The 144,179-nt window shown below is 34.4% G+C and overlaps 1 long non-coding RNA gene across 2 annotated transcripts; it reads left to right on the top strand.

The window, feature by feature from the left end:
• The first annotated feature begins 17,974 nt into the window (after window positions 1-17,974).
• LOC309843589 lies at window positions 17,975-97,485 on the top strand. 2 transcript variants are annotated; one of them, XR_014300234.1, is made up of 3 exons: window positions 17,975-18,090; window positions 55,992-56,120; window positions 97,293-97,485. It is a non-coding gene; the product is annotated as an uncharacterized lncRNA (long non-coding RNA). The 2 variants fall into 2 exon arrangements; XR_014300235.1 differs by lacking the exon at window positions 17,975-18,090 and adding an exon at window positions 55,296-55,453.
• Window positions 97,486-144,179: the final 46,694 nt, after the last annotated feature.

Genomic DNA, 144,179 nt, shown 5'->3' on the forward strand with positions numbered 1-144,179 from the left:
TGTTTAATTGTAATTTTGTGTTCTGGAGGTTTTGTTTTGTTTGTTGTTTTTCTCTCCTGATTTTTGATCTTTGAGTATAAGGAGTCAAACAGGTGACTCTTCCCTTATACCTCCAGCTGTGGTCCATTTTATTGACTGGAAATGAAAGCTTAGAAATCCTGTATGAGGAATCAAACTTGGTGGGTCTCCCAACCTGGGTCCCTATAAAAAAATGGAAAACATAAAAGCTAGTCTTATCCATTTCCTCATGAAGGAAGGTGGTAGAAACCTAAGGCAAAGAGACTTTCAGACTTTAAGATTAGTCTGATCAAAAGATGGAGCCTGAGATGTTTAAATCTCCAATGTGATTTCTCCAGTCAGATAGAAGGAAACAAACAAACAAACAAACAAAATCAAGAAAGTTACTCTGAAAGAATTAATAAAGGTAGTTAGGCCAAGACATCTTAGGGTCTTATTGGCCTGCTCCAGAAATAATAGGCATGACAGGGAGAAAGAATCACTAACACTATATTCAGAGTACAACATGGGTGTAAAGGATAAAGCTTTTCATATTGACAATCAGATACCAGAGGCTGCAATCTTGGTGAATGTGAACTGGCCTGTGTGGGTGAGAGTCAGAGGTTGGTGGTGGGAAACTGCAAACCTGGGGAAGGTTTTGCTTCCTAGAGGTTAGAAGAAAAAGCTTTGAGATCTCCTGAATGGGTTTATTATTACTTTATACCCTGACTTTTCCCAGAAAAAATAATGACTCACATTAATTGAGCTTATGCTGTGTACCATTTGGTACAAATTGCTTTATACACATTACCTCATTTAATTTTCTTTCTAGGTAGCTTCTATTTTTGTCCTCAAATTTAAAATGATGGAACTGGTAATTTGAATGATTAAGTAATTTTTCAGCCACATCTCAGGGATAGGACTTTAACCTGAGTCTCAAACTAAATCATAGCTTGAGAACAGGGGGCATAGCTCAGTGGTAGAGCATTTGACTGCATAGCTTGAGAATAGTCAAGGAAAGCTGCCAGACTGATTTTAGATTGTGATATGAATTAGAAATAAGATTTAATAGTGTTAACCCTAGTGAGATATTGTGGTTGTTCTCATTGGAACACAGTGTATCTTTGAATAATACAGAAACTTCCACTGGATCACTTAACAGACTATCCTCAAAGTATTTGTGAGTTAGTTGAACAGACACACAAATGAATAAGTAATATAGACACCAACTAGGAGTCCAAATCTTTATTATGTAACATTCTGACTGCAATTAGTTATCATAAAAACCTTGATGGTACCAGTCTAGTCCAGATTCTTATTATAAACCTCTTTTCTGCTGCCTTGGCTGTACATTACTTTCTGATGCCTTACATCTATATACCATTTTTCCCATAAATCTCCAGTGATGCAAACTTTAACTATTCTTTGTTTGTTTTATTATTGGTATTATTGCTAAGGTGATTTATAAAAGATCACATAATTATTAAATATCAAAGACTAATTTTATGTCATTTTTAAAGTCAACTCTTTCCATTTAGATTTCATTTATTTGACACAGAGAGAGAACACAAAAGCAGGGGGAGTGGCAGGCAGGAGAGGGAAAAGCAGGCTCTCTATTGAGCAGAGAGCACAGTGTGGGGCTGATGTGGGGTTTGGTCCCAAGACTCTGAGGATCCAGGACCCTGAACCAATGGCAAACGCTTAATCAACTGAGCCATCAAGTTGACCCAAAGCCTAATTTTAAATGTAGACTTTCTTATTCAATTTTTTTTAGGTTTTTGTTTTTGTTTTGTTTTGTTTTTGCACTAGTGAAGCCCTCTCTAATTATAGCTTTCAAATAATCTGAACATCCTAGAAAATAAATGAAGCAAAGTTTCTCTTTTTCCAATCTGCACTCTTATCAACTTGCCTAATGTAGCAATGTGAATTTGAGTGATTTAAAAGTCATTTCTGTATATAATGGACAAACAATATATAAAAGAATTATATAATTAATTTGTATCATAACAGTTACTTTTATTATTATTATTATTTATTTATTTATTAATTATTTTTTTATTTTTTATAAACATATATTTTTATCCCACAGTTACTTTTATAAAAATATCTTCCAATTTAAGTTTTATATCAATTTACATCTTGCTCTCTATTGACTAATCACTATCATAAGGAGGTACTCTTATCATAAGATTTTCCTAATAGTATAACACATTTGAAATTTTTTTCCTAGAAGGCTATATTCAGAAATGAAAGGAGGGCAGAAACTCAAATCAGACAGGTGAGAAATATGAGGACATAATCATAAAAGTCCTATTTAGATGCTTGTTCCCTTTGCCATATTGGGGAAATTCTCCCCAATAATTCTCTCTAGTATACCTTCTGCTCCCCTCTCTCTTTCTTCTTCTTCTGGAATCCCAATTATTCTAATGTTGTTTCGTCTTATGGTGTCACTTATCTCTCGTATTCTCCCCTCGTGGTCCAGTAGCTGTTTGTCCCTCTTTTGCTCAGCTTCTTTATTCTCTGTCATTTGATCTTCTATATCACTAATTCTTTTTTCTGCCTCATTTATCCTAGCAGTGAGAGCCTCCATTTTTGATTGCACCTCATTAATAGCTTTTTTTATTTCAACTTGGTTAGATTTTAGTTCTTTTATTTCTCCAGAAAGGGCTTTTATATCTCTCGAGAGGGTTTCTCTAATATCTTCCATGCCTTTTTCGAGCCCGGCTAGAACCTTGAGAATTGTCATTCTGAACTCTAGATCTGACATATTACCAATGTCTGTATTGATTAGGTCCCTAGCCTTCGATACTGCCTCTTGTTCTTTTTTTTGTGTTGAATTTTTCCGTCTTGTCATTTTGTCCAGATAAGAGTATATGAAGGGGCAAGTAAAATACTAAAAGGGTGGCAACAACCCCAGGAAAATATGCTTTAACCAAATTAGAAGAGATCCCAAATCGTGAGGGGGGAGAAAGGGGATAAAAAGTGGTTCAAAAAGGAAACAATAAAAAAAAAAAGAAAAAAAGAAAAGAAAAGAATTTATAAAAAGAAAACAAATAAGAAAAATATAAAAAAGAAAAAATATATATATTAGATAAACTAGTAAAAAATCGTTTAAAAAGAAAAAGGTAACAGTTAAAAAAAAAAATTTTACCCAAAGGCGGAAAAAAAAAAAAATGAAAAAGAAAAAAATTAAATTAACTGCAAGACTAAAAAAAAAAAAAAAAATCACAGGGAAAAAGCCATGAGTTCCATGCTTGGCTTTCTCCTCCTCCGGAATTCTGCTGCTCTCCTTGGTATTGAAACCGCACTCCTTGGTAGGTGAACTTGGTCTCGGCTGGATTTCTTGTTGATCTTCTGGGGGAGGGGCCTGTTGTAGTGATTCTCAAGTGTCTTTGCCCCAGGCGGAATTGCACCGCCCTTATCAGGGGCCGGGGTGAGTAATTAATTTTTCTCCTTGTTTTCATTGGTTCTAATTCTGACTTGACCATGCAGATTCCTGCTATTGTCCCTCTCTCACAGCTGTTAAAAGCAGTGGAGAGGTCTTTCCATTCCTTTTGCGGCAAACCATGTATGAGGACAGGTGGAATGGAAAGTTGAGTTATGTTGCTGGTACCTCGTAGCTGCTCAATTAATACTTGGTAATTGGCTCAATATGAAAGAGAGTTAAGAATGGGAGCTCTGGTATATTATGGGTGAATTGGGCAATACTTATTTTTATTGATCCCTACTAAATTCTATTACTATGCATCAAGTTGAAAAATGCATTTAATTATTAAATATTAGAAGTTTAATTTGTCATTAAGAATGACTCAATTTTGCCATGTATATAAACTCTTTAAAACACCTCTCAATTAAATATTTTACTAAAATTGAGGAGAAGTAGCTTCTTATTATGAATTATTTTTTTTATTTTCATGAAAACTCACAAACACAGAAACTGAAATGTCATTTTGAATATTATCTTTTCTTTAATATATAAAAACTGATTACTTTTTGGAGGAATACTTACCTATATCAACAATAATGTTAGGTTGCATTAGAAGTGGATCTTAGCATTGCGATGGAGAGTGGCCACTTCACTTTTCAAATGATCATTTTCCTCATTAAGTGTTGTATTAGTGTCTCTCCAATGATTGTCAGGTTGCATAAGCCACAGTAAGAGATTACTTCTGACCCTACTCCACAGCTAAAGGAATTTCCAGTTAATGATACAACCATGGTTTGCCAGTCAGACTTCTAGAACTGCAAAAATGAGATCTTTGCAACATAAAGTAATTACCGACCTTTCTGTTCATATCATCTGGCACATTTATTTCAATCAGCACTTAAGGTATCTTTCCTTTGGTTTTAAACTTAAATCAAACTCTCCCTTCCTTTATTTGAGGGTATAAACAGTTATCACTAGAGGAAGAAGATGAGAAAGCCACTGAGTACCCCCATCCTAAGAATGTCTCTAATTAGAACCACCCACTATCCATTTTCATAGTCAGGTTGAAACAAAGCCTTATTTGGGAGTTTTTAATATCAAAATAACTATAGTTTGTCATTGTTTTTAACTTTTTAGTTTTTCAGTTAGCATTAGTTTTCAAAGTTAGATGTTTTGGCCCTTCCTCATTTTACTCAGAATGGAACCTGATGTTACAGAAATTTCTTTGTGAAAATCCTATATAGGAAAAAACTTTTAGGCTCAATACTTAATTTTTTAACCTTAAGGGTATTATTTGAATCATAGTTTTGAATTAGCATACATAGTTTTGATAGTAAAAAATGAAATTTAACTCTCAGGTTTAGAGTAATTTAAGGAATTCTTAAGAGGGGGTAGATATTACTTAGAAACAATGATAGATATTTGGGGATTGAAAAAATTCACGTTTTTAAATGTATAAAGCACAGATATGCATACAGTGTGTAAAATATAGCATATACATGGAAATGTCATATAAGGACATAAGGAATGCAATAATTAACACAAAGTGAGAAATACTGTGCTATTCTAATGCATTTGAAGTGCAAGGAAAAGTCAGCATAAGACAAATTTTATAGCAATGTATAGAACTATTCAATTTCCAGTTCCTGTATTTTATAAATGAAGATGGAACTTCCTTTATTTTAAACTACTCCTTGATGTTATGCTCCAAGAAGAGAAAGGAATCTGCCAGCTCTAAATTATCCATGAATATCTTCCTATTTCCCCTATGGAACATGGAAGTATAGGTGAGATATTTAGTCACTGTTAAATGTTTTGCTTCTATCTTAGATACCTTTCTTCAATTGAGATATAATTGACATATTGTGTAAGTTTAAAGTGTTAAATGTGTTAATTCGGTAATATTTATATTTTGCGATATGATTACCACTTTAGTGTTAGCCAACAGCTCTGTCATGTTACATAATTATTTCTTTTTTTTTTTTTTTTTTTGTAGTGAGAACACTTAAGATCTAGTCTCTCACCAACTATAAAGCTTAAAATAGGTATTGTTGATTATAATCACTATGCTGTGCATTAGATCTCCATGATATATGTATCTACTAGTTGCAGGTTTGGACCCTTAAACATCTCCCCAGTCATCCCACCATCCAGCCTCTGGCAACCACCATTCTCTATTTTTAGAAGTTTAGCTTTTTTAGATTTGACATATTTAGTAATAGCATACAGTATTTGTATTTCTCTGTTTCACTTGTCTCACTCAGCATAATGCTCTTACAGTTGACCCATGTTGTTACAAATGGCAGGATTTCCTTCTTTTTCATGATGAATAATATGCCATCACCATATATATGTGTGTGTGTGTGTGTGTGTCCCACATTCTTTATCTTTATCTTTATAAATTCACAGATACTTAATTTTTTTCCATATCTTGGCTATTGTGAATGATGCAATAAATATGGGAGTGCAGATATCTCTTTGATATCCTATTTTCATTTCTTTTGGCCATACTTAGAATTGGAACTGATGGATCACATTGTAGCTATATTTTCATTTAAGTTTTTTAATTTTTAAAAATTTGAGTATAACTGACACACTATGCTACATTAGTTTCAGGTATACAACATAGTGATTCAGCTTCTCTAAACCTTATACTATGCTCACCACAAGTGTACCTACCATCTGTCACCATACAACACTATTACAATACCATTGACTATATTCCCTATACTGTGTCTTTTATTCCCACAACTTAGTCTTTCCATAATTGGAAGCCTGTATCTTCCATTCCCCTTCATCCATTTTGCTCATCCCTCCACCCCACCCCCTCTGAAAATCATGTTTGCTCTCTGTATTTCCAGGTCTGATTTTGCTTTTTATTTGTTTGTTTATTAATTTTTTTGACTTTTTGATTCCACCTATGAGTGAAATGATAATATCTAAAATATATTAAAAAATTACACAACTTAATGCCAAATAGAAAAACCCAAACAAGTCAATAAAAAATAGGCAGAGCACTTGAACAGATATTTTTCCAAAGAAGTCACACACATAGCTAACAGACACCAAAAAAGATGCTCAACATCACTAATCATCAGAGAAATATAAATCGAAACCACTGTGTTATATTACCTCACACCTATCAGAATGGCTAGAATCAAAAAGACAAGAAATAATAAGTTCTGGTGAGGATGTGGAGGAATAGGCACCCTTGTGTACTTTTGGTTTACATAAACTCATGTAGCCACTGTGGAAAACAGTATAAAGACTCCTCAAACAATTAAAAATAAAAATAAAATGTGACCAAATATTTCTCCTATAGGGTATTTACAGAAAGAAGACAAAAACATTAATTTGAAAAGATAAATGCATACCTATTGCAACATTATGTATAATAGCCATGATATGGAAGTAACCTAAGTGTCTATCAATGGATAAATGGATAAGGAAGATGTGGCATGCACACACACACACACGTGTGTGTGTGATATGAAATATTATGTAGCCATAAAAAAGGATGAGATTATGCCCTTTGTGGAAACATGGGTGGGCCTGGAGGGTTATTATGCTAAGTGAAATAAATCAGCCTGTGGTAGTTCTATTTTTAATTTTTCTGAGGAATGACCATACTATTTTCCATAGTGGCTAACCCAATTTACATGCCCACAAATAGAACATGAGGGTTCCCTTTTCTCCACATTTTCATCAACACAGTATTCTTATCTCTTGTTTTCTTAATAATAGCCATTCTAACAGATGTGAAGTGATATTTCATTGGTTTGATTTGCAGTTTCCTGATGATTAGAGATGTTAAACATCTTTTCATGTACCTGCTATCCCTTTGGATGTCTTCTTTAGAAATCTAGAAAATCATAGAATCTAGAAATCATAGCAAGAGAAATCATAGAAATCTATGTACTTGGTTCCTCTATCTTGTAATGATAACTTAGAGTTTACAGGCATTTTTCCATCACTACTTTTCTTTCTAGGTGGATCACATATTGACCTTGAATAACACTACATAAATGCACATTTGGGTACTACTGTTCCTTAATCAGATGAGATCACTAGTTTAATATTTTTTTCAAGTGATGTGTTTACATCAGTGTAGATAATACCTTCCAATTTGTTGAAGGAATTAAGCAAGAGACCCTGATTTCCAGATGACCTATCAACAGGACTAGGACAATCAGAGCCTCCTTACTCCCTCCTGTCCTTGAAATGCAGGTTCAGCTCACTGTTTCCACACTAGAAGCCATTTCAAAGATGCAACCTTGAGATAGTAATGTGTTGTTGAGACTGCCTGCATTGTGTACATTGCTGAACCCTGTTAAGCCCTCTATATAGACGTTTAGGATTCTGGTTATTAGGTGCAAGATGTACTCATCTTGCAGCCACCCACGCAAGTCTCATATGCAAGTTCCCTTGTTTATTACACATACCATCTACCAATCTGGAGTGACTGCTCCTTCTTTGAATTTCTCCTCATACTCTTTGCACATGGGCCAGTTTCATATTTCATTTGGGGAGCTCCTCATCTTGCAAACCAATATAGTTTTTACTTAGACAACAGACCTATACTTATTTAGAGAGAACAGCCAAGTATCAAAATATAAACATGGAAGTTAATCAGCAGTGGCATGTAGACCTGTTATTAATACTAATTCTATCTATTTATCTCACAATATTTAAGCTTCTATCACCTCTGAGAATAACCAGATCTCTGAGTAAAAAAACTGATTAAGGAAAAAAAAATCTACATATCACTTTGGAAAGATTACCAACAGTTATCCTAAGTCTAGGTATGAAGTAGTTTTGAATTCTAATCCAAAATAATAAAAAGCAAAATCAAAAATGTATTAACTTATATATAAGAGAGAAGATACAAATAATAACACAAAATGTAATATAAATAACACAAAATGTAATATAAAATCATATTGTTGATGTTAAGGAATGAGTTATAGGAAAATACTTCAAACTTATCACATTGAAAACATTTACAATGTTTTCATAATAAAACAGTTTTAAGGAAATGCCACATTGGGTGGGGAATGATTCAGAATAAAAATAACATAATGTTTTTGTTCTATGTCCATGCTTAAGATATCTAAAAGTAGCATTGGTTGTGGATAAATTATCTTAACTCACAAAAATTTGAAAAGGACAGGTGAAAATTGCCACTAACACTGTACATGTAATGTATAATAACAATATTAATAGAATAATATTTAATATAGTAATTAAGACCAAAAATAATCAGAAGTTTTCATTAATTTGTTTCTACTTAATCTCAAAAAAAAAGCAAAGAATAAAAATGAGAATTTTTTTTTAGATTTATTAACATAGAAACTCGGTCTAGGATATACCATAGTTATAGATTTAGAAAGATCTCAGGGCACCTGGGTGGCTCAGCTGTTTAAGTGTCTGACTTTGGCACAGGTCATGATCCCAGGGTCCTGGGATAGAGCCTCAGGTCTGGCTTCCTGCCCTTCTAGTGGGGTGTCTGCTTCTCCCTCTACTGCCCCCCTGTTAATGTCCTCTTTTTCTCTCTCTCAAATAAATAAATAAATAATATCTTTAAAAAAAAGAGAATGGTTTCTAATCTCTTTTTTATCTTTTCTATATATAAGATAACACACACACTTATGTGCTGTCATATGCTATATATATGTTAATTCTCTCTCTCACTCTCTCCATATATAGATATAGATAGATATAGATATATATAGAGATAGAGATAGAGATAGAGATATATAACATGTATAAAGGCATACCTGATAGATACTATGAGCTTGGTTTCAGACCACTATAATAAAGCAAACATTACAATAAAATGAATTGAATGAATTTTTTATTCCCCAGTGCACATAAAACTTGTCAACACTGTACTATACTCTATTAAGTATGCAATAACATTGTGCCTAAAAAACAATGAGCATACCTTATTAGAAAATACTTTATTGCTAAAAAATGCTAACCACCATCTGAGCTTTCAACAAGTCATAATCTTTGCTGGTGGAGGGTCTTAGCCCCAATGTTGAACACAGCTGACTATCTGGGTGGAGGCTGCTGAAGACGGGGGTGGCTTTGGCAATTTCTTTAAATAAGAAAATGAAGTCATCTATGTCAATTAACACTTCCTTTCATGAACAATATCTCTCTGTAGCATACATTCTGTTTGAGAGCTATTTACACAGTAGAACTTCTTTCGAAATTGGAGTCACTGCTCTTAAATCCCGCTACTGATTTACCAACTAAGTTTATATAATATTTTAAATCTTTTGCTGTCACTTCAATGATCTTCACATCTTCACCAGAAGGTTCCATCTCAAGAAACTACCTTCCTTGCTCATCCATAAGAAAAAACTTATTCACTCATTCAGGTTTTATCATCAGATTGCAGCCATGCAAATATAATAATGATGAAAAAGTACAAAGTATTACAAGAATTACCAAAATATGACAGAGATATGAACTGAGAAATTAGTGTTGGAAAATGGTGTTTATACTTGCTTGACATGAGCTTGCCACAAAACTTCAATTTGAAAAAAAAAGAAAAAGTGCAGTATCTGTGGAGTACAATAAAAGGAAGAGCAAAAACATGATGTATGCCTATATATACTATACATATTGCATTTATATGTATACACAATATAGGATACAAAATTTGTATGCAATATATGTATTATATATACTGTATATTATAGACACACACACACAAATACACGGACTCCTAGAGTTGACATTACTAAATCAACACCAAAGTTACCCATGAATACTTCCTTACATTCATATTATTTTGGTGTCACACCAAAGCACTACTGTAATTAACATATTATTTTAAAAATAGGAACAATAAGTATAGCTACACAATAAAAGAAAAATTAAGAAGAGACGATTAGGAGAAAGCAAACATTCAATTTCTTTTTTTTTTAATTTAATTTTATTTTTTTCGGCATTCCAAAATTCATTGTTTATGCATCACACCCAGTGCTTTATGTAATATGTGCCCTACATAATACCCACCACCAGGCTTACCCCACCCCTGACCCCGCAAACCCTCAATTTGTTTCTCAGAGTCCCTGTCTCTCATGTTTTGTCTCCCTCTCTGAATTCCCCCAACTCACTTCCCTCTCTATTTCCCAATGTCTTCCATGTTATTTATTATGCTCCACAAGTAAGTGAAACCATATAATTGACTCTCTCTGCTAAAATTCAATTTCTTAAAGACTAAAATGATCAAAGGTCAATGCATCTTTTAAAATATCAAATCTTATACATGAAACTCTGTTTAAAATCTAAAAATTAAAAATGTATAGTTCTTTCCTGAATTTTCTTTAAAAAATTCTAAAAAGTTGCATGTAAAATATTTTGTACATCTTATGTAACAAAACCTAAAAAGTATTCAAAACTGAGAGAAAGAAAGCCACTTAACAAAAGATCAAGAATTTTATAAAACTAAGAACGTGAGGCTCAACTCACAACCTTGAGATCATGACCTGAGCCAAAATTAAGACTCAGACGCTTAACCAACTGAGCCACCCGGGTGGCCCTATGTTATTATTTCAAAATTTTTATTCCTATGGAGACACATAATGAGCTGATTAATACTTCTTAGTCCCTGTTTATGGTCAATTATTTCCAGATAATTCAACTGTTAAAATGAAATTATGAGTAGGCTAAGTAGGAAACTGACTCACAATGCTATAGAACATAGCCATGTCATGAAAGAAGAAATGACAAGTTTACTCCAACTGAAGTAATATCGTATTGAATTATGTATTATTTAGTAAATTTTCTGTCTACAATACTGTTTTCACTTTGTGTTTTTTTGTTTGTTTGTTTGTTTTTAAAGATTTTATTTATTTATTTGACAGAGAGAAATCACAAGTAGATGGAGAGGCACGCAGAGAGAGAGAGAGGGAAGCAGGCCCCTGCTGAGCAGAGAGCCCAATGCGGGACTCAATCCCAGGACCCTGAGATCATGACCTGAGCTGAAGGCAGCGGCTTAACCCACTGAGCCACCCAGGCGTCTCTTCACTTTGTGTTTTAAATCATATTCTAGGTCTTGTTATCATTTTATTGTCTTATGTAAATATCAGGATACTCAGTGATGCTTAACCAAATTACATAATTTTTTGATATAACTTTATCGTACTTTCCAAACTTAAATACTTTATAGAGCTTGTTCTGAGGAAAAACATACAAAAAACTCAATGGAAAACTGATTATTGTGGAGGTGTTACTTGTTTAATATACCTTACTTTGAATTGAACTGGAACTTTTTGTGTGACTAGCTTAACTTTTAAAGAAAAACAAGAGTATTAGGGACAGATGATGGGGTAGAAATTGGTTTCTGCAATATACTAAAATAAAAACCAAAGTTATTATTTTCATGCCTTTTTAATTTTTTTCAAAAATTAAAAAAAATTGTATTTTCATTATGGTAATCTCCATTTTCATTTCTCTCTAGTTGTATTTAGATGCAGTTGAAAGCAACCCTAATATAAATATTTTGATCACATCATTCTTTCACATAATTATTTTGACCAGTTTCCTTATTTTAAGAATGAACGTCTGGCCTAAATAATCTCGTTACTTCCCTTAAGTCTGTATTGATGCAAGATAGCCTGGCACTGATGCAAGATAGTCTGTATTAAGTCTGTATTAAATATAAGATAGTCACCTGAAAATAGGCATTACTTTTCATCCCCACTACATATTGTTAAGGAGAATGGAAAATGTATCAAGTCCATTACACCAAGAAGGAATTGAACAGCTTAAACAAATCATTTGATGACTTTTTGAAAGACTTAGAATAGATAAGCATGTTACTGTAGAATAAACTGGAGTTAAAAAAGCTGAAATCCACACAAGAGAAGGCTGCAGCCAAGATGAGAATCTGACAACTGTTAACAAAGAAATGTATGTTCAAGAGTGGTAGTGACTTTATCTTTTAAAATGGGAGACACTTGAACTTGTTTAATTATGGATGGGGAGGATCCAGCTGCAAGAGTATGCTTGAATAAACAGAATACAAATTGGAAAACCCATTTACGGTCCATGTTAAGAAGTTTATGATGCCACGGATACATTCTGTTATACAAATTTCTCCACTTATGGTTAGACACTCAGAAATTGATGCAGAAAACGAAGATAGCAGGGATCATCCAGGTTTGAATTTTTGCTGAGTAAGTGTGATGAAAAGACAGAAGATGGAAGTTCCTTATTGGCAATGATGTTCTTAAAATGCTGGATCATTAGACTAAAGTGACATAAAGATATAGAAACAGAAAGATATGAAAAAAGGGAGAAAAGAAAGGGTGTTGGGTTTGGACAAAGCAAAAGATTTAATAAACTGGAGGTTTTGAGTGTGTCATTGAAGCATATACTTGCACAGTAATTGAAAATGCAACTGAGAAGTCTCCATGACATAGTCAACCAAGTATGAAGGCAAATTAGTGAATTTCGGATTTGCAACAAGTTGGAAACTGTACCTTAGCATATCTTTGCTAAAAAACTTATTTGTTGTCCTCCAATAAATTAACAAGGAATTTACAGAATTCAGTATCATAAGGATGTAGGAAAAAACTGAATTCACCCAGAAATATAAAAGAATTCCCAGCTTGACAATTTGGCCACAGGTCTAAAATGTAATCAATATAAAAGAGAATAGGAAGTCAGAGGTTTCTTTGTTGAATGTTTTCATAAAGAAAGAGAAAAGTTGTTTTTTTTTTTTTTTTTTTTAAGTATGAGTAAGAATCTGGACATTCTTGGTTTTATAATGAGGAAGGCAAATTTCTTGTCTAAAATAATTACAAATACCAAGAAGCTGATTAAAATTGCAAGCAAAACAGAGTTTCCCAAGATGAATCAAATAAGAATAAGATGGAAATAAAGCACATTTTAGATGTTTAATATATATGACTTGATTCTTCGCTGAATAATAGGTAAAACAATAATATAAATAAGGTATGCATTTTTTGAGGTCTATGAAGTTAAAGAATAACAAAACAACATATATGGTGCAAGATTTGATGGTGTAAAGTAGTATATATAATTGAAATGTGTCTGGAAAAGGAGAGTATGGGAGATAGATGAGATTGTAGTAAAAAAAATAAAATAGGTTTGATTTATGACTTAAAATATAGACATAGTTAGAAGAATTAAAAATTAGTACCATAAGTAACCAAACTTGAAGTAAGGAAGTAATCAAAGTAGGAAGTAATATATGTCATCTCACTTCCTCCTCTTCCATGTAGAAAATGTTTTAACATGATCCCCTAGGTTTTAGTGGTCAAAAAGTAATATATAGAATTATTTTTTGTAACTGACAGAGAAAGAACTAAAAAAAAATCACACAGGAAAGGAGACAAGGTGTGACAGTGAATCTTACTTTCAAATTACTATTTTTTTTGTTTTTCAGGCATGTGTTCATAATCTATTTATTTATACTCAAATAAAAAAGACAGCATGCTCTTTTTTTCTGGTTCCTTGAAACATTTTCCACTCTATTTTAGTTTATTGCAACCTATTCCTCTCCCACAAATACCACCCTAAACTTAGAGGTGGAGAATGGAATGACTGAGTACTTCCTCAATGGTTTAAGTTGTACTAAAGCTCCACATTAAGGAATAATTGCTCATTTTGCTTGAGATACACTGCACGGGGTAAAGCTGTGTTTCATAAATCCCTAAATAATGTCCTAACTACTTTTGAGACTGGGTTCCATACAAGGTTCACTTGAAATATTATGATTAGCTCTGCTACTAACAGTTCCCCAATTCCATCCTTCGGGAGTTAGGAGACAGGATGTCTCCCAAGAAGGACCCTCTCTCATAACTGCATCAGTCAGTACTCTCCAGAAAAACAGAACCTGCATAGGATGCATGTGTATAGATAAATGTGTGTATGTGTGTGAAGAATGAGAGTGAGAGTGAGAGAGACAAACAGAGAAACAGAGATTGATTTATCTTAAGTAACTGGATCATAGGATTGCGGAGGATGGCAAGTCCGAAATCTGCAGAGCAGGTGGTCAGGCTGAAGACCCATGCAACAGTTGATGTTGCTGCTTGAGTGGAAGGCAGCCTTGAGGCAGAATTTTGTCTTTCCTGGGGGATTTGTTTTGTTTTTGTTTTTGATTTGTTTTGTTTCCTTAAGGTGTTCAACTAATTGGATAAGTCCCATCCACATTATGGGAGGTGATGTGCTTTCCTTGATGTCTATTGATTTAAATGCTAATCTCATCTAAAATATATTTTCACAGTGGCATCTAGTCTGGTGTTTGACCAGATATACCTGGGTATCATGGCTTAGCCAAGTGGACACATAAGTTAACTATGACAATGACAATTATTATATATGACTATTTAAATTTTCTAATTACCATTTAAGATATCTACCATAAAAAGCACAAACTAAAAGACTAATTATGACAAAAAGAGTACTGAGTTTCAGCAATTATCACAGACAGCACTAAAATACACTAACATGCAACTGGAACAAATAAGTTTTACTCCTGGATATCAAAAGAATATATATAGTATATATGTATATAATATATATATCTTATATATAAAAATATATATCTTATATATAAAAATATATATCTTATATTAAAAATATATACATATTTTATATATAATATATATATCTTATATAAAATATATATATGTGTGTGTGTGTGTGTGTGTGTGTATTTTCTTTATCCACAAAGATTATATTAACCTTACTTCTCAAGACTTCTGGATAACTCTGTAAAGTCTCTTTGAAAATGAGCAAAATGGGGTACCTGGGTGGCTCAGTAGGTTCAAGACTGCCTTCGCCTCAGGTCATGATCCCAGGGTCCTGGGATCGAGCCCCGCATTAGGCTCTCTGCTTGACGAGAGATCTGCTTCCCCCTCTCTCTCTACTTGCCTCTCTGCTTACTTGTGATCTCTGTCTGTCATATAAATAAATAAAATCTTTTTTAAAAATAACATTAAAAAATTAAAAAACAGAAAATGAGCAAAATGAACAAATGGAAATGTATCTCACTTTTTATTTTCTTCTGTAACTTTTATAAGGTTCGCAAGCTTGGTTTCTCAATCTCTGTTTCTTCTATCTTGTCTATAAAAATTAGCTAATAAAAATTTGGCCTTAGATCAGTTCTATCTTTTAACCTTATCTATTCCTATATAATGCCATTTTAAAGTGTATATACTTAAAACAAATGTAGTATAGTATAACCAACACACTTGCCTAACTTCCATTGTACAAATAAATTTTCACTGTAAAAATTTTACTTCTTAATGTGATATGAGCAAAACTATTCCAGCAATAAGTGGCTATTATTTTTCATCTATTTGGTAGTAAATCTGACAAAAATTCCCACTGACCTGCCAGATTCGTTTTATGTGCTAACACTGAAGCAGAGTTTGATTAGAGATTCTTATTTACTAACTCTCATTGCCAACTTCTGTTTACAGTTAAATAGATGCCATGTTCTGATTCTGGCTCAAGGGAATATAAGTTTTAGGGGAGTAAATGAAAAAAATATATGTATATAAGGTATGCACATTCTATGTCTGCATGTGTGGTGTGTGTGTATGAAATACATGTGTAACTATTATTATAACTATTTATGTAGTCTCTCTAGCTTCTATAAGATGCATGTATTCTATTTGTGTGCACACATTTGTGGAAAAAAATCCACTGTTTCAAATAATCCAAGAAAATATTATATTAGTATATAAATCTCTGTATAAAAAATAGAATATGCACCCCATCAGGTTTCTAATCCGCATATGATTTATAATATAGGACATAAACTTATTAAGTGAAACATTTATAAAAGGTGGAAGTCTGTAGAAAATACACAAACTATCTTGCTGAAACCATTCATCTTTAAGCCAAGGACTATAAAGCTTATGAAAGTTGCATGATTTGTTCATGATCATACATGGAGTCAGTGGCAGCATTGAAAGTAGTGGCCCACTTATCCATATCCTTATTCTGCTGAAACTCAATTTTCAAATTATGCTTCATACTTGGGAGATTTCTTGTACAACAAGATTTAGAATAACTCTAAAAGAACTTGGGGGGAAAAATAAACTGTCTCCCTAAGAACAGATATAATTTTTGTTAGATTTTTAAGAATAAAGATTGATCTGATACATAAGATATAATTAATAAAAACCAGAGAAACCACATGAGACATATCAAATAGTAAATATCCAAGTGGAAATATTAAACCAAATCTTTTGTTTGTGCTGTCTGTTCCATTGTTTTACAGAAACAGTAATGCCTGTTCTGATTCACAAAATGATGATATCACCCACTATCCTGAGTAATAGTTAACTCTTCCACAAGAAGATTTTTCTCTTTGGCAGAATTGCTAGCTTTTCTCTTTTCCATAATCACTAACATTTCTCTCAAACGTGTGAGGAAGAAGGGTTTTTTAATCCAACTGAGTAAAAAAAAAGGATATAACACCTATGATTATAAGACCTGGACAAACACTATTGGTGGAAGAATATATACCCAACCATGTTAGAATAGCTTTAAAATATAGTCTTTGAGGTACTATGAGACCATCTTAAATACGGTGTCAATTAAATCTTCGAATTAAGTATTGTAAACATTTATTCAACTACAATGCAGCTATGGAATGGAGTATAGTACTATATATTGTCTGTGTATATAAATAAAACATAAATGTACACATGTATATGTACCTCCTAATTATTTCTCACTTTCTTTTCCTAATTCTTATTTGCTTGAAAATCTAGACTTCAGTTTTCAAGTATGTGAAGCAAAAGGGAAAGTCGGAAAAAATGTGTATTATTGGTAACAGTCAAAATCCCAGAAGTAGTTCACTCACCCATCCTTTGCATTATGTTTCTTGCTACCTCAAAGCAGCTCTTAATGACTAGTTATGTTTAACTACACATCTTCTACTGCCTGCTGAAGCTTTAGTGAGTCATGAGTAATTAGTGCGTGTATTATCAAGCATGGATTGAATAGGAGACTCAAAGTTCTCAGCCATTTGTTAAGTTTAAGTTAGGGAAAAATTATTCAAGCACTTTATAGAGGACATAACCATTCTGAATAACTCTAAAAGGTCATCATAAAAACAAACAACCCAATAAGTTTTTTTTTTTCCCCTGAACTATGAAAGAAGATATGTAATAGAAAATAATAAGAGATAACACGTCTTGAGGGCCTAGAAGAAACAGCATTAGTCTAGCACTCCTAAAATTTCAGGAAGTGTTAAGAGAACCTGATTCCTTGGAGCAACCAACAATGGGATGTCCATGGACTTGGGACTGAACTGTGATTGTATCACCCCCAAAGGTGGTCTTACTACTAACAATGTAATAAATGGACTAGAATTTTTATGTGACTATTTTGATAAATGTTTTATTTCTGGTTTTATGTGTGCATGTGTTTGTGTGTGAACCTAGTTTAGATAAATTTCACTAATAAGATCTGATTTGTAATCTTCATGGGTTAGTCTCATTTCCATGAGTTTGCTACCTGGATTCTGAGGAAGATAAATGAATATGAAAGCACTTACAAATTCTGGCTGACAGTTCAGCTAAAAGATCACTTCCACACCACTTCAAATTCAATAAGCCATGGATCCTCCTTTCAGCACTGGAAAATTCAGAGCTTGGCATATGGTAAGTGTTTAAAAACATAATTGTTTCAGAACATAAATTATTATTATTTTGCTAATGTTTTAAATTATCTTTCCTGTAAAATAATCCAAAACTGATTTCATTATTTAAAACTATGTAACAACATCACAAAAATCTTTGGAAAATAAAATAATGAGAAAACCTTCATAATTTTGTTTAGAAAACAAAAGTAGTGCATTTTTATTATTTGAATGTCAGTATTTTTTCACATGACTCTTCCTACAGTGGGAGAGATAACACAGTAATACTTTCGATTTCCAGTTTCTCACTTTGTGTCTTCATTTTTAATACTATCATTTAAGTTTTGTATTATGCTCCACATGAATATTAACACTGTTTATTTTACCATTGCCAAGAATTTTGCTGTGGATAGAATGTCCTTAGCTTTTAGTACCTTCTCTGGTTTTTCCCTTGGTTATATTTATAGAAATGGACTTATTAGATTACAATGTGTAAAAATTTACATGAATAATGACAAATAACAAAATTATTTTTAAAATGTTATGTATCATTCATCAGTGAAGCAAATGAAAATGAAAGTAAAACCCCAATTTCATAGCAACTTCACAAGGACTGAAAATTACTTAAATTTTCCTTACTAATGTAATTAGTATTAATTAAAAAAAATGCACTTTGCTATTGCAGTACTATTTTTTCAGTTTACTATAGTAGAAAATAATTGTCATTACGAGTTATATTTGTCTATGGTAATTTATATGGGTAGGTGATATGTGTGTTTACCTGTGTGTATAACTATTATAATAGTTAACATTTATAGTTAAGATGTTTGCATGTATTACCTCACTTAATCTTTACAAAACCCTATGATGACAGCATTTTTTAAACTCATAGATAGAGACCCTTAGACTTAGGGATGTAAAGTCACATAGTTCGTACATGTTGCAGCTCAGGTAATTCAAAAATTATACAAGTATAGAGGATGGGATAGGAGGTTTGAGTAAGGACACCTAAACTGAGTGAGACCAGTTGATTTCTCATGTAGTCCTAGATGTGTCCTGATGACTTTTACTATTTTGTTGCATTTGGCCTGTTTGTTAGTTTCATTGTTTTAAAATTCCTATATACTCTACAACCATTTCTTGAAACTGGCGTGCTATTTGATACTTTAAAGAAACCAACAGACAAATTCTCTTTACCCTCAGAAACAATACTGTAATAATCTATAGTACCTTCTAGGTGGCAGATACTTTAAGGTTAGTTAAAGGTCAGTGTAGTTACCGATTTTCAGTTGAATAACTTCAGACCAAACAGGTCAAGTGATTGGCCCAAATCTCAGTAAGTGGCAGAGCTGTGACATTTTGTTACCCCACATTTCCTTTATTAGCTAGCTATTGATTCTTCTTGGTATGGAAATGTTTGCTTTGATGATGGCAAACGTAAAGTCAGAATACTTTCTCTATGATATGAATTGAATTTTATACACTTTTCTAAGAAACCTGCTAACTTCCCATTATTCTATGGCCTCACCTGTGAATTAAATCCTCATACAGAGGCAGAATGTGGGAATGTAACACATGCTGCCAAGGATACAATTAACCCCATTCCTATTTGTACTGTTTGTCACATGGTCACATTAAAAGACTTTATTGTTTTGCAGATAAAGATTGTTTGAGGCATCCGATGTTCATCTTGAATTATTCATGAAATATCATTATTTATTCATTAGTTCCTGAGCAATCTTGCTTAGCCCAAGTACCTATACTCTTTTGTTTCTTATATGATGTGTTAGGATATTAGCCTTATAGGAGATGTACTGTATTATAGGGGAACATCTAAACATTTAACATGGCATGGACACTTCAAGACAGGACTCACTGGTAAGGAATATACAAAGGATGTAAGATATGGGATGCTAATCAGAAACAAAATCAAATCTTTTTCCATTAACGGGCAATTGTTCAAATGCTAGCATCTCACAATTAACAGTGCTTATTTAAAACCCAATATGAGATTCTCTGGAAGGGCTGCAGAAATGCAAAATATTAATTTTGGATAATGAGAGTATTCAAAAGCCTTAGCTTGGAACATATTAAAATGCTCTCAAATAATGTTTTATCAACTTGTTGACTTGAGAGTGACATAGGAACTCTTTGGGGAGAACATAAAATAGGGTTTTAGGAAGGATGATATACCAAGAAACGGGCTATGTGAATGAGAAATTAAGCAGCAAGAAGGAAAAAGATACAAACAGAAATATAGAAAAAATGAGGTGGAAGGAGGCTTACAAAGGTTTTTATGAGGAAGAAGATATCCCCATTTATGAGAATAGGAATGACATAGGATGACTCACACAAAACCAGGCAAATGTGAACACAGATGGAATAACCATATAGTATGTCTTCCAAACCAGTTTCTTTTCATAGTGAAAGGGAAAAAAAGGAAGGGAATGAAAGAGAGGTGCTCTGTTATTCTGAAATAACAGGCATAAACTAAAACTGTGTTGAGTACATCAAGACATGTCATTATACCAAGTATAGAGTACTTACATGAATCCTTACAATAAATAGTCTTTTGTATTTATCATGTCACACTGGAATCTACTGAGTACTTTCAGGGTATCATACTTTAACAGAAATTAATGCTTAACAAACTGCATTTAAAGTGAAAGTCTAGAAAAAATATATGCAAAATGCCTGAAGAAACACAAAACATTTAGCCTGGGTAAATAAAGATGTGAAATAAATAATCTTGATAGTAATTTTTCAATAGCTGAAGGCATTTATCAGATTATCTCTAGGATGAGATTTACTTGGGCTACCTGCATGGATATGACTGGAACCAATGTCTGGGTGATGAATGACATATTTCAGTAAACATAAAAAGAGCTTATGATGTCATGTCATGTTATAGGGAGTTTGAACTGACTCAGGTTGGAATCAGAGCTTGGCTGTTAATTATCTGGATGATCTTAGGGAGGTTACTATCTATGTCTCAGTTTTCTCATACTGGGGGAGTGATTGCTTTAAGTCTATGCATGTAGCCTTTCTCTCATATTCCCTACTTACTAAACATGTAGTGAAAATCTTTATATAAAAAAGAGACACAGGTAGAGCATTGGTTAACAAGATATCACTGGAGTATCTCTGTCTAATTATAGTTATCATCACACCTCCTTAGAGCTGGACACATTGCTTTTCCTTTAAGGTTTTAGCCCATATGTAGGTACATGGTCTTAGCTGATACAGGCTGGACATCTATTCAAAACTTGAGTAAGGGGTAGATGTTAAAATGAGTAAGAGGGAATAACATAAAACAAGGTAATCTGTTTTTGTTTTTTTTAAGATTTTATTTATTTATTTGACAGACACAGATCACAAGTAGGCAGAGAGGCAGGCAGAGAGAAAGAGGGGTAAGCAGGCTCCCTACCGAGCAGAGAGCGCAATGCAGGGCTCGATCCCAGGACCCTGTGATCATGACCTGAGCAGAAGGCAGAGGCTTTAACCCACTGAGCCACCCAGGTGCCCCAGTAATCTAGTTTTTAGGAAATTTGATATAGGTTCAACTTGGAATCCTACAGTAAAAAATTCTCAGCCTTCCTTCATTGGACAAATGTTATCTTTAATGAGATTAGGTCAACATCTGGTAGTGTGCCTTTACCCTCTAGGCTCAAAGAGAGGGTCATTATTTCAATATATATTTTAAGGCAGAGTTTTACGAACTTTTTCAACTAATTTCTCTGATAGAGCAAGAAACTAATAGGGCTATGTGTATGTGTAAGCATGTGTGCACATGCAAAATTTGCAGAAGGATTATATGTAAGATTATCTGTGTTTGTGTGTGTTTATGCTTTATCAGGCTGAACTGGTCTATCAAAAGCATATTTCTTCGGAGTCTTAAAGTTTACTTTGAAATCCTTAAAAATACTGCATGTACTCTATATCTATCTTGTTTTCAAATAGATATAATTATATAAAGTAACGAGTATACAGGGGTACCAGGGTGGCTCAGTTGCCTAAGCATCTGCCTTAGGCTCAGATCATGATCCCGGGGTCCTAGGATTGACCCCTGCATTGGGCTCCTTACTCAGTAGGGAGCCTGCTTCTCCCTCTCTGACTACTGCTCATGTGCTCTCTCTCTCTCACACACACACAAATAAATAAATAAAATTAAAAAAAAATAATGAGTATACAAAAATTTGATGGTGCAGGAAAATGAGCAATTTTCCCCCCCAGGGAATCTCATCTAAGTTATAGTACTTACCATTTGCATAGTATCTGCTTAGTCAGTTGGGGCTGCTGTAACAGAACACCACAGACAGAGTGGTGTATGAGTGACAGTTCACACAGTTCAGAAGACTGGAAAGTCCAAGATTATGGCACCATAATCTGGATGTAGTGTCCATGGAGAGTTCAAACCCTGGTTCATAAACAACTGACTTCTTACTGTGTTCCTTACATGGCGGAAGTAATGAGGGAGTTCTCTAAGCTCTCTTTTATAAGGGCTGAGCCCATTCTTGAAGGCTTTACCCTCAGTAGATAATCATCTCCTAAACAGCCCATCTACAAAAAATTTTATATTCTAATCCTCTTGGCCAAGTAGTCTCAAAATTCTAGCCCTAAAAGTAAGTTTACCTTTCATTGCTGCCAATATATTCCAGCTAAAACTTTCAATTCTTTTTTTTTTTTTTTCCTTTCTTTTTTTTTTTAATAAACATATATTTTTATCCCCAGGGGTACAGGTCTGTGAATCACCAGGTTTACACACTTCACAGCACTCACCAAAGCACATACCCTCCCCAATGTCCATAATCCCACCCCCTTCTCCCAAACCCCCTCCCCCCAGCAACCCTCAGTTTGTTTTGTGAGATTAAGAGTCACTTATGGTTTGTCTCCCTCCCAATCCCATCTTGTTTCATTTATTCTTCTCCTACCCACTTAAGCCTCCATGTTGCATCACCACTTCCTCATATCAGGGAGATCATATGATAGTTGTCTTTCTCTGCTTGACTTATTTCGCTAAGCATGATACGCTCTAGTTCCATCCATGTTGTCGCAAATGGCAAGATTTCATTTCTTTTGATGGCTGCATAGTATTCCATTGTGTATATATACCACATCTTCTTGATCCATTCATCTGTGGATGGACATCTAGGTTCTTTCCATAGTTTGGCTATTGTGGACATTGCTGCTATAAACATTCGGGTGCATGTGCCCCTTTGGATCACTACATTTGTATCTTTAGGGTAAATACCCAATAGTGCAATTGCTGGGTCATAGGGCAGTTCTATTTTCAACATTCTGAGGAACCTCCATGCTGTTTTCCAGAGTGGCTGCACCAGCTTGCATTCCCACCAACAGTGTAGGAGGGTTCCCCTTTCTCCACATCCTCGCCAGCATCTGTCATTTCCTGACTTGTTGATTTTAGCCATTCTGACTGGTGTGAGGTGATATCTCATTGTGGTTTTGATTTGTATTTCCCTGATGCCGAGTGATATGGAACACTTTTTCATGTGTCTGTTGGCCATCTGGATGTCTTCTTTGCAGAAATGTCTGTTCATGTCCTCTGCCCATTTCTTGATTGGATTATTTGTTCTTTGGGTGTTGAGTTTGCTAAGTTCTTTATAGATTCTGGACACTAGTCCTTTATCTGATATGTCGTTTGCAAATATCTTCTCCCATTCTGTCAGTTGTCTTTTGATTTTGTTAACTGTTTCCTTTGCTGTGCAAAAGCTTTTGATCTTGATGAAATCCCAATAGTTCATTTTTTCCCTTGCTTCCCTTGCCTTTTGCGTTGTTCCTAGGAAGATGTTGCTGCGGCAGAGGTCGAAGAGGTTGCTGCCTGTGTTCTCCTCAAGGATTTTGATGGATTCCTTTCGCACATTGAGGTCCTTCATCCATTTTGAGTCTATTTTTGTGTGTGGTGTAAGGAAATGGTCCAATTTCATTTTTCTGCATGTGGCTGTCCAATTTTCCCAACACCATTTATTGAAGAGGCTGTCTTTTTTCCATTGGACATTCTTTCCTGCTTTGTCGAAGATGAGTTGACCATAGATTTGAGGGTCTATTTCTGGGCTCTCTATTCTGTTCCATTGATCTATGTGTCTGTTTTTGTGCCAGTACCATGCTGTCTTGATGATGACAGCTTTGTAATAGAGCTTGAAGTCCGGAATTGTGATGCCACCAACGTTGGCTTTCTTTTTCAATATCCCTTTGGCTATTCGAGGTCTTTTCTGGTTCCATATAAATTTTAACATTATTTGTTCCATTTCTTTGAAAAAGATGGATGGTACTTTGATAGGAATTGCATTAAATGTGTAGATTGCTTTAGGTAGCATAGACATTTTCACAATATTTATTCTTCCAATCCAGGAGCATGGAACATTTTTCCATTTCTTTGTGTCTTCCTCAATTTCTTTCATGAGTACTTTATAGTTTTCTGAGTATAGATTCTGTGTCTCTTTGGTTAGGTTTATTCCTAGGTATCTTATGGTTTTGGATGCAATTGTAAATGGGATTGACTCCTTAATATCTCTTTCTTCTGTCTTGCTGTTGGTGTAGAGAAATGCAACTGATTTCTGTGCATTGATTTTATATCCTGACACTTTACTGAATTCCTGTATAAGTTCTAGCAGTTTTGGAGTGGAGTCTTTTGGGTTTTCCACATATAGTATCATATCATCTGCGAAGAGTGATAATTTGACTTCTTCTTTGCCAATTTGGATGCCTTTAATTTCCTTTTGTTGTCTGATTGCTGAGGCTAGGACCTCTAGTACTATATTGAATAGCAGTGGTGATAATGGACATCCTTGCCGTGTTCCTGACCTTAGTGGAAAAGCTTTCAGTTTTTCTCCATTGAGAATGATATTTGCGGTGGGTTTTTCATAGATGGCTTTGATGATATTGAGGTATGTGCCCTCTATCCCTACACTTTGAAGAGTTTTGATCAGGAAGGGATGCTGTACTTTGTCAAATGCTTTTTCAGCATCTATTGAAAGTATCATATGGTTCTTGTTCTTTCTTTTATTGATGTGTTGTATCACATTGACTGATCTGCGGATGTTGAACCAACCTTGCAGCCCTGGAATAAATCCCACTTGGTCGTGGTGAATAATCTTTTTAATGTACTGTTGAATCCTATTGGCTAGTATTTTGTTGAGTATTTTCGCATCTGTGTTCATCAAGGATATCGGTCTATAGCTCTCTTTTTTGGTGGGATCCTTGTCTGGTTTTGGGATCAAGGTGATGCTGGCCTCATAAAATGAGTTTGGAAGTTTTCCTTCCATTTCTATTTTTTGGAACAGTTTCAAAAGAATAGGAATTAGTTCTTCTTTAAATGTTTGGTAGAATTCCCCCGGGAAGCCATCTGGCCCTGGGCTTTTGTTTGTTTGGAGATTTTTAATGACTGTTTCAATCTCCTTACTGGTTATGGGTCTGTTCAGGCTTTCTATTTCTTCCTGGTTCAGTTGTGGTAGTTTATATGTTTCTAGGAATGCATCCATTTCTTCCAGATTGTCAAATTTATTGCCGTAGAGTTGCTCATAGTATGTTCTTATAATAGTTTGTATTTCTTTGGTGTTAGTTGTGATCTCTCCTCTTTCATTCATGATTTTATTTATTTGGGTCCTTTCTCTTTTCTTTTTGATAAGTCGGGCCAGGGGTTTATCAATTTTATTCATTCTTTCAAAGAACCAGCTCCTAGTTTTGTTGATTTGTTCTATTGTTTTTTTGGTTTCTATTTCATTGATTTCTGCTCTGATCTTTATGATTTCTCTTCTCCTGCTGGGCTTAGGGTTTCTTTCTTGTTCTTTCTCCAGCTCCTTTAGGTGTAGGGTTAGGTTGTGTACCTGAGACCTTTCTTGTTTCTTGAGAAAGGCTTGTACCGCTATATATTTTCCTCTCAGGACTGCCTTTATTGTGTCCCACAGATTTTGAACCGTTGTATTTTCATTATCATTTGTTTCCATGATTTTTTTCAATTCTTCTTTAATTTCCCGGTTGACCCATTCATTCTTTAGAAGGATACTGTTTAGTCTCCATGTATTGGGGTTCTTTCCAAACTTCCTTTTGTGGTTGAGTTCTAGCTTTAGAGCATTGTGGTCTGAAAATATGCAGGGAATGATCCCAATCTTTTGATACCGGTTGAGTCCTGATTTAGGACCGAGGATGTGATCTATTCTGGAGAATGTTCCATGTGCACTAGAGAAGAATGTGTATTCTGTTGCTTTGGGATGAAATGTTCTGAATATATCTGTGATGTCCATCTGGTCCAGTGTGTCGTTTAAGGCCTTTATTTCCTTGCTGATCTTTTGCTTGGATGACCTGTCCATTTCAGTGAGGGGAGTGTTAAAGTCCCCTACTATTATTGTATTGTTGTTGATGAGTTTCTTTGATTTTGTTATTAATTGGTTTATATAGTTGGCTGCTCCCACGTTGGGGGCATAGATATTTAAAATTGTTAAATCTTCTTGTTGGACAGACCCTTTGAGTATGATATAGTGTCCTTCCTCATCTCTTATTATAGTCTTTGGCTTAAAATCTAATTGATCTGATATAAGGATTGCCACTCCTGCTTTCTTCTGATGTCCATTAGCATGGTAAATTCTTTTCCACCCCCTCACTTTAAATCTGGAGGTGTCTTCGGGCTTAAAATGAGTTTCTTGGAGGCAACATATAGATGGGTTTTGTTTTTTTATCCATTCTGATACCCTGTGTCTTTTGACAGGGGCATTTAGCCCATTAACATTCAGGGTAACTATTGAGAGATATGAATTTAGTGCCATTGTATTGCCTGTAAGGTGACTGTTATTGTATATGGTCTCTGTTCCTTTCTGATCTACCACTTGTAGGCTCTCTCTTTGCTTAGAGGACCCCTTTCAATATTTCCTGTAGAGCTGGTTTGGTATTTGCAAATTCTTTCAGTTGCTGTTTGTCCTGGAAGCTTTTAATCTCTCCTTCTATTTTCAATGATAGCCTAGCTGGATATAGTATTCTGGGCTGCATGTTTTTCTCGTTTAGTGCTCTAAAAATATCATGCCAGCTCTTTCTGGCCTGCCAGGTCTCTGTGGATAAGTCAGCTGCCAATCTAATATTTTTACCATTGTATGTTACCGACTTCTTTTCCCGGGCTGCTTTCAGGATTTTCTCTTTGTCACTGAGACTTGTAAATTTTACTATTAGGTGACGGGGTGTGGGCCTATTCTTATTGATTTTGAGGGGCGTTCTCTGAACCTCCTGAATTTTGATGCTCGTTCCCTTTGCCATATTGGGGAAATTCTCCCCAATAATTCTCTCCAGTATACCTTCTGCTCCCCTCTCTCTCTCTTCTTCTTCTGGAATCCCAATTATTCTAATGTTGTTTCGTCTTATGGTGTCACTTAATTCTCGAATTCTCCCCTCGTGGTCCAGTAGCTGTTTGTCCCTCTTTTGCTCAGCTTCTTTATTCTCTGTCATTTGGTCTTCTATATCACTAATTCTTTCTTCTGCCTCATTTATCCTAGCAGTGAGAGCCTCCATTTTTGATTGCACCTCATTAATAGCTTTTTTGATTTCAACTTGGTTAGATTTTAGTTCTTTTATTTCTCCAGAAAGGGCTTTTATATCTCTCGAGAGGGTTTCTCTAATATCTTCCATGCCTTTTTCGAGCCCGGCTAGAACCTTGAGAATTGTCATTCTGAACTCTAGATCTGACATATTACCGATGTCTGTATTGATTAGGTCCCTAGCCTTTGGTACTGCCTCTTGTTCTTTTTTTTGCGTTGAATTTTTACGTCTTGTCATTTTGGCCAGATAAGAGTAAATGAAGGGGCAAGTAAAATACTAAAAGGGTGGCAACAACCCCAGGAAAATATGCTTTAACTAAATTAGAAGAGATCCAAAATCGTGAGTGGGGAGAAAGGGGATAAAAAGAGGTTCAAAAAGGAAGAAAGAAAAAAAAAGAAAAGAAAAAAAATTAAAAAAAAAAAAAAAAAAAGAAAACACCTGAGAAAAATGTAAAAAAGAAAAAAATATATATATTAGATAAACTAGTAAAAAATCGTTAAAAAAGAAAAAGGTAACAGTTAAAAAAAGTTTTACCCGAAGGCGAGAAGAAAAAGAAAAAAAGAAAAAAAAATGAAAAAGAAAAAATTAAATTAACTGCAAGACTAAAAAAAAAAACACAGGAAAAAAGCCATGAGTTCCGTGCTTGGCTTTCTCCTCCTCTGGAATTCTGCTGCTCTCCTTGGTATTGAAACCGCACTCCTTGGTAGGTGAACTTGGTCTCGGCTGGATTTCTTGTTGATCTTCTGGGGGAGGGGCCTGTTGTAGTGATTCTCAAGTGTCTTTGCCCCAGGCGGAATTGCACCTCCCTTACCCGGGGCCGGGGTGAGTAATCCGCTCGGGTTTGCTTTCAGGAGCTTTTGTTCCCTGAGCGCTTTCCGTAGAGTTCCGGAGGACGGGAACACAAATGGCGGCCTCCTGGTCTCCGGCCCGGAGGAGCCGAGAGCCCGGGGCCCCACTCCTCAGTGCGCCCTCAGAGAACAGCGCCCAGTTACTCCCGTCTGCCTGACCTCCGGCCGCGCTCCGAGCTCACCGAGCCTGCGATCGGTTCAAGGTAACACCGAGCTGTGAGCTTACTGTCGGCTCTGTCTCTGTAGCCGGCTTTCCCGTTCCAATACCCGCAAGCTCTGCGACACTCAGACACCCCCGATCCTTCTGTGACCCTGCGGGACCTGAGGCCACGCTGACCCCGCGTGGGCTTCGCCCCGGTTTAGCCTCTGGACTGATGTCCCTCAGCGGAACAGACTTTTAAAAGTCCTGATTTTGTGCGCGGTTGCTCCGCCGCTTGCCGGGAGCCGGCCCCTCCCCCCGGGGTCTATCTTCCCGTCGCTTTGGATTCACTTCTCCGCCGGTCCTACCTTTCAGAAAGTGGTTGTTTTTCTGTTTCCAGAATTGCTGTTCTTCTTCTCTTCGATCTGCCGATGGATTTTCAGGTGTTTGCAATCTTTAGATAAGCTATCTAGCTGATCTCCGGCTAGCTGAAGCAGTCTCAGCTTGCTACTTCTCCGCCATCTTGACTCCTCCTAAAACTTTCAATTCTTAAAGAATAGTCTTTATGCTCCCTTATCATGCCCAGCACATCCTCAACCAAATTATGTTGGGATTTAATTCTACTTTTTGCCTGGCCACCATGAGAGCAGGCAAGAGCAGCTTCTGAGACAACTACCTTTCACCTGTGGAAGGGAGACTATTGCAGCTTCTTCTAGTACAGTGAAGTGCTAAGTCATACTAAGGAAGTGTGGACTATTTCTATAAGCCTTCAGGGTCCAGGAAAATTGCAAAGTCAACATCCTTAGGGACACAGAAACTTGTATATCCACATATTTCAAGATATCAGATTTCCCTCACTCTTTATAAAACAGATCCCTTTTGCTGAGCTTTGTAGCCCTAACAATTAGGTCTTCAGTCTGCTGCTCATCTGTCTCAGCCTGTTCACTACAGGAGATAATGCTCTTTGTGACTCTTACATTAACTGCTGGTTAAAAACTCTCAATCTGTCATTATTCTCTTCAATACAATGTAGAGGTAACTAGCCAACTTCACTATCTTTGTAAGCATTGCTACTTCCATGCTTTTCACCTTTCTACTTTATACCTCTCATTGCATTCTTTTCATTGGGGTAATTTCCCCAAGTTACTGTTGATAAAAATTTCAACAATTGAGCCACCACAGTTTTCTAGGTAATATACATGCCTTACCTCTCAACCAAAATGTCATCTTGCCCTTCGAGCAGTGAATGAGTCATTCCCAAATCCCAATCTTGTAGCCTGTTTTCTCAGACTATCCCGGTAGCTGTGGCAGTTGTTAATCTAGGTCTTTCAAGAAGCAGACATCAAGATGAAATTATATATATATATACATATGTATATATGTATATATATATATATATATATATATATGAATTTCATTAGAGGAAATATCTGAGAAAAAACAAAGATGAAGTTAAAGATCTAGCACACCACAGTGCAATTCTTATCCTAAGTGAAGGAGAAAGGAAAGGAAGGTCGAATGGAATTATCAAATATGCCAGGAAGTTTAAGATTTAGCAAGACTTTCAGGAAGACTTTGAGCCAAAATGCACCACCAGAAAAAGTCTCCTATTTTCAAGATTGGTTCGGTTTTATCACTGGTCCTCATTGTGTTTAATTACTGGTCAGTAAGAACAGTGGCTGGTGTGAAGCTGGCCTTGTTGGAAATGAGGCAGTGGATTTAGAATATAGCACTTGAATAGACAATAATTCTCACTGGCAGTTGGTGGTCTGTAGGCAGTCTTACACTGCCACACTATATAGGATACCATAAATTCAAGTTTAGCAATTTATTTTTTAATTGATCAGGTTAGATTTATTATAGAGGTATGAGAGTATTTCAACTCCAGATAACTTATACCATATCTAATTAATTTAGTAAATTAGAGAAACATATCAATTGTGCCAACATTTCTTAGTATAATATATACTATAAGACCAAAAAATGAATATACATGGAAAGTAATAATCTTATATGTAATTTTCATAGACAGTTAAGAATGTCTATATAGACTATATAGATTACTAGGCTAGTAGTTAGACTAGATTACTACTAAGAAAATTTCATTCCAATGACATTTACACAAAAATAGATCAAATAAACCTAAATTTTGTATGGTGCTTCAAAAACTTAGAGTAGAATAATCTAAAGAAAGAAGAAGAAAGCTGAGGGCATCACACTTTCAGATTTTTTTTTTTTTTTTTAAGATTCTTTCAGTGGACCAAGCATGAAATAAGGCCCTAGTGGCAGTCAGAAATGATTTGTCATTCTATATTGTCCATATAATACTATATTTTAATAAAGAGCCTTAAACGACTTTAGCTAAAGGAGTGGGTATAAGGGGATTTCATGACCTGTGACAGAGCCAGGTGGGGCAATTATTTTAATTGAGCAGTCTGATGGCATCTCTCAGGTAACATCTTCAAGGTGGCTTTCTCTTCTACTTATTCCAGCATACATTCCCTGATTTTAAACTATATTATGAAGTTATGGTAATCCAAAGGATATGGTATTATATTTAAAAAAAAAAAGACACATAGATCAATGGAATGTAACAGAGAGCCAAGAAATAAACCTATACATATATGGTCAATTTATTTATGACAATGGGTCCAAGAATATTCAATAGGGAATAGAAAGTCTTTTCAGTAAATGGTATGGGTTAAACGGGACAGCCACATGCAAAAGAATGAAACTAGACTACCTTCTTACCCCATACAAAAAAATTTATTCAAAATGAATTAAAGACTTGAATGTAAGACCTAAAACCAAGAAGATATCATAGACGGTAAGCTCCTTGACACCAGTCTTGATGATAATTTTTTTGGATTTGACTCTAAGAGCAAAGCCAAGAAAAGCAAAAATAAGCAAGTGGGACTACATTAAACTAAAAAGCTTCTACACAGAAAAGTAAATCACTAACAAAATGAAAAGGCAAACTGCACAATGAGTGAAAATATTTGCAAATCATATATGTGATGATGAGTTAATATACTAAATATATAAAGAACTCGTCCAACTCAATAGCCAAATAAAAACACAAACAAACAAAAAATTCTGTTTAAAAAATAGGCAGAGAGTCTGAATAGACATTTTTCCAAAGAAGACATGCAGATGGCCAACATGATCTTAGGGTACTGGGATTGAGCCCCACATTAGTCTCCCTGCTCAGTGGGGAGCCTGCTTTTCATTTTCCTACTACTGTTCCCCCTACTTGTTCTCTCTCACTCTCTCTGTCAAATAAATAAATTAAATCCTTAAAAAAAAAAACAAGAAAAAATTTATTTTGTAAATTTTTATGATGACAGATGTTAACTAGACTTATTGTGGTTATCATTCTGTGATATATACAAATATCAAATCATGTTATAAACCTAAAACTAATATAATATTATATGCCAGTTAAAGCTTAAGAAAAAAAAAAGGGAAGAAAATTTAGCAATTTTTTATTAGGTCTACAATAAAAAATTCAACTTGTTCCCTTAGACACAAAATAATTAGAAATTATAATTTTAATGCATGTAAGATTTCCAAAGTAATTGAAAATATAAATAGGAAATAAATACTAAAAAAAAAACTTTCATAATGAAAATTCTACTTTTACTCTTATTGAAAGATAAGAAGACCTTAAATAAGTAGGAAAGAGAAACCATGTTCACTAATAGGAATACTTCATATTATTATATTTCTCAAATTAATCTCAAAATTAAATGTATATGCAATCAAAATTACAACAGAAATTTATGAACATAGGAAAGCTAATTTTACACTTTATATAAAAATAGAGTTATGAATTAATGAATCTAATTTTAAGGAAAAATAAAAGTAAAGAGAATTGCTCTATTATGTTATCAAATATAAATCTATAATGGGAAGAGAATGTGAAATTAAGCTGTGATACATAAATGGTACAATGATTCAGAACCAAAAGCACACATATATAGAAACTAAAAATTAGAGATCTTCCACTTCTGAGTAAGAAATAGTAACAGGAAACGGATTCATCCTCTGTTCCTAACACAACTGTAACACTGAAAAATATGTAAGAAAACCATTTTCAGACATTAGGTAATGCAGGACAGTGATCCCCAAGAAGGGAAAATAAAAAAGGTTGAGCCCTTTGATTGCTCAAACTCAATGTCTTAAGAAAATATCACAGAGGCAGCAGGAAAAAGAAGATCCTGGTGGAGACTAGTAGTCTCTTTAACTTGAAAAACAAAAAATAAATAAATAAATTTGTTAGTCCTAAGGGGATGAAGCAGCCTGAACTGATAAGTCACAAGACCAGAGAGAAGAGAACTATTCAAAGATAGAGTTCTATAGGACTACAGGGATGACTCTTAAATTTTCATCTGAGTACTGATAAAAATTTCTGATCAGAAATATCCTAATGCCCCAGAAATATCCATCTAAAAAGACTGGAGGAAACAATCCTTGAAGCTAACCCTGAACCAACACCAGTTTGCCTTCCATCAGCTAAAATGAGAAAAGCCTTGGAATTCATGAATACCCAGGTAGTATACATAAGGATATGCCTTATTAATAAGTTAAGTTTAGCTCTAAACTAAATGCTGTCCTGATTATGATTCTAACAACAAACTTAAATGCAAACCTTGAAAGGGGCAACCCGTTTCATGTAACTTAACTGCATGCCAAGATAATGTTACAAAATATTTATATAAATTAAAATATACCCAGAACCAATAAGGTAAAATTCACAGTGCCTGATATCAAATAAAAATTTTCCAGATATGGAAAGAAACAGAAAAATATGACCCATAATAAAGATAATAGCTATTCAACAGAAATTTATTAATTAGTAGCAAGGACATCAAAACAAATTATATGACTTACAGATTCCAAATGCTCAAAAAGGTAAAGATTGATTATGTTAAATGTGACATGAAATATGGAAAATCAAATGGCTACAGTCGAAAAGCAAACTGAGATGAAAAATACACAGAATAAAATTGACAACAGACTGATTTGCAATAGAAAAATTAGGAAACGTGAAGACACTGCAATGGAAAGTTTTCAAAATGAAACATAAAAGAGACTGAAAATAAATGCAGAGACATTAGTGAGCTGTGGAACAACCTCAAGCAGCCTGTTATACATGTAACTGGCTTCACTGAGAATAAGAAAAAAACTGGGGAACAGAAAAAAAAATTGAAGCAGTTGTCTGGGGCAGAGTGGGAAGGAAGGTTTAGAAGGAGAAATTACAGACGGCCACGAAAAATTTGGGAGACCAGTTTTATCTTTGATTGCAGTGCTGATTTTATGAGTGCACATATATGTAAAAACTTAATTTATACCATTTAAGCTAAATGTATTTTGTTACATTTAGTTAATACAATACAACTGAATACAACTGAATACAACTGAAAACTTAGTGGAGAATAAATGGTCTAATATTTTGGAACACCTTGTAAGAAAAAATAAGGATTTACTCACTACTTTAGTTAGCATTAAAAATAAATACTAGGCATATTTAATATCTAAGACTGAAAAGCAAAATTGAAAACATCAAGAAGAAAATATCTTTAGAGAAACAAAATAGAGACTAATATTTTTAATAAAGCTTAGACAGTGAAAACCAAAAGAGTAAAAGATTTTTACACTGATTTAAATGAAACTGAAATATTCCATGCAAAGACTTCAAAAAAGGTAGAAAAATAGGCTGCAAAAACCTCTCAACAATGCAGAGGATTAATGTAGAGAATATAGAGACAACTTCTTTCCCAATCATAAGACAAAGAGAAATTGTACTTACTAGATAAAAAATGAGTAAAATATTAAAGTACTTGATTCATAGTAGAAGAAATTAAATGTTCAATAAGTATAGGGAAGATTCTCAACCTCACTAGTAATCAAGGAGCTGTTAAGTTAAAATGACAGGGAGATTCCAGCTCTATTTCAATACATTGACAAAATGTTAAAAATCCTGATGTTATATATTATAAAAAGAATTTGGGAAAACTATAAATGATATTACATTGCTAATAGGAGTGTAAATTGATTAAACACTTTGCAAGACAATTTTTTGATATCTACTAAAGTAAAAAAAATCATAATACATATACTTTAACTTGAACTTCCACATCTAGTTCTATAACACAGTGAAAATTTCATGCATAATTTACTGGAATACACTTATTAAGAATGCTTACTTCAGTAATGTTTATAATAGAGAAAAAATAACTTCAATGTCTATCAGCAATAATGGATTTTAAAATTGAATGTATACAATGAAATACCCTATAATGGATAAAAAAGTAATGTAAAACAACACAGAACTCTTTACAAGACATAAGTTCTTGTAAATCAAGTAACAAAAGTATATACAGCCACAATAATAAATAAACAATACTTTTCACTTTCCCTTTATTTTCTGATAAATAGTTTTCCAACATATGGGATTTTTATTTTATTTTGTAAAAATTTATTTATTTGAGTGATAGTCAAGACTCAGACATTTAACTGAACTGAGCCACCCAGGCATCCCTGAGATATAGGATTTTAAACGGACCTTTTGTTTGTTTGATTGTTTGTTTCATTTTGGTACTTTAAATATCAGTTTGTTGTCTTTGGGTTTGCACAGTTTTTGAGGACGTGTTATCTGTATTTCTTATTTTTATTTTTTTCTCTGACCACTAGAAAGATTTTCCTTTTATCTTTTTTTAAAGCAATCTGAAAATTTGAATATTATGTGTATGATTGTGTATGTGTGCCTTCCTGTTTATCGTGCTTGGGTTTCCCTGAGATTCTTGGTTTTGTGGTTTAATATCTTTCATCATTGTTAGAAATTTCTTAGCTATTATCCCTTAACCTTTTTTCTTCCATATTCTCTTCTTTTTTTGTGAGAAAATCACTCTAATTACATGTGTGAGACAATTTGATATTTTATTTCAAATTGTGTACTCTTTTGTTTGTTTTTCATCTCACCATAGCTTTTGGATACTGTTTCTCCATTTCTTTGTGATTAAGTTTTGGTAATTTTATTGGTTAACTTCCAATTCTGATGACTTTCCTCAGCTGTTTTGAGGGCAAGCTTTTTGAAGGTAATTTTTTTTTCCACTGCTGTTACCTTTTCCTTTCATTTCTTTAATTTTCATTTAACTCTTCTATTTTTCTTCTCTCTGTTAAAATTATTCATTTATTCCTGCATGATAGCCATCTTTTCTACCCATCCCTTTAACATGTTAATCCTGATTATTTTAAAGTTCATTCTGATAATTGAGATATCTGGATCATTATCTTTGACTTTTAATAATTTTCTTTAGAGTGGGTGATCCTTTTTTGTCTTGTAATTTTTCATCTAGTGTGGATCATAATTTATAAAACTGCAGAGACTGAAGAAAATAGTATTTATGCCTGCAAATGAACATAGATTTCTTTTAGGCTGGTAGTACAAGGTTTTAGCTGTCTTGTTTGTCTGACTGTCTATCTATTTTGCCATGACTACTTCCAGCACAAAAGCCTTCAAATTTCTTTAATGATGAGGTTCTATTGGCTGAACTCAGAGTCAGAAGGATTTCTCACAGCTCTTGCTCCATCCTGAGCTTCTGTTTTTATTTACATGCTTGTGTCACAGATGTGGTCTCTCCACTCTTGCTTTTTCTTTGTGATACTAGATAATTGCTCAGTTGATGGTGAGGAACAGGGATTTTATCTGTTGCCCTGGTTCAAGCTCAGTCCAGGCAGGCCTGTGTTCTTATCCCTCAAAAGGGTGACTTTATATTTTGAAATAATGACATAACACTACATGATATTTATTGACACATACATATATTTTAAAGTGCATACCATATGTGAGATGGATTAATACTAAATACATGATTGTGGTGTTGCAGAAAGAGGATGAAGAATAAATTTTAAACAAGGGACACAGAAATATCAATAGTATATATAATATATTATTTCCTAAGGTTGTTAGATATTATGAAAACAATATTATATTATTATAATTTTATGTTTACTTATGTGAACATTATGCAAACATAATTTATATTTAATAAGATAAAAATCCCTTGCTTAGCTTGAAATTTTATTCTGGTTAGCTTTTTCTTTTCTTTTTTTTTTTTTCCATTTTGCAATGACAGCCATCCATTATGCACAGATCCAATACTTCTTTGATTCTTTGATGCAATACTTCTTTGCAAAGACCACTCAGATTTTTGAAATGTGGCAATTAATAAAATATAAATAACACATATCTTAACCATCTGCAAATAAAGCATACAACTTCTACTTCTCTACAAATACTTATGACTGTGTTAAACTGACTTCCATTGAGAGTCATAATCTGCACCAAGAAAAAAGAAAAAAAAAGGAAGAAGGAGATTATAACTAGTTGAAAAGACCATTTGGATTACAAAAAAAAAAAAAAAAAAAAAAAAAATCCAGAGACCCTTATACAGCTGAAGAAGAATTACTTTTTTTTTTTACTTTTTTTTAAAAGATTTTATTTATTTGAGAGAGATCACAAGTAGGCAGAGAGGCAGAAGCAGGCCTCCTGTTGAGCAGAGAGCCCAATGTGGGGCTTCATCCCAGGACCCTGAGATCACGAGATCATGACCTGAGCCAGAGGCAGAGGCTTAACCCACTGAGCCACCCAGGCGCCCCAAGAAGAATGACTTTTAAAGTTAGCCTTAGCAATCTCACATTGCCACTTGCTGGTTCCATAAACTTGGGCAAGTGAAATAACTCAACATTTTCTTTCCTCAAATGTAATATGAAGATAGTATACCTACCTTGAAATAGGTATTAAATAAGGATGACACTGTGCTTAATTTTTTACTTTGCATAGGAAAAAATAAGTCCTCAACCAGTTCTGTGATTTTAAAAAGATCACTTCCCTTTTATGTGTCTAAGTTTCCTTCTTTACAACTAACCATAATATTTTCCACCCCTACTTATACAATAAAATGAGTATAAAACAAGATAACATAAAACCTGCTCAAAAAGCTATGTTTTTATGTGAAGTTAAGTCATTAGAGTGAATGGGTATTTACTTTCTTTCAGACAAATGAGTACTAGAATGGAAAAGTACTATATTGAGAGAGATTACCATTCTTGGTAATCTAACCATTCTTAGAGACTTACTATTCTTCAATAGTGAGGTAAGCGCATAGCTACATGTATCAGCTCCAAAAAAACCAGAGCTGTGGATAAAATAAATAAATAAATAAGCAAACAAACACAAACAAGACACAGTAAAATAACAGAAATAGCCATTTTGTTGCTTTTCTGGCCTTTATTTTTAAATACATGCTTTTATTTTTTGTGAACAGAATTCACATCTTTTTCAGTTGAGTGGCAATAAAATGTGTAAACAGATCCATAATAACTAACAATCATGTGCATGGAACTGTGAAGTATAAGGAGGACTTCAAATACAATGCAAACTTTTACATTTTTAAGGATCTGGAAAATTTTTTATTGCATGGACTCAGATATGATTTATCTGAGTCCATACATATAATTTAGAACATAGACATAATTTAGAAGCAATATAAATACATATTTTCTAAACTTTAATCAAGGAATAAATTAATACTTAATAATAATGTATGATAGTTTTCCCACCTTGCAATCATTTCCATTATATTTAATTCCAACAGTACTTAAAGCCTATCCCACAAGACGTTTTTTCTTTTTTCCACTTAAAAAACTAAACTCATTCTTACAAATCCAAATTAGTATGTTTATAGAGTTTACGTATTTTGTTTGCCTTGCTTTGATGTTTGGCAGTTGTCCAATAGTAGCTATTCTAACTAATCTCAATTCCATTCCACCCAAGATCATTAATGGTGGTGCCGAAAGAGTTTCATGAGGCACACAGAAAGAACTGTTTTCATTTTCTTAAAATTAAAAAAAAAAAAAAAGACATTTGCGATTTCACAAGACGATAGTATTGGTCATAACATGAGCTCATAGTTTTTCTTAAATGCAAACAATACATGTAATGACTGACTTGGATACCATTTTTTAAAGAAGAGATAACATTTGATTGAACATTAGATCACATTTCAATCCACTCTGACTTATCCCACTGCAGAAATAACCTGACTCTTGAGGGGAATAATTTAGTTTAATTATCTACCACTTATGTCAGGGGAAAATTATTATGAAAAATTCGAACCTCTTTCTAAAGTTCACCATGAGGCTACAGTTGTAACAGGAAGAAAGCATTAGTGACTTGAAGCTCAACTTACTTAGTTTTCACTTTTGTGGGAATATGTGCTGAAAGTTGAGACATTTGTTAACCTTTCAACAAAATAACTGAGGTGCTGGCTTTTTGACCCTATTTGGGTACCCAGAGATGGAAAGAAGAAAAATGATTTCAAATCAGAGTCCCAACATGTGAGTGTATTTTTCGCCTTTCCCTTTTTGGTTAGTGACCCTCAGGCATCAAAAGCATATGGTATCTTGGCCTCTTCTCTTCACAGCATGAAAGTCAGTAAAGCTTTCAACAATCTTCTGTCCTTAATAGCTTTCTTTTCTGTACACACACACACACACACACACACACACATATATATATATATATATATTTTTTTTTTTCCCAAGCCCCAAAGCAGCCATTAAAAGTCACCATCATCTATCCAGTTATAGCAGCAGCCCAGAAAAAGAGCTGAAAAGAACTGTTGGTTGTTGGCATGGAGCCAGGAATTCAAGCTTAATTTTCTGTGTTTATTTCTTGAATTGAAGAGAATATGTGCCCAAATAATTACAGCTTAAGAGGCCCTCCCAAGCCATCACATAAAAATATAAGGAGAGAAAGAAATACACGTGAAATGAACTAAGAACTTGATTTTCAGAATTTAAAGATCTGTCAACAAAGAAGATGAAATCTCAAAGCTTTTGTCCAAGACGAGTGAATCTTTCAAATTAAATTTTCATAGTGTTGCAGAATATATCTATTCCTGCTAAAGATATACCAGCTGCTGGTTAAGCATGATACCTTAAACTCTGTAACTTGAAGTTGGCTAAACAGCAGCTCTTCTAAATCAGATGAATACCTACTAATCTAAACTACCATCCCTCAGGAATAAAATGAAATGTGAGGGCTACGTTTGACAAAATGGGCCCTTAAATATTCTTCAGATCCCCTACAAATCTGTACTTCTGAGGAAAATCTGGCTGTATTTCCTGTCAAACTTTTGTTTGTTTTTTAGGTGCTGAAATTTATATTCCCTCAAAATATGCTTCTTTTGGACTCACCTATCTCTGAAGTCTGTTTCTTCTACAGCATCATATGCCAGGCATGCTCTTACTATATTTTGTTTTCTCTGTGTATGTATATACATGTGTGTATGTGTTAGTTTGAAATCTCCTCAGAAGCTTCTGAGTATAATCTAAAATCAACTTACATACAAGAGGGCAAGGTGACCAAGGAAAGAAGCAGACCACTCCAGATTGATAGGTGGAAGACTCAGAAGCAAGAGAACTTACTGGTCCTGAAGCTTTCTCTGGGTGACCACAAGACAAGTAGACTTCTACACCTGCCAGGAGACTCTTAGTTCATATAGAGGACTTAACTGGGATCAGTTATGTACCCAATCCAGATAGCCCCAATACCACATTTTTATGTCAAGGCTATATTATTGAAGCAACTTCTAGGAAGAGGGAAGACAAGGGAGCACATATTTCAAGGACAAGGGAAGGTGAGAGGAGCCTCTAATTGCCAGAGTCCAGCTTGTGTGTCAACTTGTGGCCATGTCTCCATGATGACCTCTTCCGTGGTATGCCTGTTTTATTGGCCTTTCTACTACCAAAGCAAATATGACACTGTCTGGAGCACGGAATAGGAGAAATAAGGTACTTCAAAACTTTGCATGTATAGTTATTTTCCATGTTTTAAAAAACAATGTGATCACATTACTTGCTGTAAGAAAAATAAATTAATTCTAAATAGTTATTTTTATACTGTGGACCAGTTCCTTGCCATGTGATTAGTTTTAGTATATAAGGGAAGATCTCAGATTGCCCAATCCTTTGAGAAATATCACTACCCATTTCTGCCAGTATATACCAGTATCTAGTCTGATTGTCAGTGCCTTTTTCATACTGATTGTTTAATATTGTGATCAGTCTCTTAGAAATACTCATACCTCTCTAATGTTCTTAATTCCTGGGCAAATACTACTCTTTTGTTCCAAACTCCTCAGCCCATTTGACTCTACATTGACTTAGCATCAAATATATTTGCTGAATGCTATAAAATGGAAGTTTTACTTAATATTTCATCTATATAGTGAGATTCAGGAACAACTAGTAAATATCACAAAGGAGAAAACCAAAAAAGATTAAAAAAATTATCAAGTAGACCAATTTTAAATTTATCCCCCAAATAGGTCCAAAATTCTATACTCCAGGGAATATAATTTTATTACATCAAATTATTTAGGCAGAGCTACTCATCTCACCCGACATGAGATTTGGATCACATGAAAGAATGCTCACTTAATGGAGATCTGGCCTCTTGTTTCTAAGCTATAACCCTAAAAAACATCGCACTGCAAGATTTTCATGCTCTTGGACATATGCTTTATTTTTGTGTGATATCAGGGCTTGAGCTATATCCAGGCTGATATAAACTACATTTTTAAAAGAAGAAGAAAAATTTACATGCAGTGGAGCGTTTTTTTCCTCAATTACTTTATCATCATTAAATGTATATTTTAACACACTATGAAGTTTAATATTCAAATATTCAAAACATTTCTTAATTGAAATATTTCTTTAATTGAAAATACCTCACTATTTTAAATAACCTTAAATTTACAGAATATTTTCACATATTGACTCTGTCACAATAATAAAAGAGGAGCAAGAAATGAATTTGATGAACATAAATTCATGCATACAAAATGATACATATAAAGCTTATTTTTCCTTAGAAATTGTGGCTAAAAAGTAAACCTTTCTCCTATATTTACAAAACCATATACAGGAGTCTAAAGCCAAAATAAAACAAAAAAAAACAAAAAACAAATAAAAAAGAGAAACAGACCCATAAATATAGAAAATACACTAATGGTTGCCAGAGGAGTAGAATGGAGGAGATGGGTGAAATGGGTGAAAGGGAGTGGGGGCTTTCAGTTACGGAAAGAATAATTCATGGAATTAAAACCTAGAGCATAGGGGTTATAGTTAGTGGTACTGTAAAAGCATTATATGGTGAAGGATGATAGTGACACTTGCAGTGAGCACAGAATAATGCGTGAACTTGTTGCATCACTGTGTTGCACACCTAAACATAATATAACATTGTATGTCAACTATACTTCAATAAAAATAATTAGTTAGTTAATTTAAAAATAAAAATTAAAAAACAATTGAAGTTGGAGGTGCCTCCATCAAATTATGATTGAAATTGTTAATATTTAGGAGTTCACTGGCCTGCTGCCTAAAATGTGTTTTCTTACTACCATTAACTTATTTACCATGTAGAATAAACATCAGAGAATAATTTTTAAACCATCTGTACCCCACTATTCATAGCAGCAATGACCACAGTTACCAAACTCTGGAAAGAGCCAAGATGATCTTCAACAGACGAATTGATAGGGAAGATATGGTCCTTATATATAATTGAGTATTATGCCTCCATTAGAAAGGATGAATACCCAACTTTGTATCAACATGGACAGGACTACAGGAGATTATGCTGAGTGAAATAAGTCAAGCAAAGAGAGTCAATTATCATATGGTTTCATAGTTTCACTTACTTGTGAAACACAGAGGACATTGGGTGAGGGAGAGGAGAACTGACTTGGAGGAAACTGGAAGGGAGATGAACCATGAGAGACTGTGGACTCTGAGAAATAAACTGAGGGTTTTGGGGAAGAGGGGTATAGGGGGTTGGGAGGTCCTGGTGGTGGGCATTAAGGAGGGCACATTTGCATAGAGCACTGGGTATGGTGCATAAACAATGATTCTTGGAACACTGGAAAAAAATAAAATAAAATGACCAAAAAAAAAAAAAAAAAAAGCCATTACACACACAAAGAAACACAAATCCATCATAGGAAATTACCAAATTTAACCATTGTTTACAAAGATCTCATTTAAAAAAAAAAAAGTAACAATTGTCAATAATGAAATAAACCCAGATTACCATGTAGAGACAAACCTACTAAGACCAAGAAACATCTCATCAAATTCTGAGTTCATGTTTTCTTCAGATGTTGTAAGACTTCTCCAATCTGTCTGTTCCATTGTTTTCCATAAAGTTAGATGATTAAAAAAAAAAAGGCAACCAAATTCTAGGGGTTTGTTTGTTTGTTTGTTCGTTTTATATGACATATTTTAAGCACATGTCTTGATGGTAATGAGCTTGAGGTAAGGTGGAAAGAAATTAGAACAATTCCCTAGAACCAACATTTCTTGTATTCCAACCCCAATTAAAAATTAATTCCCTAATTAGGGAATTAGAGTTCAAATCGTGGGTTAGAAGTTCATAAAACAAAGTTCAGGGGAAGACTGGAAGGCAGTCAAAAGAAAAATGAAGAGGAGGTGAAATAGAAAAGTCTGAAAGAAAAAGAAATTCCAAAATATATTGCACATAATTGCACACACTTAGAACTAGACTAAAATCTTTCAAAAAGAAAGGAAAACGAGGTCATTCCCCATTGTCCTCTATGGCAAGCGTTATTGATAGATGTTGCTTAGATGAATATCGTAAGCTATATTTTTATTCCAGTGTCCTCTCATGTTTACATGAACTGTCACCTTTTCCTAGTAACATTTTTTAAAGTACTTATACCACTTCAATCAACTGGGGGGTGAACTGACCATTTTTTTTTTTTGTTTCAGAGAGGACAGGATGAAAACAAAATTTAATGTTCTTTTCATAGAAAATCACACAGGAGTTTGGAAAATGTAAACTAATAAGCTATATTTTTTAAATTTTTAAATAAAGTATCAGCACAACTCCCTGATTTTTAACTAAAAATATTTTCATTGATTGTTCTACTGAGTTGATGATGCTGGCTCCTCCTCTTTCCTCTATCCTAACGTTGGATCTTGACTACCTAAAGAGGAACAAAAACAGTGCCTTGAGTACTGAAGTAGGCCTTGTGTTAAATTTCATCAGTTCCAACTTGTGTACAATCAAGTCAAAGGAAATTAATTATATGTGAGGAATGTCTCTAAATCCTTGTGACTGATTTTGAATAATAATTCAGATTTCATATATCTAGATCAGTATTATTCTCTTAAAAGGTGTGGTTATACTTTTTTTTTTCAGTTATTTTTCTATTGTTTAAATATCTCAATACCTTCTTAAGGAACTGGGATAGAGTTAATCTCAAAAACTACAAGCCAAGTCAGTTGTGAAAATAAGCATTATCTTTATTTCTTTTTTGTTTTTCAGATAAAGATACTGAAACTGCATGAGGATTAAAAGCTGTATTTCTCCACCTTATAAAGCTGAGTAGCACTGGGGGCAAAACTGAGCTGTGTGACAAACACAGACAGAGCAAGAGAAAAAGTGATAAAGGAGAGCAGAAGAGATTCACAAAATTATAAACACTTGATGTAACTGATGATAGTACTATATTATTACTTTATGATCATACTTAATCAAGAATCAAATTGGAAAAATCATATATTTTTTACTGTATCTAAAAATTAAATGTAACTTAAAATCTCCATGAAGTAAAATAACAACCTGGTTAATGTTTCCCTCCTTATACTGTATATCATTTGTTTAAAATTCAGGCTGATATTTTTTATTCAAGAATATAATTAATGGGGGCGCCTGGGTGGCTCAGTGGGTTAAAGCCTCTGCCTTCAGCTCAGGTCATGATCCCAGGGTCCTGGGATCGAGCCCCGCATCGGGCTCTCTGCTCAGCAGAGAGCCTGCTTCCTCCTCTCTCTCTGCCTGCTTCTCTGCCTACATGTGATCTCTGTTTGTTAAATAAATAAATAAAATATTTTAAAAAAAGAATATAATTAATGTAATTTTTAAGCAGGATTATTAGCCTAACTTCCATGGGCATTTTTCAGTATCATTCCTGCCCACTGTTAACCAGGGACCATTAAGGAAACAATCCCGAGTGTATCCTTTGAGTTTCTGACTTAAGCAAAAAATGATAATGCAGTTTCCAAATCATTCCTGCCTCTCTTATCCCTCTGTCTTAAAAAACAATACTTGCTGGAATTATATTCATGTATTTTAAGGAAACTTAGGTACTAAGATAGCTGTTTTCTTACTCTAACAGATTGGTTTACTGTCTTCAAATTTTCTGAGTGTGCCTCAATGAATTCTGACCTGAAATGAATTAAACTTCAACAGATAGAATAATGTGTTCCCAGCAAATGAAATAATTCTGTAAATTTCAAGATGGTACTGCATATAATGAATTACCTTATGTTGTGTTAAAGCAATCAGTGAAACTGCTATAAAGACCTTCATCTAGGTATCTAGCCAGACTTCATAAGAATTTTTTAAGTGCAAATCTAGGAAGGTTTCAGCTCTAGGACACCAAGTCATGCAGAAACAACCTGGACATCAGCAAACCCAAAAGAACCCACAAGACATCCAGAAATCTATGGGTCACCAGTTTCTAAGTCTTTATGATCAACAAATGTTATGAGAATGTTTGAATTATGTAGAATTTTTAGAAATTTTATTTTTGGAAATTTCACACAATATAACATGCAGACCACAGACAGAAGGATAAAACTTGCCTTAAATACTCTTTTCACTGTTAGAGATTTGAAATTTATTACTTATGAAAGCAGTGATAGTCATCCATGCCCATAAGCTCATTGATTATTACCATGGCTATTGCAAGCTATTTTCCACCAGAACAGAAAATGGCTTCCCTTTCCTCAGTTCTTCAAATAAGCAGAAATCTGTTTTTTGTAAGACAGAAAAATTAAATATGTGACAGATATTAAGGAGGTATCTCAGATTCAGTGACCCAATATAAAAAGAGTTATTTACAGACATGGGCAAGTGTGGCCTACAACCCATTTCCTTGTGATTTGGAGGGTGGCAGCCTCTTGCATTCATCTAAGTTCCAGAGAAGGTTGGCCTATGTTTATCTTAGTCTCTGCTTCGAAGAAGTATCCACTACTTAGAAGGATCCAAATGTACAGGACCTATATTTATTTCAGATGTGCAGAGAGGTGGGGAATTATAAAATTTGTCCCAGATTGCTCAAAAGCAACTGAGTTTTCCAGACATTTAAACTTCGTGTTTAACTCTATATAGCTGGACTATCTTTAGCTACCTGAGTGTATTAGCCTGTTAATAATGTTAAGCTCTTGGATTTTGTCTTTTGGCTGTTCAAGTTTAAAGCTTATTTGGTCAATAAAATGGTATTCAGATCCATTACAAGGATTATAATAATGATTTAACATAACATCCTTCATAGTTAGAAATTAAATTTTATCTTAAAGTAAACTAAATTAGAAAAAAAAATACTTATTGCCAGAATAAGTGAAGTATCTCAATAATTGTTAAGTATTTTTCTAAGGATATATTTTTAAAAAGTTATAATTTGGTATTCTGCAAATAATAATAAACTGGAGAAGAGCCATATGAAAAATATAGTGTAAGTTATTTCTCTGTTTACTTAATTATCTAAATATCTATAATTTTTTTGGAAATGTCAGATTAACTAGAGATCTACAGATTAAAATAAATATGTGTACCACTTTAAAGTAAAGAAAGAAGTAGTTTGGCTTGTCTCTTTTTCAGTAATGTATTTTGAATACCAACCTATACCTGATGATCATTATCATTCATCCACATTTCAATATTCTGACTGATTTCAGATTCTCAATTTTGCCAAATAAATTTATAAAAATTTAAAAAAGGAAATAAGAGGACATGAATTTACATTGAATAGATAAGAATTCTGTTTAGCTAGTACATCCATGGAAATCCACATTAATTTGGAGGGAAATCCATTTGTGACATATGTTGCCATGGGTTTTAAAACTTAAGTTTGAAGATGAAGTAAGGATTAGAAAAGACCTCATATTTTAAACTAAGTGAATGACATGTGTCCTAGTTCAAGGCTACTATTAATTTCATTGCTCCTAACAGATCCAGAAGGAAACTATGATCTAAAGGAATGTATAAAAAACATTCATCTCCAATACAAATGCAAATAAGTAAGCTGAATAGTAAGTGTAAGGAAAGCTCATACTACCTACAAATACCACTGAAACTCCAGTTAATCGAGGTATCAAAGTAATTAAAGCATTTATACCAGTTTTATTGAAAATAAATCAGTTTATCATGTACTTAACTGTATGAATGACTTTCTCATAGAGTTTTGGGGTTTTTTTGCTTTTTTTTTTTTTTTCCCTTGGTCTTCTGTAGTTTTTTTTATAGAGTATCTCCTGCCCTCTTTAGTCCAGATTTTATAACTACATTTAGGAAGGATATCTAACTACAGCATTAATTTTTACTTCAGCTTCTCCTATTGCTCAGTGAAAATAGGTCATTATTAGCCATTTCTGGCAGAAACAGTTGACAGGAAACAGGACAGGAAATGATATAATGATTCCAGAATTGTAGATTTCCCCTATGCCCTGCTGTTTGGGGAATGACCTTACAGTTAACCAGGAAATTGGGAGGTGGTACTGAACCTCAAACACTCATACTATTGAACTCCTTTTTTGTCCCTTGTTCCTCTTCACTTAAAGAAATAGATTAAAATTCAAGGCCCCACAGAGGTAAAGATAAATCTAACAAAATATCTGTTTAATCATATATGTTTCTAAATTTCTGAGCAGACTATTCAAAGCATACATTCATATCCAGTTTGCTAACACAAGCAAAGCATATAAACCACCTAAATATTAAAACAACAAACTTCTAAATGCTTCAATATTTATGGATTTTAACTATTTTCTCATGAAAATTCAACTTTGCTGCTATTTATTATTAAATACATGGTTTTTTATTTACAGTTAAATCACTATGTTTTAAAATTGCTTTTTATATGTGTTTTTATATGCCACATAATGATAAATTACATTAATATGTGGTCCATTCCTCATTTTTTTCTCTAAAATAGACGGTATCTCCTGGATGAAATATACCCAATAAAAATGACATAACTTCAGCTCACACAAACACATAGGCACAAAGATGCATAGCATAAAATGTAAACTCCTCCATTTAATATTGTATGCAAATATAGTGTCAGTAAATTCCATTTATACTTTTTGTGTTCTTTAAGGTTACTCTATATCTTTAAAAACAGATATCCAGTTTAGGACCTCACCTGAGACCATTAATTTCTCCATAAACGAAAAGTGTGGAATCTAATACACAGGTCTGATGCTCACAATGTGACCTAAATCCTTTTTTGTTACTCCAGTGTGATATCAAGCCCATTAATATTTTAAAACACTTAACTATTTTGTTTACATTCCTTTAGTCATTAACTTCAACCTGTTTTAAATTTATGTCACTGGAGGATCGAGAATAACAAAGCTGTACAAATTTAACAATTAGGCTTACTATGTAATTGCTTAGAATAAACATACTGATTAGTCAAATCACTATTAAATTTTAATCAATGTGAGTGGGTGTTTCTAATTTTGATTGGGGATTCCACATGGATTTTCTAAGCAAGTCCTTTTTTGTACATGATGTTGATATGTTTTTTCTCTTCATAGTAATGTCTAATGGATTGTATCTCAATCTTACATAATGCACTGTTAGTGAAGAGTCAGATATTTTTCTTTAATATGAGCTTTAGTTTAATGATTTTTAATGACATATTTTCCTTTTCTAAATTTGTTTTCTTTTGGTGTTTAAACAAAGGTATGTATAGATATTAAAATGTGGCACTCTGTTATAATGGTATTTTCAAAATATAGAATTTCATTTTATGCAAACATTTTGTGTTAGTTTAGGTAAAAATATGACATTTTTTAAAAGGAGCAATGCTAATTATCTGAAAAATAAGCATTTATTTTTGAAAAAAGAAAGTATGCTCTGATTTCACCCACACAAAATATATCAGAAGAGATAATATCTAACAACTCCTAAAATTTAAAAAGCAACTGATTATTTTTCCAGAAATTTTAATTTCATTAAATAGACATATGACTGTAGTTTGGTTTTTTTGTGGGGAGGGGAATAGCTTGACAATCTTCCTATCAGAAACAATCAACACAAAATAATATTTACTGTGTTTGATATTCTGCAGATATAATTTTCTTACATTTCTTTAACAAATGTTTATGAATTCTTCAGGTGTGTTGAGATGAGTACCTCATTTCCTACATATTCTCTTATGTCATCATTGTGAGAACATTCTCTCTGTAGTGAAATGTTCAGAACTACTCAATCTCATTTAGCATTCTCTGCTAATCAACGCAATCTACCAGAGAACAGGTAGAATGGCTTTTAGAGTAACAAGCTCTATTACAAATACAATCAATTCTGTAAAACAAGATTTTTTCAGAAATGCATTCGGTTAAAAACTGAAATATGAGAATAAATATACAAACATTGCATTTATGAAAATGAATAAAATGTTTCCTCTGAATCACAGGAATCATTTTTTCTAAATGCAATCTTTGTATTTTCCTTGTCTTTTATAACACAGCCACTTTTGAATATGGCATTACTTTGAAACTTACCAGAATAAACTAGTAAAATGACATTCTCTTCCTTTGTTGTTCAATGTGTAGTTTATGTTCCACAGTTTCCATTTAGACTATTTTTCTTTTTTTTCTTTTTTTAGACTATTTTTCTTAATTAAATAATTACTCTGCTTTTTGAAAAGTTACAGCTGTAATATGCAACTGTGTAAATCTTTAGATAACTAAATATAGTTCCACTGTAATTTACCATTTCTAAGAAACATTTACATGGGAACATTAGAAATCTCTCTCTCTCCCTCTCTCTCTCTTTTAATATAATGATGACAAAGTTGTGAAATTGTATTACTTAGCAAAGTTAAGGACAAGTTTAAATGTGCTGTTTGCTTTTTGTTTGGATCATTAAATGGTTAATCCTAACAAGCATGGGGGGAGGAAAAGAAATTAACTAAAGTAAGGCCCTTGTGATACAATGACACTTGGTCTATGCTCTTACAGAGAAAAAGCATGATGATAAAACAGCACAAAGTGGAGTGTTATGAATTTTATTAATGACTAGGAGACAGTGTGCAAAACATCAAAGGTCTGTGGAAAAGATTAATGACCCCGTGTGAGACTGTTTAATTACCTCCAGCTAATTAGATTCTTGACCAAATTTTTAATATCTGCATTCCTTCTACTGCCTAATTGAGATTCCACATTATTTATCAATCTTTCAAAAAGCCCTTAGTGGGCTGCTTTTTTAGTTTTTCCCTTTGCACTTTGACTCCATTTATGGTCAATTATTAAATAAATAGCAAAGTAACTATTCCCCACAAATTGTATATGCAGAACACTTTATGCCTGTTTATTTTGACTAGGAGACTATCATTGGCATCTTTTATACATAATGAAGCGCTCCAACTAATAAACTGACTAACTCCACTGTAAACAAGGTGGATAATATTTTTGTTATCTGCACTGTCTGTGCTCAGAACTTCTCATGTGGTTTCTGTAAATTAGCCTTTGCGATAGTCAGTTAATCCTTATATCAGTTTACCTTGGTGGGGGCTCAGAAACTCATGGAATGTCATCATACGAAGTAGAAAGAACAAGTCAATCAATTCTTCCCCCACCTTTTTTGGTAAATTTTTTTTGCCTTTCAGTGTTCAGAACACCCTAATTACACAACAATTTGCATTAACAAATACTAAGCAGTTACTTCTGAAATCCTGGAAACTCAAATGTAATTTGTTAGATATACATACAATGCAATATATATTTTGTTTTCTATATATTTATGTCATTTCTGAAGAAAAAACTTTCAATAGAACACCACAATGGAATAAAAAGGTACTTTATGGAATACCTAAAAATCATCTAGAAAATACTAATGACAGAGATTGTCCTTGACACACATTGAGCAAAACAGGAAGTCCAGACTCCTCAGGGACCAGCTGCGTTATCTTTATTCAGACAACTCCTTTTTCTTTAATCATGAATAAAATCTTAGCTTTTAAATCCAAGTATTTCAAATAGGATAAATTCAATAGCATGATAGGTCAAATATTACTCTATGTTTCATGTATTTACAGAACCAATGAAAGGAAAATAAAAACTATTGTAATGCAAACACATTGATAAAGTTAATCCATGTCAAACTGTGAATCTAATAATATTATACTATAGGGATTCTATGTGTATTTCATCTCTGATTATAAAACCTGGAAAACATATACTGGGCTTTACCATGTACATAAATCCTCTACTTTAATAATCATTATCTTCTGTATGTTTCTTAGTATTGGTCTTATGTTCAAGAGAAAAAAGAATATAAAACAATCATAGATTCATCCACATTTATAAAAAGGACAGGGTAACTTACTAGTTTTTTCACAGGAGTTGTAACTCCTCCATCAAACATGTGAGGATGACCAGAAGAGTCACTCATCACTTCTTTTCCTCACCTTCTGTATTTGATACAGTCCGTTGTGCTCAATGTTCCATTTATTCATATTGCTGATCATTTTTAAAATGAGAAGAAAAGGGGTGCTTTGGTGGCTCGGTCAGTTAAGCATATGACTCTTGATTTCGGGTCAGGTAATGATCTCAGGGTCCTTGAGATCAAGGCCCCATGCCCTGGGCTTGGAGCCTGATCAAGATTCTCTCTCTTCTTCTGCCATTCCCTACCCTCCACATGCTCGCGCTCTCTCTCTCCCTCTCTTTCATAAATAAATAAATAAAATGAAGGAGGAAAATGACAAGACGATTTCTAATGTAACTCCCAGTTCTAAAGTCCTATGATTTCAAAAGATTCTCACATCTCTACAACTCAGATACTTCCTTCAAGTGTCCTAGCAGGTTTCATATCAATGGCTAGACTTAGAAATCCACTAATAGCATCATGTTAGTCCTGCCTTATACTCATGACAAAGATTCAGATTTAGGTTAGATCAAAATAAAAAGAAAAATAATGAAAGGAGAACCAGCTCTTTATGAAATTTTATGGAGGTGAAAACAAAATTAAGGAGCCTGCCATGCTCCTCTAGGAGATAGATCCCAGAAACAGTGATGAAATTGGGAAAGTCCAAGAACCGACTACATGACCTAAATTTCCTGAGGCACCTTCAGTATCTAAAGAGCTGTAAGATCTGAGATCGCATGTAGACCAATGAGTGAACAGTCAGCAGGCCAGTAATTTACATCAGTTAAGTCTCTGAATCCCAGTATACCTTCATCCAATCACAAACAGGGGGAGAGGCAAAGAAAGAGGGACAGATGACTCCCTGCTCACCCAGAAGCCCCACAGGGGCTAGATTCCAGGATCCTGAGATCATGACCTGAGTTAAAGGCAGACACTTAACTGACCAAGCCACCCAGGCACCCCTAGGTTCTTATTAAAATCAAAGCAAAGCCACTTGGCCATTAACAAATTTCAGATAATTTTGACATGACAACAAAGATAAAGCTCCTTTCCTCAATCCTACATTCTTGTGGGGGACTTCATGACTAAATCAGATCCCCTAAGCCAACTTCCAGATCATTATAGGACTCTCTTGCACAGCATCTCCCTAGGTGTTCCTTTCAGAGCATCACTGCCCAAGAGTTAGGCCACTTAAAGCTGTATTTTCATACATCGTAAGTTGTAATTCTGCCATTTGTGCTTATTTATTGTGCAATAATTATTTACGCACTCTAAATTTCTCCATATAATTGTCATAATTATAAGTTCTTATAATTATGTTCTCAAAACCTGAAGGACTAATCTGGGAATAATTTCTCACCATTAGCTTTCTAGCAGCCATGCTTTTGCTCCATATTAAACCACTTAGTAGTTTATAGGAAACATCAATAGATTTTGGTGAGAATTAGATTGAAACTCTTAGCAAGATCTATGTTCTACTACTGAGTATAAATTACAAAAGGTAAACATCAATCAAATCACCTAAATATGAAATTTCAGGGAAAAAATACTCCCATACGTTGTTGCTAAAATTATATATTGAGCAGTTATTTAATATATAATAAGAACTTGAAAATGTCCATGTCCTTTGGCCCAGTATTTCCCACCGAAAAATTCAATGCAAAGAAGAGGGAGGAAAAGAAGAGTACTAGAAAAAGAAGAAAGAGGAGGAGGAAGGGGAAGACAAGGCAAAGGAGAAAGAGGGAGAGGAGGAAAAGGGAGAAGGCAGAGGAAAAAGATATTTCAAATGATGTCAAAATCATAAAAATGTTCTTTTCCATTTTTTAAACATTTACTTTAAATAGTGTAATGGGGTATTATAAAGTTAAAAGAAAGTGCCATGAAAATGTTACATAATAATAAGAAATTATTCTAGTTATCATGATAAATAAAAAGAAAAGCATGCAATCCTATATGTAAACATGATTCCATATGTTAAAAATCCAAATAGAATAGGAGTTCCTGGCTGTCTCAGTTGATAGAGTGACTCTTGACCTCAGGGTTGTGTGTTGAAATCCCACATTGGGTGTAGAGGTTACACAGAAATAAAATCTTTAAAAAATACAAATAGAGGGTGCCTGGGTGGCTCAGTGGGTTAAGCCTCTGCCTTCGACTCAGGTTATGATCCTAGGGTCCTGGGACTGAGACCCTCATCAGGCTTTCTGCTCAGCAGGGAGCCTACTTCCCTCTCTCTGTGTCTGCCTCTCTGTGTACTTGTGATCTCTTTCTCTGTCAAATAAATAAATAAAATCTTAAAAAAAAACACAAATAGAATGTACCCAACTACAAGTCCATATATCCTATTTATTTTGAGGGGGAAGAAAGGTTTCAAAGTGCTTACATAAAATAGACCTACTTCTTTAAAAATACTTAAATGCAACTTATTAAATATTTAAATGTAACTTATCTAACAACTTGTAACATACTTTTAATCCATGGGAAAAACTTACAGGACTATACAAGCTATTTATTATTCTGGAATTGAAATATTTAGAAATATTCTTTTTCAGCATAAGTTTTTATAATGTTTGAACTGTTTATAATAAATATCTATTTATTACCATAAAATATATATTTATGGATAGAAAAGTTAAGCTGGGAAAGATGGAACAATAAAATGTTACAGAGGATTGTCTAACATAACCATATATTTAAATTACATATTCATTGATACCTAAAATATAACATTAAAATAAAGATTTTTTTTTCTGAGAATGTTATATATAAATTTTAAAGATTTCATATCGGTAAGTTTTGCATTACTAAAACACTAGTCAATCAAATCTGGAAGGATGTGCTTATGGATATATAGAGTAGTCAGACAAGTGTAGATTTTTTTCAAGACTTGCTGGAAGTGACAGAACACTGAATGTAAATTACTCCTAAAATATGAACTGTTCTATTAATTTTAAGTTACTCTAGATCATGCCTGTTCAAGATATCAATTTTTCCTATATTCTCCCTTAAAAATATCTAAAACACTAAAATGAACCTTTGCAACAAAGCACATACTGGTTTAGATCCCTAATGTTGTTGACATTACTATTTAAAGGACTCAGAGGAAGATAACATGTGTGCAAGAGAGTGTGTAATGTGCCAGGTTTTCACTGGTTGTTATATTCCATGAAACAAATCTTCAATTCTATAAATAGAAAGAACACAAAACCTTAATCAATAAACTTGCTAAAATGCACGTCAGTTATTTTATACTATATGCTCTCCAGTTCGGATAATTGCTGTTACCTGTAGCCTAAACCGTTAACCTCTCAACCTTAGTAAATTGAGATTTCCTAGCAAAAAACCACACTACCAAAAGGAAGCCACAATTCCAACAGGAGAGAAAGAGCAGTTTGTTAATCAAGAGTCTGCACCACACTGCATTTGAGAGTTCATGAAAAATTGTGTTGGCGTTTTGTATTTTCTTTCAAAAACAGCTTCTTATAAGCTCCTAAATGGGCTCTCCTTATCCCCAGCCATGAAAAACAGCAGCACTTCCAACTTTTCACCTTTCAACCAATGTGTCCCTGAAGTATTCAAGTACTAATGAAAGAGATTCTTGACAATGTCACTATGGACCACCCCAGAAGTGGAGTCCTGCCAATGTAAACCATTATTACAGTACTGACTGCTCATCTCTTGCTGTGAGGTCATTCAGAAACTTCCCCTGCTTCCCTATTGCTCACACTGTCTCTGAAGAGTGACATCCTCCCTTGAACCACAGACATTGAGGCGAAGCCCCCTGCTACTGATTCCCATCCAGATCACTATGGAAAACATCCACACTTTGATGCTACTGAATGGACTTTCTTTCTTTCGGGGGAGAATCAAAGAACATTCAAAGAAAAACAACTTGGTAATGACAAAGAAATGCCCACAGAATGATGCAGTCTTTGCTTTGGAATTTTCCTCACATCCCGAGCTTGTAACAAGCAATGAAGTTTCTTGAGCATAATTATTTAATAATAAAAGCACCAAGTAATATAAGAGCTATGTTTTTGCCAGAGTCACATTTAACTTCTGGGAATGAAAATGATTTGGATACAAAATTAGGCGACAGTGACTGACATGGGAGGATTTAAATAATATGGATTATGGGAATGAGGACTATTATTCTCTTATTAAATAACTATGACCTGTCACACACAATTTGTGTGAAGCACAGAGAAAGTTTAGGTTGCTATATTTTGAGAAACTACAATGTAAAGATAGGGAGCCTGGATGAGCATTCCATATTGCTAAGAAACAATTTACCCAATCATTTTTCCCTACAACAACTACCAAATATCAGGTATGTTTACATAAACGTCCAGTCCATGCCAGGTTGCCATTATGGAGTCAGAAAACAACGTACTCTCAGTCTTTAATCAAAGTGCCTTCCCTCTCTGCCTGATTAGAGACCTTCCTACTCCCATCTTACACCTTTGCCTTTTAGTTTCCTGTCCTTATTAATTGACAGCACAACCCCACAGAAGAAAGGCTGTCCGTGTCACTCATCTGCTAAGAGATCAATTCAATTTAGGTTCAGCAGTTCTGTATATTCCATCTAAAGAGGATAACCATTATGGCCTTGGATGGAATGATTCACTAAAGGGTATATTCTAAGGAGAATAAAAATATTTTGTCCTTGATCTCATGGAAATAATCACTACATAGAAAAATGCAAAGTAGAAGGAGATAAATAAAATGCAAAGGGGAGAGGATTGACACAAATAATGAATAATGTTTTCTGTCTTTAATTGGAGAAGAATTCAACAAGGAAGATGATGCATAAAAAGAGTTTTAATAGATGAGGTTTTTTTTTTTCTTTCTTTTCTTTTCTTTTTTAGGTAGGAGATTTCTAATGAGGAAACTGGAAGGTGTGTACTTCAATGTGGAAGGATGCCCCACAGCACATTCTAATGTACAAAAAATATGGAGAAAACTGCCTTGCAGGCCCTGGATACAGTGATGTGCAGGTAAACGTTTAACAATCAGATCTTTGGCAACAAACAAAAATCATTATATCAGTGAGTACAGAGTTGGAAAGAGATACCATTTGCTGTTATGAGCCAGTGAAGTCCAGCTCCAGCACAGCAGCGGAGCAGGACAATATGGTAGGTGCCCGATCCCCTTAAAAAAGATAGAAATATAACTGAACATTCATGAAAATACTTAATTTCACCAAGTAGTAATTCTAAATTTTTAAGGGTTTTTTTTTGTTTGTTTATTTGTTTTGTTTTGTTTTGTTCTTTTGCAGGAGGCAGTTTCTCATAAGCATCAAATGTGTTTTGTCAGTCCCAGTGTTTAAAAAATATTTCTAGGGGGAGAAAGGGTAGGGACAGGGTAGTTAGGTTATGGACAATGGGGAGGGTATGTGCTATGGTGAGTGCTGTGAAGTGTGTAAGCCTGACAATTCACAGACCTGTACCCCTGGGGCAAGTAATACATTGTATGTTAATAAAAATAATTAATAAAAAATATTTCTACTTTGCTCTGGACTGAAGAAAAGAAAATCAAGCTTGTTAAAAATATTATGTTAAGTAGGAGTTACTAGGACCCTCACTTCAGGTCAAAAGCATTACAATCCATGATTATAAGGCAGAAGTTTTCTGACAACTATTGTAAGGCCAAAGCCTTATTTCCAGACTTAGAACTATGATTCAAATAGGAAAGGTGTCCTAAATATTAATTCCCTGATAAGGAGACTTCCAATGTCTGGGGATAAATATCATAAATAAGTAACTAATTTTTCTGACATAAGCTCCAAAATATTGGTTGGCTTTTTCATGTTTGAAAGAAGCAAAAGCAACAACAGGAACTCTGCCATTATTTTATGAATAGAAATAAAAAAGCTACTGAAAAATGATGACTTATTTAAATAAATTGCTCATCTCATTCATGCAGCAGCCCCAAGCAAAATATTTATAATACCTAGCGGTCATATAAATTAATACAATAGTGCCAAGCAATATAGCTGAAACAAAATAGTGTACCAGGGGCTCTGGTGAACTGGAGAAAGAGTGCTACCACTCACACGTTGCACGGAATATAGGCCCCTTTAAGAAAAACTGGGATTTCATTTAAAATTTTCTGATTCCTAAAGGTTGGCAAGTATTTCATATTTTAAACACACTGTGTGGGCCAAACAAAACATGTCAGTGGGCAGGATTTTGCCTGTTAGCCACCAGCTCGAGACCTTTGCTTTCATTCATTCTAAACAGTGCAATGTGGTTTGTATTATGTGGTATTGGCAGGCGGGTAGTATGTGGGGCTAACGTGCCTGGATTTATTTTACTTATTAATTACTTTATATCCTGCCTTGTTCCCAGATGTATTCAAGCTAGCTATTAAAAAAATCATACAATGATATGATAGAGTAATTGAGGTGAAGAGAGAAAGGACTAAAATATAAGAAGAGTCCTGGGGAGAGGTAATATAAAGAAACAAAGTACATAAAGAGCAAAACTATTTAAGATGAGATAAGAATGCTTCATTGAGCTTCATAGCAGCCAAAGCAAAAAGTAAGAAAAAAAAAAATTTAAGAAAAAAATAAGCCAAATTTATTTACATCACGTGTGAAGTAAGGTATGCAAGACCACCAAAAGAAATGTAGTTTTACAAAAGACTGAAGTCAGGAAATATTTCTGCCAGAAGTCTTTATATTTTCTAGCAAGGGAGGAACTTTTCTCCTCACACAAATTGTCTGGCCACCTCATCTCCAGTAATTGATGGCAGTGAAATCACAATCGATGCATAAAGCACAGCATTAACACACACTATTTTTAGGGGTCTTTGTCAAAGAATACTACCCCTTCCTTCCTGCCCATACAGATATGCAAACAAAGGAAACTATCCCTGCCCCCACCAAAGGATTCATCCATCTTTAGTATCAGTAAACACTGTGGCCAACTTTAGTTAAAGCCAGGACAGTTCTCAAAATTAAATTCCATTTAACATTTATTAAACATCCACAATATGTCAAATACAGTGTTATATACTTGGTTATTCACAAAGATATATAGAAAAGAAAAAAAAAGTTACCTATCTTAATAAACTTCCCTTCTAGAAAAGGAAACAAACAGGTTTTGAAACAATTATAAGATGGTATGCTAACTCACATTAAAAGAATGTATAGAAAGCCCAGATGTAACAGAAAGGAGCATGATTATTTCTCTTGGACGTATGAGAAAATGCTCCCAAGATTATTTTAAGTGATTTTAAGTATCCAGATGTCTTTGGGAAGGGTAAAAGAACGTCTTCAGAAATGCAAAAATAGATTATCTCTAACCCAGAAAGACCTTTCCACCAGTCTCACTCAGAGATGTTTATACCATTGGCATCATCTCATTCTCAATTATATTCTCATCACTGCATTTAAACAATACATCTTGGTCCCTTCTCTGCATTACTCTGATTGTCTCCACATGACTCATCCCTATCACCCCACATTAAAGAATTCTATGTATTCCTACAAAAACACTAATTTGGGGGCACCTGGTTGGCTCAGTGGGTTAAGCCTCTGCCTTCAGCTCAGGTCATGATCTCAGGGTCCTGGGATGGAGTCCCATATTGGGTTCTCTGCTCAGCAGGGAGCCTGCTTCCCTCTCTCTCTGCCTGCCTCTCTGCCTACTTGTGATCTCACTCTGTGTCAAATAAATAAATAAAATCTTTAAAAACAGAAAAAAAAAAAGAATTTGAAAAGATATATGCACCCCTATGTTTATTGTGACATTATTTATAATTGCCAAATTATGAAAACAGCCTAAGTGTCTGTCCATAGAAGGATGGATAAAGAAGATATATGCAATGGAATATTATTTGGCCATAAAAAAGAATGAAGAAATCTTGCCATTTGTAATGACATGCATAGATCTAAAGAGTATAAAGCTAAGCAAAATAAGTGAGTCAGAGAAAGACAAATGACATATGATTTCACTCATATGTGAAATTTAATTTAACAAATTAATGAACAAAGAAAAAAAGAGACAAACCAAAAAACCAACTCTTACATATAAAGAAAAAAACAGATGGTTACCAGAGGAGAGGTAGGTGGGGGATGGGTGAAATAGGTAAAGAGGATTAAGAGTACACTTGTCATCATGAGAACTCAGAAACATATAAAATGTATAGAATCACTATATTGTTACACCTAAAACTGATATAACACTGTATATTATCGATACTGGAAATAAAATTTAAAAATTCTATTCATTTCAACTGATTATCATCCCTCTGGCATACATGCTGTTCCAAGAAAACTAGTATTCTCTATGCCGGCTTCCAAATCCTATCCCTTGTGGCTTCAAGTTACACAGCATATGTAGCAGCAATATTCTAATACCTTGGAAACCCAGACCAGTCATAACTAACAATTCACTAATGATCAGATTTTGAGTCAGATTTTCTTGCTGTTTTGAGCAGATTTGCTGACTTTCTTTTGTTCTCTTCTTATATCTTTAGTTTGAGGCATTCCCCACTCCCCTTACCAATTATACCATCTCTTCTTTATGGCTATACAAACTCTTTCTCATACCCTCTTTAAAAGCCCGTAACACTGGGGGGCCTTGGTAGCTTACTTGATTAAGGGGCCAATTCTTGATTTCAGCTGAGGTCATGATCTCAGGGTTGTGAGATCAAACCCTGCATGGGGCCCCCTGCTTAAGATTCTCTCCTTAGTGCCCTTTCCCTCTGTTCCTCCCTACCCATCCCTACTTGTGCACATGTGCGCTCTCTCTCTCTCAAAAAAAAAAAAAAAAAAAAGCCATAACATCATGAAAATCCAAAATCCAAATACTTTTTTGCAAATCCTTCCACTTGTCCAGTGTGACGGCCCTTACTCCTCTTTGGGAAACATTACAATCAGTTTCTCATGAGACTTACAGTTTAACCAAACAACTATGATTTTCCAAAATAGTATTCTGTGTATTGCTTTAGTACACCTGGTCTTTCCATACTTACCTCTGTAGTATAAACTCTGTTTAAGGAAGAAAATGATCTTACACAAGAAAAGATATTTTAAGTTTAGCACTCAATTGCATTTTAACTCTGCATCCTAAGAGAGGGAAAACAGACTCAGAAGAAAAGCATTTAGAGATACTTCTGTGATTATTTACATATGTAAGGTTCTCTGTATGTACATACTGAAATCCGTATGGACAAAGAATTAGAAGAGCAAACAAGTAATTATAGACCAAACAGACAAACTCAAACTCACAGAAAAGTAATGTGAAAGTTGAAAGACAATAAAAAGACATGATCCTGAAGGCACAAGTTCCATTTTATAACCACCTATTTTGAGGAGCCAAGGAGGGCTGCACTCTAGTTTTTAGCTCTGCTCTCAATAAGAGGTGGGAGATCTCACAGGTCTTTTTAGTCGTGAAGATCAGAACCTCTGAAGAGTTGGTATATTTCAATTTTTGTCAGGGTCAAGAATCTAAACCTAACTGTAGTATCTTCCCCCAAACCCAGAACTTACAGAGAAGTACCATGCTATAGTGAATAATACATGTTATCAATTTTTTATCTCTTGATTTGGATTTGTTCCTTATATACTCTCTCTAGCTATCCATCAGAGCAGTATATACCTTTTTTCTAAAAAAAAAGTCTCCAAAGAGGAAGAAAGTTTCTGAAGAGGAGGAAAGATGTAAGAAACATCAGGAAATGGGGTGCCTAGGTGGCTCAGTCAGTTAAGCTCTGACTTCAGCTCAGGCCAGGATCCCAGAGCCTGGCATCAAGTCCCATGTCAGGCTCCCTGCTCAGCTGGGAGCCTGCTTCTCCCTATTCCTCTGCCTGCCTCTCCTCCACTTCTGTGTTCTCTCTCTTTCTCTCTCAAATAAATAAAATCTTAAAGAAAAAAAGAAAAAAGAAACATCAGGAAAGGCAATGGGTAATTTCTTCTTCCTCAAAGGAAGCATTAGAGGATTTTTGTTCCCTTGGTGTCTAGGGTTCCTGGTCACGCTGCTTCGAAGCATGAAGAAGTAGACCAGAATTTGAGGGGTGGGCAGTGAAACAAAGTTGATTGGTTGATTGAGTGGTAGTACAAAGCTCCCAGAGAGGGAGGGAACCCAAAAGGGCTGTGGTTTGGGCGTTCAAATCTAAGGGTTTTTATAAGCACTTTCAAGGAACTATCTTGAGCATCCTGAGATTGGGCCCCCTGTGGATTGACCGCTCAGGTGTGCCAATCAGGGCTTTGATCATGCACCTGTCTACCTATTGGATACTGTTCATGTGTTGATGGGTCTTTTGGGATGACATCTGGAGGCAAACTGCCTCAACTTGTGCTAGTGACCAATGTTTTATGATTAACTGTTTTGTTTCAGGATGTTTTGCAAAAGTCACTTCTGCCGAGGCTGCTAGACAGGATGGTCTTGGTCCTGTCTAAGCTGTAAAACAGGATGCTTGTGCAGTTTTGTCTCAGGTGTCCAGACCCCCTATTTTCTTATTGGGGGACCCTGGTCCTGACCACCTGAGTGTCTAATTAACTTCTAACAGAAAGGAAAAAGAGAGGGAGAGTCAAGGAGTTAGGGACTGCAGGAGACTATAAGACTCTAAAAAAATAGAGAAAGAAGATTCCTCATCAAAGGTTAGATAATAAAACAACACAGAATGATAAGGAATTCAAGCAACAGTAAGAGTCCAGTACTCTTCCAGAGTTTCTTTACTTCCATGAAGAATTCATTCTCACTCCCATTACAAAATCATGTATTTCTGTCAAGGTCAGTGTCAGCCATTTCATAGAGAGCAAGAATCTACGGAGGAGCTACAATCTGTGAGATAACAAACACTTACTCCCCAAAGTTATTAATAGATCAGCCTCGGATCTTGATTTTCATCCTTTGGTGTGAAAGGAGACAGCCCAGTACTGTTTTTTCAACAACTTCAAAAGGGGATTGAAGCATAGAAAAATTTGCTGAGTCAAAATTAGGAGAGACATGTAGGAAGAGGGTTTTATTGATCTGGGACTTTGCATTTATTTTTTTTTAATTGGTTAAAAATAAACCCCTTAATTTAGGTCTCTGAGAACATCTTGGGTCTTAATAACAGAGTTGGCAAAGCTGCAGTGAGAGAAACAAAAAGAAATAAACTTAGTTTTGCTTTTAACATACAATTATTGTCCTATTAAATGTAAATTTAATCCCTATTTGAGACATGTAATTTAAAATGTGACCAAAATATTATAGGCATGCTACTTCTAATTACATCAGGTGGCCTTATTTTAATGAAGGCAGAATTTGGAGGTGCTACCAATTGCAGTAACAAGCTGATGACTTGTTTTTCACAGTCAACATATCATTAGCATTTGGACTCCAGAAAGAGAGTAATTATTTTTTTAAATAAACTTTTAAAATTAAAGACTAGGTATACATAACATAGTCCACCCTTGAATTTTTTTTTTCTTTCCTTTTTAAGTGCTATTTAAAATAGACATAGACTAAACAAATTAAAATGTGCAAAAATACACCTGGTCCTTATCTGACCAACAGCTAAAGTTTTGTATAAGAACTCCATAAACTGATCATCTGCTTCCTTAGCTGAGTTAGCATTGTCTTCTGCGTTTATTTTCTAAGAGTTGGAACATGGATGGTAACCACTTAAATATTTAAGGCTTTGTGCAGCTTTATAGAATAAAACATAGATTGCTTACTGAATCAGGGAAGGGAAAGGAGAGCTAAATTCTCTTCTTTTAATATTTTTCTTTGATATCCGTCCTCCTGGACAGAAATTTCAAGCAACAGTTCCCAGCAAACATATGGGGGAAGCCCATTGGAAACATGGGAACGTAAATTAATAATGGCAGATGCCGGCATGTCTGGATGTTGTTTATGCTGAAGAGTTCTGCATTCTTTATGTTTTGAAATTATTCTGTTGTAACAATTTTCAGATTCGTTTAGTTTGGCAATATATTCTGCTCTCCAAAGGTGTCTGCATTTATTTGACTACAGAAAATATTTACTTTAGTAAAGGGCAGCTTAACCTTTGTTTAAATTTGAGGTGAGTTAAAGGTCACTGTAATTATTTGCTGTATTATTTGTGTCAGATTTGAATTACTATGAATACAGCACATGCATTGCCCTTTATTATAAAATAAGCAAAAAGAAACTCAACTTCTGCATCCAGCCAGCATATTTTATGGAACCAATCAGTGTTGCAGAACATTTTCAAGGTTCTCTCTTGGACTGTGATTGACTGAAAGTGCTTGAGGTTAAGGTCCTTTCCCAGAGGGAGGGAAAGAGGCGATTTAACATGGCAGCTCACTCTCTCCCCGCCACCCCCAGCTATGTTTTTGATGGCTAGCAGCCAGCATATGTACAGAGTGGGGTTCAAGGCTATTAGTGAAAGACTACAAGCAGTCACACTGGGAAAAAAATATATAGACAGGGGACCGGAAGGGTGGAATTGCTGAGCAGAGGAAGATTTCAGACCAGATACAGTGGAATCCCTGGGTTTTCAGTGGGGGAAAATTCAAAGTTAAAACATGAATATTGGAATCCAAAAAGTCAATAGAAAATAAGAACATGATGGAAAAGTTTTGAACTCAAATAGATTAGGACATAAAAGCGGGTGAGCCTTCATTGTTGGTCTTTACATCTCAATTATGGGGAGAAAATGATGTAATATGACATGTTGACCACCTTTAAACACTACCTCCCCCAAACACACACACACACACACACACACACACACACACACGACTAGTCAAAGATATTTATGCATGATTTTGGTGACAAAGAAATATCAAGGTTTGATTAACAACTGAACTACATTAAATGTGGGATTTGTTTACTTGAAAGAATGTATGATAGAATAGAAATAGTGCATTCAGTACAGTGAAAATAATGCGATTTATACTTACAAAGCAATCAGATGTTCCAAGTGATGACTATACTTCCTTTCCTCATTCAGAGTTAACATTACTTTTCTTTTGTGTTAGATGTATTAAGAAGACTAATACATAGAAATTGTCTGGCAGACAGTAAGCATAAAATGAAAATTAACTACTTACTGTCACTATCGCTATCATTATTCTATTTAACTAAAAACACACCTACAGCAAATGCAGAGTTTTGGTTCAAGTTAAAGTGAGGGTAAAACTGAAGTCAACTGCAAACATATACAGCAAAGGAATTCAGTATGAATAAGTATGGTGAAAAGCCTTATTCAGAATATGGGCAAAACATACCTACACAATTTACAATATGGTGAGAAAATGGAGGATAATATGGTCAGAGCAGGAAGCAAAAATATCAAACACATTCAGAAAAGCATCTGTAGATGTTGATGATGATGATGATTATACTCCAACAAATCTTAGCCAGGATTTTATTTCAGTCCCAGGAAGGATTCTCTGTGTTAAGTTACAGCAACTTTCTTCCTTTCCAATTCTTCATTTACCACTCCTTATCACAATAAATAAATCTTCTAAAGCTAAATTAACTGTCATTAATAGTTCATATAATTTTAAAGCAACTATTTTTGAGGAGTTTTTCTGCAGTGTATACTATTCACTATTCTAACTAATTATATAACTCAATGATTTTTAGTTAATTTACTGAGCTATACAACCATTCCCTCAATCCAAGCATTTTAATGGCTTTATGGAGGTACAGTCCACATACTATATAATTCACCAACTTTAATTTTAAAACCAGTGGTTTTTGATATACTCACAGAAATAACTGTGCAATTATTACCACAATCTAATATTGGAATAATTTCATCATCTCAAAAAGAAACCCTGAACCCACTAGCAGTTATTCCCCATACCTCCCAAACTTCCCTTCCCTGCTCTTTGCAATTATTAAAAAACATCTGTCACCACACATTTGACAATTGTGGACATTTCATATAGAGAGAAACATAAAATATGTGGTCTTCTGTGACTGGCTTCTTTCCTCTCATACGTTTTCAAGGTTCACCCATGTTGTAGCATTTAATCAGTACTCCGCTCCTTTTTACTGCCAAGTAACATTCCACTATATTAATACATCACATATTTATACATCCATCAGTTAAGGAACTCTTGGATTGTTTCCACTTTGTGCTATTAAGAATACTGCTTCAATGAACATTCAAGTGCAAAATGTTCATTTTCTTATAAAGATACCTAGGAGTGGAACTGCTAAGTCATAAAAAATTTAAACATTTAATGTTAAAAGAAAGTGCAAAAATGTTATTGTCTGTAACAGCCATTCCAGTGGGTATGAAGTATTATTTCATTGTGATTTTGATTTGCATTTTTTAATGACTAATGACTTTTTATGTTTTTTATATATAAAAAACATTTGTATATTTTCTATGGAGAAATATATATTCTGATCACTGCCTGTTCTTAAACTGCATTGTCTTTTTACTATGGAATATATATATATATATATATATATATATATATATATATATAGTTATTTTTGCAGTTATTTATTTGAGAGAGAAAGCACACAAAGGGAGAGGGGGAAGAAGACTTCCTGCCTCCCTGTTGAAGCAGGGAGCCCAGTGCAGGGCTTGATCCCAGGACCCTGAGATCACAACCTGAGACATAGGCAGACACTATAATGACTGAGCCACCCAGGTTCGCCTAGGATTTATATATTTTGGGTACTAGTCACTTACCAGAATGGATTCACAAATATTTTCTCTCATTCTTGGGTTGTCCTTTCACATTCTGATAATGTCCATTGTTGCACAATAATTTTGAAGAAACCCAAGTGATCTGTTTTTTCTTATATTGCTGTGCTTTTGGTTATGAAGAAACCATTGCCTAATCCAAGGTCATGAAACCTTTTGCCTGTATTTCCTTCTAGGAGTTTTATAGTCTTTGATCTCTCTTTTAGGTATGATGCATATTGGGTTAGTTTTTGTATGGCATGAACAAGAGTACCCAACTTCATTCGTTTGCACACTGATAACCAGTGTTATTTGTTGAAAATATTATCACCTCCCACCCCCACCTTCACACATTGAATTGGCTTGGAATCTTTACTAAAAACTAATTGGCTATAATGTATAAATGTTATTTCTTCACTTCCAATTCTGTTCCAGTCTTCTATGCCACTACCAAATCATTTTGATAAAAATAGTTTATCCTAAGTTTTGAAATTGGGAAATATGAATTCTCTATTGTGCCTTTATTTGGAGATTATTTGACAATGTAGAATACATTGCATTTCCACGTTAATTTTAAAAACAAATTATCAATTCTGTGCAAAATAGAGAGAGAGAGAGGAAACATGCAACTGGGGTATTGATAGGGGTTGAATTGAATCTTCAGATCAATTTTGAGTGAACTGCCATTTTATCAATATTGATTCTTCCAACACATGAACATTGGATATGTTTCAATTTATTAATTTCCTCCTTTAATTGCAGTTTTTAGAGCATAAGTGTTACATTTCTTTTGCAGAATATAGGTTATAACTATTTTTTTCTTTTTGATGTTATAAATAAAATTGTTTCTTTACTTTTATTTTTGGATTGTACATTGCTAGTATATATGATTAAAAATTTTGTATGTAGATTTTATACTCTACCAACTTGTTGAACATGTTTATTAATTCTAACAGATTTTAAGCAGATTCCTTAGGATTTTTCTGTCTATAAGATCATGCCATATGCAAAAATAATCTTATTTCTTCCTTTCTAATCTAGGTACTTTTTGTTTCAGTTTATTTTCTAATTGGGCTGACTATAGTCACTAGTACAGTATTGAATAAAAGTGGCAAGAGGGGACATTTTTGTTTGTTCCTTATTTGGAGGCAAATAATTCAATCTTTCATTATTAATTATGATGTTATCTATAAGATTTTTTGAAGATACTCTTTACCAGGTTGGGGAAATTTCCTTCTTTTACCTAGTTGGTTCAGTGTTTTTATCATCAAATGGTGTTATATTTTGTCAAATGCTCTCTCTGCATGTATTAAAGTAATGATGTGCTTTTTGTCCTCCTTCTGTTGATAAGTTGTACTATACTGAATGATTTTCACATTGATCCAATCTTGCATTCCTGGGATAAATCCCATTTGAGCATGATGTATAGTCCTTTCTGTATGTTCTATGTGTTGCTAGATATGATATGCTAGTATTTTGTTGAGGAATTTTTGTGTCTAGAATCATAAAAGATATTTTTCTGTAGTTTTCTTGGCATATCTTCAGTTTTGATATCACAGTAATAATAGCTTCAGAGGATGGGTTGGGATATATCCCTTCTTTATTTTGTCAAGTTTAGTCTGTTAGCAACAAAATCTCTCAGTTTTTGTTAATTTGGGATTTTCTTAACTTTTATTTTCACTTTTTGAAAGTTTTGCTGGATACAATATTTTTGACCAACAAGTGTGCTTTTTTTCTTTCAGTACTTTAAATACGTCAATCTTCTGGCTCTATTGTTTCTGATTAGAAGTTAGCTCTCAATCTTACTGGGTCTCAGTTCTACCTAATGAGTTGTTTATCTCTTTGCTGATATTTTCTTATCTTTTCTACATTTTGACTATGATGTTTGGGGTTAAGATCTCTTTGTGCTTTTACTACTTGGAGTTGAGATTCTTGGATGTACAGACTGATATTTTTCATCAAATATGAGAATTTATCGATCATTACCCATGCAAATATTGTTCTGCTTTTTTTTTCATATTCTCCTCTGCTGTGGAGAATATGAATATTCTGAGAATACAATTTCATATTCTCCTCTAAAAATGCATATGTTGATTCACTGAATGGTACCCACAATTCTCTGTGACTGTTCAATTTCTTTTCTTTTTTCTTTTCTTTTCTGTTCATCTCTGTGGACATATCTTTAAATTTACTAATTCTTTCTTACATCAGATGAAATCTACTACTTAGCCTCTGTGGTAAATTTTTATTTTGTTTGCTTTACTTTTAAACTTTAGAATTTCCACTTCTTTTTTTTTTTTAAGAATTTGTCTCTTTTTCAATGTTCTCTATTTGATGAGACACTGTGACCATACCTTCCTTTACTTCTTTAAGCATGATTTCCTTTAGTTTTTTTTTTAATATATTTGTAATAGTTGTTTTGAAATCTTTGCTAATCTGACATTTGCACCTTTAGAAATAAAGGTAGTTTCTGTTGGCAAATTTTTCCCTCTGTGTCATAATTTCCTGTTTCTTTGCATGTTTTGTTGTTTTTAAGTCTGGACAATTCAAATAACATATCATAGGAACTCTAGATACTGATAATCTATTTCCCACCTCAGTGTGTAATTTTTAATAATTCTCCTCAGAGGGTGAAGCCATGCACAGTCACCTAAGGATGACATTGACTTTAGTAGAATTCTCTAGACTGTTTCTCCTTCATTTAAGTTTTGCAGCTCCATTTGGTATCAAACCCAGATATCAGCCTCCTCTAATTAAGGGCTAATTGCTCTATTGTTTTTTTTTATAATGCCCTGGGACATTATTGCTCCACATTCTGATCCAATTAAATGTGGGCCCCTTTGCAGAAGTCATATTTGAACAGGGTTCTTCTTGGCTATTTTTTCCCCTGTCTTCTTGCTGCTTTATAGTTGAGTTTGCTGCTCTATATACATGAATAGCCTTCTCCTGATTCTGTATTTCCATATTCTCCATTTTGTTCAACACTATACTTAGGCTTGAACTTCTCCCCATGTTGCTCAAAATAAAGTCAACTGTTGTAGATAGAATGTCAGAGATCTCTATTTTTATTGTCTATTTCTCCCCTGCATCAAATCTCAGCCACACTGTTCTCAGCATGGAAAGTGTCCCAGTTCAGCAGGAGTAAGACCACTGTTCTATCAACAAGGCATTGATCTGACAGGTATGAAAGCCTGTTGTCTTTTTGACTTGCTTCCTGTGCATTAAAACTGTGCACTGCAAACAAGCTGGGGTAAATACAGTAAGAGTCATTGTATTCTCAGCCTGTTGTTTCTGGTGTAGAGTTTTTGCCCTTCAATTTGGAGTTGAGGGAAAAAGAAAGTACCAGACCTCTCAGCTGCTCTTGCCCAGAAAAGAACATCTGCAACCTGGAACTGAGGGGATGTTCATGTCCTACCTTTCCCCTTGCATACTATCTCTCTACACCAGGACCTGAGAGGAGAGAGGCCTTTATATTCTTGGATGCCTGTAAGAACAGAGTTTCTATCATGCTGACTTGGGAAGAGAGAGGAAGGTAGCTACTTATGACTTGAATGCTAAAAATTCTTGCTATTCTTTCTGAAATGTATATTTTCGTGGTCAAGTATTTCTTCATTTTCTTTGTGACTTTAGGGAAATTTTCAGAGACTTTTATCTCTAAAAGTAATTTTCACTAGCTATGACAATTTCCCTAGGGAGAAGATCTGTAGACATCTTCACATGGCCACTTTGGAAGTCATTCTTCTATCAGTATACATTTATACACATTCCATCTTAAGAAAAATATTTAGTCTGATGAAAAAGAACTTTTTTTAAATAAAGTTCACAGAAATTCAGGCAGGAAATTATCATAGGAAATTACAACTCAGGCGACCATGGTGACTGAATGTGAATAGAGTTAGGCAATTTTCTTTGCCTCAACCATCATCTAGTTTTTTGTGTAAAAAGTCAAAATTTTTGAATACCCACCTCCCTTGTCATGGAATCAGTAGATTTTAGGAAGAATTTAGTAATTTATATCTTTAAGTCAGTGTCCTAGTTGATACTGAATGATGTAGACAAAGGATTCCACTTTGAGTACTATGAGATTAGGAAAGATGTTGAAGATAAATGAGCTAGATTCAAACATCTAAGAGATATGTAAGGGAAAATATGAAGTAAATTAAAGATAGATGTATTTCTAAGAAGACAAGAGAATTATAAACTATGAAATTTTACTTCACCAATAATTGACCAGCCTTGGAACTCAAAGAAGGAAAGATCTGGGCTGATTTAGGATATCTTTAATTTAATGATGGACCCTATGTTGAAGTAAACTGTAAAGTGTCAAGCATATTAAAAAGAAAATCAGAGCACCTGGGTAGTTCAGCCAGTTAAGTGTCTGCCTTCAGCTCAGGTCATGATCTCAAGGTCCTGGGATCAAGCCCCTCAGTTGGATTCCTTGCTCCCCTCTCCCTCTGCCCTTCCCCCAACCCTGAATCATGCTCTCTTTCTCTCTCTCTCTCTCAAATAAATAGGTAAAATCTTTAAAACAACAACAACAATGCAAAACAAAACAAAAAGCAGGAATAACATCAGTAACCTAGAAATATATTGTGAGGGAAGGGAGTTTGGGATATAAATCAATGACCAAAAAGATCAGTCTGACAGCTGAAAAGAGTAATAGTCTTAATATGATGAACAAGCCAAAAAAGAATTCTACATGAAAGTTACTAATCAAGCTGGAAATCTAGAAATCAGTGAGAGTTCAAATAGCACTAAATCTTCACAATTTTAAAATTAGAACAGCTTTAGATATTGTGTAATTGTCCCAATATTTATATAATTTAGTTTATTTATGTACTCATTTAAAAAATTTTTGAGCAGCTACTTTGGCCAGGCACTAACCTAGGGGCTTACCATATGTCATTGAACTAAATGAATGAAGATCCTTCCAACTGTGAAGTTTAACTCTAACATCCACAGACATATAATAAATTCTTATGAGTTAATTACTGACAAGAAATGGTAAAGCACTAAATTATGAATAATAATTCAGTGTTCTAATACCAGTGAGAACAAAGAGAAAATGATAGACACAAAATTATATGGGGTGAAAATGGTGAGTATTAAAACATTCTGAAACTCAGGTATTAAATTCCAAAAAGGACCACCAGAAGAGTACTTTAGAGTTCAATGAACATTATATGTTTTTAGTTACTAGTGATCTCACAATAATGGGAAAAAGTTACTTCCTCAATTACATTAGAAATAAAAGATTAGTAGGTCAGAACAGATCATGACCTCTTAAAAACAAAAGTATTATGAATTCTCTTTTGGCACTTACGAAAATTCAATGTTTTTGAAGAAATGGGTGCTCCAGAAGCCACTGGGCAAATGATGATAATAATCTTAGTCAATAGTTATTGAGTATCTACTATATGTCAAATATAGTGATCCAGACTGCACATATTTTACCCTCTTTAGTGCTCCTAGCAATCAAAAGTGCTGTTGAGTATTTCTCCAACTTTGCTAGTGCAGAAGCTGAGGTTTTATTGCTCATAGTCACACATAAACTCAATGGCAGAGGTAGGGATGATTTTAAAATACTGTTGGCCTCACCACTCCACAATCTTAAGAATCACTCTACCTAAATTCATGCAACAGATGGTTCTGTACTCCACAGTAGAAGAGAAAGTAATATATTTGAAGGGTGAAAAGCAAGCAAAGAAACAAACAAAATTAACCTTTTAAGAAATAATAGTTAGGTGTATGCAAAATGCCAAAAAGTCATGAATCCATCTTAGTAACTATATGAACATACATACTAAGTGTGCTTAATAGAAACAGTCCTATAATGATGATATGATTATCAGATTCCCTCAAGAGTGAATTAATATGGGGCGCCTGGGTGGCTCAGTGGGTTAAAGCCTCTGCCTTCGGCTCAGGTCATGATCCCAGGGTCCTGGGATCGAGCCCCGCATAAGGCTCTCTGCTCAGTGGGGAGCCTGCTTCCTCCTCCTCTCTCTCTCTCTCTCTCTCTCTCTCTGCCTACTTGTGATCTCTATCTATCAAATAAATAAATAAAATCTTTAAAAAAAAAAAGAGTGAATTAATATGAATTCAAATGGTCAACAATTATGTCCTTTAAACTTCCTTAAATGCCGTATTATATGAAGAAAAAGATACAGATCTCTTCTCTTCTCTTACTGGTAAATATTCATAATTGATTAATGATTGAGCAGTCACTGGACTAAGCTAAGTAGTAGATTTCAGACCCCTGAAGCTCTGTTCAGTTTATTAAACCATACTTCCTCCTCTGGTTTGTTTTTTCATAAACTGAAAATTTGAGCCCCTAAATAAATATGAGGCAATTTCAGATCCCTTAGCACTGAGAAAAACGACATCTATCTTGAGCTAATTGCAGTCTCTTTGGGAAGCTGGGTGAGTGCTATGCCTTATTGAATATTCCTGAGTTTAAACTAAGACTGCATTTTAATAAATGCTCATAGAGCAGATCAGCAAAATTTGTCATATACAGGTGGGAACATTCCATTCCCTTGGCTGGAGAAGGATATTCATTCTAGAAAAAGAGATCAGTCAATTTTGTCACAGGCTGCATGGATGGCTCCATTTCATAGTAGTCCTGGCTAGGAATGAGATTCAATACCATTGAGAAAATGTCTTCTTCCAGTAAAATTGTGTAATTTTATTATCTATGTACATAGGAATTTGAGACAATGTTCCTGGTTTTATGCTTGTCATTTTTAGAAGGTTAAGTTGTACAAAGTTACTCATTCTTCTACCAAAGCATGAAGATCATATTTAGAGGATGGAGACGAAAAGGGTATAGGAGGGTATGTTAGAATGAGACAATGGCACTTCCATATCAGCACTTCAGATTCATGTGTTTTCTCTACCTAGTACCCCTCAGTACAAATACAATGTTTAATAGCACATAGTCACATAATATTTTTCCCTATTAAATTTTAGGACATGGAACCAAAACATAAATTTGCCTCAGTGTACTGCTGTAGATAAAGTGGGAACCCAAACAGATGAAGTCTCCTCTACTTCATGGAGAGAGGATGGCACATTTAACAGAAATTTTTAACTTTTGCACTAGAGATGAGCAAATGTTTAACTATAGAATGGTTTCTCACATTGTATACCAAGGTTTGTTAAGATAACAGTAACAAAAATAAAACCTTTACGTTATGGATTAGAACTCAAGATAAGGAATAAAAAATAACATGATTGTTTTTAACATGTTAAAAAATTTTTACAGATTGGGGCACCTGGGTGGCTCAGTGGTTTAAGCCTCTGCCTTCGGCTCAGATCATGATCTCAGGGTCATGGGATTGAGCCTCACATCGGGCTCCCTGCTCAGTGGGGAGCCTGCTTCCCCCACCTCCTCTGTCTGCCTCTCTGCCTTCTTGTGATCTCTGTCTGTCAAATAAATAAAAAATATATATAAAAAAAAAGTTTTTACAGATTGAAGCCCACTTTGAATTTATAAGGATGTCCAACTGGTATAAAGGGAGCAAAAATGATAAACTCAAGAGACTCAGATGGTGTTTTATAGCCAATCTAGAGAAGAGAAAATAACCTAGCTCACTTTGTATCTTGGGGAGTCAGGGGAGAAGGCTAGTAGTGTAAAGTGCTGATATTATGGAACTCTTTATCAAATTATTTTTCTAGTGTATCAATAGGTTGTTTAGTGCTAGGAGATATAATGGGAGACAGGAATTTGTTAGCTAAGCAAATTATTAGCCATTCAAATAAGCTCATTTTAAGAAGTCTTGTGAACTGAGAAAAGGTCAAAAGGTCACACCAAAAACAAATTGTCTTAAAACCAATATCAGACATTTATAGTGTGGATTAACAGAATTTTTTCTTTTATTAAAATTTTAAAAAGAGGCACGCAGGACCCAGACTTTAAATCAGTTTGTCCAGCCATACGGAAATGGAGCAAGGTAAAATGAAGAAATGACTCAAAATTCAACTTGTACATTAACAACATACTTTAAGTTATAGCAGTTATTCTAAGAATTAAATAATAATTATAATAATGAGATTAGTTTATACAATGAAGAATCTGGAAATGGATACAGACTGGAAATTGAGAAGTCATTTTTCAAGGTTACACAGAGTTTTAAATGACAAGGGATCATAGCACTGCATCCTTTCTCAGCCTTTACCTATTATTCACATTTTTATTTTCTCAATCTGTGAAGGAAAACAAAACAACAACAACAAAAAAACAAGATACAACCCTTCCATATCTCTTTTAACCTCTGAGTGGATAATGGGTTTAAGCTTTCATCTTGAAGTTCCCTCTGCCTATACCAAGCCTCTGACTTTCTTTAATTTGACAACTATTCTTCAACTATTAAACGTTTAGTTCAAACATTATATCTTACAGGAAGTATTTTCTAGACTCCACAGTTTGTGCTGCATATCCTCACTGTAGAAACCTTCACAGGGTTATCACATTAAATAAAAATTTAATATCAGTCTTTAGAACTAGCTCAGAGACCTCTTGAGAATAAGGGATGATGCTTTATTACCTTGGTTCTCATAGGTACCAGGACTTGGCTTATTATAAGTCTTTAATAAATAATTGGTGGATTGTACCAGAGTTTAGAATAGTCTTTTGGGAAACAACTAACTCTACATGGAAGGCTTAGAAAAACATTAGGAAGGACAGATGTGATTTTTTTTAGTCACCGGATTGAAAATATGTTGGTTGCTGACAATGGAAACAATATTCTGGGATTCATATTCAGCACCAACAATTAAGCTATTATGGTAAAATATTTAACCTTTCTGAGACCTGGGTTTTTCATCCATATAACATTGATATTGATAATACTTAGTTTACCATGTTCCTCATAAAATAATCATTACAATGTCCTTATCTGATTCATTATAAATACCTATCAAATAATGGCTGTTATTCTTAATATTTTTATTGTTAGAAATAGTAGTCAATGCTCCACACATAGTAGTAATTAAGAATTGGAATCTACAAATGCCATGTGTACATTCATGATGGCTAATAGAGTCATTTTAATATTGTTAATCAACAAAAATAAAATAGCATGTGCCTTATAACTTTTTTTATTGAAAGTTTTACTTTGAGAGGTAGCTTTCCAGTTGCTTCTTTCAGACTGAGCATAAACCCCATCCTCTATTCAACATAAAGTGACCAAAATATGTTCAACCTCTTTAATGATTTGATTTGTATATTTTAGAAATTTTGAGATTAAAAAAAAATCTAGATGCTATCTTCAATATCTAAAACATACTGTAAATCTATAAACATTGTCCATTCAAAATTTAAAGAAATAAAATTAAATACATGTTGAATTAAATATATGGATATGAGTCAGTATTTGTGGACAAATAGTAAGGACTAAGTGATGAATACTTTGGATTGCCATTTATTTTGATAAAACAAAACTTTTTAAATTAATAATGGACTTAATTGCATAAGGAATCTAGTCAATTTGTGTGTGAATATTCTCTAATTTATTACTTATGGAAACATTTCAAAAAATGTTTTTCAAATATTAAGGTATTTTTTCCCTTAAAAGTTATTTTTCAGTACTTAAAGAATTTTTTTAAATTAAAGAACATATTTTTTCTTCCCTTCCTTTAGGATAAATCGATAGATAAAATCAATTTTCTTTTATTAAAATATTAAAATATCTACTTGAAGAATTTCAAAATAGCAATTGCCTTTACTAAAACATCATAGGCAAATTGCTTCCCTCAATAACACAATCTGCTTTAGTGACATACTGTTTATTTCACTAAGATTGCTATAAATCCAAGTGACTGGATGGCCACTATATACTCACAGTATGAGTATGATATGGGACTAAATTATCTATCATTGGTTTCAAACATATTGGAAAATGGCAATTTTGTGCTTAACTGTAAATTTATTTTATTTGTATTAATCACAATTGCATGTCCCTGTCTATCTAGTCTTGGAAGATAAAAACTCAATGAATTCACATCCTGTTTAATTCACAAATGAATTGTGTTCCTGAATTTTAACATGCTATTCCTAAAACTATTAGCTGTGTTTCTGCTTTATGGGATGTTCCTACATAAGCTGGCTGTTCATCAATTTGGTGTCCATACATTTCTTTGAAAGTTATATTATAATTAGAGTTTAGGTTAATACTATTCAGTAACCATAAAACAGACATAAAATAATTATAACTCATTTAGTGAAATTAGAAAAGGAGCAATTATTAGACTCCCATTGTGAAGCTTTGCTGTGAGGGATAGATAATCTATCTGCAAGATGTACTTTAAGAACACCATTTTCAAAGAAATAAACTAGATAGATTACTGCTTTGTCTTTGTGCACTTGAGGCAGAAGGGGTGGAACTAAAAACTTGTGTCGTATCTGTGAGTTTTCTGAACTTTCCTGAATGTTTATAGGCAAATTAAAAACAAACAAACTAGAGATAGTACATGCTTAAGATTTCTGTTCATTTTAATATTTGTAAAGCTGAGAAAGTATGTTATGTAAATTGATTTATATTTGTAAGGTACATTTCCCCCAGATTTAAAAAAAAAAAAAAAAATCCTTTTTATCGTTTAAGGCACTCAAACACTGTCTGAAAATTTCAATGATCAGTCTTTTTTTTTCCTAGTGTGCTCCAGAATGATTGATTTGTTTGATGGTCAAGAGAAGTGTATTGAGCTTTGTAATTTGCCTTATTATTCAATCATCTGCCTCTTGACAAAAGTTATGTTCATTCATTCACAGATAAATAAGAAGAGATGAAATCTACGACTTAGAAGTTCAAAATAGAACAAGTAACAGAATTTCTCTGTACTCCCTTTCTCTGCACTCTTTTAATCTAAGTAGTTTTACAGTGATATGAGGCCTCCAAAGTCCAAGAAAAATGTACATAGAGATAAATTATAGAAAATAGTAAGTTTAATAGAATAGTAATGTTTTAAAGAAAATAGATCAGACAGAACTAGTATATCTATACATTTAATTTATTTTTATTATTGCTGAGAAAAATGTCTGGTGGCAAGAGTTCATTTTTCTAGGCCAGGTGAAATGGCACATTCTAGAAAATGAAAGGACCTGGTGATATATCAGTGCCAACCCCATGTGGCACTGAGAGAGAAAATAAAATCTCTTGGCTTTAAGAGGGACAAGATGAAGATCCATTCTTTCTTTCTTGTTTCCCTCAATCATCTGTTAATATGTGTCTTATGTTATAATATTGTCAAATCTACATATAATCCCAATAGAACAAACAGTAAACTCTGCCACATATTGCAATTAGGAAGGCAGTGGGAAAAAAGGCAAAAAGAGTTGAAAGTTTGTCACTAATTTTATTTGTATAATGACATAAAATTCTGTTTTGATTCTTGTTCAATGAAAGCAAAGATACGTCCAGAGAATTTCTCTGACAGCTATGAACAAAAAGAAAGAAAGAAAAGGTTTCCTTCTGAGAGTACTTTTCTGTCATTTAAGGCTTTTACATGTTTCTTTACTTTTACCTTTCTTGCTTGCTTTCTGACCACCGGGGATACAATGTTAGCACAGGGTCACCAAGGCTCTGTCCAGCTTTAGACAGATGTTGCTATAGTCAGTTTTATGATGACAGGATGAGATTTCCAGAATGCACTGGTGAGTTCTATGACAATTGTTAAGCTTGTCATTTAGACGAAATAAAAGGAAGTCATTGATTACTTTCAACACTTAGTACCTTTGCGTTGAGTGTATGAAATGCTTTTGTTTTTCCCATCCAAAAATAACAGTTAGACAGCAGCCCCCCAAAATAGATCTCATTATTCATATTCTAAGACTCTCAGGCATCATAATTTACACTGAGCTGAAAGGAATTATGATTTTTAAGAGGAGTTCAGTCTTGCTAGACAAGTAAGGGAAATTAATTGAATGAAAATGCAAAATTAAACGCAAATGATGAATTTGGCTAATTTCTTCTTCTTCCAATGTTCCAGTATATTCCTCTGACCATTCTCTAGGAACATTGCTTGAAATAACAGCTGTGAATTATAGGTTTCCAGTAAAGTATGGAGGTGTGTGTGTGTGTGTGTGTGCATGTGTTTTCCTTTTTAAAGAAAAGCATCTGATGAACGAACATTGAGTTGCCTCAATGATTCAGAGGATTCATTCCAGTTTTTAATAATCCCATGTGGTTTTAAAATATTTTAATACTTCTCCTCAACATGTTTCCCACTATACAGCTGTGAAATTAGGGCAATTGAAATGAGGAAACAAGATTCTTATTCTTTTGCATAGCAAGTATTTTTAAGAATCAGGTAAGAATGTAATAGCAAAAAAGTAATAACAGCGGCGCCTGGGTGGCTCAGTTGGTTAAAGCCTCTGCCTTCAGCTCAGGTCATGATCTCAGGTTCCTGGTATCGAGCCCCACATCGGGCTCTCTGCTTGGCGGGCAGCCTGCTTAGAAATTAAACTCACTGTCTATATTTGAAATATCAAATCACTTTATTCAAAATCATCAACAAGATTATGCATCTAAGATACAGCACAGAGTTAGCAAATAACTCTCAAAAATAGCATTATGTTTACCATGGATGTTTCCCTACCACATTTCTTCTAGATAGATAATGTTTTAAAATTGATAAAATTTAATTGTCAGGTGGTGATGAGTTAAAAAGAAGGGGGAGAGAGGAGATTGATTAAATTGATTATCCAAATAGCTTTATTAATAACCCCATATAAATCACTGCTAAAATCCTTTAATAAGATCTAAATTTAAGTATCTGTGATAACTCGCATATATATTGGAGTCAGAAAGAGAGAGAGAAAGAAAGAAAGCAAGAAAAAAGGAAGTTCAATATTAGAAAAGTCAGATTATAATAAAAAAATTCCACAAAATATCTAAAAGAAAATTCTTACTATTGGTAATCCATTTCCTTATGTTATGGACTCTTAATATCATCCTATGATTCATTTTAATGTCATTTACAATGAGGAAATAGTATGTAGCTTTTTTTTCTGACAGTGAAAAAAAACAGTGCTATATTGAGGGGAAGGTATTTTGAAAATTAATATAAGTTAACCTTTTCGAATTTTCAGATAAACTTTAAACGTTTCCAATTTAAAAATAAGAATAGCAATATTTTATATGACAAAATAGGAGCCAAAGGTTTTAGGTGAGACTATAATTTTATACTATTTTAACTTTCAAATGCAAAGCCTTTCCTTCAGTAAAACAACAAATTACTAAAAATATTTTAAAATCTGTTACATTTATTTGTATAACTTATAATGTGTATAACTTATTTGTAATAAAATTAGCTTTCATTCTGATAGGTGTTTCTTTCAATTATTCTTGAAATTTATATAGAAAAAGAATGGTTACATGATATATATATATACAGATATCTACCTATATATCTCTATATATGTGGAAAAAAATAGCACCTTACTAAAATGTTGGTATTTTGTCTTTAGCAAAATCTGAATAATTTTAGCATAAGACAATATTAGTTTTCATTGTGAATATGTGAGAGCTGTGCCTTGTAGATTTTAACTGAAATCCTAACATAATAATATAAGCATGAACTTGTGTCCCTCCCTTCTATTTCCAGACAACTTTAGAGCTTTGTGGTGCCCTTCAACCTAATCCTTTTGAAAGACTTTTTGTTATTTTTTTTCAAAATTTCATCGTTTTAGTTATTTTTAGTCTCTGTTACACCTCAGTAAAATATGTTGAAATTTTTAAGATAAAAACCAAAATAAACCTATAAGGAAATCTGCAATAGTATGCAGTCAGAGGATAATTTATAAGTCCCAAAACTTGGATATCCTTTCAGATCATTAGAAGTAATGCTCCAAGAATGCAAATCTAAGCCTATGCCATCTTGAAACCAAATAACATATTTATCCTTTTTGGTGTCCTTAGGAGATTTTTTTCTGGAAAAAATAGTGTTATTTTCTAGGTTACTTAGTCAATGTGAAATATGAGATCAAAGTCAAAACTAACCAAGCTGTAACTTTACTCATGAGATACAAATAAATCTCTAACTATATGACTTAATAATTAATTACCAGTTTAGAAAGCCACATTTTTTTCTATCAGAATAAACTTCAGCCACAAGAGGAATAACTGACACAGCAATAGGAAATTTGCTGAGCTACTGAAATCTAAAACTATAAGTTTAATCTGGTTAAAAGTAAAATAAGAGCACAGACAAAAGCTTAAAAAATTCTCCCACTGTAACATACGCACAATGTGAACATAAGGTAAAATGTAGTTAAATTTGCCCTTTTGAGGTGATACAATGATTTTTTTTTCTCCAGAGTCCATTATAATATTAATTCTTTGAAATCATGTCAGGTCACAAAAAATTAAAGAAAGAAGAGAATGAAGTGAGGGAGAGATATATAAGAAGGAAGAAACAATGAAGGGGAATTGTAAACATTACAGAAGGAGCAGAAAGCTAAACAAAGTTGAGTATTGCTGTAATTTTGTTATGTTGGTCAGTAGGTCAGGTAGACACTTTTGTTACATCAAATTCAGAACCTTAACACTTGTCTTTGCAGGACAATAATTTGGATATTTGACTAGCATTCTTTCTCCAGATGAAATTTGTACACTTTGTTTACCTGAGCATATTTCTCCTATAACCTCTTTCAATTTTTATGGCAGTAAATTAGCACAGACGCCTGTAACAGAAGGAGCCTCTCCAAAAAAAATGAAGACATCTGTCCTTTTGAAGAGGGACAGAGAGCCTACAAAAGGAGTGAAACAAAAAGAAAGATTCCCTAATGTGGGCAGAGCAAAGCAAGAGGCCGAAGTGCTTCTGACTTCAGTCTATTCAAAGCCCACATGTTTATTGTTGCATCAATAATACTACAGGGATGGAGGAAAAATTAGGGGGAAAAAAGCTGCCCAAGATAGGAGAAGCATCGAGGAAAATATTTCAGTACAAATGTAGAAATCATAGTACATCTTAGAATACTATGAATTACATGACTTCTTTCCAGATTAAAAATCAGACAGAAGTTAGACATTCACTGTTGATACAATTCCAATAATGTATTAATGCCACACTCAGGTGCCTGGTTAACACTGACTGACTATGTCCAAAGACACTTTGATTAAGCAAAAGATTTCTTTTCTATGACCAAAAAAACCCCATTTGTAAGAACTATATATTCATGAAAACTTGTGGTAGAAATGATCTTAAAGGTTATCAGAGTTCAAAGACTTTTAAAAGGCAAAAGGACTTTGCAAATCATGTAGTCCATCTTCCATATTTTACATATGATTAAACTAAGACCCAGAAGTATCAAACATTCTTATCTAGAAATCCCAACCACTGATAAAGATTCGTAGATAAGATACACCTATATAAGTTAGAAAAGACACAGATGGCAGATAAATAAGATATATTTATATCTATCTATCTACCTACCTATGTATAAAGGGTCAATCATAAAGTTCCTTTTTGACATGGTGTTAGCTATTCTAAAAAGAAAGAGTTTGTAATTATATAATAACCAAACTTTCTTTCAAAGAAAATATTTAACCTTATATGTTTCATAAAAATGGGTCTATGTCATGAATCCTGAAAATTAAACGGCCCTTCTTGGGAATAACTTAACCTCAATCTCTTAAAAAAAAAAACTGTTTTACAAGACTGAATTAGAAGGTAGATGATTTGGCAGCCATTTATACCACTTATCTTCCTTTTCCCAAATAAATCACATAAATATATAAATATATTTATATTATATTTTTCATAGCACAAACTCTTCATTCAAAATAAAAATCATTATTCATGATGTTCATTTAAACTTGAGTTAAAAACCTACAACTGTACGGGCATCTGGGTACTCAGCCTTCAGCTTAGGTCATGAACCTAAGGGTCCTAAGATCAAGCCCCACATTGGGCTCCCTGTTCACCAGCGAGCCTGCTCTCCCTTTCCCTTTGCTGCTCCCCCTGCTTGTGTGTGCTCTCCCTCTCACTCTCTCTCTCTCTCTCAGATAAATGAATAAAATCTTTTTTTTTAAGATTTTATTTATTTATTTGACAGACAGACATGACAAGCAGGCAGAGAGGCAGGCAGAGAGAGAGGAGGAAGCAGGCTCCCTGCTGAGCAGAAAGCCTGATGCGGGGCTTGATCCCAGGACCCTGGGATCATGACCTGAGCCGAAGGCAGAGGCTTTAACCCGCTGAGCCACCCAGGTGCCCCAAATAAATAAAATCTTTAAAAAAAAAATCTGGAACAGTAGGGAGCTCTTCTATGTCAAGAATATATCCATCCACGTATTAGAAAAAGGAATGAGTTCTAATTTCTAGTATCATTCACATTTCTCCTGACTCTATTTGCAATGCTTGGTCCAATCTACATGATCCTTACCTTTTGCCTATTAACATCAATAGCACTTTTTTTTATTAGTCTCTTGGTACTCACTGATGTTTTATGCATAATGATGCTTAAATTTAATTGAGCTGTAAGTTTCTGTTTAATTATGAGAATCCATGATACCTTCAGCACTTTTTCCTTCTATGATTACTGTAACAGTTTCTCTATAACCCCTTTAAAATCCTTTCACCTATTAAACTCCTAGCAGACAAGCCATTTTTAAAAGAAAGAATAATTAGAACTTTTGTAATTATCTTAATGTATTTTTGTTGTTGTTTAGCAAAAGCCTTTTTAAAAACACATTGTGAATAATCTAAGACCTGCCCTTTGATAGTCTAGTTCTTATAGAAATGCTTTTGTCTTAAAAATCAAATATATATTTAACCACAAAAATATCTTATACTTCAATTGTGCTTTTTCACCTTAGTCTCCTTGTGTTCCAGCAGTGCTTACCTTTTTCCCCACAGTTGATATCTCAGTGTGAGAGCTATTCTGATAAGTTAGAGGCACAGAATTTTCTACTGTGACAGGTATCAATCAACCACTTTCACAGTTGAATTTGTGAAATCATTATGTCTCAGGTACACAGAAAAGAATTCAAAACCTCAGGTTAATTATCTGGATAACACATCTTTACATTAAAACATCCCTAACCATTTTAACATTATGTGAATTTACTACTTCTTTTAAAGGGTGAATATGCAGATCTCCAACAAGAAATAGAAACTGAAACTTTGAGACTGCAGATCAAAACTTTGAAAGAGATATTGGCTATGAAAAGAATACTACTTTCTATGTCCTCTCCTACTAGGCCATATTTCAAAAGCTACAACATTCCCCTTAATCTGTCTCATTAACTGGATTTTAGGGAATCACTGTGGCAAGAAAGTTCTTTCTTATTTCTTCCATGAGACTCACCAATTATTTAATATTTCTTAAATTTTACTTGAAGAGGGGCACCTGGATGGCACAGTCATTAGGTGTCTACCTTCAGCTCGGGTCATGATCCTGGGGTCCAGGGATCAAGCCCTGCATCAAACTCCCTACTCAATGGGAAGCCTGCTTCTCCCGCTCCCACTCCCCCAGCTTGTGTTCCCTCTTTCACTGTGTCTCTCTCTGTCAAATAAATAAAATCAGAAAAAAAAATGTATTTAAAAAAAAAATTTAACCTGAAGACAAACTTACAGTAAAATGGAGCTTCTGGATAAAATCTGGAGATAGTAGTCTATGATTATTGTGCCACAGAATTTTCATGTATTTGTTATTCTTCCACCCCCTTTGAGCAAAAGTACCCTAAGAATGGATATGAATATGCATGAATGAAATTCTTGGGTGTCTTCAGTTGCATTTCCTAAAAGTAGAGCATAAGCAGGGATTTAATTTCAGATGTTCAGGGAATGTTTATCAGGAAAAACATGTAAATAAGAGAAAAATGATAAAGGAGGGAACAGAATAGTACAGAATAATACAAGCAAGAATGTAGTTTCTGAAAAGTTAAGCCTTTGCCTGCACCATGGTGAGGAGGCCCCACTCTTGGTTGTCCCATGTTGAAGAAAGGGCATTTGAGGGATTTGGATCCTATCTAAGTTCCTGCTGGGGCAGTTGAGGAGGTTATGTAACCTTCCTTGCATCCTCTGAGGTGGTCCCTATCAAACTAGATCAATTTTCCTGACAAGCTCACAAGTGCAAGTAATTAGTCACAGCAATTTAAACCTGTAGTAGTTAATAAAGTACACCTGGCTTTTCATCTGTTAAAGCTGTGGCTATTGAGGCACCTGGGTGGCTCCATCAGTTAAGCGTTGGGCTCTTCATTTAGACTCAGGTCCAGATCTCAGGATCATGAGATCGAGCTCAGTGTCAGCCTCCATGCTCAGCTTAAGATTTTCTCTCTCTCTCCTTCTGCCCCTGCCTGCTTGTGCACTCTCTTTCTCAAAATTCTTATAAAGCAGTGGCTCCCAAAATGTAATCTTTGGAACTGCAGTAACAGCAATAAATAGGAACTACACACCATGCAGTAACAGTAATCAAAATATGGTACTTTAGTAAAAGGAAAGCCATATAGATACATGGAAGGGGGAAGCATTCAGAAAGAGACTCACACATTTATGGTTAATTGACTATGGTTAATTCAACCAAATTACTGAGGTAATGCAACAGTAAAAAAATAAACTTTTTAACAAAAGGTGATGGCATAATTGGCATATTAATTATCAATTGCTGCATAACAAATTATCCCAGACATAGTAGTTTAAAATAGCAATATTTATTATCTCACAATTTCTGTAGATTAAGAATCTGGGTAAAATTTAGCTGAGTGCTGAATACTATAAGAAAAGGTGAAGACAACCTATAGATAAGGAGAAGATCTTTACAAAGTATATTTGATGAAAGACATAAATTCATAAGATACAAAGAATATTTACAACTCAATAAGTCAAAGAACTCAATAAAAATGGGCAAAAAATGACCATTTCACTGAAAAAAATAGAGATTGTAATTAAGCAAATGAAATGATTCCCAATATTGTTAGATATTTGGGAAGTAGAATTTAAAACCACTACATATCAACTAGAATGGTTAAAATAAATTGATAAAACTGAGTGTTGGTGAAGATAAGGAGCAAGTGGAACTTGTACACACATTGCTAGTGGGGAATAAAAATATAATACAGCCTTGTTGGAAAATAGTTTGTCAATTTCTTATGAAGTCAAATATCTTATTATTATATAACATAGTAATTCTTCACCTAGATATTTACCCAAGGGAAATAAAAACTTGTCTATTCAAATACCTATATGCAATTATTAGCTGGAAGCAACCAAAGCCTCTTCAATCCATTCCAAGAAGTCTGGAAACATATGTCCCCATATAGGGACTTCATTCATAATCACCAAATCTAACACCACCACAAATGTCTATTAACTCATCCATAATGAAATACAATTGGAGTGGTACTAACAAATGAACTTTCTTGTTTATGCAACAATATGACTGAATCTATAAAACCTTAATCTAAATGAAAGAAATGAGGAACAAAAGACTGCATGCTATATTGTATTTCCATTCTGGAATAGGTAAAACTATAAGGAAGGAAATGGTTTAATGCCAGCCAGGGGCTAGTTGCAGAAAGAAGTCATTGTGAGAAAAGTACACAGGGAAAATTTATGATGTGCTGCAAATATTCTCTTTTCTCTATTATGGTTGTGATGGAAATTCCATGGCTTTTGCATTTGTCTAAGTTCATTAAAGCACATACTAAGAGTAAATTTCACTGTATTTAAATTGTATTTTTTTCTTTTTTAAAATTTTTTTTTTATTTTGTTAAGATTTTATTTATTTGACAGAGACAGGGAGAGAGAGAGCACAAGCAGAGGAGTGGCAGGCAGAGGGAGAAGCAGGCTCCCCATTGAGCAGGGAGCCCGATGAGGGACTCGATCCTAGGACTCTGGCCAGGATCATGACCTTAGCCAAAGGCAGACGCTTCACTGACTGAGCCACCAGGCATCCCTTAAATTGTATTTTCTTTTTTTTTTTCTTTTTTTTTTTAAGATTTTATTTATTTATTTGACAGATCACAAGTAGGCAGAGAGCCCGTAGAGAGAGAGGGGGGAAGCAGGCTCCCTGCTGAGCAGAGAGCCGAATTCGGGGCTCGATCCCAGGATGCTAGGATCATGACCTGAGCTGAAGGCAGAGGCTTTAACCCACTGAGCCACCCAGGCACCCCTTAAATTGTATTTTCAATAAATCTTACTTTAAGAAGGAAAAGAAGCTAACTTGGGAACTCCCATTATGAGAAGAATGTAATAGGCTATAACAGACAATGCTTTCACTGAAGCAATTTTAAAAAGCTGAATACCTTCAAAGGTCATTTTCACAAGCATTATTTTTTAATTTTTTCATCATTATTTTCACTTTTTTTTAATTCCAGCAAAGTTAACATACTGTGTTATATTCGTTTTAGATGTACAATATAGTGATTCAACAGTTCCATACAACACCCAGTGCTCACCAAGATAAGTTCACTTTTAATCCCCTTCACCAATTTCACCCATGACCCCACTCTACTTCCCCTCTGCTAACCATTAGTTTATTCTCTGTAGTTAAAAGTCTGCTTTTTTGGTTTGTCTTCCCCCACTCCTTTTTTGTTTATTTCTTTCTTAAATCTCACATATGAGTGAAATCATATGGTATTTGTCTTTCTCTAACCAGCTTTTTTTATTAAGCATCATACTCTCTAGACACTGTTAGAAATGGCAGGAGTTCAGGGTTCCTGGGTGGCTCAGTGGGTTAAAGCCTCTGCCTTTGGCTCAGGTCATGATCCCAGGGTCCTGGGATCCCGCCCTGCATCCAGCTCTCTGCTCAGCAGGGAGCCTACTTCCTCCTCTCTCTCTGCCTGCCTCTCTGCCTACTTGTGATCTCTCTGTCAAATAAATAAATAAAATCTTTTAAAAAAAGAAATGGCAAGAGTTTATTCTTTTTTATAGCTGAATAACATTCTACTGTGTGTGTGTGTGTGTGTGTGTATGTGTGTGTTCCATATCTTCTTTATCCTTTCATCTGTTGACAGACACTTGGGCTATGTCCATAATTTGGTTATTGTAAATAACGCTGCAATAAACATAGGGGTGCCATATATCCCTTCGGGTTACTATTGTTCATTTTCTTTGGGTAAATACCCAGTAGTGCAATTGCTGAATGGTTGGGTAGCTCCATTCTTAATTTTATTTAGGAACCTCCATATTGTTTCTCATAGGGGCTGTACTAGTGTGCATTTCCACCAACACTGCAAAAGGTTTCCTTTTTCTCCACATGTTTGGCAACACTTGTTATTTCTTGAGTTTTTTCTTTTGGCCATTCTGACAGATGTGAGATGTTATCTCATTGTGGTTTTGATTTGCATTTCCCTGATAATGAGTGATGTTGAGCATCTTTTCATGAGTCTGTTGGCCATCTTATGTCTTCTTTAGAGAAATGTCTGTGCATGTTTTCTGCCCATTTTAAATTGGATTATTGTTTTTTGGGAGATATATACCCCTTTATCAGATATGTCATTTGTGAATACTTCCCCCATTCAGTAGGTTGTCTTTTAGTTTTTTTGGTTGTTTCAGCCAATGTCAAAGAGATTACTGCCTTATAGGCATTAAGTTGTAAAAGAACAAACATTAGATGAACTAAAATTCCAGAAAGTTGAGAACATTCCAAGGAGATTTAATGTCCATCAGATATTTCCCTTAAGGGGAATCTGCCAAATTAAGGGCATATCCTAGTGATCAGTTGATGTTCAAGCTTACTCTAAACTTACATACTCTGCAGGCATAAAGAAACCAACTAAAGTCTCAATGTTCAAATAGTATAAGAATAACAGTTTAGATATTTAAGAAGCCTCATCACTAGGCCAGTGTTTCCTTAAAAAAAAAAAAAAAAAAAAAAAAAAAAAATATATATATATATATATATATATATATATATATATAGTGGAATTTCAAGAGAGTGAAGAAAGATTAGGAGTTCAATTAGAAGGTCAAAAGCACCATAAAACATTCAATGTCCTATAGACATCAGATAAAAAAGACTTGCTAGGAGAGTGAACAATTTCAAACATTTGGCTGGCCTCTCCTTCAAGATATTAGCCAGATTTTAATGCTGCATGTGTTTAGAAGCATGAGAGCTGAGCTGAGAAACTTTAGATGGTAAAACAGTTTGCTGAAATCTCAAAAAGGTAAAAACAGAGGGGAAACCTTGGCTTTCAATAAAAATTTCAAGAGGGTCATTCCCAAGAGGAAGACAAACACAAGAAAGAATGAGTCTCAGTAAAACTATAACCAAGTTTCTGTGACAAATTAGTCATGATTTTATTGAGACTTCAACTCCTTCTTATCTATATAAGAAGAGAATACCCTCAGGTGGAGGTAACCATAACTTGAGCTTCTGTGTTTCCTTTACACATAATATTTGGCAAACAATAAAATATACATATATTCTAGAGCTAAGAAAAAGTGGAGACTTTAGAAAATCAAGAGAAAACAGAAGATATTTACCAATAGATTAAACAGATAGGAGAATTAGCAAGCAAAACCTTGAAATATACATGGTCATAATGTTTAAGAGAATAGAAAATAAATTTGGAAAAAACAAGTGAAGGCAAAGAAGTTTCAACAGAATATTGCAACATATAAAAACAAACATTCTATAACTAAAAAATAAGATATCTGGAACTTAGAACTCAATGGATGAGTGGGATAGCAGATGGCAAGCAGAAAACCACAGGACTTATAAACTGAAAGAGAATTTAACAGAAAATATACAAACTAAAGCATAAAAAGAAAAAAGATAAGGGAAAAAGAAGAGAGTATATAAGCCATGTAAAATGTTTAAAAATTCTAATATACCTGTAAGGAGAGTCATAGAGAAAGAAGAGAAAGAGAACATAGTATAATATTTACAGACATAATGGTAATGGAGTTTCAAATCTTTTGAAAGATGTCAGTTCAGAATCATGAAGATCAGCAAAATCTAAGGATAAATACCAAGAAAGCTACAACAAGAAAACTGCAAAAAAATAATTAATTAATTAATTAATAATAACAAATAAAATAAAAAATTAGAAAATCTTAAAAACAGGTAAAAGAAAAGCAGATACATTATATTTTGTTATAAGAAAACTGAAAGATGATAAGAACAGAAATTATGAAAGACAGAATAATGGAATGGCATCTTATTTTACTATTATTATGTTTTAAAGATTTATTTATTTATTTTAGAGAAAGATAGTGGGAGAGGGTTAGGAAGAGAGGGAGAAGAAGAGAATCTCAAGCAGACTCCCTGCTGAGCACAGAGCCTGACATGGGGCTCGACCAATCCCATGACCCTAACATTAAGAACTCAGTCAAAATTGAGTTGGACACTTAACTGACTGAGCCATTCAGGCATCCCAGCTTTATATATATATATAACATTCATTCCATCCTAAAAGCTCCAAAATCATTGAGTCATTCCGGCATTAATTCTGAAGTCCACAGTCTCACCTAAGTACCCTCTAAATCAGATACGTGTGAGACTTGAAGTCCAATTCATCCAAATTCCACTCTAGCTGTGATTTTTTCAAACCACAAAAATAATATGCTTCTGAGATACAATAGTGGAGCAGGCATAAGATAGACTTTCTCATTCTAACAGGTAGAAATTGGAAGGGAAAAAGGGTGGTGGGTCTTAAGCTTTATGTTCCAAATCTAGCAAATCAATTTCCATTAGATCTTAAGGTGCCTGGATAATCCCCTTTAGTTTGGGGAGATTATTAAAACTACTGTTTTTAGACTATGCTATATGGAAAAGGGGAAGGGATTTTTCAGACATAAATAAGGCTTCCAATCAGTTTAAGTTAATAAAAAATGAGAATATTAACTGTGGGCCTGACCCACCCCTATGAGCTCTATAAAAGAAGATCTAATGTTCAGAATCAAGAAGTCAAAAATATTCCACATGCCGTACATGCTCTCCTATGGGCCTTAATGAAGCAAACAGCCACATTTTGGAGTTATATGGGAGAGAACAGTAGGAGCCTTCTCAGAGCTGAGGACTTCAGTCATATAAGTGCAATCAACTGAATCCTGGCAACAAGGGAAGCTGGAAGAGGCTGCCAAGCTTCAGATGAGATCATAGTCCTAAACAACAGCTTAACTTAACAGTTCACCAATGGCAAGAATCCTGACCCTGCAAACCGTTCTGACCTACCAAACTGTAACTTGTGTTCCCTTAAGCCCCTAAAGTGATAATTTGTTACACAGCAATAGAAAACCAATACATATCTTACTAATAAAGAGATCAAATCTATTCTAAGATGTACACATATTTTCTCAAATCCCAAAAACATATGAGCAAAAAACATTAAAGAAATTCATGTAAACAGACATACCACACAGGAGATTTGATAAATTATTGTTTTGTTCAGCTAACCCCAAAGAGCAAGTAGGTAGACTAAGAGTGTTGGGAAGGCTTTCTAATATGCCAAATACAATCTCTTAATTTACAAATTACAATGAATGTTTATTTAAATAGAATTTAGAAGGCTCACTCTGATGTACTGAAAAACTATCTATGAGCATAGTGATAATAATGCACATTTTATCAGCATGTTATGACCCTAGCGGATTCCCTAAAAACATGACTGTGATGCCAAAAAGAGCAAATTTTCCTTTTTTGACAAATTGATTTCTCTAATATTTGTTATTGTAATTCTCTAGAAATCATTCATTACATTTCATTTTTGGTGGTGATTAAGTCTTCCTTAGTATGATTAAAAAAAAAAAAAAACATGAATGGCAAAATTCTTTAGAAATGGATCTAGTATCTGCCATTACTAAAATGACTTAAAAATTCACACTTCCAGGGGTGCCTGGGTGGCTCAGTGGATTAAGCCCCTCGGCTCAGGTCATGATCTCAGGGCCCTGGAATGGAGTCCCACATTGGACTCTGTGTTCAGCAGGGAGCCTGCTTCCCCCTCTGTCTCTGCCTGCCACTCTGTTTACTTGTGCTCCCTTGTTGTCAAATAAATAAATAAAATCTTAAAAAAAAAAAAAACTACACTTCCAATATGAAGCATAGTAATATCTTGTCACATAATGTTCAATTTTTTTTTTAAAGAAATAGGAAACAAATTTTGTTCTTGTGGTACAAAATATAAAGAGCTGAGTGGCAAGAAATAGAATATTAGCATATCCAAAAAAACCTGCATAGTTTGTAAAGAAATTATCAAGTTCTAATACAAACTTCAAAAAACAAAGCTTGACAAGATACAACTGTTTGTGGAGATCACGAGGTGAGCCAAGTGTCCTTTAGGGATCAATATTTTTTTAAAGAATGAGAAACACTACTGTGAAGATTGACTTTCAAACTTTTTCTAGGACAGACCAGATGGACGAACTAAAGCTAAGCTATGTCCCATTCCCCTCTTACTGTAATTCTGAAATGTGAGCTCATCAGAATGACTTCTCCAGGTTCTAATAAGGGAACCTTCTTCCCTGGTGTTAAGTGTTAGGTCATAAGACAGACCTTATGACCCAGCAGTACCTGGGAGCTTGGTACAAATACAGAATCTCAGGCCATGCTTCAAGTCTAAAATCAAAATATTCATTTCCACAAAATCTCCAGGTACTCTGTATGCACTATAAAGCAGAGCTCACATTCCCAGTTGTGTACTAGAATCTCCAGGAACTTAAACAACAAAACCAAACTAACTAAAACCAAAATATAAACAAACAACAGCCAACAGCCAAAAACAGTGGATGAACTAACTAATGTTCGAAGTCACCCCAGAAAAACTAAATTACGATTTAATTGGGTTGGTGGTAAGTCCCGGCCATCGAGATATTTTAAAGTTCCACCAGGTGATTCAGATGGGCAAAAGTCATGTGAGTCCCGGTTCATGACCTGCTAGGTACAAAACTCAGCTGCATTTCCCTCTGAGGAAATGGATTCCTGAACCTGAATCACAGCCCAAGACTAGAATCCCCTTACTCCCCTCCTCAGACACCAACTGTCAGCCTGAGCTTCAAATACCAGTTTCGCTAAGGCCTGCCTTTGCCACACTTCTCTTGTCCATCAGAACCTAGGTTATTTTGTATCCCTGAAATAACTGCTGTCCTGAAATATAATCATATTATTTCCAGATACTACCTCTATCATAGACTTTCTCTCACAATTTGTAAATAATGGGAAAAGAAGAATTCCAAGCTCTGCTCCTTCCCAGACCCTTCTCATACCCATCGTTCATTAACTAGCATTTATTCCAGGGGCTGACAAAGATCATTTACTTTGTACCTTTCCTCTGCTGTGTTTTTCTTTTTTATACTGTTATGTTAACTTGCTGTGTATTGGTTATTTATAAATTGCATCATTGTTATTTACTTTACATGCCTTAATCATTTTATTAATCTCTACAACAAAAGTCCATCCGTTGCTGGTACTGGTTTAGAATTCAAGGCCTAATCATGAAAACTGGTAATCCTTCCTTGATCATCAATGAACTAACTGCTTTTATACTATTTTTAAAATAATTTCTTTGCATGAATCCCATTCCTCTAGTCTTCTCCAAGTGCTCATTTCTCATAGACAAAGAAAAAAACCATATACTCCATAAATATAATGTTTGTTTCCATTTGATAACAGTTTGGCCAAATGTGTGATACACATGTTATTTTATAATAGAATACATTTTTTTTAATTTTTTGAAAGATTTTATTTATTTATTTGACAGAGAGAAAGAGAGCACAAGTAGGGGAGGAACAGGCAGAGGGAAAGGGAGAAGCAGACACCCTATGGAACAGGGAGCCCAATGTGGGGCTCAATCCCAGGACCCTGGGATCATGACCTGAGCAGAAGGCAGTTGCTCAATGGACTGAGTAACCCAGGTGCCTTGGAATACATTTTTAGACCCAGGGATAGCTAATTCATATCACTAAAGTCCATTTAATCATTGATAACTAAATATTGTAGAGTATCCTCTTGCTAAACTTGCTAAACCATTTAATTCCTATAATTCTACCAATTTATCTAACCCTACTATCCTCAAATAAATTTAGATTAAATGTATTTCTTCATAAAAAAATCTTTGTTGGACTTTTCAATTCAACTCTGTAAACATGTATCAGATGTCTTTTGTGCTTCTGCACTAAATGAATTTCCAGGGGCAAAGCAACTGCAGATATCTGCAACTTCCATTAGTTGGAAGAGAAATGAAGAGAATCTGGAACCAAAGGCCTGGGTAGAAAAGAGACTGAGTGAGCAATACTGAAAATAGCCATAGGGGTGATGCAAGAATTTTGTACAAGGTTGAGAAGATGTGGGTTTTGGGGAATATAGAAGAGTGACTAGAAAATTCAGACTGGGTCTGGCTATGTAGCAATACCTATTTATGTCTTGCTTTAATAACAGATACTTTGAATGTTTCAAGAGAGGTTACCCTGAGATACTGTGATTTTGTATGCATGGTTCATCTATGACGAACAAAAACAAAAACAACTCATCAAGCCAGATGTTAGAGCTGACTTAGAAACTAGGGGAAAAAAAAGAAAAAAAAGAGCCTACATAAGTAATGAGGTGGGGTCCTTTACTTACAAGAACCTGCAAAGACAGACATTGATGATATAGAGCCAACAAGATAAATATATCATCCTTCTTGCCTTTCTAGAGTCTCCTAATTTAAGAAGTAAGACCCATAAACAAAATACCCAGTAACTTGAGATACCATAACCAAACTTTACTGTATAGAAAATAAACAAAAACGTTGGTGATTATCTCTACCAAAATAATAAGGTTTAGATTAGGGATTAATACCAAACCAACTATTGATCTTTTCTTTATGAAACTCTAAAGCCTATGGTTTATGGTGTTATTAATAGAATACTGAGAAATCTAAATAGTAATCAAAATTTTAATGTTGGAATTTGTCAATCTATTAAATTTTAAAAGAGAGGCTCTGGCTTATACCGCCTGATAAATTCACCACTTACTAGCTGTGTGTCCAGGAACCAAGTTGCTTAACTTATTTATGCCTAAGTTTCCTCATCTTTAAAATAGATATATCTGGGCATACCTGGGTGGTTCAGTTGGTTTAGCATCCGACTCTTATTTCAGCAAAGGTCATAATCTCAGGGTCCTGCGATCAAAACCCACATTAGCCTCCTTGCTCTCCTATAGCTTCTCCCACTGCTCATGCACATGTACATTCTTGCACTCTCTCAAATAAATAAATAAATAAAATCTTCTAAAATAAAATGAAATAGGTATATTTGTAAAATAGCCACTTCTTGGGATTTTCTTAAGGTTAAATGAATTAACACATGTAAAGAACTTAGAATTAGTCCTGGCATACAATAAGGATTATAAAAATAGTTGATGTTACCATTGTTATTATCAATACATATCAATAAATTATGTGTTAACATTACCATAGGAATTCTTTAATCCTTCTTACAAACCCTTCATTTTTGGTATTATTTTGAGAATCAATTTCCTTTTACCATTAAAAACTACTAATACTCTTAAATCGCATAAAATAATTTATATTGAAATTGAATTTCAGGGGTGCTTGGGTGGCTCAGTGGGTTGGGCCTCTGCCTTCTGCTCAGGTCATGATCTCAGGGCCCTGCATCGAGCTCTCTGCTTAGCAGAGAGCCTGCTTCCTCCTCTCTCTCTGCCCGCCTCTCTGCCTACTTGTGATCTCTCTGTGAAATAAATAAATAAAATCTTTTAAAAAATTTCACAATTTTACATGCTGTATAGTCAAGCACAGGACTGGTATGACAATTCACAGATACATGAGATGGAAGCTTGAATGAATTAAGACATACTCACCAGAAACATAATCATATAGAAATAAAACCAACATAAATAGGGAAGTGCTTTAGAAAGCTTTAGGGTTTCTTATTTCTGAGGTTTGGGCTCTACAATACAGGACACAGACTGTTCTGTGGTATATTTTGGTATAACAGAAAAAAAGAAAATTTTCTTATAATTCATCCATGCAGATCTTGCCCTTTCTGACACCTTAAAAGCCTCTGACAATTTTTCCTAATGTACATTCTTGAGTAATGTTGCAATAGTACAATTTGAATCTTAAGATTTGAGGACCAATATTTTATTCTAGTTTTCTTTGTGTCAAGTTCAGTATGGTAGATGAGCTAACCTCATTACAAACCACATTATCAAAAAGTGAAAATAGTAAGAAGGCTGCTTTGCAAAATGCATGAGCTACTAAAAATGCCAAAGATGAGTTCTATGGACAACTCATACAGCAAGAAATCTTAACATTAGCTGAGACTATTTTGAAGAAAACATGCAAAGTGAAGGAACACATCGCCTTGATCAAAAAAATGGTTACATTTCAATTTAATAATAAGTATGTTAATCAATGTCAATGAGAGCTAAGTGACACAGTGATTGTATAACAACTGAAAGGATAAAACCTCCTCTTTGGGGCTTTACTTAAACATTCTTTCCTATGTCCTAAACTGGGGAATTAAGAAACCAGAGGCCATATATCTCTTTTCCCTACTATATGCCCTATCACACATCCAAATGGCTATAGGTGATATCTAGCTTTTTTCCTTAACATCTCACTGGAAAATGCCTTTATCATCCTTTTATACTCTTACCAAGAAAAAGGGGAAATGAAAAAAGAGCTTAAAATATGCATGTAACACACAATTATTCCATAATTTAGGTATATAATAGGTAACCCTCTCAAAGCTCAGTATCTTCTAATAATCGAAGTCTGTTTCTCACTTCTGTTTGCATGTTTGCTGTGTGTGTGTGTCAGATGTGGCTCTTTGCTTCTCTCGTCTTCAGTAAAGGACCCAGGCTGTAGGGGCATCTGGATTCTGGGACATACTGCTCTGAAGACAGAGGCAAAAGAGAATGGTTAACCCACTTCATGGCTCATAAATTTCTACTCAGATATGGTGTGGACATTTCAGCTTTTATCACGTTGGCAAAATTAAATCACTTAGCTATGCCTCGCATCAGTGGGTCACAGAAATAAAGGCTTCCAGAAAGATTCACCTTTATTCACTTGAAAATAGGAAGATATTCAGGATCCTCTTACTGAAGTAACATGAATAAATGGTAATAATAAATACAGTTTGTTACATCTCATCCTCTTAGTAACATATTCTCTTGCCTTCCAACTGCACACAAAGTAAACCCATTCTTTCCCAAAGACGTCATCTCAAAAAAGTCCCAACCAATCATGACATGAGACTCAAGTCTAAGGTCTTATACATGTCTCTACATCAACAGTATGGCTACTGTTGATCCAAAGATATGTGAACTACGAAAACAAGTTATCCTACAATAACCTCTACCATAGAATACCAAACATTTAGCAGTAGCACAGGGACATGTTAATTTCAATTAAGCCTGCAACAGAAAAGAAGAATGGGAGGCATAAAATAATTGGTACATAGCAAACCTGAAATTATTCCTGGAAGATATTTGGAGTGTCCATCTACTTTAGGAATAAATAAATTTCCAGAATTACTCTTTATTTCTGCTTTCTGATTATATCACCACGTTTTCTTGGTTATGGCTGCTTCTCAGATCCTTTTCATTTCCCTTGGACACATCTAAAGAAGTATTACATTATGCCTTTCTTGGGGGCCCAATTGTGTTAGCAGATGCATCTCATCCATAAATTGGGGCTCAGTGTCATATTAACTCTCATATTTCATTTTGCTTTATTTTATTTTTTGCTATATTTGGGTTTTTTGGTCCAGTCTAGGAGTTATTTGGCAGTACAAACCTCTCAAATCTTCATCTTTATGATTTTAATAAGCTCTATATTCCAGTAAACATGTCTATAATTCTTTCTGAAATACACCTTTCTCTCCCTAGGCTTAGTTGTCAATACCTTAAGATTATCGGTTTTCAGTAGAAAAACAATATCGTTTGTTTTTTTGTTTGTTTCTTTGTTTTCCCTGTAAGCCATTTTGTCCAAATTTAAAAAAAAAAATTATGAGAGCCAATTTAACCTTGTCCTGGAGTTTAGCTAAGGCAAATCAGTAGCCTCCATGATTCCATCTTTGCCCTAAGCCAAACTTCAGTAAGTCTTTGTTATTCAAAGCATTTGTCAATTTTATTTTTAGTGGTTGAAGAAAATAAATAGTTGTATCTTTCAATCCTGCAATTTGAGAAATTTCTAGATCCACATGTTCCTTCCATTATTTTGTTAAGTTCATGTATTTTTTAATCTTCTTTAATGCTGTCATAAGCAACCAGGTCCTGTAAGTCACATTTGTTTCCCAACTTCTTCATCTCAAACTACAAGTTTGTTAGTACATTATCAGCCTTTCAAGTTATCATAAGAGACAGGTTTGCCAAATATATCACCATTTGATAAAGTTTGTCCATTTTTCCTGTCTTTCCTGAGAGTTCCCACACCTCCATTCCACAGCCCTAAAGTAAATGCCATACATTTTGGGATTTCTGCTAGACTGCATTCTGTTTATAGGTACCAATTTATAATCAGTTAGTTATCTTTTCCTAGGTATGTTGTGCTAACAATTACAACAAACCATGTAATGGTTCACAATGTTAAGATTTATTTCTTGCTTGCATTGCACTGAAACTGGAGATGATCTCCGCTTTATGTGTCTTTTTCATCTAGGATGAAAGGAGCCATCTAAAGGAGCAGTCTCCATCTAGGATGTGCCACTCTCATGGGCAGAAAGAAGATGAAAGACCCACATAATACTTCTTAAACCTTCTTCTCAGATGTAATGGCTGTTAATTCTGATCACATTGATTGGCTAAAGTGTCACATGATCAAGCTCCCCAAATGGGCTGAAGTCCTATGTACTTTTTTGTCCAACGATAAATAATTTCAAATAAAAGTACAATCTACTATGACACATGCTTTCAAAATTCATAAGGAATGGTATTAATATAAAATTCAACATTTCTAGGCAAGGTGTGTGTGTGTGTGTGTGTGTGTATGCATTCACCTATTTATATAATAAATATGTATTTACCCTTTTACAAATATAACAATCAATTTGAAACCACAATATGTTCTTATGTTTATGAGGAAAGATGAATAAATAATGAAAAATCAAACAAAAACCTAGGTGATAGGTGATATTCATTGTTTATTCTATAAACAATGATTATATTACTTGTAATAGATTAAGCTTTACTGTTACCTCCTGCTACGATAGTGAAATTGCAAACTGTGAATTTCAAAACAAATTATGAAAAAAACAGAAGCATTCAGAATTAATACAACTCAAAACATCACACTTTTGGTGACAAAGTATATCTGTGGGATATTGTGGAATTTATCAATTAAATGATTCATAGGAGAAGACCAAGAAATGATCAGGCATCTTTTTATAGATAATCTTACAAAATTGAAAATGTTTAAGTAAAAAAAGAAAAATGCATACATTGTGCCACTCAAACAGATGTGCCATAGAAATAGAGCATTCAGATCTGGATTAAATAAATCTTGTCCCAAGTAAAGGAACTACAGATTTCTCTCATTCCCACACCAGCTGCCTCAGATATTAACAATGTTAGCAGCTAATGGAAAAGGTGACTTGGAAGCTTGATTCTGGGGGAACACCTGTGGGGCTTATTCTACCCTTGATAACCACTACTAAACACAGTCTTCCTGTATTAAACATAAACTGAATGTACAATCAAACAAAAGAGCACACTCAATTATATCAAATTAGCATCTGAGTGTATGTAATCACAGAGTTTAGACCAGAGTTATTAAGCTGTCCTTTGTAACACAGTGACAACGGTTGAAACTGATCCCATAGTATAAGGGGTTTTATGAATGCACAGTGGCGTCCTTTATGTTTGGATGCTGACACTGGAGTTTTACAGAGTATTTCCACACATGCAGGGCTAAGAAGAAAGAGCAACCTTCCTTTTTTCCAAAGTACTTTCTAATCATTTTAAATTCTGCCATCTGACAAAATGTGTATTTTTATGACAATCCTAGATTTAGAATAAAAGTATGAGTATGATCAGCAGAGATAAAATTCACAATACCTGGATCTTCAAAGACAATGACAATAATAATAACAATAGCAAAGATCCTTTAATTCAAATACTCGTAGCCTCCAGGAATTCTTCCAAATGCCAAAACAAAAAATATGGTTCTAGATAACGGTCATAGATAGAGAAGGTATGGGACCCAGAAGCTTGACTTGCTGCAACCACCACCATCTTTAAATGAACCCTGCAACACTTACTATGGGATGGGATGCTCCTCTAATGCCCTCTCATAATTTTCACCTGGGCAAGGGCCAATTATAAACCCATTCCTAGATAAAATTAGAGGATGCTCCCCCTTTTGCACCTTAGAGGGGAAAAAGGACAGCCATGGCTACAGACTGGGAAACATACCTGACATCTTGATATTGATCACACTGTACCGCTCTCTTCTTTGTAGGTTAGCCTTTACAATACCGAAAGTCCCTTGAGAGAAGATGCCATTCACCAGACATTGCTGCAAAGTCAGCAAGGCTCTGAATCAGGCCAACCTAGTTTTGAATCCTAGCTCTGCCATTTACTAGCCATGACTTTTCTAGTTTCCTCTTCCATAAAATAGGTATAAACATTGGGCTAGATGGCTTTTTTCTCCCATCCTCCCTCTGCCTAATTCATTTTGTCCTCTGAGGCTGACCTTACAGGCAGACTTTCAGAATGAGCTCATTTCTCCTCAGGCCTCTAGTTGTTTCATCTGTTGAGTTTTGGAGATAGGGCAGCAGAGGGAACCACAGTAGCAGTGCTTTTCAGGGTCACAAGAGCTGGTGTATTTTAGCTCCTGTGATGCATTTACCCCCAGCATAGCCCCTTCAGGTTTGCCTCTTCTGTCTTTAAGTTTGGCAAACATGGCCTCTTGCTCTTTAAAGCCTAGGTGGGGCAGAGTCACCAATGCCCCGACCAAATTCATGTTACCCAATATCCCATGAGGATTACCTAAATTCTGCCAAATCCTTAGAATTAATCTCTTTATCAGTTAATTGAATAATCTCAGTTTGAATGTGCCATTTGTTTCCTATGAAGATCCTGAGAGAGCAATTCATTCCTCCTTAGAAATTTTTCAGGTTCTAAGTATTTATAGATATGCTTCTACCCTTAAAACTGGAGAGACTTGTTATCAGAATTAGCCCAAAGCTTTTTACTGATCCAGGAGTTGAGACTGTGGCCAATAAACATAAACCCATTGTTCTTCTTTCTAATGATTTAGTGATTCTTACCCTAAAAAGGTCATGTTATTTATAAAACAAAAACAAAAACAAACAAAATAAAACCTGAGATGTTGTTGATATATATTTTACATCTAATACATTTTAATGAATCCATTAATTATTCAATTGAACCAGAGTTGGATAATATAGTTTGTTTTCAGAAATACTAGTATAGGATATATGCCAATGATGTATTCAAAAAGTATAACTTTCTGGGACGCCTGGGTGGCTCAGTTGGTTAAGCAGCTGCCTTCGGCTCAGGTCATGATCCCAGCGTCCTGGGATCGAGTCCCACATCGGGCTCCTTGCTCCGCAGGGAGCCTGCTTCTCCCTCTGACTCTGCCTTCCACTCTGCCTGTGCTCGCTCTCGCTCTCTCTCTGACAAATAAATAAATAAAATCTTAAAAAAAAAAAAAAAAAAAAGTATAACTTTCTCCTTAAATAATCATCTGCAGGTAGCCAGTTATGTGCTCCACATAAACAGAAACAATTATGGATTCTTAGATAGATGATCCATAAAATTCAGCAACTTCTGCCCATTGTATTAATAAATTAGTCCAGAATTACTTGTGCAAATTTTATTACTGAGTGTTCTACCTTTATTCACATATCTTAACAAAATTAATTGAACAGAGCCAGTATCAGGATTGACAATTCAAGTCCATATTGACCTCTTGTGACTGAGTCTCATAAACTTTAAGATCTGTGACATTTTATCCTACTTTTAACTTGAGAGTCAGATAACTCTGTTATTGCCATATGTAATCTGTTAGGAAATCTCAATTTTGAAAAACCCATTACCATTAAGTAATTACAAATTTATTCCTATTCTGTTATTTTCCTGAATAATCATAGTTATTACATAATTTCTTGATTTCTTGCTTATCTTAATAACCTGTAAAAGATTCTATGATTTGTTACTTTTGAAAAAGCTGAGAGTAAACAAATGTAACTTGTTTTTCTTAATAATTCATGTACAGTAAAAGACTTCTGTTAAAAAACCAACTTTTTCACAAGTTACGTCCAATTTTTTTTGTCATAGTTTTCTGTAATCATGCTTAAGAAAGTCAATGAGGCTCTTCTTTTTTCTACAATATTGTATTATCTACTTTATAAGTCACACACACAAAAATATGAAGATCTATTAAAAAAATAACTACAAGTAAGAGTAAGATTCTGAAAACCCTAAGGAATTACAGAATAACAGCTTAAATTATTTGAAAAAGAGACTTAATATCCCTTAACAAGTCATGACTTGGATCACTTTGGCAGAGATCTCAAATAAATTCTGAGCTCCAAATCCTTCAGGACCCACAGATGAACTCACAAAATCATTGAGATATTTGACTTGAGTTGAGAAAGTAAAATTTATGTGGTGACAATAGAGAGACCAATATTAAATATATAAATTCTCCCTTTCACTGATGGAGTGCCCCACCCCCAGTATAGATATGTTCCCTTTTGATTCAAAACATAGTATCCATACCTTGAAGACTGGGCAAAATTCTTGACAAGAGGAGACATTTAATTATGCAGAATCAAAATTTAAGGTGTTATTCTAATTCATACTATATCCTTTGGTCATCTTTACCAATCAACGCAATATTGATATAAGATGGGCCAAGATTTTGAGAGGGAGGGCCTCAGATCCCTTGCCAAGAGGATTCATGACATTAGAAAGAATTCAAGAACAAGCCCAGCATAAGGGACAAAGTTTTAAGTATACAAATAACAAAGAAGCTATTTCACAGCGAAGTAGCAGTCTCTCCTCCCCAATGGAAAAGGGGACCCCTCTTTGCCTCCAACAAAGGGTTTTATAAGCTTGTTGTTGTTTCTAATTAGTTAGCTGTATATGGAGGGGCTTACTCTTTACCTTTGGATTTATCATTCACATTGTCAGTTTTTCCATTGCCTTGGGGCTGTGGAATTATTCAGAGGGAGCAATTTTAAGAATGTCCAGCCTTGTGGCTTTTACTGCCAGAGGAAGTGGAGTCCTGTAGTTTTGCCAAATTCTGATCTTGTCACTCTTTTCATGATCTGCTGACGTATAGGTTAAGGGTCAGCTCAAACCCAAAATGGCTTTATTTTGGTCTATAGTGACAAAATATTACCCATGGACAGCATAGTATCCACCAATCAATTTTATTCAATTTTCTTTCAATATAGTCTTTACAATTAAAAGACACAAATACTAGGGCACCTGGAGGGTTCAGTAATTGGAGGACCAACTCTTGATTTTGGCTCAGGTTATGATCCTAGAATCATGAGATGGACCCTCAGTTGGGCTCCATGCTGGGTGTGAAGGCTGCCTAAGATTCTCTCTTTCCTGCTCCTTTTGTCCCTCCCCACCACTGCATGCAGACCAGTGCTCTCTCTTTCAAGAAGGAGGAGGAGAAGGAGAAGGAAAGGAAGACAACGACGACATAAATACTTGTTGAAAGCTGGGTACTGTGATGGGAATATCCAGCCAAAGAGAAAACAATCTTTTTTTTTTTTAAGTTTTTTTTTTTTTTTAAGATTTTTATTTATTTATTTGACAGAGAGAGATCACAAGTAGGCAGAGAGGCAGGCAGAGAGAGAGGAAGGGAAGCAGGCTCCCTGCTGATCGGAGAGCCCGATGCGGGGCTCGATCCCAAGACCCTGATATCATGACCTGAGCTGAAGGCAGAGGCTTTAACTCACTGAGCCACCAAGGCACCCCTTTTTTAAAGTTTTTTAAGATTTATTTTATTTAGAAAGAGACAGAGAGCCCAAGCAGGGGGTTAGGGGACAGAAGGAGAGGGAAACCAGACTCCTGGCTGAGCCTGGAACCTGCAGGCATAAGACTCAGTCTCAGGATCCTGAGATGATGACCTGAGCTGAGACCAAAATTCCGATGTTTACCTGAGCCACTGACATACCCCAACAATCTCTCTTTTATAGGAATAAATGACCTAATACAGAAAAATTGTATTTGGAATAATTTATGTGATACATGGTATATGCTAATAAAAAATTTCATTGTCACAAGTAATTCTTAATGTATGGATTGAGAGAGCAGTATGTGCAGGATATGGCAGATTAAAGAATCAATAGTTTTTTTCAGAAAACATGAGGTGCTTTACTGGAAAGAACAGAATAATTAAAGACACAGAAGCTGAAAAATGTGTAGTATTAGAGAAATTAAGCAAGCCTTTGTTATCTAAAGTATATGTATAGTAGGGAAGTGGCAAGAAGGTAGAATATTTGATAAGAGCTTTGAAAGGTAAGCCAAAGAATTCTTAATTTACTCTAAGGAATCACTGTAGGACATCACTGAAGGTTTTTTGAGCAGGGAAGAAACAGAAAATGCCTGTTCTATAGAAAATATCTGTAATGACTAAGAAGAAACTTTATTAGGAGGAAGAGAATGTATTAGGAAAAGTAAAATAAAAATACATAATGTCGTAGCTCAAACATAATAGGATTAACTTTCTCTTTCACATAACAGTACAGGACAGGTATTCCTGGGAGGACTTAGGGAAGGAGAAGGCTCTGCCCCATTCAGTCACAGGCTATAGCAGCTCTTCCAACTTCAACATATGATTTGCAATGAAAGAACATTCATTACTTTCCACCTTCAGGGAAGGTAGGGGGAGCAAGAAGGAGCATATGCAGACATTTTTTATGGAAAAAGACATGGAAGGGGCAGACATCACACTCACAAATATTCCATTGAAGAGATCTCAGTCACATGGCCAGATTTAACTGAAGAGAATCTAGAAATTAAGTTGTCTTACTGGGCAGTTACATTCCAAGTGCAACCAATAACCATGACAGTAAAAGCATAGCTTATCCCAGACTAGTAGCCTGTGCCACATACTAACAACTCCACTCAGTGATCTTTCAATCTGGAACCCAGAATGAATGTAAGTCAGACACATAAAATACAAAATTGAACAACATGTAATATCATTAAAAAAAATGTGTTAATCTGAAGGTCATTTGTTACTACTACATAACCCAGCAAAAGCTGACTAATCCTTAGAACAGCTTTCACAGTACTGGGTAGTATCTGGATATTTATTTTCTCCAACATAAATTTCTCCAAACTTAAGATCTCACACTTTGCTGAATAGAATGAACATTTCACTGAAATAGTATAATATGTATTAAATAGAAAGAATATAGCCAATTTCAGAAAACATAAAAGATTTCTCAAGGGAAAGGAATTCCATCTACTTATTTTTAAAGCATAGAATTAATTCTTCATTATTTCTTATTTTCCAGTTCTACTTGCCTTAAACATGAGCAAAAGTCTGAACTTAATTTACACTTGCTATTTACAGCTTCCTGGTGCTCTTCTTGTGCTGGTTTAATCATGATTTATTTTTCCAATGACTTAACATTGAAGCACCACAGTTCTCTGGATTCACCGATTTTCTTCTGCTCTCATTATTTCTCTCTCACTCTGTCCATGTCTAAGACAGACTATACAATGTCCTTCTCCTTTGAAACATTGAACAATCCAATTTCACTCTGTTTCTTTTCACTATAATCTAGTTCCTATATCTATATTCCATCTAGTTAAAAAGAGTTGAGCACAATGAGAATGGTTATTTTCTCAATCCTTATAGTTTCTTCATCTTATCTCTCATGAATTTCCTAGCACTGGGTCTCCTTTTGTTTTTCGTGCAGCAAATTAACAAACACAATAAAAAATATTTATTTAATGATTCTGCAGTGGAAAATGGACTTTCAGTCAACTTGCTCCTGTTGATGGTTACTGTTTTTGAAAAAGGAAAAATATCACCTTCATATCTGAAAGCATTTTGAGTATATCACAAAACACTTAGAATAATTAGTCACTGCAGAATAATAAGTAAGAAGGCATTATTAAATAAACCAGTAGCCGACTTATTATGAAGATGGGTTGTATTCCACAAGTGTACTATCTTATTGGAAGAATCTTGCATTCATTAATATAATGATCCTAAATTTTCATTCTGTCAAATTCCGTATGCTTTCTACTTTGCCATACTTTGCTGATACATAGCGCATTTATTGTATGTGCCAAAAAATTATAATACTCATATATTTAAAAATATATTTCTAGAATAATTTGTATGAACAAAAATTATAAGATTTTATATATATATAATATTTATGTGTAATATTATATATATATAATTAGAATTCAGGAATATTGCAGATGGGAATGTTAAAAGTAGCTATATTTATGTCATAGAAAATAGTTACTTTTTATGCTTATTTATATTTTCTCTATTTTTTTACAAACAAATTTTTACTTGTAAACAAAAATGTGTATTTCCGATTTAGTATTAATACAAATTTGGTTTGTCTATGTTTATAATGTATTTGGTTTGTCTATGTTTATAATGTATATCCTAATATTATTTTATGTATGTGTTTTACAACTTATCATCCTATTCCATAAATGTTAAAACAGAGTATAAAAAGAAAATTGAACAATTAATCCACAAACAAGTTTTTCTCTCTTAACGTGGCAGTATTGAATTTTCTGTAAATGGTTATGCAAAGATACATGTTTAGTTCATAACTTCTAAAGCTAGACCTTTGAAAAAAATATTAATTGTAAAAATAATATTTTACCCATACTCTACATGTTTCATTCCAAATCAACATATTCACCATCAAATAAATTATCTTCTTTAAATAAACTGTTTTTTTCTCATTAATGTCCACTAATAATTATAAGCTCTATATTCATCCCTCTCTTGGCTGTAGATTTTCATCGACTTTGTCACAGAGCTACAAATAAAACTTCATCTTTTAGTTATATAAATTTTTCCAATATTCCAGGAAGCCTAAAATTTTTTACTAATTTATTTAATTATGTTAACAATATTATTTTACCATTATAGTCATCTAAGAAAAGTATGATTTAGTTTCCATCTACTCTTCTATTCTGGACAAATAGAAATATTCTGGATGAGTCAGTGTCCTCTCTTTGTATATTACGTAATGTTCTCAAATTGCTAAGTTAAAAGAATAGAACAATGCATCCGTATGCATTACTAATACTCATTGGATAACAGCGAGCAAAGTTTTATTTACACTTTGTAATGATACACACTTCCTTGAGAAACACATGCACGCACACACACATGCACACACACACACACACACACAATCAAAAGAACATGTCTTCCCCTGAAAATCTTATCTGATAATAAACTTTCCTAATATTTTCCTGCTAAAGATTAATAAACTTCTCTTGAAACTTATATCTAATTTATGTGACTTTAAGGGTCATGCTTTAATAACAATGATGAAACACGATTATTACTTCCTAATGCTGAAATTACAGTTTTTACATTGTAAATTTTTCCTGCTATGCGCCCTGTGGCACTAACATCTTTATCACTCCATGTGTTTCTAGTTTTAAAACCTTTACCCCTGCTGTTTGAAAAATATTTCTCATTTTCGTCCCCTATGGAGTACAGAAATCCCTAAAGGCAAAGCCATTAGTGATTTCTCTGCCTTTCCCCAAACACGTATTATGATCACTAGTGCTGCTCCCACTGCCTCATTGGCTTTTGGTAAAGTATGCAAATGAGATGTTCAAAATACACACTTTTTGCAACTGTGCAAGTTCATACTGATTTATAAAATGGGCAGGCTATTAAAGTGACTGAAAATGTCAGCAAGATTTATGCATGGGTGACAAATTGTATTGGAAATGTTCATTTTTAACATGCTGCCCTAGGTTTTTTTTTTTGTTGTGTTTTTTTTTTTTTTTAAACAACCTAGATATTCCCTATGATACATTTGTTTTAAGGCCATTTTTTTCCTACCGAACATACTTTTGACAGTGACTTTTTGACTGGAAAAATAAACAATGCTACTTCACAATCATACAAATTGTATTTTATCACAGAAAGCAGTACTTGGAAGATATAATAAATTTCCTTTTGACACCCATTTTCCCTATGTACCATTAGTCCACTATAGTTAAATAGTTTCCTTTTATAACTGATAACTTGAGATGCATGCATAAATATTTCATCACTAAGATATAAAATTATGTAACTATCAGAAAAATTACCCTATCACCTCTGAGGAAAATATTTTGTTTATATTCAAAATGCACAATGTAGGGAACAAAGATAGGAATGACAACTGACATATATCTTCTGGAGTTTATGATTCCATCTTTGGAAAGTTCCATATTAAAAATGGTCTAAGCAATATTCATATGACTCTCTTCTGTTCACAAATTCACAAATTTGTGAATTTGCTCCAGAATGTTCTAGTTCTTTCTGTGATTCAAATAGGCAGCTTTAGCACTATTACCAGTTCAAGTATGGTTTTTGAGTAGAGGTCTTGATATTTTATATCTCTGGATGACAGCCATTCGTTTATTAAAGGATGCAAAGGAATAGGAAAAATAATACTGGAGCCAGTTTATGCAATGTCATTTAAGAAATTAAGTAGACAATCCTGGCAGACCACAAGACATATACGCATAGCAGATACACACAAGTATAAAACGTGGTGTATCACAATTAGAGAAGAATGGATTATAGAAATCAAATGCAGTAAATGAAGAACTGCCTATGATTAATTTTACAAAAAACAGATCTTATCAGCAGTATTATATAGTCTCTCTACTTGGAAAAGTTTTGTGTTAGAATTCTAATTCTACTTTTTATATTCAGATCAGTTTGCACCAATACTATTATTGCAACTGATTTTCCTAATTAGTTCATTAAGTTGCATAACAATTGGTTTACAACTAACAACTCTTCTTGATGTTAAAATGGTGAAGATAAAATTGATTTAAAACCCACTTCTGATCATTCATTCTTACACATTCATATGTCCTGGTGTTTGATGAAGCTCTCCTTATATGACTGCCAGCCTCTCTGCCCTGTTTTCACTTAAGTGTCATAGCTATGTTCTTGCTTATTAAAAAGAGCGTTATGCCTTGTACTGAAAAAATCCAAACACTCTTAAAAGGAAAAAGAAGCAACAAAAAAAAACATCTGGTTTTCATCAAGGGGTGCCATCTTATAGCTTATACGAAAATGAAAGTTTGAAGAGAAAGCAATAGGAGTTATGAATAAGCAAAGATTTGTATAGGTGAAGGCGCAGCTAGAAAAGACTGGAGAAATTGTTTTATTTATTGATTTATTTATTTGCATTTGTTTCTGCCTAAAACTTTAATTAATGACTTTAATAAAATAAATACCATGTGGAAAATATTCTTTGTTCACATATTTTCTGTTTAAAAGAAATAAATATTTTATTGACGCTGAAATAACCTGTAACAATGTTTTCCTCTAGATTTTTAACTTTGCTTCCATAAATGTTAGGCCATCAGTCTCCTCACAACAGAGTTTGCCTTCAAGTTATCATCAAGAAGCACACTTTCCTAACTGAGAGTCATTCCCATAGAAACATCTTTACCCCAGAGGATACAAGAGGAAACATTTAAAGAAGAAGAACAGAGAGTACATTTAAGAACATCTGGTACAACATCAAGAAAATCTGTCTGTGAGACAAGCAAAGTCCATCTCCTTTCCTGGTCCCTACACTGAGATGTGTCAGAGGAGTAATTTACTACAAGTGGTTCAATTAGGAATTTAACTGATAAAGTCTAGGGTTAACTAAAAAGATTTTAAAAAACCCATATATTTGCTTATATAACTAATAAACACATGTATGTAAATGGAATGACATAGATATAATGTTTAATAAAAGATTATTTGAAATCTTATTTGATTTTGATGTTACCCTTAAAGATTAAATAAAATTTAATTAAAACTCCATAACACATGTTGAGTGTAACTGGGCCCTTTACTTTGCACTCTGAGTCCAGGATGCTAACCATTACATGATAGAACTTTACTTTGCATTCACATGGCTAATGACATCTTCTATACAATTAGAAATGTCACTATGTTCTTCGCTGTATTGACTCTCCCTACCAGACAGCTCATGTTCATTTATCTCCCCAGTAGCAGATCAAAAATAGATTGGGTTAGTTGAAGAAACATTAATTGAGCATCTAATAAATTCTAGATAATTGAGGTAAGCTGTGGGAGTACAATGATTGAAAAGGCATGTTTCCCACCTGTGAGGGGGTAAAGTATAATGACGATGGATAGCGGGACCTATCACTTAAGACAGAGTTCCACTGCCAATACAGTCATTGTTTATTGGGGATAGGAGGAATGGGGATGCTTACCAAGAGTTTGAATTTTGGTGCTATCTGTCTCCCAACAAAGGGTAGTCTCTTGCATAAATTGATGAATCTCAAATGAGAAAATCTACTTTACTTAAGCTGTTTCTATGTTTCATAATATACAGGCCTTATACAACCTATCCCCAAACAGTACAGGCAAATTTTTAATTTCTCCAAAAATAATTTCTAAACAGGTATTTTAACTAAGTCCTTGCCCGCCCCACTTAGATCATTCTCATTTATCTTTTGAAATCTCAGCCTTGATGTTATTGGACAGTAAAAAGGCTGCAATGGGACTCCTGTCAAAAGACAATTTTCTTCCTTGAATGATAAGCAATGGAACATGTAAGAACAAAAAGCCAACTGATTAATGGCATGCAATTCATCTACAATTATCTTGCCCATGTTACACAGTCATTGTATAGATTGGACTAGATCATTAAATTATGTGACAGCAATCAGCCATCTAACTTTAAAAGAGGTGGGAAGAGCCAATTTAAAAACTTAATATCTCAGGATGATACAGTAGCTTGAGAAAACCAGCCAATTTAGAGAAAATTACCATACGTACCAAGCAGAATGATAGATGTGAGCCTTAGTTAAGCATTTGTCCCTGTGCTGAGGATGTTTGGGATTCAGTAAAGAATTCTGTGCTCCTTCAATATGTGTTTGAGAATGGTGGTGATCCAGGGCAGTAAACACTTAGAAAAGTGAAATATAGACTTGAAAGGGAAATACGCTTTCCTGGTAACATTCCACTCTCCATAACTTCACTGGAAATTTGGAACCATATTCTGAGATCAAGGATGTATTGTGTTCTTCCTTGCCTAATGTTTTGTTGTGCCTCACATGCATTGCATCTTTATTTGGTATGCTTAGGTATTAGATATGCATTCTGTAACACCGTAAACATAAGTTATTCAAAATGGGATTGAGGACTTTAAATAACAGTGGAAAGGTCCAGTGTGAATTACTTGTATAACTATAATGTAACTATTATTGGCAGTCCAAAAGATATAAAAGTAGCCAAATGAAATGTTAGGAAAGTAAAACATATGTATTCCATCTCATTCTTTTAGTTAAACATTATTAAAAGCATAATTTGTGCAAAACATGTAGTAGACACAAGGGACTCAGAGAAATTGGGACCTAAAAGATCTCAGAATCCAGTGGGATGACAGATTCTGTAATTACATTTGACTTGGACAAACTCTACACTAAGGGGAAGAGCATATCAGGAGCAACATGATGGAAGGGAGCACACTGCAGGGAAACCTAGCACTGCAGGGAAATCTAGCACAGGTCATCAACACAAAGAATGATAACATATCAGAGTTTGATGAAACCATCTCCTAAATTAGTAGTGGATAATTTTCAATGCATACTTCCCAGGTCATCTCAGACTGCTGTAGATGATTTAAAGAACAGACTTTATATTTTATAGTTCTAGAGGCTGGGAAGTCCAAGATCAAGGTGCTGTCTCATCTGGTTCCCTGGTGTGGGTCCTCTCTCTGGCTTGCAGATGGACAACTTCTCACTGTGTCCTCATATACATCTTTTTATAGGAGGATCCCACCCTCATGACCTCATCTAATTACCTCCCAAAGACCCCATCTCCACCATACTGGCAGTTAGGGGTTGGACACAGGAATTTCAGGTAGACACATTCAGTCTGTAACATATACTTGATCTCACACAAACCTATTGAGTTTTTATTCAATATCTATGATAGTTTCCTTATATGTAAAGTGACTACTTTTCATTTGCTTCAAATATACACTTGATTCTGTGTTGAATGCTTATCCTCAAATCATGACACCGAAATAATGGATGTAAGAGAAGTTTATGAGCAGCATTCAGAGTTAGCAAGTATTTCATTTCCCATAACTGCAGAACATACCCAAGATTATCTGGATTGGTGGACAATTTCCATCTTCTCCTTGTGAAAATCAAGTTGATTATATGGCCCAATTGTGGATGTGATGTTAGTGGGACTTGAACAAATGCAATTTTCAATGTTATTATTTTATTTTGAATCACCTTGACACTATGAAAGAATCAAATACTGATTTTTTTCTCCCTTATATTGAGAAGAAACTCTTCTTTACAGAACTACTACCTTTTGAACATAAGTACTTGGCAACAACTTCAAAATCATGGCTGCTCTTTTTTCTAAAACTTGAAGAACTCCAAATCCAGATGACAGACCAAATACATATGAACATAAACTTATAAATTCCAGGATGGTTCTTATTTGGTGCCCCATGGTGGGGACACTTGAGGTCATACATTTTTCTTTTTGCTACATTTTTAAAGCCTGTCTATCATTAGGTAGATGCTTTCATAAAATAACTTTTTAAAATTAATTGATTGATTGATTTGTTTATTTTTAAAGATTTTCCTTATTTTGGGGGGAGAGAGAGGGAGTGTGAGTGGGTAGATGAGTAGAGGGAGAGGAACAAGCAGACTCAGCACTAAGCACAGAGGCCAACACGGGGCTTGATCCCAGACCCCTGAGATCGTGACCTGAGCCAAAATCAAGAGTCAGATGTTTAGACTAGGCCACCCAGGCATCCCCTCATAAAATAACTTTTAAATGATCCATGAGGGCGCCTGGGTGGCTCAGTGGGTTAAGCCGCTGCCTTCGGCTCGGGTCATGATCTCAGGGTCCTGGGATCGAGGCCCGCATCGGGCTTTCTGCTCAGCGGGGAGCCTGCTTTCCTCTCTCTCTGCCTGCCTCTCCATCTACTTGTGATCTCTGTCTGTCAAATAAATAAATAAAATCTTTAAAAAAAAAAAATAAAAAAAAAAATAAATGATCCATGAGACTGGGAGCCTAACATTCTCCCATTTATACCTATTGCCTTTTAATGAATTAAATCAGGTGAATTTTTGGCCTAGTGATAACACTGATAATAACAGTAATAATATTGTTCACAATTTAATGAAACATTAAGCTATGTGTCAACTATTCCCCTAAGGGTATCAGATGTATCCTTTCACTTAGTCCTAGCATAATCTTATTTATTCCACTGAGGCAGAAGGAGCTAAGCAATTTACCTGAGGTCATAAAAGTGAAATGAAGAAAGGGCTTGGATTGAAAACAGGTAATCTGACTCTATAAATAATTCCCAATCATCATTCCCACAGTAGCTGATATCTGACTCAAAATCACAGTTACTCATTTTCTTAAAACTGGAAGAATCAAGGCCTAGAAAACAGGCCAAATAAATACAGTATGAAAATAACTCTATGACCCTCTGGATGAGTCTCAAGACATCACACCAAGCTTTAGCATTTGGGGAACCCTCTTTAAGAAAAAAGGCACAAAATTATGAATATGTAAAATTTTTTAAATATTTTATTTATTTATTTTACAGAGAGAGAGAGAGAGAGATCACAAATAGGCAGAGAGGCAGGCAGAGAGAGAGGAGGGAAGCAGGCTCCCTGCTGAGCAGAGAGCCCCATGTGGGGCTTGATCCCAGGACCCTGAGACCACGACCCGAGCCAAAGGCAGAGGCTTAACCCACTGAGCCACCCAGGTGCCCCGAATATGTAAATATTTATTTAGAATGAAAAAGCATACCAAAATGCCATTTTCAAAAAGATGTTGAATATAGTAATAACACAACATTTTGAAAAACAATACTTTTACCAATTAACTTCTGGCCCATAATTGTGATAATTTTCCCCTATATTTTTGACTGGTACTTTCTTGAATCATCCCTTTATATAACTATAATTTCTTAATTATTCTAATTTTTTATACAATGAAGAGATAATTACATTTTTCTTCTTTTATTTGACTTTTTTTTTAATTAACAGTTTAGAAAACTTACTTTCAGAATCTCATCTCATTATTGGGAAGAGCATGTGAACTCCTAGGGCTGTTGTCAAATTTGGGGAATTTTCTGTCAGATATATATATATATATATATATATATATATATATTTTTTTTTTTTTTAAATATGAACTGTAGATTTGGGGGAAAAAATGTCCATGGAATAGCTTCTGATTTTGGAAATTCTGAATTTGGAAATTCTGGAAATTCTTGTTTCTCTTCCATTACCTGTATTCTTTCAGGGTAAGGAAAGCACAACACTTGATCATTTTGCAATGCCACCTGAGGCATGCAGAGTAGGCACAGTGGATGAAGAGCATATCTGATGGCATTTCTGCACCAGAATGATTAGCAGAAACCAAACATAGAAGTGTATGATAGCAAAATTTAGCAAGCCAAAATACAGAATGACAAGATAACTTAAATTTCGTATGAACAACAGATGTTTTTTGGACATACATTAAAACCTTAATCTGTTGTTATTCTAAAATTCAAATTTAACTAATGTCCTGACTTTTATCTGACAACCTTACAGAAACACATCTTTGAAACACGAACATAACCCACTAAACCCCAATTAATGTACCTTCAAACAAACTTCCCCAGAGCAAAATCTCCAAATGGCCTATGGCTCCTTCACCACCACTGCAAGAAGGAGAAATAAAATGGAGAGAACATGGGAGAAGGAATAAACAGCAGTTTTAACAAATAAGAGTTAAAATACACTATTTTTGTAATGTTTTGACCATGTATGCAAATAAATGACCATAGCACATTGCCTATGCCACTATCATATCCCATACCAGGGATCCGTGCAACTGAAGAGTCCTAAACACTGCCTTAATAGGATTTGAGGTTAAACTACCTCATTTCAGTGGATCTATTTAAAAACAACACTCCTGGCCCAAGGCCAAGGGTTGAGAATATGCCCCAAATCCTCCAAAAAGTTCTACCAACTTAGTCTGTGAATTCTGAATTCCTTATTCTTTGAACATTCATATATTCATATTGTAATACATTACATCATGCTTATTTGTTTATAATTACAAGTCTGGTCATTTTCTCTTTCTCAGTTAGGTATCTATCTATCATCTATTATCCATCTGTCCATCATGTTTTTTCACAACTAGATTTTAAATTCCTCCAAAGAATTGTGAAGGTTCCCCTCTTGCCCTCATTTTATATGTTTCCTATGGGTACTCAAATAAAAAAACTTCAGTGGTAAGAAGGAAAAAAAAATTGTACAAGAAAATAGTATGCTGGTTTTGTATAATTAGAAAGCAACATAATTTATATAAAACATACAGCTTCTTGTTTAGGCAACTTGCTGGATATCTCTTCAGTGTGTAATATGAGCCCAATGGCATGTGATCTTGGAGAAGAGGAAAATATGAAGAGAGAATTGAATAATTCTACATCATCATAGGAGAAGAATTTCCAGAGGAGAAGAATATCCAGAAGCACCTCAGGATAAAAAGGGAGTAAGGGCAAAGGAAAAGATACAGAAGCACTGAATGAGAATGAAGAACCCAAGTTTTGTGTGAAGAAGCCAGAGTTATAAAAAAAGATATAATCAGTGAGATGTTTTCCAAGATAGGAAACTGTAATATATTTCTAAATATCACAGTGCCTAATATTGGATTTTAAGGATTTTTTTTTACTTCACTAAGTTCCTATAACTCTATTCTACTAAACATTCTTTAGTCAACATCAAGTATACATAGTAAATTTGAGTTGGTGGTACTTTGGAAGAGTTTTTGAGCATGGGTAGTCTGTGCTAGGGAAAGGTAGATCATTAAAATAGGAAGAACTGGATTTAATTGCAAAGGTGCTGCATTCTCTGAAGTGGAGTAGATTTTGGATTAGTAAGGTTATTAAAAGGCTGATAGTTACGCTGAAAATAAATAAATCTAATTTAAAAGGCTGATAGTAATCCATAGGAAAACTGATCAAAACTGTATAGTATTTTAAATTCTGACCTAGAACAATAGTTTCTGCATATTTTTCAAGTGGGCAAATTTTATCAATACATGCTGATATAGCAAATGTCCATTCTCTCTTCCACCTACTCCACCCTCTACCACACATTTAAAATTGTGTGTCTTTTGTCTATCTTACATCAATTAGCTTAGTAAAGCAGGGAAAAAAAAAAAAGTGCTAGCTGTATACCACTCAAAGCAGTATCTCCCTCATAGTACATTCTATTGCCAACCCTGTTGAATATCTCCTGTTTCCTCACTGTCCTTTATTTATAGAATTTTCAGCTACATGCCCAATACAGGTAAAATGTCAGGCAATGTAAACCATATTTCCCTGCATCCCCTTGGCCATAACATTATAAAGAAAGCACCTTTAATTTATCATGTCCTCCTTGAGTGCCCACAGCTGTTTCACTTAGCAGAGCCCAGGATCCTTCTGTGGAGGGCTTGGAAAATGTGACAAGACTATAAAATGAAACAGTTGCATGGTGTGATCACTAAGAATCATTCCAGCTCTAGAATTCTGTGTTGCTGTGACTCCATCCTCCACAGATAAATGTTCACTGAGTGAAGAAGGAAATGGCCATGCTTTACTAGTTTTCTCTATTAAGGGCAAGACCATTTGGCAGTTTGCATAATTAGTGGTGAAATATTTTCAATCTAAGCTCTAATACACGGTATGTTACAATATTTTAAAGCTGAAATTAATTTTAAAAAATTAATTGTGATATTTAGTATCAATCTATACTCTTTCTTGAGAATTTGTAATTTATGAGGTAAGGGCTAAAATAAATGGGATGTATGGAAGGGTTTCTTAAAGCATTATGTGACACCTAGAGAAAAAGAACTTGAAAAGAATAAATATATTTCTAAGAGTAATTTTATATTTATTGCACTTAATTTAACAAATTATTGCAGGAAACACATAGACAGCATTTTCCCAGTAAAATTATTATACTTAAATGAACTTTTGACAATGTATTAATTACAAGGACATGACCACATTTATTCTGCTGATCCAGTAATTACACGCATTAAAGAAATATTTATCCACAAACCATGCAGTGTACTTCAAAACAGCATTTATTGCCAAATTACATTTCCTGGATATCTGTGCTCTATTTCCAGTTACTAGCAATATTTTTTTAATTTTAAGAGAAAGAGAGAAGTGATGAGAAATTTGAAAAATAGTGCTTACTGATGTGAAAAGATTAAAATGTAGATCTTTTTAATCATAGACCTCAGAAAAATAATTGTGAGACACCTTAATTCATGTGTTTCAGGTAGAAGGAGGATAACAACAATCAGGATATTTTAAGTTCCTTCTTTTTTCCTTGCTTATCTTTAGTAACAAATAAAAACATACCACATTTTAAATAAAAATATGACTGCACATAAAATAACAGGAGGAAAATTGATACAAATGGCAACTGTCTCAAAGACACAAATATGTAATTTGGAAAAAAAAAAAGCTTGAAAACTTTTATGAAATATTGGCAATTATTTACAATTCAATCAGAATCATTCTACCTCTGTAGCAATTCAGATACAAACATGTTCATTTTCATTTTGTGTTCATTTTTTTGAATATAAATATTGGCTTTTTATTAAAAGGAAAGTCCATTTAGATACTCTGACCACACATAGAGTCTCTGTTCAGTTTAACTAATCTATTTGAGTGATCATAATATTGCATGCTCTCTACTAAATAACAAAGACACAAAGATTAATTAACAGGTTAAAAATTAAATGGAAGCAGAATCAATACACTGTTAAGCATTTTCACTGTTTTTATCTTTCAGGTTTTTATTTAAATTATAGCTAGTTAACAAATAGGGTAATATTAGTTTCAGGGGTAAAATTCAGCAATTCATCACTTACATAGAACACCTACCACCCATTTAGTCTATCCCCTCCCATCTCCCCTCCATCAACCTTCAGTTTATTCTCTATAGTTAAGAGTCTCTTATGGCTTGAATCCCCCTCTTTTTCCCTTCCCCTATATTTATCTGTTTTATTTCTTAAATTCCACATGTGAGTGAAATTATATGGCATTTGTCTTTCTCTTACTGACCTATTTCACTTAGTATAATACTCTCTAACTCTGTCTAGACCGCAAATAAATAAAACAGTTAATAACAAGCATAAAGAAACTCAGTGATAATAATACAATAATAGTAGGTGACTTTAACCCCCATTTACAGCAATGGACAGATCATCCAAGCAGAAAATCAACAAGGAAACAATAACTTTGAATAACACACTGGGTCAGATGAACTTAACAGATATATTCAGAACATTTCATCCTAAAGCAGCAAAATACACATTGTTTTTGAATGTGAAGATGAGAATTTTACCAGAATAAATCACATACTTGGTCACAATGAACAAAAAAAGACTGAGATCATACCATTCATATTTTTCAACCACAACACTATGAAATTTGAAGTCAACCACAAGAAAATCTTGGAAAGACCACAAATACATGGAGGTTAAAAAACATCCTACTAGAGGAAGGAGTAAGATGGTGGAGGAGTTAGAGAGCTAAATATCATCAGGGTCAGGTCCCAGGGGTTCAGCTAGATACTTATCAAACCATTCTGAACAGCTACAAACTCAATAGGAAAGAGAAGAGAAGAGAAGAGAAGAGAAGAGAAGAGAAGAGAAGAGAAGAGAAGAGAAGAGAGGAGAAGCAATTCTAGGAACAGAAAATTGACCACTTTCCAGAAGAAAGGACCTGCGGAAAAGTGAATCCGAGGCAACATTTTGGAAGATAGACTACAGGGGAAGGGGCTAGATCACGGCAAGGATAGAACAGTGGAGCACAAAATCAGACCTTTCAGAAGTCTCCTTCACTGAGGGAAGTTGCTCCAGAGGCTAAGTGGGGGATGGAGCCCATATGGGGACAGTGTGGTTTTCATATATATATATATATATATGAATGATATAAATACATATATATTAGGGAGGGGAAGAGAGGGGGTGGAAATATAGTATTTTGTTCTCTCATTCATCTATTCTTATCTGCATAAAATGACAAAGCAGGAAAACTCACCACAAAAAAACAAAAAACAAAACAAACAAACAAACAAAAAAACGAGGCAGTAACAATGGCTAGAGACCTAATCAATATGGACATTGGTAATGTGTCAGAACTAGAGTGCAGAATGATGATTATCAAGGTGCTAGCTGAGCTCGAAAAAAGCATGGAAGATATTATAGAATCCCTTTCTGGAGAAATAAAATCCCTTTCTGGAGAAATAAAAGAACTAAGATCTAACCAAGTTGAAATAAAAAAAAGCTATTAATGAGGTGCCATAAAAAATAGAGGCTCTTACTGCTAGAATAAATGAGGCAGAAGAGAGAATTAGTGATATAGAAGACCAAATGACAGAGAATAAAGAAGCAAAAGAGACAAACAACTACTGGACCACAAAGAGAGAATTCAAGAGGTGAGTGATCCCATGAGATGAAACAGTATTAGAATAATTGGGATTCCAGAAGAAGAAGAAAGAGAGAGGGACAGAAAATATATTGGAGCAAATTATACCAGAGAATTTCCCTAATATGGCGAAGGGAACAAGCATAAAAGTCCAGGTGGCACAGAAAACCCTCCCAAAATCAATAAAAGTAGATCCATACCCTGTCCTATAATAGTAAAACTTACAAGTCTCAGTGACAAAGAGGAAATCCTGAAAGCAGTTCAGGACAAGAGGTCTGTTACATACAACAGTAGAAATATTAGATTGACAGCAGACCTAAACACAGAGAGCTGGCAGGCCAGAAAGGACTGGCATGATATACTCAGAGCACTAAATGACAAAAATATGCAATCAAGAATACAATATCCAGCTAGGGTGTCACTGAAAATAGAAGCAGAGATAAAAAACTTCAAGACAAGCAAAAACAAGAAGAATTTGCAAGCACCAAACCAGCCCTAGAGGAGATATTGAAAGGGGTCCTCTAAGCAAAGAGAGATGTTAAAGTAACAAACCAGAAAGGAACAGAGACAATATACAATAAAGGTTACTTTATAGGCAATACAACGGCACTAAATTCATATCTTTAGATAGTTACCCTGACTGTAAATGGGCTAAGTGCCCCCCAAAAAAGACACAGAGTCTCAGAATGGATAAAAAACAAGACCCATCAATATGCTGTCTATAAGAAACTCATTTTAGATCCCAAAATACCTCCAGATTTAAAGTGAAGAGGTGAAAAACAATTTACATGCTAATGGACATCAAAAGAAAGCTGGGTGGCAATCCTTACATCAAATCAAACAGATTTTAAGCCAAAGACTATAATAATAGATGAGGAAAGACACTATATCATACTTAAAGGGTCTGTCCAACAAGAAGATCTAACAATTTTAAATGTTAAATGTCCCTAACATGGGGGCAGCCAATCATATAAACCAATTAATACAAAAATCAAAGAAACATATCAACAATAATAAAATAATAGTAGGAGAGACTTTAATACCTCCCTTCCAAAATGGACAAATCATCTAAGCAAAAGATCAAGGAAATAAAGGCTTTATTATTTTTTTTAATTTTTTTTTAATTTTTAAAAATATTTTATTTATTTGACAGAGAGATCACAATTAGGCAGAGAGGCAGGCAGAAGGGATTGGGCAGAGCAGGTTCCCTGCTGAGCAGAGAGCCCAATGTGGGGTTCCATCTCAGGACTCTGCTTTTATGACCTGAGCTGAAGGCAGAAGCTTAACCCACTGAGCCACCCAGGTGCCCAGAAATGTAGGCTTTAAACGATACACTGGACCAGATGGACATCACAGATATATTTAGAACATTCCATCCCCAAACAACAGAATACATATTCTTCTTTAGTGCACATGGAACATTCTCTAGAATAGATCACATTCTGGGTCACAAATCAGGTCTCAACTGGTACCCAAAGATTGGGATCATTCCATGTGTATTTACAGACCACAATGCCTTGAAACTAGAACTCAACCACAAGAGGAAGGTTGGAAAGAACACAAATACATGGAGACTAAAGAACATCCTACTAAAGAATGAATGGGTCAACCAGGAAATTAAAGAAGAATTTTAAAAATTTATGGCAACAAATGAAAATGAAAACACACCCGTCCCAAATCCTTGGGATACAGCAAAGGTAGTCCTGAGAGGAAAGTATATAGCAATACAAGCCTTTCTCAAGAAATAAGAAAGGTCTCAAGTACACAACCTAACTCGACACCTAAAGGAGCTGAAGAAAGAACAACAAAGAAAGGTTAAATCCAGCAGGAGAAGAGAAATAATAAAGAGCAAAAATCAATGAAATAGAAACCAAAAGCACAGTAAAACAAAATCAACAAAACTAGGAGCTGGTTCTTTGAAAGAATTAATAAGATTGATAAACCCCAGGCCAACTTATCAAAAAGAAAAGAGAAAGGACCTAAATTAATAAAATCATGAATGAAAGAGGAGAGATCACAACCAACACCATAGAAGTACAAACAATTATAAGAACATATACACCAGCAAATTTGAAAAACTGGAAGAAATAAATGCATTCCTACAGACATATAATAAACTCCCAAAACTGGGTGCCTGGGTGGCTCAGTGGGTTAAGCCACTGCCTTCAGCTCAGGTCCTGATCTCAGGATCCTGGGATCGAGTCCTTCATCAGGCTCTCTGCTCAGCAGGGAGCCTGCTTTCCTCTCTCTCTGTCTGCCTTTCTGCCCACTTGTGATCTCTGTCTGTCAAATAAATAAATACAATTTTTTAAAATAAATAAATAATTAAATAAACTACCAAAACTAAACCAGGAAGAAATAGGAAACCTGAACAGACTCATACCCAGTAAGGAGATTGAAGCAATTATCAAAAATCTCCCAAAGAAAAAGAGCTCAGGGCCAGACGGCTTCCCAGGGGAGTTCTACCAAACATTTAAAAAAGAATTAATACCTATTTCCTGAAACTGTTCCAAAAAACAGAAATGGAAAGAAAGCTCCAAACTCATTTTATGAGGCCAGCATTACCTTGATCCCAAAACCAGACAAAGATCCCACTAAAAAGGAGAATTACAGACCAATAACCTTGATGAACACAGATGCAAAACTTCTTACCAAAATACTGGCCAATAGGATCCAACAGTACATTAAAAGGATTTTTCACCATGACCAAGTGGGATTTATTCCTAGGCTACATGGTTGGTTCAACATCCACAAATTAATCAATGTGATACAATACATTAATAAAATAAAGAACAAGAACCATATGATACTCTCAACAGATGCTGAAAAGGCATTCAACAAAATACAACATCCTTTCTTGATTAAAACCATTCACAGCGTAGGGATAGAGTGTACATACCTCAATATCATCAAAGCTATCCATGAAAAACCCAAAGCAAATATCATCCTCAATGGGGAAAAACAGAGCTTTTCCACTAAGATTAGGAACATGGCAGGCTAGAAGTCCTCGCCTAAGCAATCAGACAAGAAAAAGAAATAAAAGGCAACCAAATAGGCAAAGTCAAACTCTCACTCTTTGCAGATGATATTATATTTCACATGGAAACCTAAAAGACTCCACTCCAAAACTGCTAGAACTCATACAGGAATTCAGTAAAGTGTCAGGATATAAAATCAATGAATGGAAATCAGTTGCATTTCTATACACCAACAGCAAGATAGAAAAAAGCGAAATTAAGGAGTTGATCCCACTTACAACTGCACCCAGAGCCATAAGATACCTAGGAATAAACCTAACCAAAGAGGCAAAGAATCTTTACTCAGAAAACTACAAAGTACTCATGAAAGAAATTGAGGAAGACATAAAGAAATGGAAAAATGTTCCATGCTCATGGATTGGAAGAACAAATATTTTGAAAATGTCTATGCTACCTAATGCAATCTACACATTTAATGCAATCCTTATCAAAATATCATCAATTTTTTTTTCAAAGAAATATTACAAATAATCCTAAAATTTGTATGAAAACAGAAAAGACCCCAATAGCCAAAGGAATGTTGATAAAGAAAACCAAAGTTGGCAGCATCACAATCCCAGACTTTAAACAAACTCTGCTACAAAGCTGTAATCATCAGGACAGTATGGTATTGGCACAAAAACAGACACATAGATCAATGGAACAAAATAGAGAACCCAGAAATGGACCCTCAACTCTATAGTCAACTGATCTTCAACAAAGCAGGAAAGAATGTCCAATGGAAAAAGACAGTCTCTTCAACAAATTATGTTAGGAAAATTGGACAGCCACATGCAGAACAATGAAATTGGACCATTTCCTTACACCACACAAGAAAATAGATTCAAAATGGATGAAAGACCTCAATGTGAGACAAGTATCCATCAAAATCCTTGAGGAGAATACAGCAACATTTTTTACCTCAGCCACAGCAACTTCTTCCTAGAAATATTGCCAAAAAACAAGGGAAGCAAGGGCAAAAATGAATTACTGGGACTTCTTCAAGATCAAAAGCTTTTGTACAGCAAAAGAAACAACCAATAAAACCAAAAGAAAACTGACAGAATGGGAGAAGGTATTTGCAAATGATATATCAGATAAAGGGCTAGTATCCAAAATCTATAAAGAACTTATCCAACTCAACACCCAAAAAACAAATAATCCAATCAAGAAATGGGCAGAATGGGCACCTGGGTGGCTCAGTGGGTTAAGCCACTGCCTTCGGCTCAGGTCATGATCTCAGGGTGCTGGGATCGAGTCCCACATCGGGCTCTCTGCTCGGCAGAGAGCCTGCTTCCCTCTCTCTCTCTCTCTGCCTACCACTCCATCTACTTGTGATTTCTCTCTGTCAAATAAATAAATAAAATCTTTAAAAAAAAAAAAAAAAGAAATGGGCAGAAGACATGAACAGACATTTCTGCAAAGAAGACATCCAAATGGCTAAAAGACACATGAAAAAGTGCTCGACATCACTTGGCATCAGGGAATACAAATCAAAACTACAGTGAGGTACCACCTCACACCATTCAGAATGGCTAAAACTAGCAAGTCAGGAAATGACATATGTTGGTGAGGATTCAGAGAAAGGAAAACCCTCCTGCACTGTTGGTGGGACTGCAAACTGGTACAGCTACTCTGGAAAATAGTATGGAGGTTCCTCAAAAAATTGAACATTGAGCTACCTTATAACCCAGCAATTGCACTATTGGGTATTTACCCTAAAGGAACAAATTTAGTGATCCAAAGATGCAGGTGCACCCAAATGTTTATAGCAGAAATGTCCACAAGAGCCAAGCTATGGAAATAACCTATATGTCCATCAGCAGATGAATGGATAAAGAAGATGCTATACACACACACACACACACACACACACACACACTCCTACGTACAATAGATTATTATGCAGCCATCAAAAAAATACAATGAAATCTTGCCATTTGCAATGACGTGAATGGAACTAGAGAGTGTTATGCTAAGCAAAATAAGTCAATCAGAGAAAGACAATTATCATATGACCTTTCTGATATGAGGAATTTGAGAGGCCGGGAGTAGGGAAGGAAAAAATGAAACAAGATGGAATTAGGATGGAGACATACCATTAGAGACTATTAATCTCAGGAAACAATCTGAGAGTTGCTGGGGGGCAGGGGGTAGGGATAGGGTGGTTGGGTAATAGACATTGGGGAGGGTATGCTCTATGGTGAGTGCTGTGAAATGCATATGGCTGATGATTCACAGACCTAAACGCCTGGGGCAAATAATACATTATATGTTAATAGAAATAAATAGATAAACAAACAAGCATCCTACTAAACAACGAATGGGTTAATAAAAAATTAAAGAACAAATTTTAAAAAGTATGTGGAAAGAAATGAAAATGAAAATACAATGGTCCAAAACCTTTGGGATGCAACAAAGGCAGTCATAAGGGGGATACATATAGCAACATGGGCCTATCTCAAGAAGCAAGAAAAACCTCAAAAATCATGCTAACCTTACACCTAAACGATGTAGAAAAAGAACAGCAAATGAAGCCCAAAACCAGAAAGGAGGGATTAGAGCTGAAATAAATGATACAAATCAACAACAACAACAACAAAAAAACCCTACTAGAACAGATCAATGAAATTAGGAGCTGGTTTTTTGAAAGAATTAATATAATTGATACACTCATTTCTTTTTTTTATCAAAAAGAAAAGGGAAAGGACCCAAATAAATAAAATCGTGAATGAGAGAGTAGAGATCACACCACGACAGAAATGTAAAAAGCAATGAGAGTATTAAGAAAACTTATACGCCAACAAATTGGGCAATCTGGAAGAAGTAGAAAAATTCCTAAAAACACATAAACTACCAAAACTGAAATAAGAAAAAATAGAAATTTCGAACAGATTGATATCCAGCAAAGAAATTGAATCAATAATAAAAGATCTCCCAATAAACAAAAGTCCAGGGCAGATGGCTTCCCAAGAGAATTCTACCAAACATTTAAAGAGTTAATACCTTTTCTTCCTAAACTGTCCCCAAAAATAGAAATGGAAGGAAAACCTCCAAACTCTTATGAGCCCAGAACTACCTTGACTCCAAAAACCAACTTTTTAGTGGAAAATAATAGACCAATAGGAGAATAATAAACCTGTCCATCAGGTTTATTATTAGAGATAATAAATATCTCTGATGGACATGGATGTGAAAATTCTCAATAAAGTAATAACAAATGAAATCCAATGGTACATTAAGATCATATTAAGACATATTCATCACGATCAAGTGGAATTTATTCTTACGCTGCAAGGATGGTTCAATATTCATAAATCAATCAATGTGATACACTACATCAGTAAAAAAAAGGATAAGAACCATATGATCCTCTTTGATAGATGCAGAAAAAGCTTTGGACAAAGATCAGTATCCATTCTTGATAAAAACCCTCAACAATGTAGGGATAGGGGGAATATGACTCAACATCATAAAGGCCATATATGAAACTCCCACAGCTAATATCCATCCTCAAGGGAACAAAAACAGAGTGTTTCTTTACTGTCAAGAATAAGACAGGTATGTCTATTCTCACCTTTACTCTGTACACTGTAAAGCCTAGTTGAAAGAAAGAGGGATGGATATTCCTTCCTTAAGGTGTTGTCGCTGGTGGAAGACATAATGCATTCTGAATTGAAGAACTAGCCCATTAAATGTATTCAAAGAAGCTGTTTTTCCCCCAGTGGCATAATTGATTATGTCTACCAAATAATGGAAACGTATCTCTCTATAAAGTCTTCTAGAGTTCTGATAGTAAATTCTCCCACACCAACCCCCTGCCCTTCAGTCTATAAAAGAGGAAGAAATTCCAAATTCTTTGAGTATCCTAAACATAGCACTTGAAGATTTTAAATTCTTGGCTATTTCAAGAAAATTGCAGAATCAACCTTAAATTCTCTATGAAAAGAAAAACCTCAATCTTTTCTAATTCCTCATTTCAGGTAAAAAAGGAGAAATATCTTACTAAAAGTTTAACATTTAGTGTGTAAATTAATAATAATAAATAATAATAGTAATTAAACTAGGAAAACAAGGATGGAAAACCTATTTTTTGAATGCCTTATTTAAGTTAACATTTTATATACATTAGATCATGTTATACTCTTAAAGTCTTCTTTAATAGACTTAGAAAAATATACATCTAAATAAGAAGATTGCAACTATTATAATATATGTCACAATCTGATTGAGCTTGAGGGGATCCTTAAAGTATGTTTTTTCCACATACTTTAATTTTTAAGAAATTAAAATACATCATCAAATTCATTTCTATCCTTAATAGGTCAGTTTATCTACTGAACCTAGATGCCTGTAACAATTCCTAAAACAACTGGTACTACTTAGTACTGATAGAGTAGCAGAGACCTCTTTCTCAAATACCTGTAAGAGACAGGAACATAGTATTTTAGGTGAGGGGGTTAACATTTATAATTATTAATCTTTGCTGTGTGCATCAGACTTTATCAATGTAAGTAAACATAACACGTTATTTGTTTGTGGTGAAATTACATCAGCACGTGGCACAAGACAAAATACATATGAATGAGATGGTTAAAAGTTCCACATACAGAGCAGGGTACCTCAATTCTGGTTCTTTCTGCTGTGGGAACACAGGTAAAGTTGGACTAGATGATCTCTAAACATTTTTTAAATCTCTAAATACTTGATACTTTTTAGCTCTAAATCTAATGAAGATATTCCATAAATTACAAAACATTGCTTAAGAAAGTAAGCCTGCATACTTTCTTAAAATCTAACTTGTAGATCTAAGAAACAAGAATAGTGTATGCTTTAAGTTATATAAACAATTTTTGCTATAAAATTTAAAGTATTACTCTTAACTAAAACTCAGAAGTGGGCTATTACTAAAGTATGTCTTAAAAAATATTAGTAGGTATATTAAAGAGATTTTCTTGTCTTGGAGAGAGTAAAATAGGGGGGGGGGAGAAGAAAAGTAAAAGGGTTATCATGTCCAGAACTCTTTGTATTAAGATTAGAATGCCATTACCCTCCTCCCCACCTGCCTCCCACTCCATTCTGGCCCAAACATGCCACCACAACCACCAAACCTAATTAGAATGCTCTCATTGTATTTCTGTCTGAGCTACTATATAATCTGTTTCTACTGCTGGCAGTGACTGAGAAATAATATGAATTAAAGAACATTAGATCAAATAGATAAATGTGGGTATAGTTAAAAAGGCAAATGAAAGATTCATTTAATTATATTCACTTATTTTTAAATGTTTCATTTTGATAACCTACTTTCTGCAAAATTGTGTGTAGATGAACAAGGAAAAAAACAAGAGTTTAAAAGTTCTTTTATAGTCTATTTCTTCTTCAGGTAACAAATATGCATTTATTATTCTTGAGTCACAACTACTAATATTTTTGGCTTCCAAAGCACTTTAAATAATTCAGTGACAAATGCTCGGCATTGACTTCATACACCAAAGTCTTCACTATCTGCCTAAAATCATTTTTGTGGGTTTTGTGGTTATAGCAATTAGGCTTCCACATCTGGCTATGTCCCAAGAGTCAGAGAATCCGACCATTAGGAAACAATACTCCTAGCATAAAATCTTTCCTCTGTGAAACTACATTGGAAAGATGTGCTTCCCTTTAAAACAACAACAACAACAACAACAAAACAACAACAACAAAAAAAACTGTGTTAACTCATAAAGTTTTCAAAGATTCCTCCTTTCTATCACTTATTTCTCATCATCCATAACAATTTAAGTGAATGTATTCCAGGAACATCAGAATTTTAATAAGAAATTGATCCCTAATTAATACATTACAACTAGCACATATTAATATATATTTAAAATATTATAAAATTTAATGCCAATGTTGAAAAAAGAAACACTATGATGGGGCACCTGGGTAGCTCATTCACTTGGGCTTCTGACTCTAGATTTCTGCTCAGGTCAGTCTTGCAGTTGTGGGATCAGGTTGTAGGGCTCTGTGCTTGGTGTGGAGCCTACTTAAGATTCTCTCTTCCTCTCCCTCTGCTCTTATCCCAGTTTGTGCACATGTTCTCTCTCTCCCTCCCTTTCTCTCTCTCTCTAATATATATATATATATATATATATATATATAATAAATATGAGGAGAAATCAAAAATAAAATCTTAACAACTAAAGAAACACTACGAAATACTGGGCATAAGTTCTATCTGAAATCCGTAGCCTACACTCTACTGATCAGTGAAACTCTAAAACCAAAACCAGATCTATGATTTGGAAATTCTGATCATGGGAACAAATCATGAAATGTAAATAAGAGGTAGAAATATTGTAACAATGATGAAAACTTGTGGGTTTTTTAGTAACTTTTCTCATATCAAAAGTAACTAGTTAGGTGGTAACAGGAGGAAAAAAAAATGAAGTTAGAGTAGCAAAATTTAATAAATAAAACTATTTCCAGAGTAATTTTAATAATGTTTCCATAGGACCAATATGTTTTCATAAGCAACCACCTTTTGTGAAGATATTATAGCAGCAATGTCCACAATAGCCAAACTATGGAAAGAACCTAGATGTCCATCAACAGATGAATGGATCAAGAAGATGTGGTATATATACACAATGGAATACTATGCAGCCATCAAAAGAAATGAAATCTTGCCATTTGCGACAACATGGATGGAACTAGAGCGTATCATGCTTAGCGAAATAAGTCAAGCAGAGAAAGACAACTATCATATGATCTCCCTGATATGAGGAAGTGGTGATCCAACATGTATATTTTAATAGAAAATAGAATCCAGATTTTTCTAAATCTTAGAAAAAATAAATATATAAAAATAATAATTCTCAAGATTTGTAGGTTCAATGTGATAGAAACTATAGCCTTAATGAGCCTATTTGTGGATCTTGACAAGCTAAACCTACAATTTACGTTAAAAAATAAAATGTATTTGTGTATGGGGTGATGTATTTCAATGAAAAGAGGTATAAACTCTATAAAGCCAAGGTAATTGCAATGGTAAAAAATAAAGAATCAAAAGACAAACTGTTGGCCATTATGCCCTAAAGAAAGCTAAAAAAGCAAAATCAGCTTATCGCATTTGAAATATGAGAAACTCAACTGAAAACGCCAAGAGTTTAGTATTAAACAAAATAGCTAGGTATTCTCCTCCAACTCTTCTGCTTATTAAATAAGTGGACTATGAATTCTCTAATAATAGTTTTGTGAAAAAATAGTAATAATCAAGGGATAGATAAATAAAACAACACTGACATTTTTGGAGTGGTTATCTCAAGGTTGGAAGATTATAAACTGGATTATCTTTAAGTTGTTCTTTACAGATCCTCTTGTATTTTACAAATGTTTTCCAATGACTATATTTTCTTTTTTTGTTAAACTAAGAAAGAAAGATAGAGAATGAGGAAAAGGAAAGGAAAGGAAAGGAAAGGAAAGGAAAGGAAAGGAAAGGAAAGGAAAGGAAAGGAAAGGAAAGAGGAAAGAAAACTACCTTGAAGAATCCTCCTCCTAAACTTGTGCCACACAGCCCAGATGGCCATGCACTGTATAGCAAGTTCTATAATTATGGGAGATTTATTTAATTCTTCTGATTTTCATGTTTTCATCCTTAAAATGGTTTAATTCATTTCTAAGAGACTATGGACTTGTTCTTTAGATTTTTTTCTCCTAAAATATCTATTATTGCTATTGATAATTTGGATATTGCTGCTGATGCTGCTAAAGATGATAAGAATGATGAAAACTAACCTTCACTGAGCATTTACTATGGGTCAAATACTGTTCTAAGCAATTTTGCAAAATTAACTCCTTTAATAAGCACAACAACTATTTTATAGATTGGAAAACTTAGCATCATTTCTTTTATGCTACTAAGTGGTAGAACAGGGATATGATCCTCAGTCATTTTTCTCTAAAGCCCAAACTCGAGAACATGCCCTAATCAATGACATTGGCCCTAGGCTTGTATCAGGTTTTCTGGATCTTGTTTTATGGCACTTGCACACATAATAAAGTTAACAGAGAAACTACATTCATTGATTCACTTTCAGTGAATTGTAAATACACATCCGGTTAAGTGGATTTCCTGAGTATATTCTTTTAACTAAGTTACCTAAACAGCTAAATAATTTCTAAGATAGAATACTTCTACATTGATCCCTAGCCATAATTTTAAGTTTATATAATATTTTGCTTTTTTACTTTCATATGCTATAGAGAAGCTGTAGGTTTTGTTCAGGATAATGCGAGGGCTCATATTTAACACTTCTAGCAGGAGAACTTAATGTGCTTAGCTGTAGAAAGGCATGATGTTTGTCCTCAAGATCTCTGTTGGTTTGCTAAAATGCTGTCACTTGCCACACATTCTCAAGTACCTGTGCCCTGATTGTGAATTAGCAGTTATTTATATCAGTTAAAAGTAGTAATTAATAAAAGTGGTTGAAGCTATACTAACAGCAGTAATGACCAAGAAATCAAACTCTATGTGTGTGTACACTTTTGTTTTATAAAGAGAAAGAATAGTTTCATCCTAAAACTGGGCCAAAATTGAACCAAAATTCTTAAAACTTTTTAAGGATTCCAAAGAGCTTCCATTTATGGGAATTATAACTTTCAACATTTAATTTATTAGATACTAAAACTGGAATATTATTAAAATCTATATTTACTGAATCATTGTAAATAACAATGATGAATGCACTGTTAACATAAAACATCTTGGTATTGTTTTGCAAATAATTTTCAACTCTCAGACTCCAGAGAAAGAACCACTGTCCTCACAAGTAAAATGTCAGTTTAGTTTAGATTATGAAAGAGACTAATGAAAGCGAATGCTTGGAAAAAAAAATTTTATGTGCCTTGGTATAAAATACCTACTAAATAAGGGGCGCCTGGGTGGCTCAGTGGTTTGGGCTGCTGCCTTTGGCTCGGGTCATGATCTCAGGGTCCTGGGATCAAGCCCCGCATCGGGCTCCCTGCTCCGCAGGAAGCCTGCTTCCCTCTCTCTCTCTCTCTCTGCCTGCCTCTCTGCCTACTTGTGATCTCTGTCTGTCAAATAAATAAATAAAATCTTTAAAAAATAATAAAATAAAATAAAATAAAATAAAATAAAATACCTACTAAATAAAAAAGTGACAAAGATGTTAAAATTTTGTCAAAGTTCACTTAATCTTACCAGTTTACATCCTTGGTTTACTGATTAATTTCATTAACTACTATGTGAAACATTATTTTTACCTCCTTTACCTAATCTGCCTCAAAAGCAAAGATCCCATATTTTATCTGAATAATTTTATGTGCTTTATGTTGGATTAATCATGTCCTTGGTTATTAAAGAAAAAAGTCTCCCTACTTATGAAAGATCTAGGGCTCTTTATAATCACATTACCATCCATGTTTATTTTGTTAAATGTTTTCTTATCAATATGATTAAGTAGATAAAGTAGATAGCCATTACTCTCTTCTTCAGGTACTGACGATACTGTCTTAGTAAGTGTCCAGATATCTTCTGACAAATATTTTGAGTTTGTCTTCCTCAAGTCATTAAATCTTAAATCTCAAATCTTAAATATGGAAAAACACTAATAGTTTTGGGGGTGCCTGGGTGGCTCACTTGGTTAAGCATCTGATTCTTGATTTTGGCTTAGGTCATGATCTTAGGCTTGTGAACTCAAGCCCTGTTTCAGGCTCTGTGCTGGGCATGGAGCCTGTTGAAAATTTGCTATCTGCATCTGCCTCTCCCTCCACTAAATAATAACAATAATAATAATAATAATAATAAATACAATTAAAATATAAAAGCTTCAGCATAACTTCAATGCCTACATTTTTCTTTGAAGTTTACCGAAGAGTCCACTGGAAAATTGCAAAGTATTTATTCTTTCACCTTGTAAAAAAGAGAAATGCTAGCAGTAATTAGGTTTGTTTACTGTGCTACTATTGTTCAAGTGTTAAATGGGAAAATCTGTCAAATCAGTAGAGATCAGCAATTTGTCTATGTTAAATTTGTGTATAATTGTTAATACACATGTTTTACAAACTGTACATATTTCATAAATTCCTAAAATTCTGTGGAGATGTGTCCGCGTTATTGTTGACTATCCTCTGTTTTACCTGAATAAAATCAAATCAAAATTCTTCTAAAATATGCTCTACCTTGAAAGAGAACCATCGTCTCCACCATTCTGGTATTTTGGATTAAACTAACAAATCTCACAGAAATTAAATCTCTGTAATCTACAATGAGGTATTATTTTAGTATTTGCATGAAGGCTCTGGTAGATGCTTTTTTTTTTTTAATGATGTTATTTATTTGTTTGACAGAGAGATAGAGCACACAGTAGGCAGAGAGGCAAGCAGAGGGAGAGGGAGAAGCATGCTCTCCACTGAGCAGGGATCCTGATGCGGGGCTCTGTCCCAGGAGCCTGGGATCATGACCTGAGCTGAAGGCAGAAGCTTAACCTACTGAGCCACCCAGACGCCCCATCTGGTAGATGCTTTAGGTTAGAGTTGTGTCTTCAAACAAGGATAGCCTCAGAGCTTTGGGGAAATCACTGTATCAGGCACTTCAAACTTTTAATACCTCAAAGAATAAATTCTCCAAAAAAGACTTCTGAGCTGATATCAGCAATAAAACTTTTACACTGTATCAGGGGACTGACACTTTTCAGAACTCATTTTAGTACAGAAGCAGACACTACTAACCAAGGATCCATCAGATGAAGGCTCAAGTACCTGAGTGAACAAGCTGATGAGAGACATTTTATTGTGATTATCTGCCTGGAATATTATTGATCTTTTAATGCCATCTTTTTCTGGATATAAAAGAATACCTTTTCTCTTTCTACTTAAATGATCTTGAACCCACAGCTATGCTTTCATAAATAAAAATATTTTAAAATTATATCTGATTCTCACTGATCTCCAGAATTTCTTACTAAATCCTCTTACTTTTTATTATATTGACAATATAGTTATTTGTTTAGTGTCAATAAGAATCTGTCCTGCATTTACCAGCACATAATTGTACAACCAAGACCCTATCTGGAATTTCTTGAGAATTATGCTCATTTAATTTTTTCTTAAGTAGTCTCCATGCCCAGCTATGGAGCCCAATGCGGGGATAGAATTCAGGACCCTGAGATCAACACCTGAGCTGAGATCAAGAGTCAGATGCTTAAAGGATTGAGCCACCGAGGTGCCCCAGGACAATGCACTTTTAAGAAGGTAAGATTAGTTTATGTTTGCAGCCAATGCCAACAAAGTCCTTTCTGGGAACCTGACCTGGTACATGATTTACTTGGTACTTGGTCTGAAATGGACCCAGACTTATAGAGATTGGGGGGATGGGGAAGTCACTTCATGGTAAACCATGAATATTAGCAAATATGGAGCCATTTCAAAGGGAGGCATCCATCCAAATTTAAAGTGTAGCTGGTAAAATCTAGTGGGATTTCTTGGGTTTAGTATTCTTGACTTGGGAGAGAAAATTACACAGGTCTTTAAAAATGTGAGATTCCTTATAAAAACTTCCAGGATTAGTAATTGGATTAGTAGGATTATTAATTCTTCCTGGATTAATTAAATTCTGGATTAAAACTTCCAGGATTAGTAATTAGGATTAGTAATGGATTTAGTAATCTCGGCATCTTAATTTTATTACCTCAAGGAATAACCTTTGAGAGCTTATGATTAGAATAGGGGAATTGGTCAAGAAAACTCATGAGACTTTGAAAGAGGCATAAAAATTCACTGGAAATCATGTTTAGAGCACAATTCCAGATTATGTCCATCTTTCATTGTGTTTGAGTCGTTTCATCATTTGGTAAATTGTAGAAAACCAATAGTAACACAAATAACTCATATCCATAGAAAGACGAACAGATTTCATCCAGTGGAGTAGAATCAATTGTTGCCCTGTAGATACTGATTAGATTTACATCAATTGGTAAATTCATTTCAGCACTCCTCAACACACAAGTATATTCATGTATGTGTACGTGTGTAATCTATTCATTGAAATCCCTTTTGAACTAGTTATATCTTACTAACTCCCTCACTAATTAATTAAATTAAACATTAAAGAAGCAACCATTAAAAAATAAAAAACAATTTCAAAGATCATTTATCCAGATGATAGTGGAAGACAGGAGGGAATGGAGTGTATTTTCAGAAGATAAAATAACGTGTGTAAAACCCCTATAGCAGGAGAAAGATCTAATTCAAGAAACTGGAAGAAGGGCGGATACTTGGGACACACTGTATGAGATAATGCTGGAGAGGGGTTAGGCAGGATCCTAAAATGTTGAGAACTGCAGGCCCTGTTTAAGAATTTATATTTTTATCTCAAAAGAAATGAGATAAGTCCATTAAATTACTCTACGGTGAACATGGGGAGATAGATTTTTAAATAATTAGATTTGATTTCAAAAAGATGGCCTGTACTATGGAAAATAGACTGGAGAGGAGACTGTAGAAGCAGGCAGCTAGTGAATAAGTCAGATATTACAGAAGTTTGAAAAAAAGTGGTGGTAGTGGAGATGGAGAGAAATGGATTAATTTGAGAGATATTTCTAAAGAAAACAATTGACTAAGACATGGAAAAAACCTAAATATCAATCAATGGATGAAATGACAAAGGAAATGTGGTACATATAAGCAATGGAATATTATTTACCCATAGATAATGGGGGGTGGGCAAACTGGTGGTTAAATGATACAAACTTCCAGTTATAAAATAAATAACTCATGTGGATATAATGTACAGTATGGTAAATGTATTTAATAATACTGCATTATATATTTGAAAGTTTTTAAGAGAGTATATTTTAAAAGTTCTCATCAAAAAATATTTTAACTATGTAGGATAATGGATGTTAACTAGTCTTACTGTGGTAATCATTTCATAAAATGTACAAATATTTAATTATTATGTGTTACACCTTAAATTAATATAATGTTTAAGTCAATGATACATCAGTTAAAAAACTTAAAATTATCCATTAATTATTAATTTTTCTAGTTTTGATATTATATACTCAAATTTTCTTTACAAAATAGCCCACTGATAAATGAGGAATATTCTATAATTTCAAATATATATAAATACATATAAATATACAATATTTAGTTTATTTTTAGCTGTGCATTTGACTTAATATTAGTTTGTTTGACAGAGAAGGGACAGGAGAAAGAGATAAAAAACAACTGGAAAATTACCAATGACAAGAAGTATTTATTGGTTTGATTTTCGTTTTTTGATTTTTAAAGTAGGCTCCATGCCCAGCACAGAGCCCAATGCTGGGCTTGAATTCACAACCCTGAGATGGAGACCTGAGCTGAGATCAAGAGTCAGAGGCTCAAGCACTGAGCCACCCAGGTGCCTGGCCTTTTTTTTTTTTTTTTAAGAAAAATGACTGTGGCGTTTATGAGATCTTCCATCAACCATCAGAAAATACACAAATTTATCAAAATAAAGAAATGATATGAATTGTCTTATTATTTTCTTTTTTTTTTAAAGATTTATTTATTTATTTTTGAGAAAGTGAGAGAGATTGAGGGGAGGGGAGAGGCAGAGGGAGAGAGAAACCCAAGCGGACTCACCTCACAGCCCTAAGCCAAAACCAAGAGTCTGACACTTAACCCACTACACAACCCAGACGCCCTGTCTTATTATTTTCTAAGGCATGTATGTGCATGTGTGTGTGTGTGTGTGTGTGTGTGTGTGTGTGAGAGAGAGAGAGAGAGAGAGAGAGATGAGGCAGGGCACCTGTGTGGCTCAGTTGGTTGGGCAACTGTCTTCGGCTCAAGTCATGAGCCTGGAGTCCCCAGATCCAGTCCCGTATCGGGCTCCCTGCTCTGCAGGGAGTCTGCTTCTCCCACTAACCTCTCTCCTCTCGTGCCTTCTTTCTCATTCTCTCTCTCTCTAATAAATAAATAAAATCTTTAAAAAAAAAAAAAAAGAAAGAGAGAGAGAGAGAGATGAGGGAATTGAGTGCGGATATAGAGTTGACATTAGTGGGACTTCAGTCAGTCATGGAAATATAAAACAGTCTCAATTTTCCCGTAATCAAAAAGAGTAGGGTAGGGAAAGCTGTGGTTCTGAGTGGTGAACACAGCATTACCCATCACAAAGGAGCCTGAAACAGGAATGCAGCTGGCAGCTTCACTCACCTCTACCACCAACACTTTGAATCATTATTAAAAATATTGAAGAATTCACAGATGTATTTATTTTAGAAAGATAAATCTTGAGCATGATTTCATTCTCCATTTGTAGAAAATATTTTCATTCCAGTTTCTAGTATCTCTGAGTAAGGGACAGGTGAGGCTGGGTAGAGAGGGACAGGTATGGGGTTATGGAGCCAGGCTCATAGAAATCCCAGATGTGGAGAAATGTTATACATAAGATTAAACAGAGGGTAGGGAACATAAACAAATCTACCTTGTTTGTTCTAAATGTAGACGAGATATTCTCATAATATTTACAAATTCACCTTGCTTGACTTTTTTTTTTTTTAAAGATGTTTTATTTATTTATTTGACAGACAGAGATCACAAGCAGGCAGAGAGAGAGAGGAAGGGAAGCAGGCTCCCCGCCGAGCAGAGAGCCGGATGCGGGGCTCGATTCCAGGACCCTGGGATCATGACCCAAGCCGAAGGCAGAGGCTTTAACCCACTGAGCCACCCAGGTGCCCTCACCTTGCTTGTCTTAAATGTTATAGACAATCAGACTAAATCCAAACTGAGAGATATTGGGTTTGGAGTCTTGAAATATATATGTTATTAATTTAGAAAATGCTGAGAATCAGTAAATCTAATATGTGATTCTCAACTGTATCTTTGCATAAAAACAAGACAAAAAATTCAAAATACAAAGAAACAGCAAAACCTATTACAAAGGACATGATTAGATCCTGGGAGGAAACTGAGTATGGAATGCATCTTAGAAAACATAATCGAATTAATGGTAAATTTCCTATTTTAATATACGTGGTTATGTAGAAGAATATTCTTGTTCTGAGGAGATGTACGTTAAGGTATTTTGGGATGATACGATAGCGGGAAAGGAAGCTCCACGTGCCAAAAATGATAATAACTGAAGAATTCTGGTGAAGAGTTTACATATTAGTAAGTTTAAAATGTGTTGAGTACTAACTTAGGAAAATAAAATAATTAAAAACCCATTATGTTTTTGGTGCATAGTTGTTTTTAAATAAAAATCAGTGTCAGGTGATTTTATACATTGTTTACTTCCATGACAAATTTGAAAGTTAGGTGCTCCTTTATAGATGAAGAAATAAAAACTCAAGGGAAGCCAAAACTCTAAGTCAGTTCTAAATTCTCAGACTCCAATGCCATCCATCTATATGCTTTTCAAAATGAAGGCTAGGGGTTGCCAATGATCCTCAGAAGCACTTCTCCACCCTCCCCAGACCCAGCTTAGAGAAATTCTTATTCAAGAATTGCACTTCCAAAAACCAGAGAATGAGCGCTCCCAAAGAAAGAAAATTTGGTTTCATATCTCCGCCTATTTCTAATTTCTAATTCACTATTTTTACTATTAAAAAAAAAAAAACACAGCATTCCTCAACCCCTTTTTACAGAAACTATAAGTGCCTTTCAACATCTGACTCAGTTCCTCCCAGAATTTTTAATAGCACTTTTCTTTAAGTCTCAACTTCAAGTTTCCTAGTGAGTTTATCTACTAAAATATCAAACAACTCTTCTTCCAGTTTAAACTTCTCTGTGGCCTACCTAATTGATTTCTCGAACGCAGCTAACAGCCATGTAACCTCTTGTGTCCACCCTGCAGTTATTATTGTGTTATCCATATAGGTCTTCCCTAGGGGGCTGCTCCACCACTGCTCACATTAGACCCCACCATTCTCTTTCCCAGGGCTTTGCTGTACAGAGCCGCCGGCACTGCAGAAGTCAATGCTGTGCAGCCCGCTGGCAGAGGGGCTTGTTGCTGCTTTTTTCTCACCATTTTGTAAATTCTGCTATAAAACTGATATATGTACAATCATCATTTTTTTAACTATTTTCAGCATGATGCTAGTATTTGTGTATGCATGTTTCTTCCTCTCTCTCTCTCTCTTTTTTTCTTTTTCTTTTAGGACTTACTGGAAATCATTTTCTGAAATACAAAGCAGATACAAAGATATAACACAGTGGTTTTCTAAATTTACTTTCCCCTCTTTTTTTTAAATAGAGAAATCAGCTTGAATATTATGTAATTCTAGAATTCAAGAATATCTACATTTATCTGAAGACCAGATCAAATGGGTTCATTCTAGTCAGTGTGGATGGACTGTTGGATATGTGAGTATTAGGACAGGGAACACCCTTAAAGGAAAAGAGAGTAGAGTCAGCCCCAAAACAATAGTTGTGTCCTTCGAGAGTGACTCAGAGTACAGAAATGATGTGGCTCACCCCTCTCTCCCCTGACCCATCTCCTGAGAACTTAGGCCTGACCTTTGAAGAGAAGTAGAGTAAATGAATAAGACTCATTTCTCCAGAATTCCCATGAACACAGAGAGTGCTGTCTCAACATTGTAGAAGGGCTAATGGCTGAAGCAAAGTTGGCAATGGCAAATAAGTGAGATCCAGATGATGACAACAGTATCCCTGCCTGGTAGCAGCTCATCTGGAGATGGCATAATCTCTTCAGGACAAAAAATGTGTGCTATTGGCCAAGGTATCCATGATCTGGGCCTCAGGCAATAGCAGCCTTCATCTGGCTTCTATGAGCTTAAGCAGCAGCAGTGAAAACATATGCAGATACTGATGTGATGCCTTTAGTTACTGGCAATTAATGGAAGCATTGTCACAATGGGCCAGTAGAGGAAAAAAGAAAAAAAAAAAAAATCCATATGCTGACAAGAAAGAGCAGTTCCTGGAGTAACACATGAGGTCCCTATGGACATCCAACAATTAATTTAGAGACAATTACAACTTCCAGAGTTCCTATATATTGGGTGGAGGCTCAGGGGGTGTGGTGGGGGCAATCTGACAAATAGTATGGTTGACTCCAACACTCATCCTATTATTTCCTCAGGCTGGGGTATCTGCAGGTATAACTGTTAAGCTATCTTTTGCCATCAAAAGAAAAGAAAAAACAAGAACAAAAACATATTTTCATGGATGCCTGATAGCATGCTGTCTTAACTTATAATTTCTTCTCAACTAATACCTGGCATGGAATCACACCATCTTGTGGAGAAATTCTTAGAAATAACACAAAATGAAAACAATCATCAAACAACTGAGATCCTGGAGATTTGGGGATAAGAGAGCCAGATGTGGGATTCGATCCCAGGATCCTAAGATCATGACCTGAGCCGAAGGCAGAGGCTTACCCCACTGAGCCACCCAGGCACCCCTGTCAGAGTTTTTGACATGAGAGCTTTGGATCGAAGACACAGATATCTGGGTACTTATGTGTAAGCTGACAATCTTGAAAAATAACCTGCTTAGTTGGTTCACATTACAGGTTTCCTCCTCCGTTTGAAAGTAGAGTTCCTATGAAACGTTTTGTAGCAAAAATGTCAGAAAATGGAGAGTATTTCCTCACTTTCTGAAAATTTGCCTCACACCACTTCACTTTTATGAAAGACTGACATTAGTGCCTGTTTTTATTAACTGAGAGAAATCTGAAGAAGATATTTGCTTTTACAAAAAAAAGGCATTTCCATACTAACTTAAGTTCCTACCTAGGACCATAATGTATTCCCCCATTTATTCTGTTTTCTTTTAAAACTTTAAGGATATTTTGTCATTTTTTAAATTGAGAATTTGCATGTTTGTTTTCATATTTTTTATACACTTAGCTTTTTTATAGATTTGGGTTTTTTTTTTTGGTTTTGCTATTTCTTGGTATATGAACTCACTTTTCCTTTAGTATTTTCTATTTGCACATTCTTGGTGTTTAGGAAAGCTACTAATTTTAACTTTGACCTTGTATCGAATATCTTCTTGAACATTCTCATCCCTCCCAGCTGTTTTTATGTTAATTATCTCAGTATCTAGGGAATTTGCTATAGCATCTAGAAATATTACTATATTATCCAGAAATAATGATGGTGTCATTTTCCTTTATCACTTTCTTATCCTAATTTGTCTTCTTGATGTTGAACTTCCAAAACAATGATCAAGAGTAGCAAGAACAAGGAGCTTACCAGCATCTAAATTATTCACTATCTTTATCTTTTCCTTACAGTCTCTCTTCCCATAATGTAATAACCTCATTAACCTATTTTCATTTTCCTTCCTCCACTTACTACCACCTATATTTAATCAAAGAGTTTTACTTTTAGAAAATTAATCATTTTATCATTATGCACCAAAAAAATTAGTCTTAGTTATATATTTAATCATTTCTAGTTTTTTTTTCTTCAACCTTTCTTGTGCTTTCTATACTTTTTAATTATTATTTTTATTATTTTGTCCAAGTACCACCTTTAGATTTTCTTTCAGGTGTGGCCTCATACAACAGAATTATCTGAGTCTTCACATTTCTGGAAATGTCTGCTTTGCTGTGCCATTTAATATTAGTTTGATTAGATACAACATCCTAAGTTTAAAATCATTTTCTCTAAAGACTTTGAAGACATTGCCATTGAGAATTATTCTCTGATTCTTGTGCATTTATACAGCTTTAATCTCACTTATATTTATTTCCCAATATAAGATCTAGAAAAGTAGTAGATAAATTTGCATCTTTCTTTGAGGAATTTTTATTTATTTATTTATTTATTTAGCCATCCCTCAAACCCTCTCTTTTTCAATAGTAGACATTAGCAGAAGAACAATATAAAACTTCTCTGAAATGTAATGACACTTGGAAGTTACATCAAAGCAAAAGTTAGAGTTCTAGATGTCAGTTGTACGGGAGTGACTTAAGTCAATAATAAGTGCTGCCTTGCTTAAGTGAAAGGGTGAGAAGAGCAGAGTGCAAAATGTTGAATCTTGAGACAATCCCACAGCTAGAGAGAACAGAGCTTTTCCGTGGTACATGTGTTAATAGCTGATAATCTTTTCTTTCTCTACCATGTAGATATAATAGCATCCACGTTTGCCTGATTAGGTAAAAAAAAATCCTCTGTAACTAGAGGTACATTGTATTTGTTTATCCAGCAGATCATTTTCTCTGAAGTACTAATTTTATTGACAACTCTGAGAAGTGCTATTGAAGCTTTCAGTCTCAGCTTCAACAATTTATCTGATAATACAAAAGTTTATTTTACTATGACACTAAAAAAGTTTTACACATACAGCTGATAGAGTGGTTTATGTTTTAAATATTTCCCTTGAAATATTATAAACCCCTGTTCTCTGTCAACTTATAGAACTATAAGCAGGAAGTTACTTTTGAATTTAAACATTATCATATACTTTGTCCATTTTTGTATTTTACATAGTTTCTGCAATAATTACAATACGTGCTGAGTACAAAAACAGTGAAAAATGATCTAAACAAGAAGAAAATAAAAATCACTTATGTTCCATTATCCAGAAATAGACAGTACAGTATTGTGTTGCATATATTTCCCATTCTTTCTGTAAGTCTAATTGTAGTGAGTCTTGAAAAAAGGAAGCTCATCTAATCGCCCAAGTCTGATTTGAAATCATCTTTTTTCTTTATGTACTGCTTGCTTTCTTAAATGTTATTTTAGTTTTAGTTTAATGAGTCTTAGAATATACATTATATAAAGAAAAAGAACTTTCAATCTAATACTCTGAATCCAATTTACCCAAGGAAACTAAGGGGTACTTCTTTTACAGACACTTCTTTGCTTGGATGTCCTAGATGTGGCAGTGACTAAATTTCTCAATGCCCTTGCTTCTTACAACATGGCCTAAGGATGTGATAGACAGCATCGAAATCACCTGAGGTTTTGTTAAAACTCTAGGATCTGGGCCCCACCGCAGAGCAGAATTAGGATCTGCCCTCTAAGAGTACTCAAGGTGACTTTTGTACAAATGGAGTTCTGAGAAAATGTTATGCAGCAACAGCACCTGTCTGGCTTTCCTGTTTCAGGGTTCTAGCTCTCCCCAGACCCTGCCCCGCCAGTTCTAGCCCGGTGATAACAAAATAACAGCTTCTCATTCTCATTATTCCCTGAGTTCCTGTTTCCCCATTCTCTGTGGATTCCTTTAACAATACTCATACTTTCAATAATCTCCTTAAAACCCCTGTTCTGGATACTTTTAATTTCCTTTCAAGAATCTGACTGATCACTTCATGATGAATGGGGCATGACCATGGGGATAGCTGGCAGAATGTTCCCTTTGTTACATTCTTTCTGAGGCCTTTACATTTTGAATTCATAAACTTACACTTTACCGATTCTCCCTTACTTAGTCTCTCACAACTGGCCAAGTTATTTTGAACTCTAATGGGGCTTGGTGGGATTCCTTCCCAGTTTTTGTCACTTTCAAGTCACCACAGAATTATGTAGTATGGACTGAAATTGTAGTACAGTGTAGACATTGCCCTTCAGAGACAACCTTCCAGCAGATATGTTACAATTTAGCATGTGTAAGTTTTGTTTTGGTAAAATATCTTACTTGATCCTCATAATAAACTAATTTTGTAAATACTGTTAAGGATGAGAAAACTCAGAGGGGAGGATACATAACTTTCCCAAGACCACACAGTACTCAGTTAGCAAAGCTTTCTGATTTCAGAGGCCATTCTCTTAACAGTAATTGTATATTGCCAGCCTACACTTGTGTCTGCTGACTACCTCCAGGTAAATGTTTTCAGAAGTCGTCTGCTAATTTCTGAGCAAAGACATTATTGTTCATCTTTGAAAATACATGAAATTCCTAATCATTCTACTCGTTTGTGCTATAATCAAATAGTCACCAATCTTATGTTCAAAGCCAGACATCTATTCTGTTAGAAGTTCATGTCTCTCTTCAAAGGACATAGACTCTGCTGGGGACACTAAAGGCAATCCTAGATAGCCGTTAAGGTCACTGTAGATCGATCCTAGCTTGTACCCCAGAAAATAAGTCCTTAGCATGTTCTCTGGATGTGGGAGGATTGTAGAATAGCAGGGTAGCATGGTAACTCAGTCACCCATCCTGGTCTTCCCATCATCTGAGTGCGGTTTCTGTTAGCACACCAGCTTTCCTAGGTGCTCACAAGATCTTTACATTTTTATACTCCTGGTAGTCTCAAGTCTCCTAAGGTAGAACTAAATCACAGGTTTGTTTTGTTTTGGTGAATTTGGTGGCTGGGGGGTATTGAAAGAGTACTGTTTGGTTAGGATCCCAGATCAGTCAGAATCAGTGCTGTATTTCTGGAGTTTACTGTTATTAAAATACTATGTTTGACCATCAACCCCAATGCAAGAAGCTACAATTATGCAGCATCAATGACATCACCTAACAAGATATCCTTATCTACCTGTTTAGAGCAGAACACTTTGCATTTTTCACATTTTGATATAAAACATTTGAATTCATTTTGAGTGTGAGACACTGCTAAGTGCTTTCACATGGATTTCCACACTTAAGCCTAATTACAACTTGTGAAATCGTTTATCCCTCTTTCATTTCACAAAGGTGGAAATTTAAGGTTTTTAATGCATGACTACAGAGCCTATTTGATTGGTAAAGAATTTAGAAGTTAGACAATGAAATGATGTAGACAAACAGGAACTCAAATATACTTCTCTTGAGTATAAGTGCACAGCTAATATAGAGAACTATTTAATAATATTCAGGAAAGCTGAAGATGTACCTACTCTATTATGTGATAATTTCACCACTATTCATACATTCAGAGAAACTCTCTGACATCTACCTGTGTATGAGAGTGTCTACTGCATCCTCTGCTGTAGTCACAGTAAAATGGAAATAACTTCAAATCTCAAACAAGGTACATACATAAGTTATGCTTACATACAGAATACTATAGGTGCTTTTATGACACCTTATTTAGGTTTGAAACTTGCAAAACTTTAACACATATTACTTTTTCCTCACTATATATGTAGGACAATATTAAAATATTGAATATGGCATGAATAGAGGAGAGGAGAGAGGAGAGAAAGGGGCATGAATACGTGAGATATATAAATGGATTTCGACCTTATTATTAGAGATGAGTGATGGGTACTCATGTTCTGTTAAGTTAGCTTATATTCTCTTCTCTAATTTTAATACAAATAAAAGAGAAGTAGTACAAAGTGCCAAAAGATAGAGAATATGAAGTGCCAAAGTACCATAAATATATATATATGTATTTTTTATAGATATATATCTATATATATTTTTTATAGATATATATCTATAAAAAATACAATGACACAGACACAAATTAGGGAAATCCGAATACCAGTATCAAATTTCTGATTGTAATATGTTGCTATAATTTTATAAGAAGTTACCAGTAAGGGATAAAGCATATCCAGGATCTTGCTGTATAATTCCTTAAAAATGCAAAAATGAGTTTACAGTTTTACCAACAACTTCAATCAAAAAATAAAAATAGTAAAAACAAACTTAAAAATTGTGATACTCCCATAAATATACCTAAGATATCATTTCCTTTTATTTTACATTCAAAGAATAAATACATTCATAGGGATCAATATTTGCAGCAATTGTCACCCACAAAATGTTGCTTTTGCTTTTCTTTTTTTTTTAAGATTTTTATTTATTTATTTGACAGAGAGAGATCACAAGTAGGCAGAGAGGCAGGCAGAGAGGCAGGCAGAGAGAGAGAGGAAGGGAAGCAGGCTCCCTGCTGAGCAGAGAGCCCGATATGGA

This window comes from Mustela nivalis, assembly GCF_964662115.1.
Source record: "Mustela nivalis genome assembly, chromosome: 11".
Classification (NCBI taxonomy): Eukaryota; Metazoa; Chordata; class Mammalia; order Carnivora; family Mustelidae; genus Mustela; species Mustela nivalis.